General features: G+C 38.6%; 8 protein-coding genes across 10 annotated transcripts; 6 read left to right on the top strand and 2 right to left on the bottom strand.

Annotated features, from left to right (window-relative positions):
• Window positions 1–21,303: 21,303 nt before the first annotated feature.
• On the top strand, window positions 21,304–25,246 carry MGP (matrix Gla protein). The gene is given in 6 exon segments (XM_021671976.2): window positions 21,304–21,441; window positions 22,297–22,342; window positions 22,344–22,369; window positions 22,930–22,962; window positions 24,114–24,189; window positions 24,865–25,246. Coding segments are annotated over 6 exon segments (384 nt in total). The 5' UTR covers window positions 21,304–21,380; the 3' UTR covers window positions 25,007–25,246.
• A 38,147-nt stretch (window positions 25,247–63,393) lies between these two features.
• Window positions 63,394–80,548, top strand: ART4 (ADP-ribosyltransferase 4 (inactive) (Dombrock blood group)). 2 transcript variants are annotated; one of them, XM_012447709.3, is made up of 3 exons: window positions 63,394–63,906; window positions 65,778–66,489; window positions 77,279–80,548. In XM_012447709.3, the coding sequence occupies exons 1-3, from the start codon at window positions 63,721–63,723 to the stop codon at window positions 77,368–77,370; spliced, it is 990 nt and encodes a 329-aa protein (XP_012303132.2). In that variant the 5' UTR covers window positions 63,394–63,720; the 3' UTR covers window positions 77,371–80,548. The 2 variants fall into 2 exon arrangements, with proteins under 2 accessions (XP_012303132.2, XP_064233771.1); XM_064377701.1 differs by lacking the exon at window positions 77,279–80,548 and adding an exon at window positions 71,321–72,622.
• A 2,286-nt stretch (window positions 80,549–82,834) lies between these two features.
• CUNH12orf60 (chromosome unknown C12orf60 homolog) lies at window positions 82,835–94,912 on the bottom strand. The gene is given in 5 exon segments (XM_064376819.1): window positions 82,835–83,396; window positions 83,735–83,753; window positions 83,756–83,901; window positions 93,115–93,167; window positions 94,772–94,912. Coding segments are annotated over 5 exon segments (921 nt in total).
• SMCO3 (single-pass membrane protein with coiled-coil domains 3) lies at window positions 92,271–101,626 on the top strand. Its single transcript, XM_012447606.2, has 3 exons — window positions 92,271–92,345; window positions 98,304–98,424; window positions 99,468–101,626. The coding sequence occupies exon 3, from the start codon at window positions 99,484–99,486 to the stop codon at window positions 100,159–100,161; it is 678 nt and encodes a 225-aa protein (XP_012303029.2). The 5' UTR covers window positions 92,271–92,345; window positions 98,304–98,424; window positions 99,468–99,483; the 3' UTR covers window positions 100,162–101,626.
• A 1,039-nt stretch (window positions 101,627–102,665) lies between these two features.
• Window positions 102,666–123,434, top strand: WBP11 (WW domain binding protein 11). Of its 2 annotated transcripts, none has more exons than XM_012447674.3 (12): window positions 102,666–102,824; window positions 104,694–104,802; window positions 105,337–105,368; window positions 108,416–108,509; window positions 110,374–110,570; window positions 111,925–112,058; window positions 112,282–112,481; window positions 113,052–113,243; window positions 116,032–116,133; window positions 116,560–116,853; window positions 117,853–118,035; window positions 119,834–123,434. In XM_012447674.3, exons 2-12 carry the CDS (start codon window positions 104,739–104,741, stop codon window positions 120,265–120,267), a joined length of 1,926 nt encoding a protein of 641 aa, XP_012303097.1. In that variant the 5' UTR covers window positions 102,666–102,824; window positions 104,694–104,738; the 3' UTR covers window positions 120,268–123,434. The 2 variants fall into 2 exon arrangements, with proteins under 2 accessions (XP_012303097.1, XP_064233769.1); XM_064377699.1 differs by having other exon boundaries at window positions 102,666–102,830.
• LOC105713859 (G-patch domain and KOW motifs-containing protein-like) lies at window positions 106,442–108,416 on the top strand. The gene has a single exon (XM_064377700.1). It carries the CDS (start codon window positions 106,542–106,544, stop codon window positions 107,967–107,969), a length of 1,428 nt encoding a protein of 475 aa, XP_064233770.1. The 5' UTR covers window positions 106,442–106,541; the 3' UTR covers window positions 107,970–108,416.
• Window positions 123,435–132,403: 8,969 nt separating the features above from the next.
• LOC105713857 (histone H2A.J) lies at window positions 132,404–133,102 on the bottom strand. The gene has a single exon (XM_012447673.3). It carries the CDS (start codon window positions 132,956–132,958, stop codon window positions 132,569–132,571), a length of 390 nt encoding a protein of 129 aa, XP_012303096.1. The 5' UTR covers window positions 132,959–133,102; the 3' UTR covers window positions 132,404–132,568.
• A 3,206-nt stretch (window positions 133,103–136,308) lies between these two features.
• On the top strand, window positions 136,309–138,034 carry LOC105713881 (histone H4). The gene has a single exon (XM_021671953.2). The coding sequence runs from the start codon at window positions 136,356–136,358 to the stop codon at window positions 136,665–136,667; it is 312 nt and encodes a 103-aa protein (XP_021527628.1). The 5' UTR covers window positions 136,309–136,355; the 3' UTR covers window positions 136,668–138,034.
• Window positions 138,035–141,783: the final 3,749 nt, after the last annotated feature.

Genomic DNA, 141,783 nt, shown 5'->3' with positions numbered 1-141,783 from the left:
CAAAATATTCAAGTTCCTCAAAGTTTCCTCAAGAAGATCCACCATTTCTGTCTGTGTGATTCTAATTACAACTTTGTATCTTAACATAGCCATTTCTGGAAAGCTCACGTCACATAACACAATTTCTACATGGCTCTCAAAATGTCTAATTGTAAGTTCAATGTTATCAAATTCTACACAGAGATGGAAATTTTAGGCATGAACTTAAAAGGACTTTGTCACTTGAAAACTAATGAATAAATGAGGAAAGCTGTGATAAACATCAAGCAGGCTCTTAAAAGAAATGTATTTGGAAGAGGCCATTATTAGTTCTGATTCTTAGTCACCAAAACCAGAATAAAACCCAAACCACAACAAAGGCTATTTTGTTCATAGAGATAATACTAATTTCTCATCCCCATCTACAAATTCCTATGTTTCTCTAAAAGACACATCCCTTAAATAAAGATACTAGGGAGGCCGAGGCGGGTGGATCACGAGGTCAAGAGATCGAGACCATCCTGGTCAACATGGTGAAACCCCGTCTCTACTAAAAGTACAAAAAATTAGCTGGGCATGGTGGTGCGTGCCTGTAATCCCAGCTACTCAGGAGGCTGAGGCAGGAGAATTGCCTGAACCCAGGAGGCGGAGGTTGCGGTGAGCCAAGATCGTGCCATTGCACTCCAGCCTGGGTAACAAGAGTGAAAGTCTGTCTCAAAAAAAAAAAAGAAAAAAAAAAAAAAGATACTAAAAAATCTTTTGAGATAGGTTTTATTTTATTTTATTTTATTACTATAGAGATTGAGTCTCTCAGATCTGAACAAAGTGGTCACAGTTGTATGAAAGGGAAGAAATTTCAAAGTAATGGAGAAATTTCCTAAGGATAAAGCCACTTCTCCCAGCAGCCATTGTCTTCACCAGTTGTGGTACTTGGCATTCAAAGGACTGTTAATGTTTGGTTTAGTGGAAACATCTAGTCTTTTGCAATCTGCCATTAGAAAATGATTGTGCACTGGAAGAGTCAAGGAAGGAGTATCATTCATCATGAAGGGGCCTGTGAAAGAATCTGTCTCTTTAGGCATGAAGAGTTAAATCTTAAAACAATGAGTCTTAGAAATGAAGTGACTGTTCTGGTTCCAAATGTTGTACATCTCCCAAATTAGCCCAACATGTTGAAGCAAATTTACCAGGAACAACTTTTGTGAAAATGAACATAGTATTTAGTATTCATTTACTGTACAACTTCACTACATTTCAGTATATATTTACTGTACAACTTTCCATTGTACATTTCAGGATTAATTTACTGTTACAATTTATCTAATCATAGCTGTAACCTAGAACTCCTGGGCTTAAGCAATCCTCCTGCCTCAGCCTTCTGAGTAGCTGGGACTACAGGCACTTGCCATCACATCCAGCTCAAATTAACTTTCCATCTCCTTAAAAGTATATTGTAAGGGTTAAGCGAGATGAGGAATGGAAAGCATTCTGAAATGTAAAAATACACATTGACTTTGGCCTGGACTCAGACACTCTTTAAACGCTGCTTACATACACACCTACCAGCACCTAAATGCTGAATCACTACTGAAGGCAGTCTAAAATGGCTAAGAAGGAGCAGGGGAAGCTGGATCATCTCGAAACACAGAGTCTACCAATTAATAAAGAGTTGACTCTGAATCTATGCTCAACTGTGCACAAATTGAATTATTGCCACATTTATGTTCCCAACCCACAGGAGCCAAAACTAAATCTCCCCATTTGTAGGTACTGTCTGGTAATTTAGTGATACATTGCTTTAATCTATGGCTGTGAACGGGGAGGCGAAAACATCTAACTTCTCTGAGACTCAGTTTTCTCCACACAAAGTTATGGAGAAAATGCCTTAAGGTTCCTTCCTAACTCTAACATCTTGAGTTTTGAAAATTGACGGAAAAGGAGGTCAGAATTGATGGACTAACTAGTTCACGTCCCAGGCACCAGGCCAGACATTTTGCCTCTCTATTGTCTCCTCATAATGAAAATAACTGCAGTTCAGTTAAGGCCAATTGTAGCCTTAATCTACTGCTGGTTTGTAAATCAGTCACTCGCCCCAACTCAAGAGCAGCTGATTCTATTTCTGTCTGATTTTCTTTGCCAAAACTCAGCCCCCAGTTTGTTTGGTTTTAATAAATTTATTCTGTTGTTACGGACATTGTGTAAAATGGAAAAAACAAGTCTAGACTGGTTTTAGTTCAGGAAGTTAGGGCAGGGTCTCTTTATTAAAAATAAACATGCTCCTGCTTGCTTCCTTTTCACTCTTTTCTCACAAATCTTTTCCCAAAAGCCCTTGGAATCCAGGATTACAACATGTAATAATTGCCCCAGATTTCTGTACTACACCTGACCCCTTCCTGAATAATTAAACTGAGAATACAGGAAGTTCTTAAAGGCACAATACAAGTTGTATGTGACAAAAAAACTGATGACCTGATAATTACCCTGATAGGATCTTTTGGCTTCCTATAATAAAAGTTGGCACAATTATCCCAGCGAATGAGACACACTTTTCAACTGAATCTTGCATTCCTTGTTTTTTTGGCATCACTACCTTTCTAATTTTAATTAAAGATGGTGGCCTATAACACTTCCTGTCCCATAGAAACAGGAAAGTTTCGTTATTCCCCTCGCAGGACATGCGATGGGGGTGTGGCTCGCTTCTTCAGTGTTCCGCTGCTCAAATCTCTAGGGAAGCATCAGACGGGCAGGTTGTGGGGCTCCAACCCCATGGCAGTGTCTAGGGGTGAAAGTTTACAGCTCTTGAAGCCCCAGTGGGCGTGTGTTCGAGTGCTATTTTAGTATAACCATCCGTGGTTGGCTTCCATTAGTCGGCTCAATTAGACCCTCTACCTTCTCACAAGGACACAGCGCTTTCTGTATCCCAGGTTCTTGCCTTGGTGTATGAGAAGAATCAGATCAAACCTAGGCTCGGAGAATGAGTCCAGGGTTTTATTGGGTAAAAGTAGCTCTCAGCAGATGGGGGAGCCAGAAGGGAGATGGTTTTCCCCTGGATTCAGGGGATCAGTGGCCTGGGCTCTGCTCCAACTGTCCCAGCCAAACTCTGCATAGTTCTGCTTCTGCCCGTGGCAGCCTGCCGATGGGCCAGTGCCTGTCAGTGTGTTCTTCTCGACGTCCAGCTGTCTTTGGGTCTGCCTGCTAGGGTCTAGGGGTTTTTTATAGGCACAGGATGGGGGCGTGGCAGGCCAGGGTGGTCTTGGGAAATGCAGCCGTTGGGCGGGAAATGCAGCCGTTGGGCGGGAAATGCCTGTCCTCACCTAGGTCCATGAGGGTGGAGCCCTGGCCGGGGACCACGCCCTCCTCTACCCAGCACTTCCATATCACCAATAGGGTAGTTGATGCTATAACTCAATCCAGGGTCGAATTTGTTTTCATGCCTTGTCTTTTCACCTTTGGCGTTTTCCTTTTTCTGGTGGGTCTGCCTCTTTCTTTTCTTCTCAGGGGATGTTGTGAAGTGCCATTAAAACATAAAAGTTTCTGATTAGTGAAGGACACAAGTGTCCTACAAGAAGAAATACATTAATGAATATTTATTGTTCTTCCACAAACACTTGGAAGGACATAGTGTGGCAGTTAAGTGCAAAGGCTCTGATTTACTAACCGTGTGAACCTTCACGAGCCTCCTCATTTCCCTGTGCTTCAGTTTCTGCAATGTAAAGTGCAAATAGTAGCATAACTAACCTTATAGCCTTATTGTGAAGATTTAAGTAAACAGCTCAAGTTAAGCACTTGGAAGGTGACTTGGCACAGAGTAAGCATCAGTTATTAGGCTCGAGGAACATCCCAAAGTGCTCAGAGGTCAAACTTCTCAAGCTATGTTTTTCCTTTGTTTCTGGTCTGTGCTAAGGCACTAGTTATTCATTCTACCTAGAATATACTCCCCACCTTCCCTCACTGACAGCCTGTCATCAGTCATCAAATGGGTCTCTCTGGAACCTTCCTCATGCTCCTGGGCTCCCCTAACACATGGTAATACACCTGACTAATACAGAATTAATCACATCTTATTACTACCATTAATTTCTATATTTGTCTACTTCTTTTAAAAAAACATGTAACACATATTGGGAACTCAATATATAGTTTAAATATCTGTAAGATGCATCCAAATGCTAGTTCCCAATAGTTTCTTTCCACCACTCTGCTCATGTTGATCTGAAAATGTGTGAACACATGACAGTGACCAGCCAGAAAGCACAGAGTTATCTGGGGCATGAAGAAGGTCTTTGAACACAGAGCTGGGGGACAGCAAGTGGGGATTGAGCCTCAGGAACAGAACTGAGCAATTCAGGAGACTCCACAGAGTTTATCTTTTCAGTTTCAAAACTTAGTTTACTTACCTTCAAGAGTGAATTTGTCATAACCTATTGGTTTTCTCCCCTGAGAAAGTGTGTGTGTGTGTGTGTGTGTGTGTGTGTGTGTGTGTTTCCCCAGGAAACAACCGTACCTGCAAAGGTTTCTGTGAATATCAGAAATAGTATAGGTAATTAGGCATTTAATAAATAATAGATATTCTAATTGTTATTAGCCTAACCAAGTATATACAAATAGGCACTCTCTGGGCAAATTAACCTTTTGGAATTTAGCTAGTTAACTAAAGAAGCTTTGGGAAATTTTAAGCTTAGGTTAGACCAAGGCATTTACTTATATAAGTAAATAATATAAGAATATAAAATTTTTTAATAAATGAATGCTTTCATAATATGAATATAATAATGGATAAGAAATTAATAACTAACAGAACCAAGAATTACAAAGACAAAAGAGAAGACAGGTAACAAAAACAAAGAGAGAAACTAAAGCTTTTTTCCCTTGTGAAATGACAAGGCACAAAATAATGGTTTCAATAACTCTCTCTCTATCTCTTTCCCCTCCTCTTACTGGCTCCTAGCTAGTCTGGCTCTGGGGATGATCACAGAAGCCCTAGGAGGTAAAGAGCATAAACTGTATAACCAACAATTTAGATCAATCAAATCAACACATATTTAAGGCAGTGTGGAGTCATGGAGAGAGCTCAGATCTGAGATCTGATTGCAAGCCCAGCATTTATTGGTTCTATCTCTGAGCAGATTCGCCTTTCTAAGCCTAAAACGGAGATAACATCCGTACCTGGAAAGGTTTCTGTGAGTATTAGAAATAGTATATAGGTAAAGGATTATGCATTTAATAAATAATAGATATTCTCATTGTTATTGGCCTAACCAAGTATATAAAGCAATGCAAATAAAACATGGTTCCTAACTTTGAGCAAGTGCATAGCAATAAACATGTGATGCATTAAATTTAAAAATATGACTAAAACACCTTAGGTAACTGTTTTTTGAAAATGCATCCGAAATTTTTCAAAAGCAAAAGAAGAGAAAAATTCTTTAAACTTTCTGGGGGAAGGGGGCAAATGCTTAAAACGTATAAAAGGTTGCAAAATTTGCCTCCTAAAACAAACACGCTATAATGACTTGGCATTTTATTAGAAAATTTTACCCAGATATTTCTCAGGCTAATTAAACACTATATCAGTGGTCACATGCTCACAGAAAACAGAATTGATACTGGCAGGAAAATGCATTCCAAAAGAATGGAGTGGTGTAACACAAAGGGACCCAGGTGTCTGAAATGATCCTGAACTTTTTAATCACATCCCCCACAGCTGCCCAGCCCCACTGGCAGAAACTCCTGACACCCTTGTTTATTCAGAGCTACCTTTTGAACATTTTTCCATTTTCCTATAACCTTGCACTAGGTCTAGAGGCCTATTACTGATCTCAGCTCTCGAATTCCTGCCACATTTCCCATCTACAGTCTCACACTCTGAGATCCAACAGATAATGTTGTTTCCATGGTTCTGTCCCTTGGTTCCCTTCCTTGATAACAATTTTAAGTTGCTTCTTACGTTGTATCTGTTTCTGGTCCCTCCAGAGAACTAAGCCTGATCCCATGAGACTATTAGGACTAGGGTTCATGTTGAATCCACGGTCCCTAAAGAGAGAATGGAAAAAGACATGGAAAATACAAGATAATTGTAAATTAATTTGCCCAAAGCAGAGTATTTGGGAAGTTGAGTGGTTAAAAACATTGGCAAGATTTTTTGTAAAATTACAGAGTTCTTTCCACATTGCTGCTCTCATGAAACACTGTGTGTTTGCCAAATTACATTAGCTGAGAAGTCCCACGGCCCACCAAAGGCTAAGTGACAGCCTGAAGCTGTGGATCTGAGGTTATACCAGGTCACTGAACTGCCTATGTAGCCAAAGTCAGCCTCCAGGGTGAAAAGGGCTTTCTGTTGTCTGCTTAAATAGGAGTACAAAAATATTTATGGCTACAGTCACGTTTCTGACAACAAACCCAATTATAAGCCAACATTAAGGAAGTGATTTAGTAACACTTTTAGTGTGACTTGGTCAAACAACAAATATGTATTGATCGCCTACTCTGTGCAAATCAACCCAATGGACTTATGTGGTTTAAACTATATATAACTCAATTTGGTGGATATTGTGCAATATATTGTTTGGTCTTACTACTGTTACTAACAAAAGAGTCAAAAGAGAATAAGCAAAGAGAAATAATGGTCATTTGCTCCTAAAGACTCATTTCTTTCATCTATCACTGAGTACAAAACAGTTGGTTCTATGGTGGAAGATAGGTGGGACCCATCTAGGAAAAGGGTCTTGCCATTATTTTGAAAAAATAAATCTAAGTGTTTTATTTGCATGGGCTGATGACTCTCAAATTTATATTTCCAATTAAGATTAAACACAGATCTCCTACTGCTTACTCTGTCTTTCTATCTAGATATCACAAAAACATCTCAACTCATTATACTGGCTTATATTTCTCCCTACAAACTGTGAACTGCTCTAGATTAGCTTCAGTTGTGCAATCCAGAACAAAGGACCCATGCTTGACACCAGACCTTTACCTCTGCATTTGTTGGTTAACCACTACCTTCTAAAGAATTTCCATATCCCTCTTCCTTTTTCTTCCTCTTCCACTTCATTTTGGTTTAAGCCATCATCGCCTCTTATCTGAGCTGCTGCAATGCCCAAATCCTAGCTGATCTCCCTGCATTAACTCTTACCACCCTCTAATCTCTTCTCCACAGTGCTGCCAGCTTCATTTATGAAAAAACACAATCTGATTATATCGCTCTTCTCCTTCTGAAAGTTCTTAATCATTTCCAATCACTTTAAGATCTTTTAAAAAATCATTTATTTTGCATTTTTACATGGACCTGTCGAAATCCCCTGCCTCATCTTGTGTCTTTTAACACTTCAAGCCTTATTCCACCTTACAATATACATAATTACCGTTCCCTCAGCCTGGAAGATGTTTTCTCTTTCTGGTCTTCTCCTTTTATCCCGTTAACTCTCATTTATACTTCAAATTACAGATCAAACATTCTTTTTAAGAAAATTTTTTTCTAACCCCCTAAACTAAGTCTGGATCCTCTGTCATGTACTTTCCTAATTCTCTGTTCTTTTCTTTCATTAACTTTAACAAAGTTCACAATCACACATTCTTATGATTATCTCATTCCACAAACTATGTGTCCCAGCAGGGTAGAGATCTACCCCTCTTGTTCATTAGCACAGCACAGCACACAAATGAACATCTATTGGGGGTGGGCAAGGTGAGCTAATCCAGACAAACATCTTAATAATAACAAGTGAAGTGAAGATTATACGGAATCAGTGCAGACCCTCAAAGTAATTCCTCTAATGTTTCTGCTTCCTCTTAGCATCTGCCACTTCCTCATATGAAATTATTTACTTATTTTACTAGTTTAGTGTTTGTCTCCTCTCTTAAGCTGATCTCCGATTTTTGAAACAGCATTCGAAGAAATGAGAAAATCATGAAAAAGAATCTTCAAAGTATGAGGGAAATCACGTTTCAAACTAAAATTGTATTTCTAAGTAAACTATCATTTCAGAGGAAGGACAAAGTAAGTCTATTTTTAGACAACTCTTGTGATTGCTTACCACTCACAAACCCCTGTTGATAGAAGCTTTACTTCAGAAAATTGTACAAAATGATAGAAAAAAAAATTGAATGCAAAGAGATTGTAAGCATTCATGTAAATCAAAGCACACAATGACTGTATAAAGTATTAAGGATAACTGAGTGATTATGGGAGTGCTTTAATTGTCATTAAAACATTTAAACTTTCTTTTGCTCAAGAGGTATGTAGAAGTATTGATTAATTTTTTATTGTGTTAAGAAAATATAGATGTTAATAATTCAAAGAAACTCTCTTAAAAATTAGATAAGTGGCCGGGCGCGGTGGCTCACGCCTGTAATCCCAGCACTTTGGGAGGCCGAGGCGGGTGGATCACGAGGTCAAGAGATTGAGACCATCCTGGTCAACATGGTGAAACCCCGTCTCTACTAATACAAAAAATTAGCTGGGCATGGTGGCGCGTGCCTGTAATCCCAGCTACTCAGGAGGCTGAGGCAGGAGAATTGCCTGAACCCAGGAGGCGGAGGTTGCGGTGAGCCGAGATCGCGCCATTGCACTCCAGCCTGGGTAACAAGAGCGAAACTCCGTCTCAAAAAAAAAAAAAAAAAAAAAAAAAAAAATTAGATAAGCTGAGTGTGGTGGTATTCATCTGTTATCTCAGTACGCAGGAAGCTAAGGTGGGAGGATCCCTTCAGGCCAGGATTGCAAAGCTGCAGTGAACTGTGATCATAATATTTAATATGAAACAATATTTAATACATTTTCAAAATTTAAAGATTTCTATTTTATATAAACTGTACTAGATAATAGAAAAAAGAAGAAATCCTTTGCAATTCATAAGGCTAGCATAATTTTTCTATCAAAATAGGCCAAGAATAGTATAATAAAAGAAATTTATTTTAAAACTTGTCATATCTTTTATTTTAAATGTTTCTCTTGGAGACCACCCCACCTAAATGGTGAGTTTGGCCCATTTACATTCATTAGAATTGCCACTATATTGGAACTACTTTCTCCTTTTTACATAAATGATTAAAGTTTTCTCATGTACTTATAATTATTTGTTTACAGGACTTTCTATCCCTCTCTAAAGTAAAATTTTCTTAAGGAAAGATATCAGCTCTAACAGTATGACATACAATAGACAGTCTGTGTTTGTAGAATAAATGAGCAAATGAATAAAATATTATGATTATGCTCAGAAATTCCTATCACTGATACCTTAACTTGTTTTTATAAATTCAGTTTAGCAAATAACTATTAAGTGCTTACTATTTGCCAGGCAATGTGGCATGTGTGATATTGGAATACAATTATGAGTTGAACATAATCTTCACTCTTTAGATAGCTGGAATCTAATATAACTGATATATACACAAACATATAGATATGCACACAGAGAACTATTCTAAGTCAGGTAAAGTTCAAGGCATGAAAGCCCCTAGTGTCCCTTTGGACAAAATCAGTTGACACCTCTGAGCCTCCATTTCCCCATAAGAACTTTATAAAAATAAATTATATTATTTATATCAAGATAATAGTTTAAACCATATTTTATATTCACATGCTTGTGTGAATTTTTATTATGGATTTGCTCAGTTGTTTGCATATGTTTTAGTCCTGGTCCTCTTCAAAGATGCCTATATGAGTAGTAGAAATTGCCTTCTTTTATGCGTGTATTTTATTTTTAAAATGTTGGTGCATGATATTAGGAAATTTTTTCCTTTAAGGCATCGTTTAGTCCCTAGATAGTTTAAATAATATGCTGTGGCCTATATAAATTTATTTAGAGAATCACTGGGTAAGTGTTTTAATATCTTTTTCTTTATTGATCTTTTCTTTCAGGACACTTGAAACACCTTAGGGTTCTTTAACTACCATGTGTTTGAGCAATTAATTTTATTCTTACACCATATGGAAACCATTTCTACCAGTCAGCCTTGCCAAACCTATTCATGGCAGCCTATGTTGTTGCTATCTTTTTGTGCAACAGAAAGTCACTCTGGCAAGATGAGCAGTGAGTCAGATATTTTACTTATCTTTAAACGTACACAGGAAAAATCCCAGCCAGATAAACTGTGTCTGGCCCTAGAAGGGGTGAGTCCAGCTATGAAGCACACTTTAGAGATCAAATGTAGGCACTGAGAAATCCAAGCAAAATTGCCAGATTAGCTAAGGTCGAAACTGACCTCCAGTTGTTCCAGGAACATTTTTTTTTTTGTACCATTGTCCATTTGATTTATTTCTGACAACAAAATACTAAGTGTTGAAACACTGCTGTTCTCGAGAGTCCATGGTATAGAGATCAGCCAGTATTTGTATCAGAGTTCGTAGTCCTTCCCAAGAATCACTGGCTTTGAAATACATCCACAGAAATCCTCTACCTCTTGCTGCTGACCTTGTGAGAAAGATCATATGGCATCGTCATCCGAGGATGAGAAGAAAGTACTGAAATGTATTCCAACAAATACAGCACAACTTCTCAGAAAACGAAAAATGATACAAAATTTTCTTCCTTTCAGCTATTTGGTAAATGTTCTGCAAACATATAAAGTTTTCAGAGACAAATCTTGGAATAGTTATACTCTTTTTCACAAATTAACTTTTTGTTTATTACTGATAATACAGTCATACTTTGCCCTTTCAAACTAAAAATTGTGCTTAGTTTTAAGCAATCTAGCCTAGATAAGAGGCTTGTTTTGATGGACCAGAAAAAAAAATGGAGAAAACAAAGAAATAAAACACTACTTAATAAATATTCATTATTCCTATTGCTGTAATGAAAAAGTTATTAAATCATTTAATTCTGTCCCTTGGCAATCTTTCAAATATTCTTGTTTTCATTTAACTTCTAATATTCATAACTTGTTTGGTGCTATATCCGGGGTCAGCTTCTTTACACAATTTTACATGGCATGCACAAGTCCACTCCAGTAAATCAACATGTGAAAACACAGATGCAAAGAAAAACATGCAAGGGGACACTTTATGTCCTTTATATCCAAACACAGCAAGGGAATTTTCTTATTTTGTCCTTCCAGAGGAATTCTTGCTATTCAAGTCATTTCACTAAGATTTTTCTTTAAAAAGAGTAAACTTTTACATGTATTTATGTCATAATTTAATTTTATGACAGTATCTGGAAACTTCTCAGAAATATTGCTATTTCATAAAAAGAATAATCATTTAATTTATTAGTCGGATTGCTGCATAAGTCAAGGGTAACAAATAATAGTGAAATAGCATTTTTCTTTTATTTGACATACAATGTAGTTATTAAGTATTTCAAATTACAGCAATTTCCTGTCTTCACAAAAGGCAAAGATGTTTCAGTTAAAGTTCCTAGACTGCTTTAGTGGATTGTTAAGGGTAACTTCATTGAGCTTTTGTGGTGTCTAAACTCTGCACTAGGTTTGCAGGATCAGCTCAGTTCAAGAAACACAAATGAGCACTTACTGTGTGCCAGATGATGTGTAAGAAGTAGAGAATACAAAGATGAAAAAGATACAATCCCTGGCATCCCTTGTGGAGCTTAAAATTATGTATTGAAATCCAGTAAGATCGATGAAAAAGTATCATGAGTAGTATGAGAAAACTTAGGTATCTAACTGTAAATGCAATTCAGCAAGAGAATTCTTTGTTCTTTCAGCAAGAAGTCTTTCTAGAGATGGCAGTTTCCTAGACAATGAGTGGTAATTCTTTGGGTAAATGGGTATGGGGTGAGGAAGAAGAGGAGACATGAATAGCTGGGAGGAGTGTGTGCACAAGATGGGGCACAGAAATGCCTGTAATTCAAAAAAAAAGAAAGCATGTACTAGTAAAGAGATAAAAGTGCTAAGGGAGTTTTTGAAGAAAGGAAAAATAACACTTGGTTGAGAAGCTTAAGCAAGACATCATGTAGCAGGTGATGTTTGAGCTAAGCCTTAAAAGATACCCAATGTTCCTATAGACAGAGACAGGGAAGCAGAAAAAGAGGATACCATGAAATGAGCAAACGGGTGATAGCAAACAGTGAAGGATGTGTCAGTAACAAGTTTCTCAGTTTGGCTAGAGGATTGGTTACATGAAGGGGAATAGTGAAAGAAATTAATGGGATAGACAACTAGGCAGTAACAATGAATGAACACCTACTGCATCACATACACCTGCTGGGTATTTTACAAAGACTTTCCCATTAAATATTTACAACAATTTACAAAAGAATTATCACTCACATGTTACGGTGAAAAACATGACTTATTCAGGGTCCCATAATTAGTTAGACACTATCATAAGAAGAATAATAACTACCTTCATGGAATGTTTACTATATGCCAGCACTGGGCTAGCCAGGTCCTCACATGAATTATCTCATTTAATCCTCACTACAACTCTATAGGCGACTTTCGATTATCACCCACATTCTATTAGATGAAGAAAACGAGGATTTGAAAGACAGCAGAGATCATTCAGTGACAAATGAAGTGGGATTCACATGTTCTTTTCCATTCTCTCATTATGACACCAGAGAATTTAGGATGCCTGTGAGAAGGATGCCAGCTTAATTCAGTAAGCAATGAGAAGCTGTTGTGTGTTTTATAAAAGATGAGTAGGAGCCAGAGGATGAGCTCAAGGAACCCACCATCTGGTGGAGGAGCAAGACAAACAAGCGTTCATGTCGGACTCTCCTCCTTCCTAATCCCACACCCCAGCCCATATCCATTCGTCTGCCCTCCTGTTGCTATCCCAAAACAGAGTAAGACCAAAAATTACATCTTGTTCCCATCAACTTATTGTCTCTCTTCCTTTTGATTCTACTCTTTTTCCTACTGGTTTATGGCTTACCAAAAGACAAAGAACCCCAGTGAAAACTCCTTTTGTCCTCTCAACAAAATAAAAGTCTCTTTCAAAATTCCATAAATGGCATAAAAAAAAATAATGTGAGATTATGAGAAAACAGGAAACACAAAGAATGAAAGATTAGAAGAAGTGGAGTCAGAGCAAAGTCCCCGAGATTCAGACAAGCTCTGGCTACAGGACCCCTTAAATAAATCCAGCAGGTAGGGCTGAAATGGATTTCCACAGTCAGTGCAGCCAACTTCTCACTGCATTTTTTTTCCCTTCACAATCTTATCAGGGAGAAATCAGATGTGGAAACAATCTCTTATTCCACAGCCTGTTCACTTCTTAGCTTAATCAGCAAAGGTATTCCCTGTGCTGTGCTCTCTCTCTCATGTCAACCTGTAAATTTTTCCTTTGTGTCCTGTCGAAACTTCCTTTTCTGAATTTCATCCCATTTCCATGGTTTGCAATGACTAGGTGATGAGACAAAGGAGAGGAGTTGCTGAGTTGCCAAAAGGAGGGTTTTCTCGTACTGACCAAATCCTGGCTAAAAAGATTGACTTTCTTCTAAGGATTTCAAAGCACATCAGCATCCAACTCGAATGAATGAAGATATTTGACTACAACTGGGAAACAACAGCAGATCGGGCCTATTGGCAGCCAGTTATTTGAATGAAGCTTTTAAAATGCATCTTGCTCGTGGTTTGTCAGCTGAGGGGATGGACATCCAAACACCAATCAGCCCTAGAAACACTTACAAAATTGCATTAAGAACAAAGTGTTCCTTCACACACTGAATTATATAATTTCTCTATCATGTTTATTCATTTCAAGGATGAAATAATTTAGAAGCACAAAATTATACAGGTCTATTCCAACTCTTCTGTTTAAACAGGCAATTGCTCAACAGTCACGCAGCCATTGGGTGGCAGTGTCAGAACTACACTGAGCTTCAGCCAGTTCCCCAGTTCCCACTGGACAAGGCCTTGCTGATTCAGTCCCTTCCATGTTTTGCATTCTCTCTTCTGCTTTGGTTTTCAGCAATCTGTTCCCTCGTTAGTGGGGAAAGTGGTAGTAACACTAGACCAGTGTAGTTGAACCCATCCTTTGAAATAATATTTTGTGTGTGTATACTCCATGGCATTCCATGTAGACCATTAAGCTAGGAGCTCTGCAGATATTGCCTTATTTAATTCAGCTAACAGTCCTCTGAGTTACAGTCCTCTAACATTTAGTGAGCAACTCCTATGTTGCAGACACTTATAATCCCTGCCTGTGTCACTGAGGCTCAGGAGTTTAAACAGCATGTCAAATGCCACACAAAGAATAAGCAGCAGAGGCCAGGCACAGTGGCTCACGCCTGTAATCCCAGCAATTTGGGAGGCCGAGGCACACAGATCACTTGGGGCCAGGAGCTCGAGACCAGCCTGGCCAACATGGTGAAACCCTGTCTCTATTAAAAATACAAAAAATTAGCCAGGTAGGGTGCCAAATACCTGTAGTCCCAGCTACTCAGGAGGCTGAAGGAGAATAGCCTGAACCCAGGAGGTGGAGGTTGCAGTCAGCCAAGAATGTGCCACTGCCCTCCAGCCTGGGTGATAGAGCAAGACTCCATCTCAAAAGAAAAAACAAAAGGAATAAGCAGCAGAGATAGAAGTCAAATCCAGGCTTTGTTATCCTGAAAACTACACCCTTTGGCCAGCTTCTACAGAGCCTGTCTTCAGAGTCCTGTCGAGGTTATGTGATGATTGTTTGTTAGAGTAGCTACCAAAAGTATGGAGAGAATACCTAGATGAAGGGAAGCTGGGAATGTTCACTCGCCTCCACCATCTGCTTTCTGTTGTTGTTATTGTTTTGAGAGAGCAACAGAACAGATGAAACGGATACAGGCTGGAACATGAAGAAACGTGGTAGATTTGACTCATACAGCTACCAGATATTCTTCTAGTTAATGTATTACCTAAACTTAACATCACCCTAAGAAAGATTTAAATCTCCACTTCAAGGAAGTACCCTTAGGTTAGACATGGGGTCCGTTCAGATACATACCTCTGACTGAAGGATTTCAAAGAGGATATTTTCATTTCTCATGTCAACTTTAAAAATTATCGTCAACTATTTTTAACTTCATTTGGTAACGAATGTTATATTTACTTAATTTTTAAAAATTATTCTCTGTTGTTTAAAGCATTATTTCTATCTTCCCTAAAACTTCTTATAACTCATTCCAGTGCTATCAAGTTACCGGGTACCGTGATTTGGTGGATTAAGCTGTCGTCCTCTCTACTGCTTCACGTCTTCACAAGTGATAAACATAATCCCACTCTGCTTCCATCTCACTTCTAGAGACAACATGTGATCGTTCTCATACCCCCTCTCCTCACCAATCCTACCTTTAGGATCCTGTTTCTGCCAGTCACCAATATCCTCTACAATTCCTGCAAGTTACTTGGCTCTATTTCTTAGGGTTGCAAATATCGTGAATATAAAAAGGAGTATTTTTATTTTGGTGATTTGGAATAATGAATAAGGAGATTATGAGTATAGGACAGACTGTGGGATGACAGTAGGATAGATATAAAAGGGGCCTTCCTTTCCAGCTGAGACCATGGTACTGAAGGAGAAATTCTTGGACTTTGTCTTCATCACATCTCATCTGGAAAAGGCAGCCGAAGTCTGGTGACTAAACAGCCAGGCTTCAGTCAAGACATCTTCATCTTCAGTCAAGACAGGAGACATAGAACCTGCTCTCTATTTTGCTTTGAGTTGATGGAGCATTTTATAAATTAAGCTGAGATTTCCATTTTTCTGGGGGGTCCAAGTAACTGTAGAAATTGGCCTCGTGGGCACTGGGAGACGACATTCTTAATATGTCAAATACACAAACCAGAGTGAGTGTCAGATGATAGTCAGCAAACATCGGCTTCATAGGCTGGGTGAGACTTGGTGATTCCTTAAGGAAGCCAAAAGGTTTTGGGAAGTACTGTATTTGACTTGGAGCTTGTTTGAGCAGACATTTAGTGTGCAGTGCACTGGAGAGAGAAATAGGAGACTTAGGGTCTAATACTAAATCTATCCCTCAAGTCATTTAACTTTCTGGGCTTAAGTGTACATAGACCTTTAATTTGTATTGCACTATTTTAAAGGATACTGAAAAAATATCATTTTAAATGTGTATATCTTAATTTTGTGTAATTTTGTCTCTAGCTATGAAACTGGAAACTCAAGGAGCCCTGTAGACATAATCACAACATTTAAGCAGGTGTCAAAACCTGGAGGGATCTTGCATGGTCTTATCATATTAAAAACATATGAATTTGATGTCCAACAGTCCTGTGTTCCAATCCTGTCTTTGCCAGTTGGTGTGTGTGACCTTGGATAAGCTATTTTACCTCTTTGAGCTTCTATTTTCTTATATATGCGATGTGGGTAATTATACTCAACTTATAGGATTATTATAAGAAGTAAATAACACAACAAATAAAAAGTGATTATCAGAGCATCTAACATATAGCTAGCATTTGATATATGATGATAGTACTTGGATAGATGTATAATTTTTATTTGATATTTGTTATCTTATTTAAAAATTGAAGCTTTTCATAAGAAGGAAATGGTGGAGGAAATAATCAGCAGGGAGGAAAAGAAAAATCCCAGCCATTCCCAGCCAACAGCTCTCCACCTCTCAGACTTCTCCACCTTTATTTTACTTAATAATCAGCCATCTCCAACTTTCCCTGGAAGTTTCAGCCCATGAGTCCCCAGATGCTCCTCCCATGCCTGAGTTTGACAAACATTTATTCTCACTTAGTTCAACTAAGTCAAATTAAGGAAAGGAAAGAAAGATTCTGTGCCTAGGAAGTTATGTCAGTTAAGAAATCTGACACAGAGACTCTGCTCAAGGGGCTTCCCTTTAAAAAGCATGGCTCTGTCCCATGACATTGGCTGCGTCATGGGTCCCATGACATCTGGCTTCCATTTCATTATCCTTTGATGTCCTAGAAAGTGATTTCTGTTCTTGTCTTCAGGGCTGCTTCTTCCTAACTCCTTTTTCATTTGTGTTTTCCTTTACTGGCAAGAGTAAGGGCTTTAGTGCTGCCAGTTTTTTTTTAAATCATAAAATCAAAATTTGGTAAATAAAGCTGAATTTCATGGAACAGCAAAAAAAGAAGAAATCTGACTGGAGCCGGGAAAATTCCTCCCAAGAGACAAAATTTCTGGCCATCTGAAAAAGAGTTCGTTAAAGGATAAGCAAGGACAGAAAAAGAAGGAGGTAGAATTGATAGGGAAATATATTACTCTTACCACCTCTGTGCCATTATTTTAGTCACAGAAATACCATGTGAAGGGGATAACTCTTTTGGTATATTCTCCGGCAAAATATACTTTTCTGAAAAGCTTCTCTCCACAGTATTTCCCAACAGCTCTGCCAACGTTCTGTCCTGCATTCCGTCTCTAAATTCAGAATTATCTGAGTTGGTCATTAGCACCTTTCTTGATGCTTTGGAAACAGAGATAGATACTCCTGAGTGCTCATAAGAAAGGTCAGCCCAATGAGAAAGCTCATTACTTGGTCTTCTTTAAGGCCAGTTGGCTGCCTAACAACTTTTTATTTATTTATTTTACTTTAGATGCATACTATATCTGGCATTTCTCCCCATGTTATACCTCTCCATCCTCCCCTCCCTCCTCACCCCCCGCTGTCTCTCCCCTACCCCCGCCAACTGCCGCCAGTGTGTGATGCTCCTCTCCCTGAGTCCACATGTTCTCATTAATCAACACCCACCTATGCATGAGAACATGCAGTGTTTGGCTTTCTGTTCTTGTGTCAGTTTGCTGAGAATGATGGTTTCCAGATTCATCCAAGTCCATACAAAGGACACGAACTCATCATTTTTTATGGTTGTGTAGTATTCCATAGTGTATATGTCCCACATTTTCTTTGTCCAGTCTATCATTGATGGGCATTTGGGGTGGTTCCAGGTTTTTGCTATTGTACAGAGGGCTGCAATGAACATACGTTTGCATGTGTCTTTATAGTAGAATGATTTATAGTTCTTTGGGTATATACCCAGTAATGGGATTGCTGGGTCAAATGGAATTTCTATTTCTAGATCCTTGACAACTTTTTAAATAAGAGGAGCCACTATTCAATTTGCGTTCAAACAGCGCACTTGATGCATGAGGGTAGGGCCCATATCTGTATTTTTCTCTACTGTATTTTCAGCCTAGAGTTGACATGCAGTAGATGTGCAGTACATTTGTTGGCTAGATTAATAATTGGATGGATGGATGGATGGAAGGATGGATGGATGGGAGAATTATGAAATCACAAAGCTCCTTCTGGCCCTGACAGACATGGTCATTCTTCTCTTTTCTGCCTGAGAGTAGGTGGAATAGGAGATCTTGTATTACTCCAGCTTCTCTTGCTTCAGTTCCCACGTTGCCAACCTCACATGAGGAGATTCCCATACATTTTTAAAAACTGGCAATCATATCACTGTCTCATATTTCTGTTATCATTTCTGGGAGTATCTTCAAATATTCTCTCCTCTGAATAACACTTCTCTTTTGTTAAGGGAAAATGTCTGTATAAGTGTCTTTCATAATTATCTAAAATCTAATTATAATTTAGAGTTTCATGTGGTCTTGTCTTGACAAGATATCCCAATTAAGAAAATGCAAACTAGCTGGCAAAATTAATTTGTTTAAATTTCAATATTTTCTGAAAATTCTCAGACAGTGTTTTGCCTTCTCAAACAATTCTATTCCTAACCAAAGCAACTTTTATTTCTCTGTTCCCATGTCTTGCTTTTAATATGTCTCACCTTCCACAATTGCCTCAGTTTTTCTTTGTTACTCAATCTCTACCTAAAACTCAGCCAGCAAACCAAACTAGTAAGGCTCTTCTCATTTCCCCTTCTCTGACTTTTTTTCTACCTCCATTCTTTTCTTCTCTCTTCTCTCAGATGAGTCAATCTTCGTCCTTTCTAATGTAAGTCTCCCATCGCTGCTTTGTGGGTTAGTCTAAGTTCTCTTCCTAAAAACATATGACTAGAGTTGGCATTCACAAAATTGTGTTTGAAATGGGGAGTAAGGTGACAGAAGAGAAAAATGAGGGCTCTGGATTCTCACACATGTTAATAATTTTTACAAATCATATACATATATGGGATTTTACAGAGAATAACCCAGAAGTAGATGGAGAGCAATGGACAGGAAAGTCAGTTGAGGGACTGAAGAGACACAGCTCCCAAAAGAGAGTTAGCTACAAAAAACCAAGTCAATAAAGAGAAATGCTTAAGCTGAGGGAATCCAGTGGAAGCAGTGATTTGAGGTGAACAGAAGGTAAAGCTTAAGTTGAAATGAGAAGTATAGGATTTTCGAGTTTAATTTCTGGGGGTGTAAAAAATAAACAAACAATTGTGATGTCAAAGGCTGAAAGATTATAATTGCCATTTGAACTTGGGGATGAGGAGACGTCTAGAACTTGACTGGAGAAGAACTAATGTACACTGGAAAGCACACATTTATAGCAGGAAAATGGGAAGACTTATCTTTTTCTGGAGATGGAGTGAGGATGGGGAGAATAGACTACTCATTTTAAAGGTGAAACATTGGAACTAAATTTGTTTGATGTTATGTTAACTGGGGGTTAATTACTAAGCTAAGTACATATGAAACATGGCTAGCTTGTTCCCCCAAAATCATGCAATGTAGTGAACTGGCTTTCACACTTTAAATTATTCATTGATAGTGTAGTGATTCGAGTGATTTATCTTAGAAGATGGATGCTGAACGGCCATACCACACTGAACGTGCCCGATCTCGTCATATCTTGGAAGCAAAGCAGGGTCGGGCCTGGTTAGTATTTGGATGGAAGATGGACGCTGAAACTAACACTCAGAGTAGGTTGTGGTTTAAAGAGTGAAACAACCGCCAATCTCATTTGTGGAAATTGTGATAGTTGAATTCATCAAGGATGAACATACATGGTCTTCTTTCTGAGATATTCTTTAAGATTTTCTCACAGAGAATCTATTTCTTAGGTTTTGGAGGGAAAACTCAAATTTTATTGATTCCTCAGAACTCAATCTTTCAGATTTCAAAGGAGCTATTTCTTTTCATGGAGACTCTTAATATTTATAAAAGCTCTTCAGAGGATGGAGGGTGGGAGGGAAGCTCCATCCCAATAACACAAAAAGAATGAAGCTTGAGACTCCACCTAGTTCATCACCACTCCTTGAAATACATCAGTATTGAAAGATACATCCACCCACCCTCAACCCAGCCCAGCCCTACCGCTGTTCCAGCCCAAAGGTCAGAGGTCCCAAAGCTGTAGCTCTTCTACAATCTTCTGCTCTGTGACTCAAGTCTGTTGTCCTCAAAGAAAACCACTGGGTACCCAAGCAACAGAGGCACATCTGGTCGGATAGATTTTGTGATTGCAAAAGAAGGGGGAAAAAAAAGAAAGGAAAAAAAAGAGCTCTCTCTACAAGATAACCAGAGGCATCAAACTGAAATCCTCTTATGGGATAATAAGCTAGCACTTCTGGGTCTGATGGTGTAGTGAAAACCTGTGCTTGAGGATACGTTACAGTGAAAGAGTGAAGTGAATAGTAAGGAGCCATTACTTACCTCCTTAGGGAGGTGTCTTGTTTGTCCATACATCCCCACAGCACCTAGAACAGTACCTTGCATCTCATCTGCCACTCACTAAAAAGTCTATCAAGTTAGTTAATTATCGAGACAATGCCCTCAGAAAATGAGAAAAGAGTACCCTTGTATCCTTGCTGTACTTTCCATCATGGATAGTCTGCCTAAGAGAGGACTAGGGCACAGGTTTGAACTAATGTCACAAAACTGGATGGTCAAGTTACAATGGTGTCGATTAAGGAAACAGAACTCATGGGGCACTGGACAGCTCCACCCTGCTGACCCCTTGGAAAAATGCGCAAATGCCTGATTGGTTTGGGAATGATAGGTCTAAGATTAACACTACAGGGAAGATGTCTAAATTATAATCAGCATAGAAAATGAAGTCCTTCTGGAAGAAGAGGCAAAGCTTATAAAGAAGAAAAGATAAGAAAGTGAAGTCTCTTCTCCCCCCAAACCTCTCATCAATCCATCAGGGTAACAAACAGAACGCTAGGGCTCTGTCTGTGGACCAAACCCAAAAGGCCCGTGGTCAGGGCTAGGAGGGTAGATCACATGTTTGAGGCAACTCCCTCTGTGGGCTTTTGCCCAGGTCTGTCACCAAGCGTAGGATGGCCACAACTTCTGCACCAGAGCAGCATCCTGCTGTAGCACAGTCAGGTCCAGGAGTGAGGGAAAACTGCCCACTTAGAGTAGATAATATCTGGAAGGAATGACTGTTTGGGAAAAGTTCCAGTGCTAGTTCAGTGCCAACCCTTCCCCACCTCTCCGGCCCTCTCCCACTGGTTCCTCCCCTCTCAACTGCTCTGGTTCCTATAAAAACCTCACAGCCTTCCACTAACATCCTGTAGGAGCCTCTCTCCCTACTGCTGCTTCACACAACCCTGGCGCTGACCTGCAGGACGAGACCATGAAGAGCCTGGTCCTTCTTGCCATCCTGGCCGCCTTAGCGGTGGTAACTTTGTGTTATGGTGAGACACTTTTCTCCCATTTCTCCGAATTTACTTTTCTGCCTCTGACTTTGAGTCACTTCTATTTTTTCTCTCCCTCCTCCTCTTCTTCCCCCTTTCTCTGTTATAACGTTAAAGTACCATTACTTTCACATTTCCCAGTCTCCACGGAAACGGATCTGTTGTATTAAGTCTTTTTTATATCCTAAATATCCAGACTCTTGTGCAACTTAACAGACAAGCCCTTTCAGTGGTAAGTCTCTGTATATCTAGAAACTCAGATATTTCAGAAAGAAGATATCAAATTCCCAGCCACTGCCTTCTCATTTTTAAGGATATTTATTTAGACTTTGGTATCAATGGGTTAAGGATATTGTTTAAACCACTTGCCTTTGAGAAAATCAATTTTCATGTGAAGTATTAAGTATAGCCCTGTCTAGGCGATACTTAATATCATGAACAATATCATGAACTTACTATTTTTGTTCAGTTACTTAATTTTAAAATAAAGTTTTACATCAAAAGAATTTTAGAAAAGAATCATTTTCATAACTTCTATTGTCAGAAAATAAACTTTGCCTATTTTCTATATGTTGTTAAATACACTTCTGTTTGTTCAAAGCTTAAAAAAGGAAATCTGAAGCAAAGTTATTTACTTAATTCAGTCTCACACTTCAATTACCTGGATATTTTCACTGTTTTTAAATTTAAATTACATTAACAACCAGAAAGATTATGCTTCTCACTCTTGTATTCACAAATTTTCTGTATCAGAGGATTTGATTTCTTCACCTCCTTTTTAACTTTTGAAGAAAATTTACTTGCTGGCAAATATAATAGAAGCCTCTTACTCCAAAATTTACCTGCTGTGCTCAGGAACGTGGCAGAAAGAAGAAAACTTTTGCTTTGACATCGTTCCAGTTTTCTCTGCACTGGCGTCACGCCCAGGGTGCGCTGTCAGCTGGAGCCAGTGGTTTCTGCGGCCGCTATTTAACACGGGTTCTTAAGAGGTTTTCGGATCCCTCTTAGAAACTTGTCCTGGTAAGCCCAGCAGAGCAACTGCCCTGCAGTTCTCTTGCCTGGAGAAACCTGGCTGTCTTCTGGATGCTTCTTAATCCTCTTTGACCCTGTTCTCAAACAGGCTCCGAATAAATAAGAGAAGATGGTTCTCTGGAGACTTCTGTGCAGCACTTAAAATGTCTTATTTTGATTGTCTAAAGACGTCATACTTGGGAAATTTTAGCTCAAAATGGCCACTTCCTCTTTCAGCATCAGAGAAACTAAAATACAGATATATCCACAGCAAAGCCAGAGCTAGAGAAAAACCTCATAAATCCTAAGTTCCTGAAATTTGTAATAATCACACTGCTAAATATATTCTTCACATTTTCAGACTCTTTCCTCTCCTTCCATCCCTATATTTAAACTATTACAATGTCTCAATTGATAAATAATGATATAGTGAATCACTGATAAATAATAATATAATGATCTTTTTATTAATTCCAGAATCTCATGAAAGCATGGAATCTTATGAACTTAGTAAGTGAATATTTAACTTCCTTATTTAAGTCTCTTGCATTAAAGAACCTCTCCCTATTTTTAAATAAACAAGATGGTAAGATATATAACAGGGAGAAAAAAGGGGGCCTCTTTTGGGAAAACTAAAGTAAATTTTAAAATCTAATGACTATAAAAATTGCCAAAGGAGCAATTTTTTAAGCTTGAAGTAGTGCAATATGGGATTTAAGCTGCATGCAACATACTCAGAAGCCATAAAATCTCATTTGGAAATTTTAAGTTGGCACCACGTCAACAACACAGATGGAAAACGAGGAGTAATGACAAATGGTAAAGCACAGAGTTGGATGCCAAGTCAGCTGGAAGACCACAGGCGCCACGTTAAGCCGAGTGCTGTTTTGGTGTGTTTTGTTTTTTTTTTTTAGACAGAGTCTCGCTCTGTCACCCAGACTAGAGTGCAGTGGCACGATCTCGGCTCACTGCAACCTCTGCCTCCCAGGTTCAGGCGACTCTCATGCCTCAGCCTCCCAAGTAGCTGGTACAGGCACACGCCACCATGCCCAGCTAATTTTTGTATTTTTAGTAGAGGCAGGGTGTCACCATGTTGACCAGGCTGATCTTGAATTCCTGGCTTCAAGTGATCCACCCGCCTCAGCCTGCCAAAATGCTGGGATTACAGGCGTGAGATACTGCGCCCAGCCAGCTGAATGCTGTTGAATAGCTGGTCTTATAAAGACCGAGCATAGGAGGAAATGGCATATCACTCTGGTTTTTAATTAATTCATAATTTTTATAGTGTTTCAACTGTTCATTCACTGGCAATCTAGAGTTATGCTTCATAAATCATCAGGACAGAGAATTTCTCCTCAAAAGGAATTTAAAACATACCAAGTAGAAATATGTAGATTAAGAAAGGCAAAGTGATTGTCCAAAGAGAAAACCAGCAAAGCCTACATGACCAGTCTCTAAGACACATAGATTGATTACTGGTTTCATTTGATCAGGAAGTTAATGAAATCTACTTTATACTCTCCTTTGATTTTTGCCAATCTCTGGTTATATGAATTGCAGAAATTAAGGCACTTTCAAATATATTTGTCTCAAGGAATATTCATGGAAATATTTTCAGCTACTTGTTACTGAAACTGCATTTATTTATTTTCTGTTCTAAGATCCTTTCATTAACAGGAGAAATGCGAATACTTTCATATCTCCTCAGCAGAGATGGAGAGCTAAAGTCCACGAGAGGTCAGTAACAAAACTTCATGAGGAGCGGTCATTTTCCCAGTGTAGATCACAGATCCGAAATGGAGTGGGAAACAGGTTCTTCATCATATACATTATTTCTAATTGTATCTTTAAAATCAAAAAACTTAAAAACAATAGACAGAAAACAACTGAATTATTAGAAAACTATTTTGGGAAAGATCTGGAAAGGAGAGGGAAGGAGGAGAGAAACGAGCACAGAAAGAAAACTTCCATTTTCATTAAAAAAAAAAAATCTCCTGTTCCGCCTTCCCTCTCTGGTTTTTTTGGTTTGTTTGTTTGAGACAAGAGTCTCACTCTGTTACCCAGGCTGGATTGCTCGCACTAGCTCATGCCTCAGCCTCTCAAGTAGCTGGGATTACAGGTACGTGCTACCATGCCCAGCTAATTTTTGTATTTTTAGTAGAGACAGGGTTTTGTCATGTTGGCCAGGTTGGTCTTGAACTCCTGACCCCAAGTGATCCGCCCTCCTCGACCTCCCAAAGTGCTGGGACTACAGGCCTGAGCCACCACACCTGGCCTCTCCCTGTTCTTTAAATATCTCTTAACTTAGGGGGGGCATGGAAGGAAACACTCTCCAATATTTTTTCTTCATTTCCATTTTCTTATTTTTCCACTTTATGCTTCTCAATTTTGGCCTCTTTTTCCACTTTCCAGGATCCGAGAACGCTCTAAGCCTGCCCACGAGCTCAATCGAGAAGCCTGTGATGACTACAAACTTTGCGAACGCTACGCCATGGTTTATGGATACAATGCTGCCTATAATCGCTACTTCAGGCAGCGTCGAGGGGCCGAATGAGATTGAGGGAAGAAAAAAAAATCCCTTTTTTTCCAGAGGCTGGCACCTGATTTTGTATCCCCTTGTAGAAGCATTACTGAAATACATAGACTCATATACGATGCTTGTTTCCTGTATATTCTCTTGTCTGGCTGCACCCCTTTTTCCCGCCCCCCAGATTGATAAGTAATGAAAGTGCACTGTGGTGAGGGTCAAAGGAGGGTGAATGTTCCATAATAAACTTCTGGTGTGATACTTTCATCTTGTGAATCTAGTTTCTTTTGGGAAAATACTGAGATATTTTAAATCATGACCCACCTTACCCAAAAGAGGAGATTCTGTTCATCTTATATCTAGTATTGATTAGAAGAAAAACTACATAGAAAGAAGGAAGCTTAGAAGGCACTCATCCAGCCATAAATTCTCTAAACCCTCTCTACCTTGGAATCTGTGAATGGAATCTGGTATGTTTGTTCCAGGATTTTCCTATTGTAAATTGTGGCAAATACAGGGCTCACTTCATCTGTTTTTCATCTCTTATACATCAAAGTCAAAAAAAATTCTGAATCAAGGCAACCTAGAAGAAGAGGAAAAGGGGAAGAGAAAACAGAAGGGACAAATAAAAAATAATTGGCAAAAACTATCAATAATAGTTTATAGACTTAACTATATCAATAATCACATTATATGTAAATAGTCTGAACAATCCAATTATTTTTTACTTCTATACATATTTTTACTTCCACATTTGTTATAGGTTCCGTACTATATTTTTATTATTCTTGCTTTAAATAATTTTAATAATTTCCTTTAACGTTTAGATAATAAGAAAATATATTGGACCAGGCACAGTGGCCCACACCTGTAATCTCAGTACTTTGGGAGGCCAAAGCAGAAGAATTGCTTGAAGCCAGGAATTCAAAACAAGCCTGGGCAACACAGCAAGACCCTGTCTCTAATTTTTTTGTTTTTTAACTATCCAGGCATAGTAGTATAGTCCCAGCTACTTGGAAGGCTGAAACTGGTGGATCACTTGGGTCCGGGCGTCTGAGGCTGCAGTGAGCCATAACCATATCACTGCACTCTAGCCTGGGAAACAGAGTGAGACTCTGTCTCTATAGAAAAAGAAAAAAGAAAAGATCTCATACACTTACCCATGTAGTTTTCATTTCCTATATCTTCATTCTTCTTTCCATCTGGTGTCATTTCCTTTCTGCCTGAGGACTTCCTTTAACTTTTCTTGTAGTTCAGGTCTACAGGATTCTTTAAGTTTTGTATGTTTGTTTTTATTCTTGAAAGATATTTTCACTGTAAACTGAATCCCAAGTTGCCATTTTTGTTTTTTGTTTTTTGTTTTTTGGTTTTTTTTTTTTGAAACGGAGTTTCGCTCTTGTTACCCAGGCTGGAGTGCAATGGCGCGATCTCGGCTCACCGCAACCTCCGCCTTCTGGGTTCAAGCAATTCTCCTGCCTCAGCCTCCTGAGTAGCTGGGATTACAGGCACGCGCCACCGTGCCCAGCTATTTTTTTGTATTTTTAGTAGAGACGGGGTTTCACCTTGTTGACCAGGATGGTCTTGATCTCTTGACCTCGTGATCCACCCGCCTCGGCCTCCCAAAGTGCTGGGATTATAGGCGTGAGCCACAGCACCCAGCCGCCATTTTTCAGCCATTTTTCTTTTAATTATTTTAAGATATTCCACTGAATTCTAGCTTGCATAGGTTTTTTATATAAAATTTGTGGTAATTATTATTTTTGTTCCACTGTGCATACTGTGTCTTTGACCTCTGGCTGATTCTAACATTTTTCTCTTTATTAGTGCTTTTGACCAAATTGATTCAGACCTACCTTCATTTGATTTGTCTTATTTCTCTTGTTCTTGAGGTATATATTGACTTTCTTGGATTACATAAAATTAGAAAAATTTTCAGCCATTATTTTTTCAAATACTTCCATCTATCACTCCTCCTCTCCTTTAGAGGATCCAATGACATGTACATTTGACCAGTTGAAGTAATCCAACTCTCATATGTTATTTTAATTTTTTATTTTAATATAAATTGCTTTTCTCTGTGTGTTTTATTTTTTACACTTTCTATTAATGTGTCATCAGGTTCATTAACCTTTTCTTGACAATATCTAATCTTATTTCATCTAGTGTATTTTGCATTCCCAGACATTGTGGTTTTAATCACCAGAAGTTTCATTTGGATGTTTTCATATCTTCCACGCCTCTACTTACATTTTTTAATGTATTTGATATATTTAAATAGTTACAATAACCATTTTAGTGTCCTTATGTGCTAATTCTAATATGCGTCTGTTATGAGTTGGTTTGATAGGTTGATTATTCTACTCATATGAATCACAATTTTCTACTTTTCCACATTCTTGCTTAATTTTATTTGATGCCAGACATTGTAAATTTTACCTTTTTGTGTGCTGGATATTCTTCTATTTCTGTATGTGTTCCTGGGCTTTACTCTGGATTCAGTTAAATCATTTGGATAAATTTGATCAGTATTTAATCTAAGGCTAATTATTTCCGCACATTAAGCCAAGACCTTTCTGAACCCCCCGCCCAGTGTCCCATGACAATAATTGTAGCCTTGAGTTAACAGCAGCCTCTGTTTCCTCTGTTCTTCTTGGATGGTAATCTCCCCACACACATGTGCCAATCAGTCCTCTGTGTGTACATGAGACTGCCCTACGCTGATATCCAGGGATCCCTTTCACTCTCTCCTTTGCAGTATTTTGCCATGTGAAATATAGTCACTGTATTTGTCTAGAACTTTCAACTCCATCTCAACTCAAAATGTCCACTGGACTCCAACTTGATTCCCTCTCTCTAAGCCATGACTTAGAAACTCTCTTAAGGCAATAGGCTGGAGAAGCCATAGGACTCACTTTGTTTTCCATCCCATATCAATCGTCATCTGTAATTGCCTAATGTCCAGGGTCTTAAAAGGCATTTTTTTGTATGTATTGTCTGTTTCTCTAGTTTCTGAAGGAAAGATAAATCCCCTTTCTTAGATCGAGTCTTAGTTCCATAGACTCCATCTTATCTAAAAGTCCATTAAAACAGGCAGGACTGTTTAAATGGTCATCCCAGCCTCAGAGTTCCCCCATAAAATTGGCTCAGACATATACTGCAGTTATATCACAATTCAAATGTTCACTCTGCCTAGCCCTACTTTCCTCATTCCCCATGCGTTGTTCCCCAATAAACCACCTGCACACAAATCTCTAAATCTTAGAGCTTATTTCCTAGGGAACCAAATCTATGACAATCATTCAGGTGGTAAATGGTGAATAGTCAACCAGCATCTTCTAACTCCAGAATCTTCTCACTCCAGCTTGTTTTACTCATTACCTAAGACAAGTTTCATAGTTTTTGAGTTGGCAAGAGATTCAGCAATAATCTATTTAACCCCCTCATTTTGCAGTTGAAGACTTTGAGAGCTTGAAGTCTAAGTGACTTGAGTGACTGTCCCAAGGGCAGGTAATTCTATTTTCTTGAGAAATTTACTTGTACTGGCCTCATAAAATCTAATTCTTAAAGAGACGTGTACAAATAGCCCATATGTTTTTATCAGCCTCCCATTGTGTATAGTCACACTTTCCAATCTGATGAATCTATTTTTAATGTAGTTTCTACCTCAGTCAAAACTGTATCTATCTACCATTCAGCTCTATAATTTCTTTTTTTGATATATCCTTGTTTCTCAGAACTAAGACACATAAAGTAACATGTTACAGGTCTTATTCTCTTCCCCTTTTCTCATCTTGGTAAGGTTTTTCCATAGACTAATTTAACCTGAGAACCAAAGAGTGTTTAAACGTAAGCAGATTACTCTGCCACCACCCATAAAAGCAATTTTTATCTTAGAAGAGTGTCTAAGAATAAGTACTTTGTAGCTAGGCCTCCTGGTTTTTAATACCAACTCTGTCACTGAGAATGTGCCAATTTTGGACAAGTTAAGTAATCTCACTGGGCCTCAGTTCCCTTATCTGTAAAATAAGATTATTCTAGTACCTATGTTAGAGTTGCTGTCAACATTAAACAAATCAAAATATGTAAAGTACAGAAAACACTGCCTGGCATGTAGCAAGTGCTCAGTAGTTCTTAGCTATTTATATTGTATTATACCGTCACTATGCCCTGGATATTTAAAATGGCAAGACAATGCCTCTTTGGAGAGTTACACTTATACCTCAAGCATCTATAATTGCCTATGAAGAGCAGTCTGCAGGATTCGTAGCCAAACACTATTAACAGCACTGACTAGTTTGTACTTCACTTTTCCTCTCCTCCACCAGGCCACAGCTACCTATGCTAATCAGCATGCAGTTTCAAAAAAGACTAGAAAATTCATGTTCTTCATTTTTGTACTCAACTGGGTTTGAAATTTTTGCAGCCAAGGTAATTCATACTAGAATGGAGCTAAACTTATATTCTTATATTGTAATAGCAGTAGTATATGCAGACACCATGTACCCTTACCCTTTCAATAGAGGGAATCTGTAAGTAATCTGTTCTTGATGTCCTTAGTTATCCATCATTAGTAGCTTTTCCAACTACTAATTTTAATGCTTCCTTGTCATAATACAGACCTCTAATGAGAGTGAATTCTATCCTAAATTCATGTTGATTTGGAATCCTGAAGCTTTGCCTCTGCTTTGCCTATATTTGCCTCTACTTAGGAACTAGGGCTCTATTTTATCCTAGTTGGTGGTGCTCTGGAACCCAGATATTGCTACCCATCTGATTATTCCTAAATATACCTTCTGCCATGTCCCTTCCACCAGTAAGTATCCCTGACCATTGATGTCAGTCCAGAACAAAATAGATTAATCCAATCTGCTTCAATGGCAAAAATGAGACACCTTAATCCAGGATGTGTTACATACCCTAAACTACTAAGCATTGTATAGGGTTGTGTCCCCAATAGGGAGACTATATATGTCCGACAATAAGGTGTGGAAGCAGGAGTGGCCTTTCTTGTCATCATTTGTAAGCCACATGAGGAATTTATATTTTAAATCCCTGCAATTCTAATCTATAGGCCTGAAAATTCTGGTTTCTGTAGAGGAAATATTTTCACCATAGAACGTAGGAAGAGTCTCATTTATGTTCTAAAGCTTCACAGTAACTTCAGGCTCTTCATGCCAGGCAGCAAATGAAGGAATCATCTTCCTAACAGGATTAATTAACCATTTCATGAGGAGAAGGTAGGGCCTCTGTTATACAATCTAAGGAGGGAAAGTGACTCTGATACCACTGAAACATCTCTTGATATGCCTGTGCCCAGTCATGATAGTAGATGGACAGATATATCAGCCATGGTCTAGAAGAGCATAGTGCAGGAGCTCCCAGCTCTCAAGAAAGGAGCTCTAACTCCCTTACCAGTTAGACCCCAAGACCACCAGACATGCTGTGAGTGAGCAAAATCTAGAGTGGGTAGTTTTTAAGGGGGAAACATTGAGTATTAGCAGTGGCCTTACAACTGTCTGTAGCAACAGGGGCTATCGTTCGTCTCACTAACCTTCATATGTGTTCTGGCTTGACACAACAAGTGAATTAGAACTGAAACATGAGAATATATCAAATGAGAAATTATAGAGCTGGGAAAGATGAGATAGTTATCACACTAAACATGGGAAGTACATTTGTTTAAAACAGCCACATTATCCAGGAAAGTAGGACTAGAACTTCTCTATTCTGACTTTTCCCAGGAAAAGAGACCAATTAGAATCTTAAAGAAGCTGTTCCTGGAATAGTTTGTATGAAGCAGGTTCAAGCATAATGGGCGGATGTAATGAATGATGTGGGGTATTGCCCAGATCCCTTCAGGAGTGAAGCACTCATTTTCTCAGCTGCCTGAATCTCTTTCCTAAAACTGCTCTTAGCTGAAGAAAGTCATCTTGCCCAATTTGCATCTCTCTCCAGAAGCAGCCCATATCCAAAATCTGGTCAATGCAGGGATATAAGACCTAGCCCTCTTGCCCTGACACTGACATTTTTCAGTCTTGTGATTGTTTCTTTCTTATCTCCCCTTCCCCTGCCAGCTGTATGTTAAAAAGCCAGGATCTATCATGACTTAACTGCGTAGTTTATGACTTTACACATTCTGAGTAATGGGAAAGCAGAAGTATGATATAGGAACCTCTCATGGTGGTCTCTGAATTTATGCCAGGATTGAAATTGGCCCCAATATTTCTCAATTAAAAATGAAACCCGCAGCCCATCCTCAAGAGTATTGAAACCAGGGACTACATTATGAGATTAATCTGTTAATTCCTTTAAAGAAATGAGCTGGGTGACCTGTTGGGGGATTTTTCCACCTCTAATTTTTCTGAATTCAGGCATTGAAAGCTAACCAACAAATAAGAAAGCCGGAAACATAAGTCATCTGGGGTTGTTCAAACATGAGGTTAAGCTTTGAAAAATACTGTTCAAGAAATGTTCTCTTTGCTCATTTATTTAATACAGGAGACTTTTATGGTGTTTGCCTAGAAACCCTCTGACTCCTTTACTTTGGGTAGAGCAATACACAAAATTTGTCCCTACCCATTTCATCTACGGATAATGACTACTCCTTGTGACCACAAACCTATAATAAATAAAGTAGGAAAATAATTTGCATTCATTGATGTTTTTAAACATTCTGAGAGAGAATTTTCCTCCTTAGGAGGAATCTTGGAAACACCTAAAAGATAATAATTTTGCATTATAAAAGTATCCCAAGAAAATCATAAATGTTGGTAGTTACTCCTAGGAGTGAATTAGACTTCAAACGTGAGAGTATACTGAAGAGGAAATTATAGAGCTGAAAAAGAGGAGATAATTTTTTCACTATCCCCGTTAATACATTTCTATAGAACAGCTACAGGATCCAGGAAGATGGGTCTAGAACTACAAAGTTTACTAGAAGCATATGGACAATCTGCACCCATCTCTTTCAAAACATAAAAAAGAATTGGAAAAAAATATAGAGCAAATTTAGTTCAATGTTCCCCAAACAGGTATCCTAAGAAATAATACTCCAGTCAGTGTGCAGCCAAAATTGTTCTATGCCCAGACAAGTTCTATTGTCTTTATGTATCTCCTCTTAGAAATACATGTGTTTAATATACTAAGTGTAATATACCAAACCTTCTGTGTGGTCCATCAGTAAAGGAATTCGTTTGAGTCTGTTTAGCACAGCGGTTTGCAAGATACGTTGACAATAGAATGTTGTTTTCAAGGGGCATTGACCAAAATCTTGCAGAACACTATTTAGAACCACTGATCAAACTCAGCCTCCCACTATTTCTTTCTACAGCATTCCTAGCATTCCACCTACATGTATGTAGCATTTAACAAATATTTATCACATGCCTATTCTGTGCCATATGATGTGGCCAATGTAGCAGATGGCCATTCAGTTTGTACTTGCAAACATGTGTTATAAATCTCTCTATGCCACATGATGCCCTAGTTTTTGTATATTGAATCAATTTAAACATTTTGGCCTTAATTATTCTCTCTCAAACAAAACAGAATGAGTCTACTCTACTGACTCATTTCTCTGCTCTTCTTTTCAGTCTTCCACATTGTGTATGTTGCTCAGACACCTTCACACTCCCATGCATCTTTTTCTGATTATATCCTAATTTATCAGTGTCAGTCTTCAGGACCCAATGTGAAGCACAACACATTTTCTGATAGTCTCAAAGTGCAACTAATTGTAACTATTCATGATCCAAACCTTGTTGCATCCATGAGCAATCTAAGACTGTATTTGCTTCTCTCATAGTTGCTTCTCACCAATGGCTTTGTTAAAACCTTCAGGTGTTTTTAATATAAAGCACTAGCAAGTCACATCTTCCCCCATTCTGTATTTGTGATCACATTTTATTATCTAAATGCAAAGTGTATTTTATCACTGTCTAAATGTCATCTTGTTGAACTCAATAGTTGAGATAATTTTGCCATTCATTTTATTATCTATCTGTTGGAGATATGAATCACCTGAAAATTTGATGACAATGCCTTTGTCTATGCCTTTGAGTAAAATATGTTGACCTATAGGGATTAGCAACAGATATATCAAGAGGAAAGAGCCAAAAGGGCAGGGTGAGGGAAGGCAGTGCCAGGGAGAAGTGCTTGGCACTAAAATTCACTTCAAAGTTAATTGTATTCACTTCTCTTTCACATGCACCCTCATTAGTCTAGTCTGCTATATCAGAAATCCCAATGCAGATTTAGGAAGCCAATAAATTTGTCACATGTGCTATGTATGGTCAGTCAATTGGCCCTGCTAGCTTTGTTCCCTTATTCAAAATGCCTATCAAGTTGCCAGGTGATGCAAAATGATTAACTAATATATTATCCAGTATAAAACCAGCTAACTGGACCAAAAGGACAAAAGGAAAAGAAAAGTTCATCAAAAGCTTGCAGTGAATCAGATGCAGTGTCCTGTATGCAATGCTATTTATAGGACATCCCAGGCCAGGCTTCCTCACTCTTCCCCACCCGAGAGCTTTGAGTCCATGTTAGGCAGGCTCTATCATGAGCTTTGGCATAGAGGTCCTGATATCAGGTCAGTCTGACATAAAACTATGACAACCAAAACAAAACAAAACAAAATGAAAAAAATCTTACCTAATCATCCAGACTTTCTCATTCTGGAAAAAAAAAAAAAATAGAACTTAGACAAATTAAATTTAGCAGAGTTTATTTGAGAAAAAAAAAAACAGTTCATGAATCAGGCAGCATTCTGAAGCAGTAAAGGTTAAGAAAGCTCCATCTAGCAATAGGAGCAGGCTGTATTTATAGACAGAAAAAGGAAGTGATGTGCAGAAATAGCCTGATTGGTGACAGCTCTGCATTTGCCTTATTTGGACATGTCTAAGCAGTTTACATCCCTTGATTGGCTGAAAGCTCAGCTGCTATGATTGGCCAAAACTCAATGAGTCATGACAAGAATATACTAACTGCAAGTTACATTGCAGTGTATTTACATATTAGGTTACAGTTTGCTACATATGGAGGAAGCTTTAGGCCAAATTTCGTTTAATTTAACACTAGTGTCTCTTTTTCTGTCTACTCTCTCCCCACCTACAGGCCAAAACAAGTTGCCTTAGTCTTGTTTTTCCTTAGACGAGGAAATGTCTGCTTTGTAAAATTGGAATTTGGAGAGAACCATGTTGACACAAAGAAACTGGTCTCAAATAGTGACCCTAAATGCAGCCCAATAAGCTCTGGAACAAGATACTTTGGAGCATGGCCCTCCAAGTACCTCTCAAATCATGTTATAAAGTAGCAACCTAGGCTACCAACTTGTAAAGAGGTTCTTTACCGGCTGAACAGCAATCCAGATCTCTCAAGCTGTCAACCACATGTATGGGGAAAATAGGCCCAGGCCAATGTGTTTCTGAGAGATTCCCCAGATGAAGAGAAACCTGAAGTTTATCTGGACTCCTCAGAATTACTAGTTTCTGGAGAACCTGCATTTGCCCAGGACTAGATTGAAGGAGAAGCATGCTAGGACTAACCACTAGAATGTCAGCTGCAGACTTGGACCTAGAATAGAGATGGGGGGTGTGGGTATACATGTGTGTTTGCAATGAGAAAAAGGAGACACAATCTCACTGCAGTATAACCCTTCTCTGACCCAGCTCAGTAAACACCCAATTTTTTACACAGACTCTACTCTTAATTCTGCCCTAGCAGCCCCAGATGTATCATATTAATTTCTCATTTTTATAAATGTTATTTATTTTAAGTGCTGTCACATAGATACTTTATTTCCACTGGTTCTAACTGCATCTATGGGGAATAGGAACAATACTGTCTGTAGTCAAGAGGTGTGGGAACAAGGTTAAAGTCACTGAAAGCAAAAAGCACTGGAACTCAAATGTCAATACCTAAACACACCCTTAACCACTAAAGGTAAGAAGCTTGGAAAGTCTTTTTGCAAAGGGGAGGCTAGGGACACACAGCAATGTGTGCAAACTGACTAGGCTTGAAACCATATAGAAAATAGAAGACCCAACCCTAATGCTAGAAAACATGTTGGAAATGAAAATCTCCTTTACAGGTATCTTTCATTGTCTAATAAGACTTCCTTAGAAATCACAAAGTCAAATGTTTGAAATCAGTCTAAAAAGCATTTTTGAGTGGTAGAGAGTCAGACTTCTGTCTAGAACAAATTAGTTCCCTTGGATAAAATTAAATAATTCAATTTTAATTTTGCAAGAGGGAAAAATAAACCTGTGCTTCAAAAATATTTACAGGGTTTTTTTTTTTTTCCTTTGCACTCAGTGACCTGGAAGATGAAAAGAAGGCCCTGAGCCAAACCAAAATATGTCCATGGTTTTCCACAAGCTGGACTGGGTTTGTAAATGTTGCAGTCAGAAAACTTCAAAGTCACAATTTAGGTCTATGCTGCCTGATGTACACATACCTTACAATTTTAAACAACGACATGATTTATTTCCTTCATGTTAAAAAAACAGATATTACTTGTAGAGGCTAAAAAGGATCTTGATATGATAAAGTGAGTTTTGAGATATTCAAACTCTAGAATTGGCCCTACACATTCTACAGTGTTTTCTAGTATCCATATTCATAAGCCTCTAAGTTTCCAGGATCTTTCACAAGAGGCCACCCTGTACCACAGATAGTGTATCTACCAAAGATGCTTTCCTGGCTTTGCAAATGCTGGTACACGCAAATCTGGGCTTTCAAAAAGAAGTGACAAAATGCCTTCCTTATGGCTCCAACTGCAAAATGACCTGCAGAATAAGTTAGGATGGGTAAAATGAAGGCTTCTGGATGTTCCCCATTTGGTGGTGACACTGCTTTTTTCCCACAACTCATCATTGGCTGATGTTCCACTGAACATGCACTCTTTGAGAAGGATGTGTTAGAATGGTTCCTCCTTTCTAAAAGGGCATGAAATCTAAATCACCTTCACCTCCATTTAAACTTCTCTAAACCTAATTGGGACTGATTTTTAGTATCCCTTTTCATGTCTTCTCCTTGTGCCCGTCACTGGAAACAAAGAGGGCCAAAATTGGAAGAATAGACCCTTTTATTCAACATTTTCTCACACCATAATCTCATGTAATCCACTTCTCCCCTTTAGAAAGCCTAGGTGCATGTGTCTCTTAAGTTAGTATGGTTATATATATATCCTGCTCATTTCATGCCTTCATTTTACAGCCCGGAGAGGGACTCTGGAGATCAGGGGCAATGTATCTAGAAGAGAATAAATACAAAAAAAGAAAGGGGCCTAAAACTAAACTCCATGACCAATGGTGAAAGAAAGGAATACTATTTGATCTGGAGCAGAGAAGGCATGTGTGACCTCGAGGTACAAACCTACAAAGGTCTAACATATGAAAAGGAAAAAGACTACGAACAAAAAATTAAAATTAGAGAGAGAAAGATTTTGGTTCAACGAATGAAAAATCTAAGAGAGAAGTTCAATTTGCGAATGTCTACTGGAGTAAACTTATCATCACAGGACATGTTTAAACATGGGGAAACACCACTTGACAGGGACAAAGGAAAGGAAATTCCTGGAGAAAATGGTCAGGCCAAATGAAACTTCAAACCTTAAAATTCTATGATTCTTACCAATGCCTAAAGGGGAGAAATACACAGACCCAATACTTCTGTTCATAAAGCCAGCTGTTAGCCCTTCCACTCAGGACAGGAAGACGGTTAGACAGTATGTTAAGATACAAAAACAGGCTAATGGAACATAAGGACTCCAGGACAGATAGAATGATCATGTGAGTGTAAGCAAATAAGGCGATTATGACTATGTTATTAGATGGGTGAGTAGTCATAGAAGTAACATTAAGTAAGGAGCAACTATATAGCCTTTTAAGCCTCCAATTTGACTCTTTTTTAATATGCACAGATGGCATATGTTTGAAGTAAACCTATTTAGGGCTTGGATTTTCTTTTTTCGATAACTGATTTAATTGTTTAGGTCTTACTGTAACCATAGCCCTGAGTTGTGAATTAGGTGTGTTCAAAAGCAGACAGGAAACTCAGAGTTTGACAGTAAAGGAAAGAAAGGAGTTTCTGTTGTTTTCTAAGCATCTCTGTGACTCATAATCTTAAGTGTAATTACACTAATACAAGCATGTATTACACATTTTATTTTGCTATGGTTTGTGTGACGTACTAAAAATGAAACTGATGGGGAGGGGGCAAAGATGGCCAATTAGAAGCAGCTGCGGTACCTGGCTCTCACAGAGAAGAATGAATGAAAGGAGCAAGTGAACACCACACCTTCAACTGAAATATCCAAGTACTCGCACTGAGGCTGATGAGAAAAACAATTTGACCCACAGAGAACATAGAAAAGCAGAGTAGGGCAATAGCCCACCTCGGAGCAACAGAGCCAAGGGAACCCCCACTCTCAGCCACAGGAAGTGGTGAGTGAATGTGCAACCCCAGGAAACCAGACTCTCAAATACACTCTCAAATCAGGAGATTCCCTTGTGAGCCCACACCACAGGGCCTTGGGCCCGACACAGAGCCACATGGAGTCTCAGCAGAGCAGCTGCTCAGGTACACACAGAGACCCAGGAGCTTTACATACTCTGGCTTTGGAGTCCCCGGCAAGGCAGGAGACCCATATATACACCTAGGAAGAAAGCTGAATCCAGCTGGCCAAACAGTGTCAGCCTGTGGGCCCCACTTCTGTGGCACCTCACAAGATAAGATCCACTCGTTTGGATTCCAGTCAGCCACTAGCAACAAGTGGCTGCCTGAGATGGGTCAGAACCCCTGGGGACAGAGATGGGCCATCATCTCTGCTGTTTGGTCAACTCAGCCATTCCAGCCTGTGAGCTTTGGAGAGTCCAGATGGTCCAGACAAGGAAGGATCCCCCTGCCCCCCAGCACAGTACACTTGCTTTGCCAGAACATGGCCAGATTACTTCTTTAAGCAGTATCCCAAAACATTCCTCCTCACTGGGCGGGACCTCCTAGCTGGAACCTTTGGCCACTTCTGCCCATTTTCTATGGACAGAGTTCTGATCTCTCCGTGGGACAGAGTGCCTGGGGGTAGGTGTGGGCCACCACCTTGGTTGCTTGGACAGCTCAGCCATTCCAGCCTGCAGGCTGTGGAGAGTGCAAGTGGACCAGCACAGAGGCAGTTCCCCAGCATGGCAGGGCAGTTTTGTCAAAGTGTAGCCAAACTGCTTCTTTAAACAGGACCCCAGTCCATTCCACCTTGCAGGGTAGGTCCTCCCAGTCAGAGTCTCTGGCTATCCCGCCCATATTCTACAGACAGAGGTCTGATTTTTCCCTGGGTTGGGTTGCCCAGGGGAAGGAGCAGGTCACCATCTTTTGCTGTTTGGGTACCTCAGCCATTCCAGCCTGTGGGCTTTGGTGAGTCCAAGCCAACGGGGCAGAGGTGGTTCCCCAGGACTGCACGACTGTCTTGTTGAGGTATGGCCAGACTGCTTCTATAAAAGGGAGCAGGATCCACTCTTTCTTGCTGGGCAGGGTGTCCCAGTTGGGGCCCCTGGCCACCCCTGCCCATGTTCTATGACCAACAGAGTTCTAATTTCTCCCTGGAATGGAGGTGCCCAGGAGATGGACAGGTCACCACTAGTCCACCCTGCAGGCCTTGAATTGGGGGCTGAAGGGATCCTCAACACAGCACAGCTACTACACCAAAAAGCAGCCAGACCGATTCTTTAAGCAGGTCCCTGATCTTGTTCCTCCTGACTGGATGAGACCTCCCAACCAAGGTCTCCAGCCACCTCCTATAGGCACATTCAGGCCAGCAACAGGTCAGTAGCCCCCAGGACAGAGCTCCCAGAGAGAGGGGCAGGTGGCCATCTTTGCTGTTTTGCAGCATTCACTGGTGATACCTTCAGGTACTAGAAAAAGCAAGGTGACCAAGATCTGGAGTGGACCCCCAGCCAAACACAGCAGCCCTTCAGAAGAGTGGCCAGACTGTTAAAAGAAAAACAAACAAAAAACAATAATAACGACAACAAAAATCACAAAAGAACCCATCCCAAAATAAGCAACCTTAAAGATTAAAAATGGTAACCCCACAAAGATGAGAAAAAAATCAATGCAAAAACACTGAAAACTCAAAAAAGCCAGGGTGCCCCCTTTCCTCTAAATGACTGCAACACCTCTCCAGCAAGAGTTCAGAACTGGCTGAGGCTGAGATGGCTGAAATGACAAAAGCAGTCTTCAGAATGTGGATGAAAACAAGCCAACGAACTTTGCTGAAGTAAAGGAGCATGTTGTAACCCAATGCAAAGAAGCTAAGAAATATGATAAAACAATGCAGGAGCAGACAGCCAAAATAACCAGTATAGAGAGGAACATAATCGACCTGAGAGAGCTGAAAAACACACTATAAGAATTTCACAATGCAATCCCAATAGCAGAAGAGACCAAGCAGAGGAAGGAATCTTAGAGCTTGAAGACTGTCTTTCTGAAATAAGACAGGTAGACAAGAATAGAGAAAAAGGAATAAAAAGGAATGAACAAAACTTCCATTATGGGATTATGTAAAGAGACTAAATATATGACTGATTGGGGTACCAAAAAGAGATAAAGAGGCTGGAATCAATTTGGAAAATAAACTTCAGGGTATCATCCCAGAGAACTTCTGCAATCTGCTAGACAGGCCAACATTCAAATTCAAGAAGTGCAGATAACCCCAGTTAGATACTTTACAAGATAATCCCCAGGACACATAATTATCAGATTCTCCAAGGTCAAAATGAAAGAAAAAAATGTTAAGGGCAGCCAGAAAGAAAGGCCATGTCACCTAACAAAAGGAAACCCATCAGACTAACAGGCGACCTCTCAGTAGAAACCCTACAAGCCAGAAGCAACTGGAGGCCAGTACTTAACATTCTTAAAGAAAAGAATTTCCAACCCAGAATTTCACATCAGGCCAAACCAAGCTTCGTTAGCAAAGGAGAAATAAAATCCTTTTCAGACAAGCAAATGCTGAGGGAATTTATTACCACCAGATCTACCTTACAAGAGCTCCTGAAGGAAGCACTAAATATGGAAAACAAAAACTGTTATCAGCCATTACAAAAACTCACTGAAGTACACAGACCAGTGACAACAATACGAAGCAACCACATAAACAAGTCTGCAAAATAACCAGTAGCACCATGTTATGTGTGAATCAAACATAACAATACTAAATGTAAATAGGCTAAATGCCCAATTAAAAGACATAGAATGGCAAGCTGGATAAAGAACCAAGATCAATTAGTATGCTGTCTTCAAGAGACCCATCTCACATGCAAAGACACACATAGGCTCAAAATAAAGGGATAGAGAAATCTACCAAAAAAATGAAAAACAGAAAACAGAAAAAAGCAAGGGTTGCAATCCTAGTTTCTGACAAAGCAGACTTTAAACCAACAAAGATCAGGGCTGAGCACAGTGCCTCATACCTGTAATCCCAGCACTTTAAGAGGCCATGGTAGGTGGCTCACTTGAGGCCAGGAGGTCAAGACCAGCCTGGCCAACATGGTAAAACCCTGTTTCTACTAAAAACATAAAATTACCTGGGGGTGATGGTATGTGCTTGTAGTCCCAACTACTCGGGAGGCTAAGGCAGGAGAATCGCTAGAATCCAAGAGATGGAGACTATAGTGAGCCGAGATCATGCCACTGCACTCCAGCCTGGATGACAGAGCGAGACTCTGTCTCAAAACAAAACAAACAAACAAAAAAGACAACAAATAAGGAAAATATGTAGTGATAAAGGGTTCAATTCAACAAGAAGAGCTAACTATCCTAAATATATATGCATTCAAGACAGGAGCACCCAGATTCACAAAGTAAGTCCTTAGAGACCTTCAAAGAGACATAGATTCCCACTGAATAATAATGGGAGACTATAACACCCCACTGACAATATTAGACAGATCATTGAGACAGAAAATTAACAAAGATATTCAGGAACTGAACTCAACTCTGAATCAAATAGGCCTGATAGATATCTACAGAACTCTTCACCTAAAAACAACAGAATATACATTCTTCTCAGTGCCATATGGCACTTACTCTGAAATTGATAACATAATCGGAAGTAAAACACTCCTCAGCAATTTCAAAAGAACTGAAATCTTAACAGTCTCTTGAACTACAATGCAATGAAATTAGAACTCAATATTAAGAAATTCACTTGAATTTCTTAATTGAATATTCACTCAATATTAAGAAATTCACTTGAACCATAAAACTATATGGAAATTGAACAACCTGCTCCTGACTGACTTTTGGGTAAATATTGAAATTCAGGCAGAAATCAAGAAGTTCTTTGAAATTAATGAGAACCAAGATACAATATACCAGAACTTCTGGGATGCAGCTAAAGCAGTGTTAAGAGGGAAATTTATAGCATTAAATGCCCACATCAAAAAGCTATAAAGATCTCAGGTTAACAAACTAACATCACAACTAAAAGAATTAGAGAAGCAAGAACAAACAAACCCCAAAGCTAGCAGAAGACAAGAAGTAACCAAGATCAGAATGAAACTGAAGGAGATAGAGACATGAAAAACCCCTCAAAAAAATCAATGAATTCAGGAAGTGTTTTTTTGAAAAAATTAATAAAAGTGATAGACTACTAACTAGACTAATAAAGAAGAAAATAGAGAAGATTCAAATTAATACAATAAGAAATGATAAAAGGGTTACTACCACTGACCCCACAGAAATACAAACTATCAGAGAATACTACAAACACCTCTATGCACATAAACTAGAATATCTAGATGAAATAGATAAATTCCTGGACACATACACCCTCCCAAGACTGAACCAGGAAGAAATCAAAACCCTGAATAAACCAATAATGAGTTCTGAAATTGAGGCAGTAATAAATAGCCTACCAATCAAAAAAAAGCCCAGGATCAAAAAGATTCACAGCCAAATTCTACCAGAGGTGCAAAGAAGAGGTGATACCATTCCTATTGAAACTATTACAAAAAATTAAAAAGAAGAAAGTCCTTCCTAACTCATTCTATGAGGCCAGCATCATCTAAAATGTGATACTAAAACATGGCAGAGAAGGCCAATATCCTTGATGAATGTCAGTGCAAAAATCCTCAACAAAATACTGGCAAACTAAATTCAGCAGCACATCAAAAAGCTTATCCACCACAATCAAGTAGGCTTTATCCATGAGATGCAAGCCTAGTTCAACATATGCAAATCAATAAATGTGATTCATCACATAAACAGAGCTAAAGACAAAAATCACATGATTATCTCAATAGATGCAAAAAAAAAAAAAAAAGCCTTTGATAAAATTCAACATCCCTTCATGTTAAAAACTCTAAATAAAGTAGGTATTAAAGGAACATACCTCAAAATAATAAGAGCCATATATCACAAATCCACAGCCAATATCAGATGGGGATGGGCAAAAGCTGGAAGCATTCCTCTTGAGAACTGGCATAAGATAAGGTTGCCCTCTCTCACCACTCCTATTCAACACAGTATTGGAATTTCTGGACAGGGAAATCAGGTAAGAGAAAGAAATAAAGGTATTTAAACAGCAAGAGAGGAAGTCAAACTATCTTTTTGTGTAGATGGCATGATCCTATATCTAGAAAACCCTATTGTCTCAACCTAAAAGCTTTTAAAGCTAATAAGCAACTTCAGCAAAGTCTCAGGATACAAAATCAATGTGCAAAAATTGATAGCATTTCTAAACACCAACAACAGATAAGCTGAGAGCCAAATCATGAATGAACTCCCATTCACAATTGTCACAAAAAGAATAAAATACCTAGGAATACAACTAAAAAGAGAAGTGAAGGACTTCTTCAAGGAGAACTACAAACCACTGCTCGAAGAAATCAGAGATGACACAAATGGAAAAATATTCCATGCTGACAGATGGGAAGAATCAATAACATGAAAATTGCCACAGTGCCCCAAACCATTTATAGATTCAATGCTATTTCCATTAAACTGCCATTGACACTCTTCTCAGAATTAGAAGAAAACTATTTTAAAAGTCATATAGAACCAAAAAGGAACCTGAATAGCCAAGGCAATCATAAGCAAAAAGAACAAGACTGGAGGCATCACACTACTTGACTTTAAACTATACTACAGGGTTACAGTAACCAAAACAGCATGGTTCTGGTACAAGAACAGACACAGAAACCAGTGGAAAAGAATAGCAAGCCCAGATATAGGACCACACACCTACTACAACCATCTGATCTTTGGCAAACCTGACAAAAGCAAGCAATGGGGAAAGGATACCCTATTTAATAAGTGGTGCTGGAAGAACTGGCTAGCTATATGCAGAAAATTGAAACTGGACCACTTCCTTACACCATATCAAAAATCAACTCAAGATGGATTCAACTTAAATGTAAAACCCAAAACTATAAAAACCCTGGAAGAAAACCTAGGCAATACCATTCAGGACAAAGACATGGGCAAAGATTTCATGATGAAGATGCCAAAAGCAATTGCAACATAAGCAAAAATTGACAAATGGGATCTAATTAAACTTAAGAGCTTCTGCACAGCAAAAGAAACTATCAACAGGGTAAACAGACAATCTTACAGAATGGGGAAAAATTTTTGCAATCTATCCATCTGACAAAGGCCTAATATCCAGTACCTATAAGGAACTTGAAAAAACTTACAAGAAAAAGACAAACAACCCCATCAAAAAGTGGGCAAAGGACTTGAACAGACACATCTCAAAGAAAGACATACATGTGGCCAAGAAATTTGAAAAAAAAGCTCAACATCACTGATCACTAGAGAAATGCAAATCAAAACCACAATGAGACATCATTCACACCAGTCAGAATGGCTGTTACTGAAAAGTCAAAAAGCAACAGATGCTGGCAAGGTTGTGGAGAAAAAGGAAAGCTCTTACATAGTTGATGGGAGTGTAAATTAGTCCAACCAGGCTGGGCACAGTGGCTCACGCCTGTAATCCCAGCACTTTGGGAGGCCAAGGTGGGCAGATCACCTGAGGTTAGGAGTTAGAGACCAGCCTGACCAACATGGTGAAACCCCATCTCTACTAAAAATACAAAACTTAGCCAGGCTTGGTGGTGCCCAGTGAGGCACCAAGAATCACTTGAACTGGGGAGGCAGAGGTTGTAGTGAGTACAGATTGTGCCACTGAACTCCAGCCTGGGCAACAAAGCAAGATTCTGTCTCCAAAAAATAATAATAATAATAAATAGTTCAACAATTGCAGAAGACAGCATGGTGATTCCTTAAAGACCTAGAGGCAGAGATACCATTTCACCCAGCAATCCTGTTATCAGATATAATCCCAAAGGAATATAAATCATTCTGCTATAAAGACATTTGCATGCATACGTTCATTGCAGCACTATTCACAATAGCAAAAACATGTAATCAACCTAAATGCTCATCAATGATAGACTGGATAAAGAAAATGTCGCACATATACGTCGTGGAATACTATGCAGTCATGAAAAAGGAATGAGATCATATCTTCTGAATATCACACATGGAGCTGGAGTCTTTTATCCTTAGCAAACTAACACAGGAACAGAAAATCAAATACCGCATGCTCTCACTTATAAGTCGGAGCTAAATAATGAGAACACATGGACACATGGGGTGAATAACACACAACAGAGCCTGTCAAAGGGCAGGGGATGGAAGGAGGGATGGAAGGGGATGGAAGGAGGATTCTTCCATCAGGAAGAATACCTAATGGATGCTGAGCTTAATACCTGGGTGATGGGATGATCTGTGCAGCAAACCACCGTGGCACACATTTACCTATGTAACAAACCTGCACATGCTGCACAGGTACCTCTGAACTTAAAATAAAAATTTTAAATTTAAAAAAAGGAATAAGAAACTGGGCTTAAAGACACTAGAAAGTAGATGTGAGTCTTACACATAGTCTAACACATACTAGTTATGTGTTTCTTAACAAAGTCACTTCGCTGGCCAGGCACAGCTCTCGCCTGTAATCTCAGGACTTGGAGACGCCAAGGCAGGAAGATTGCTTGAGCCCAGGTGTTTGAGATCAGTCTGGGCAACATGGTGAAAACCCATCTCTACAAAAAAATACAAAAATTAGCTGGACATGGTGGCACACGCCTGTAGTCCCAGCTACTCAGGAGGCTGAGGTGGGGGGATTGCTTGAGACTGGGAGGAAGAGGTTGCAGTGAGCTGTGATCATGCCGTTGCTCTCTATCCTGGGTGACAGAGAGAAACCCTGCCTCAAAACAAAAACAAAAACAAAACAAAGTCACTTAGCCTATTTGCCCTCAATTTCCTTACATGGAAAATAGGGCAAATATTGTCTATTCTAACGACTTTTTAGGTTACTATGAATATTGAATTGAATAATGAGAATTTTTAAACTGCTAAGTGTTTATTTAGTATATGAAAGAAGAAAATCGTATAAAAAGAGTTCTGGAGCTAGGTTAGATATTTTTATCTACGCTACTACATACTTCTTCTTGATATAGAGCTTATAAAAATATACACATCAACCACTTGTTAGCAGAATATAAATCACTTTCTTTTTTTGTTTTAACTTCTAACACCAGTCTTTAAAATAGACGTTTCTTATATGTAATACACAGAAATGTGAAAAAATATATCAATTTCTGTATCTCTACATTTTCTAAAAATCCAACACTTTTAAACTAAATGTGAGGATGGGAAACTCTTCATCATACAAGGAAGTAATTGAAGGTAAAATACTAAAATAGGTTTGTTTTTCTAGTGTCTCTCATTTCCCTTTTCTTTGCCCTTCCTTTCACCACCACCCATTACTTGCGGGTATAAAGTAATCTTGTATCAGCCCCTTTGATTTATACCCCAGTAAAAAATCTCCCTTGGGAGTAATCTGCCATCAGTCATGTGTACCCTGATATGTCAAAGGCCATGTATGACTTTTTCTGTAGATAATTGCCTTGTAAGTTTCCTCTCTAGCTGTACCCAGAAAGCCTAGCCCCTATGCGGTTCAGGAGACGTAACAAGTGAACAAGTAGAGAAGATCATGTGCTTAGTTGTCTAGCTCTTTTGCCCCTGCTGGCTCTGGAAACTTGCAATTCAAATTATTGACAGAATTACAGTAAACTGTTTCTCTAGGCCAATATGTAAACAATGCTGTTTTCCTGGCCATTAGTCACAAAATTTCAATGTTTATGTACTACGGTCAAGATCCAGAAGCAGCAGCTTGACCAAAACTTTCCTTTCTCAATATTACAGTACAGTTCTGCTTTTGTACACACCTTGCATGACTGTAGAACCATGTGGTTATATTCAGTTGGCCAGAAAATTATGTTTTCCTTGACAGCAATTAAAGTTTTAGCCAAAGATCTTCCAGTCTGAAACAACATCTAAAGGCATATTTTTTTAGTTAAGGAAAAAAAAAGATACAAGTGATGCAATGAAACTACACCAGGTCCAGAAAACTTACATTATATTTCAGCTAAAATATCATTTTAACTGTTCTCTACATTTGAACCATAACATGTTGTTTCTCAATTAACATTTTTACAATTAAATATGTTAAGCATACATTGAATTCACAAAAAAACCATCAACTTGAGAAACATACAAAAAAATCTGATAGGTACTTTCTTCTATAAAAAAATTCTTAATAATATCTGTGCTTGCTTAAACAGAAAAAGAAAAATGAGCAATAAAAAATGTTAAGCAGCCCAGTGCAGGGCTCATGCATGTAATCACAGCACTTTGGGAGGCTAAGGCAACACAGCAAGACCCCATCTTTAACAGATAATGGAAAAACTAGCTGGGCATGGTGCATGCTTATTGTCCCAGCTACTTTGGAGGCTGAGGAGGAAAGATTGCTTGAGGATTCGAGGCTACAGTTATCTACAATCATGTTGCTGCACTCGAGCCTGGACAACAGAGACCCTGTCTCTAAAACAACTAAACAACAACAACAAAGAGAAAAACAAGAAGTTACAACCAAAAAGAATTACACAATTAAAAAATTTTTTTTACTTAAAATTGAAAATAAGTCCTAAAGGCTTCTCATCTGATACTTAAATCTCTTTCCCATCTATCCCACTCCCCAAAGTCTTTGCTAAGCAGCCACTCAACTAATTAAATACAACTGAAAACATGGATATATGAAAAGTGAGAGCCATCTGTCAGGAAACTGTTGTGCATTTAGATGGTTGTGACTGATCTGATTGACGAATTAGCCTATAAGGTTAAAAACACTGAGTGTAACAATTTGTGTCTAGCCCACCTCCTTCTAAAGAATAACAATCATAGTAATAAAAACAATAATAATAATTGCCATTTAGTGAGCATTCCCTGTGTAACAGACACTGTCCTAAACACTTTACAAACTTTGTTCATTCAGTTCTAACGACCATTTGAGAGGGATAATGTTATCTCCATTTTCCAAAGTGTAAGCTGAGACTTAGAAATGTTAAATAATATGCCCAAAATCGTTGGACTAGAAAAAGTAGAATCAGAATTGAAGCCTGAATCTGCCCATCTCCTAAACAACTGTGTCCTTTGATCATGCAGAGACTTGAAAAAGATAATTTTGTTGAGAAGTAAGCATCAAGACTATAGCGCTGGCCAAGAGATGCTAAAACCATGTCTGGAATTTATCTGGACTGGAGCAGAGAATCATAAACCCTGCACATAAGGGTCTATGACTTGAGCTGTCAAATTTAGAAAAGTAAACTTAATCAGAAAAGAGCCACTGGGTCCTACAGTTTATATGAACAAGAACCAAACAGAAAAGCTGGCCAGCAAGAAAAGAAACAGGCCCGTACCACCACTTCCGGAAAATAAATTTCAAGGCCTGTGGGCTCATCAACGCTGAATGAGGACAAAAGGGACAAACAGCCCCCGACTCACCTCACCCCAACAGAATATGGCAAACAAAAGACAATAGAGACAGGGTAAGAAGGCTGAAAGTTATTTTAGTTACTTTAATCCTCAGTTCATCACCACTTAGAGTAATGATTATATCATTATGAAAAGGGTGGTTGGGAATTGAATAAGATAAAACATGTACAGTATTTAGCACAATAACTGATGTAAATATTAATGGCATTAAATATTAGCTTTGATTAGTATTTCTGTTCTGGAAAATCACCTACAGCTAACTATAGCATCAAGCAAATCATCATTGACTGGAGTCTGAAGACCTGGATGCAGTGGCTCACGCCTGTAATTCCAGCAATTTTGGAAGACTGAGACGGGAGAATCACTTGAGCTCAGGAGCTCAAGACCAGTCTGGGCAACAGAGTGAGACTCCACCTCTACAACAAATTTAAAAATCAACCAGGCATAGTGTCATGTGCCTGTAGTCCCAGCAACTTGGGAGGCTGAGCTGAGGAGATTGCTTGAGCCCCATAGTTTGAGGCTGCAGTGAGCTATGATCACATCTCTGCACTCCATTCTGGGCAACAAAGCAAGGCTCTACCTCAAAAAAAAGAAAAAGAGAAAGAGAAAGAAGAAGAAGAGGAAGAAGAAGAAAGAAGGAAAAGGAGAAAGAGGAAGAAGGAAGAAGAAGAAAAAGTCCTGATCTGAATCTTTCGTTTGTGTTACCTGGAGAATTAAGCAAACACGATGATTAGCATGAAGAAATTTAAGTTAATGAATATTATAGACCAGTTTCTAATGAAGTACATTCCAAGAGGTTTAAAAAAAAATGGCAACTAGAGATACCGATTCTTAAAATGTCAACTGCATTAGGAAAATTAGGACATGTTAAGTCTCAATTTTAGGAAAGCATTTGACAACCTGTCATAATGACTTTAACCCATCAATCATAGTCATTTTAAAGTCCCTGTCTAATGTGTCCAGTCTGGATCATCTCTAAGTATGGTTCTGTGAATTTCTTATCTCTTGACAATGAGTTCTTTGTCCTTTTTTTTATGCGAGTGTAATTTTTTTTTTTTTTTTTTGAGATAGGGTCTTACTCTGTCACTCAGGTTGGAGTGCGGTGATGTGATCATAGCTCACTGCAGGCTTGACCTCTTGTGCTCAAGGGATCCTCCTGCCTTGGCCTCTCAAGTAGCTGGGACCACAGGTGTACACCAACATGGCTGGCTAATTTTCAATTTTATTGCAAAGATGGAGTCTCACTATGTTGTCCAGGCTGATCTCAAACTCCTGACCTCAAGCGATTCTCCTGTCTCAGCCTCCCAAAGTGCTGGGATTACAGGCATGAGCTGTAACTCCCAGCCCATAATTTTTTATTGAATATTGCATGCTGTGCACAAAAAAACAATAAAGACTGAGGTAGGTGGATAGACATATTTCTTCTTTCAGGCGGTTAGTATGGGAGTTGAATCAATCTAGTCAGTAATTGAGCTGGGTTTGGGTTTTCTTTGGCTCTAGTTGCCTTCAGTGCACCACAGCTTCAAAATTCTCCAGCTGTGGGCTGCTTTTACCTTATGTCTATAGTGGAGTCTGAGACACCTGAGAGCTCTTCTCTGTTTCTGTTCTTTATTCGGCTTGCAGCAGGCCCAGCATGCCTCTCCACAGGCATGCACCTCCCTCTGCAGTAGTCTAGTGTTGCTTGCTTGTTACTTGCTGTCAGGCTTGTTGTAAAGAAGGGGAAGGAGGTCCCCTGGAATAGCCTCAAACTAAGGAAGAACTCTTGTTCCTGGGCCTTGGGATAAGGCTTTCTCAGCACTCCTCCCCCTCCTCCATCTTCCCTTCTCATCCCACTAGTGAACTCCACCTTGCGTCTAAGAAAGGTCTTGCATGGAGTTTCTACTCTGCCCTGGTGGCAGCTGACCTCTTTGCTTTGTAAGATTGCAGGTTCCTGAACCAGACAAGTGCCCTGTGCCCTCCACCAGGGCACATGGCTTTTGCTTCAGATGACAGCAGAGCCAGATAGAACAGTGAAGGTTTTGTCACAGCTCTCATCTCCGAGAAGGAATCTCTCCAATCTTTCTTGTGAATTACCCAGGGAGACTCATGGAAAAGAGTTTGAGAAAGAGTGTCTTCTTCTTTAGTCTAGAGCTCTAGAAGGTTCTGAACTGTCTCACTAGCCTACGCTGGACCTTTAAGAATTTGTTAACATTTTGGCTGCTTATTTTTTTACCCACTCTTAAGACAGCTGCCTCTTTCTCCTTTACGTCCACAAAGATGTAGCAATTCATGTGCACTGTCTCTCCTCAGATGGCCAGTTGCCCTTTGAAATTCAGTTAACCTGGTTGACTTGTGACCTCGGCTTTTTCACAGACTCAAGAAAAGTTGTGACTTTATAAATTATATAGCTTTTCTTCTCATTTATAGGGTAGGGATGACATGCTTTACAGTTTCCTATATCCTAAATAGAATGATTCAGATAGGGATGGCAAACTAAAATGCCTACAAAATCCAGGCAGAGAATATACATGACTAAGATGTGCATTATGAGTGAATGAAGAATGCTTGACTACTTGAGGGCATACAAATATTTTTTTAATTATGCATGCTTAGCCAAAAATGTCTTTAGAATTCAAATGACAAGCTGAATTTCCTAATTAAGATATCAGCAGAATTATGTGTTCAAACCTGGTTAAGCAGAACTGGTTGATCCATAGCATCATTTTCAACCTTAAAGAAAATTCTTATTGTCATGGCCAGCAATCTCTACTTAGTCCTGTGCTAATTTTAATATTTTAAGATTTGAAATGAAGATACAAAAAGAACATATTCTGGTTTTCTTTTATGAAACTTAACAAAGAGTTATTGCTAATATACTTCATATGAAGACTCATGAAGTACTTGACAGGTTAAAATAAAGAGGCTTACTATGCATAAATGTAAGGTTCTAAAATTGGGCCTGATAAATCTACTTTAACTTTACAGGTGCATAGAATTGGTGACTTACTAATAGAAGTTCATATGGTAATGACTGACGATTACTAACAGGTACAAATTCAGTGAGTCAACGTATGACATAATTGCCCGCAAAAAAGCTGTTTTGCCTTAGGTTATAATAACATCAGTGGAAGAAAAGTGTGCAGAACAAAGGCAGCCTTTAGTCCCACAGATTAGACACATGTGGAGTCTCTTGTTGCTGCAATTTACAAGGGTCATCGACTTACTGGAATTTAGAAAGAGAAAGATGGCCAGGATGATAGTCTGGAAGCTGTGCCCTCTGAGGAAAAGTTGAGTCAGAATGTTGAGTCTGGAAAGGGAAAACTTGGAAGAACAGAATGGCATCTTCAAATATTAGAAAAGAGCAATTGAGAGAGATTTGGCCCCCGCAGCCCAGAAACATTCTAAATAATAGTGAATGAATTTGGATTCAATGAAACTGATGTAGTAGGTGTTATCTGATATGTTGTTATTTTGGGGTAAGGTACACTGAAGCATTTTCATCTCGTGTCAGTGAAAAAAAGTAGTGATTAGAGAAATGTTACTTATGTTTGTGCCATTCATTATTAATCAATGCAAGAAGATTGTAACATGTCTCAGAGCATGGGAGGAGCAAAATTCTGTTAGCATGAAGCCAGGGCTATGAATTTTGACCAAGAATATGACCAATTTTATGTTTATGAATATAATATTAATTTCTTGAACAGATGAGAGGTTTTTTTTAAAGAAAATTAATCTTTAAAGTGGTAGAATGGATTTAACTTCAGATACTTGTGAAACCTAAGAGGAAAACAGCTATAGTAGAAATTTAGAACCCACTCTATCCTTAAAAAGGTGGCTCACTCTTCCCACCTCCCCAGAAACAGTAACAGACAGTGAAGCCAGGCTGTAGCTTCATTCACAAAGAGGCAGTAGCTGGGTGGAGGAGAAAGGCCATCAATTTCTAGTAGTGAGCAGAAGCTACAGATTGTTCAAGATAGAGTCAGGACAGAAGACGTTAGAAGTTAACTTTATTTCTAAGGAGTAGCTTGTGATCCCAGGAAAATAGGGAATGGGGCAAGAGCTATTATGTTTGGTGGGATAATAAGTTAGAAAAGCTTCGAGAGACAGATTACTGAGCCACACAAAGCATTTACTCACCATGATCTATCCAGAGAAAAGCAAGGTCCATCCTCCCTGAATTATACCCCTCTGTGCAGTATAGTAGAGACACGTGGAAATAAAAGGAGGGGCTTGACTACACAGGGTGCAGACAAAAACCCAGTAAAAGGGGCTTCAGTTTATTGTCTCTTAGTGAACAAAATAGAAATGTATAAACAAAGGATTATTGAGTATAAAGCCATTATACCAAAAGAGAGGAGCTTAATTTTAAATTAAGTCTGGGAGCTAACGTAAGTACAGAACTAAATTCACAACCACTAATCCATGGAACACAGAGAATTGCTGCTGCTGATGGTGAGAAACTTTTGTTTAGCAAGCTCAGCGTACATGAGAAACTACCAGGGACTCAAGAGAAACAAATGGCAAAGCGGGGATGATGCTGTAGAGAAACAAATGAAATAGAAAACTTCAGATTTTGAAGCAGTACTTCCCCCCAAAAAAACTATATTGTCACACATACATGCACACACACACACACACACACACACACACACAAATTTAAAAAACTAGAAATGTAGGAAAGTTCACTAAGGGACTCCGGGGTGCTCGTGTCATCGTGCGGCCCTTCCCTTACTTGATCTCCCGTTTCTGCCATCTTGTTTCCCATAGATGGGCCCACTCATTCCACCTCTACAAGCTCAGTCCTGCCCTGTGTGCAGACTGCCTCGCACGCAGCTCCACATGCCCTCAGGCCTCAGCGGGAGCAGGGCCCAGTGCCCTGGCATTGGATGCTGTGTCCTCTCAGTCACTGCTCTTTTCATCGAGAAGCTTGATCCCAGACTTCGCTGGGATCACAGCTCCTCCCTAGAAATGTAAGTAACCTCCAGTTCTCTCAGTCCTCACCACGCCTTGAAACTTTTAGAGCTTCTATTCTCCACTAAAAATTAATGATTTGGAAATTAACACCCCATTTCTAATCCCTATTCTTTATCCAATATGTGACTACTGCTCTCTTTTTTTAAATTTCCTTTGGGAAATGGAGCTTTTTGCCAAAATCTCCTTCTAACTGCTGGGCCCCTGTTACCACGAGCTGACCTTCAAAACGGACAGATCTAAGTTCCGAGAACGCTGGAACCATATCTGGTTGGATGTGGCTGAATCCCCAGAGCCTCATGCACAGCTCATGCTCAGCAAATATGTCATTTTCAAATGTGTGAATCGACGGCTACTCACTTACCTGGTATTCCCAATTACTCTGCCCTACCCAAGTGTTGAGATGGTCCTGAAGTTGTGTCAGATCTTCTGCTGCTGCCCATTGTGTCCCCAGAATTGTGGACAGACTCAGCCACAGTCCTTGGGCAAATATCTTTTCTGTGAGCCGGGGCCTCAGAACCTCTTATGGACCACTAGGAATTCTGCTCTGTCTCTCCCAGAACAAATGGCCTTCTTGGGGATGGTACCCCAGCTACTGAAATTTGGAAGCATTTATTCATTCTCTCATTCATTCAACAAACACTTATAGAAAGCTAGCTGTTGTGAGGGCACATGCAGCAGAAGTTGCTCTACCAGCATTGTTGAGGAGGAGATTCACAGAGGAGTGGGAGCAGGGGGAAGATAAGGAAAACAAACCTCTTTCCTGACACTAAGATCCTATGCTTTTAAAGAAAAAAGTGAGAAAAAGAAAGGGTAAATAACATGATCTGATGATCAATATATAACCAAGCAACCAGATACTATAATAAAGCAATTGCTTTAATAACTGTTATTGCAAAATGTATTGAAACAATAGGTCCAAATGTCTCCTGAGAAGGGTAAAACATCGCCCTGTGATTTCCCTGCCAGAACTGCACAATCTGAATCTAATTACCAGGAAATAATGTGCAAGCCCCAATTGACAAACATTCTACAAATAACTGACCAATGCTTTTCAAACGTGTCAAGGTCAAAAGGCAAAATAAACACTGAGGAAGTATTGCAGCTTAAAGAGACTACAGAGACTACGATGGAGGTAAAATTCCAACACAACTAAGTGCAAATTGTGATCCTGGGAAAAGCCATAAAGGACATTATAGGAACAGTTAATACATTTGAATATAAACTATGGATTAATGATATTATGTAAATGATATTTGTAGTTAACTGTGGTTATATAACAGAATGTCCTTGTTTTTATGAAATAAATGCTGAGGTATTTAAGGGTAAAAGAGCAGATGTCTGCAACTTATTCTCGAGCATGTTGTTTGGAAAAAGAAGGAATGACAGAGCCATTGGGGTAAAATATTAACAACTGATAAATGTGGATAGCGTATCAGAATTCCTTCTAATGTTTCACTTTTGTGTAAGCATGAAATGTTACCTAAATAAAAATTATAAAAATGTGAAATAACTGAGGGAGCTTTGCTCACTTCCATAAGAGTGTTAAGAATTAAGGAGGAACTGATATGTTAAAACGTGGATAACAAACCCATTCTGCCTACCAAATAATGGGGTCACAATCAAACAACTTTCCTGTGGATAACAAGGACTTCTGGCAATAAAACACTCCTATTAAATTTAGACACAGATCTGAAGAAGTTCAACAAGATCCAAACAGGAACTACTAAAGGTCATTGCCAAACCTTAAGGCTGGCACCAGAAGATAAATTTCCTCCCTGGGCAAGGCCCTTATAGTGAGTACTGCAACCCATTCTCTGAAAGAAGCTTTAGAAAATTAGTCTGGAATGTCTAGAATTTATTCCGGAAAATAGATCTGGAAAATTAGTAAAACCTCTTCTTAAACAGCTGCTTAAAAAAGTAAAAATTAACTTTCACTGTGCTGGACACCCTATGAGTTGTTGGTCTTCCATTTCATTGTGAGCCTCTAGAGCCCTGCAAGACTGGTGTTACCACCTCAACTTTTACATATGAAGAAAATGAAACCGAGAATTAATGCCAGTTGTTCAAACCCACAAAGCGAGGAAGTGATGGAGGTAAAATTCCAACACAGGTCTGTGCTGCTTCAAAACTTATATCCCAACCCATCAAGACAGCACAAACAGACTGCATTCTGAAGAATCAGGTATCATTAAATGATAACTGAATGCACTTCAAACTCTAATATTAAATTGTTACATGAGGATCTTAATAAGATAGATAGTCCTCAAGGCAAAGATAACTTTTTATTGACTCCAAACATTGTCTGAAAACTTTTTTTTTTCATTTTAATTCAAATATGTTCACATATACACCAGACCTTGGGCCTTTCCCTACCCCGGTTGTTTTCACTGATGCTCTCTCTCTCTTCACCTCCCTTTCCTGCCCCCTGCCCCATTCTTTTTCGTTCCCCACTCTGCACCCTCACCCCCACCCCGGCCATTCCCGCCCCCTCCTCCATTCTGTTTTCTGTTCTGAGTGGTATAAAAGGTTACAAAGTTTTCTGCTGCCCTCCAGTGGTCTTATCCTGGAAATGGCAGCCACAATAGGAAAAATTAGCAAAACGTTTATAGCAGATAATAATAAAATTACATTCAAACTCTTTTAGAGTGTTTTAAGATCATGGGCTTCAGGGGGCAGAAAAGCACCGGTGATTACTCAAAAGTTATGTAACTTCATGGGGTGTCAGAAACCATATTTGTAAAGGGAAGGTTAAAATATCTCATGGTTGTTCTGTGGGTTGAGATAATATGCAAAAGGTACTTTCTCAATGAAAGAAAAGTTTTACCTTATTTAAGCCTGACAACTTTATATAAGGTTAAGAAAACTGAGACTAAGCACACATTACTAATTTTTTAAGTTAGTTCTGCCAGCATCGTGGGTACAACTCAACTTGTAATTCAGAGTTTCAGACTCTAATCCTAGTTCTTTTCATGACATTTCAATATCCCAAAGTAACAGTTGCTAATAAAGTAACTTAAGAATTTTTAACATCTTAAAGGGATATTTTCATACACTGCTAGTGGTTGCTATTAAATCCGAAAAATAGGCATTCCATTGATCAGTAATCTTATCTCTAGAACTGCCTCTTAAAAATTGTGACATCAACCTGGCAATAAGGCCAAATAGAAACATCTCCAGTCTGCAGCTCCCAGTGAGATCAATACAGAAGCCAGGGAGCCAAGTGGTCTAGCTCAGCAGATTCCACCCCCATGGAGCCCAGCAAGCTAAGATCCACTGGCTTGAAATTCTCACTGCCAGAACAACAGTCTGAAGTCGACCTGGGATGCTTGAGCTTGGTGTTGGGAGGGGTGTCTGCCATTACTGAGGCTTGAGTAGGTGGTTTTCCCCTCATGGTGCAAACAAAGACTTAGGGAAGTTCCATCTGGGCGGAGCCCTCCCCAGCTCAGCAAAGTTGCTATAGTCAGACTTCTTCTCCTTCCTCCTCTCTGGGCAGGGCATCTCTGACAAAAAAGGCAGCAGCCCCAGTGAGGGGCTTATAGATAAAACTCTCATCTCTCTGGGACAGAGCACATGGAGGAAGGAGCAGCTGTGGGCACAGCTTCAGCAGACTTAAATGTCACTGCCTGCCGACTCTGTCCAGTAGATCTCCCAGCATAGCACTTGAGCTCTGCTAAGGGTCAGACTGTCTCCTTAAATGAGTCCCTGACCCCCATGTCTCCTGACTGGGAGAGACCTCCCAGCAGGGGCCGACAGACACCTCATACATGAGAGCTCTGGCTGGCATCTAATGGGTGCCCATCAGGACAAAGCTTCCAGAGGAAGGAACAGGCAGCAATCTTTACTGTTCTGCAGCCTCCACTGGTGATACCCTGGCAAATGGGGTCTGAAGTGGACTTCCAGCAAAGTCTAGCAGACCTGCAGCAGAGGGGCCTGACTGTTAGAAGGAGAACTAACAAACAGAAAGGAATAGCATCAATGTCAACAAAAAGAATATCCACTCAGAAAATCCATCCAAAGGTCATCAACATCAAAGACCAAAGGTAGATAAATCCACAAAGATGGAGAGAAACCAGCACAAAAAGGCTGAAAATTCCAAAAACCAGAACACCTCTTCTCCTCCAAAGGATCACAACTCCTTGCCAGCAAGGGAAGAAAACTGGATCAAGAATGAGTTTGATGAATTGACAAAAGTAGGCATCAGAAGGTGGGTAATAACAAACCCCTCTGAGCTAAAGGAGCATGTTCCAACTCAACACAAGGAAGCTAAGAACCTTGAAAAAAGGTTAGAGGAACTGCTAACTGGAATAACCAGTTTAGAGAATAACATAAATGACCTGATGGAGCTGAAAAACAGCACCAGAACTTCATGAAGCATACACACATATCAGTAACCAAGTTGATCAAGCGGAAGAAAGGATATCAGAGACTGAAGATCAACATAATAAAATAAAGCATAAAGACAAGATTAGAGAAAAAAGGAATGATCAAAGCCTCCAAGAAATATGGAACTATATGAAACAGCCAAACCTACATTTGATTGGTGTACCTGAAAGTGACAGGGAGAATGGAACCAAGTTGGAAAACACTCTTCAGGATATTATCCAGGAGAATTTCCCCAGCCTAGCAAGACAGGCCAACATTCACATTCAGGAAATACAGAGAACACCACAAAGATATTCCTTGAGAAGAGCAACCCCAAGACACATAATCATCAGATTTATCAAGGTTGAAATGAAGGAAAAAATGTTAAGGGAAGCCAGAGAGAAAGGTCGGGTTACCCCCAAAGGGAAGCCCATCAGACTAATGGCAGATCTTTCAGCAGAAACCCTACAAGCCAGAAGAGAGTGGGGGCCAATATTCAACATTCTTAAAGAAAAGAATTTTCAACCCAAAATTTCATATCCAGCCAAACTAAGCTTCATAAATGAAGGAAAAATAAAATTCTTTACAGACAAGCAAATGTTGAGAGATTTTGTCACCACCAGGCCTGCCTTTAGAGCTCCTGAAGGAAGCACTAAAATGGAAAGGAACAACTGGTACCGGCTACTGCAAAAACAAACCAAATTGTAAAGACCATCAACCCTATGAAGAAACTGCATCAACTAACGGCCAAAATGACCAGCTAGCATCATAATGACAAGATCAAATTCACACATAACAATATTAACCTTAAACGTAAATGGGCTAAATGCCCCAATTAAAAGACACAGACTGGCAAATTGGATAACAAGTCAAGACCCATTGGTGTGCTATATTTACATAGGCTCAAAATAAAGGGATGGAGGAATATTTACCAAGCAAATGAAAAGCAAATAAAAAGCAGGAGTTGCAATCCTAGTCTCTGATAAAATAGACTTTAAACCAACAAGGATCAAAAAAGACAAAGAAGGGCATCACATAATGGTAAAGGTCAATGCAACAAGAAGAGCTAACTATCCTAAATATATATGCACCCAACACAGGAGCACCCAGATTCATAAAGCAAGTTCTTAGATTGCTACAAAGAGACTTAGATTGCTACAAAGAGACTTAGACTGCTACAAAGAGACTTAGACTCCCACACAATAATAGTAGAAGAATTTAACATCCCACTGTCAATATTAGACAGGTCAACAAGACCTTAAATTAACAAGGATATTCAGGACTTAAATTCAGCTCTGGACCACGTGGACCTAATAGACAGCTACAGAACTCTCCACCCCAAATCAACAGAATATACATTCTTCCCAGCACCACATCACACTTTATTCTAAAATTAACCACATAATTGGAAGTAAAACACACCTCAGCAAATGCAGAAGAATGGAAATCATAACAGTCTCTCAGACCACAGTGCAATCAAATTAGAATTCAGGATTAAGAAATTCACTCAAAACCACACAATTACATGGAAACTGAACAACCTGCTCCTTAATGATTACTGGGTAAATCAAGAAAATGAAGACAGAAATCAAGAAGTTCTCTGAAACCAATGAGAACAAAGACACAATGTACCAGAATCTCTGGGACACAGCTAAAGCAGTGTTTAGAGGGAAATTTATAGCACTAAATGCCCACAAGAGAAAACAGGAAAGATCTAAAATTGACACCCTAACATCACAATTAAAAGAACTAGAGAAGCAAGAGCAAACAAATTCAAAAGCTAGCAGAAGACAAGAAATAACTAAGATCAGAGCAGAATTGAAGGAGATAGATGCGCGCGCGCACACACACACACACTCACACACACACAAACCCTTCAAAAAATCAGTAAATCCAGGAGGTGGTTTTTTGAAAAGATCAACAAAATAGATAGACCACTAGCCAGATTAATAAAGAAGAAAAGAGAGAAGAATCAAATAGATGCTATAAAAAATGATAAAGGGAATATCACCACTGATCCTACAGAAATACAAACTACCATCAGAGAATACTATAAACATCTCTACACAAATAAACTAGAAAATCTAGAAGAGATGGATAAATTCCTGTACACATACACCCTCCCAAGTCTCAACCAGGAAGAAGTCGAATCCCTGAATAGACCAATAACAAGTTCTGAAATTGAGGCAGTAATTTAAAAAGTCCAGGGCCAGATGGACTTATAGCTAAATTCTACCAGAAGTACAAAGAGGAGCTGATGCCATTCCTTCTGAAAATATTCCAAACAATAGAAAAAAGGGACTCCTCCCTAACTCGTTTTATGAGGCTAGCATCATTCTAATACCAAAACCTGGCAGAGATACAACAAAAAAAAAGAAAATTTCAGGCCAATATCCCTGATGAACATTGATGCAAAAATCCTCAATAAAATTCTGGCAAACCGAATCCAGCAGCACATCAAAAACTTATCCACCATGATCGAGTCAGCTTCATCCCTGGGATGCAAGGCTGGTTCAACATATGCAAATCAATAAATGTAGCCTATCACATAAACAGACCAATGACAAAAACCACATGATTACCTCAATAGATGCAGAAAAAGCCTTCAATAAAATTCAACACCATGTCATGCTAAAAACTCTCATAAACTAGGTCTTGATGGAACATATCTCACAATAATAAGAGCTACTTATGATGAATCCACAGCCAAAATCATACTGAACGTGCAAAAACTGGAAGCATTCACTCTGAAAACTGGCATAAGACAAGGATGCCCTCTCTCACCACTCCTATTGAACACAGTATTGGAAGTTCTGTCCAGGGCAATCAGGCAAGAGAAAGAAAGAGTATTCAAATAGGAAGAGAGAATGTCAAATTGTCTCTGTTTGCAGATGACATGATTGTATATATAGAAAACCCCATTGTCTCAGTCCAAAAACTCAAGTTGATAAGAAACTTCAGCAAAGTCTCAGGGTACAAAATTAATGTGCAAAATTCACAAGCATTCCTATACACCAATAACAGACAAACAGAGCAAATAGCCAAATCATGAGTGAACTCTCATTCACAATTGCTACAAAGAGAATAAAATACCTAGGAATAAAACTTACAAGGGATGTGAAGGGCCTCTTCAAGGAGAACTACAAACCACTGCTCAAGAAAATAAAAGAGGGTACAAACAAATGGAAAAACATTCCATGCTCCTGGATAAGAAGAATCAATATTGTAAAAATGGCCATACTGCCCAAAATAATTTATAGATTCAATGCTATCCCCATCAAGCTACCATTGACTTTCTTCATAGAATTAGAAAAAACTATATTAAATCTCTTATGAAACCAAAAAAAGAGCCCACATAGCCAAGATGATCATAAGCAAAAAGAACAAACCCCGAGGCATCACGCTACCTGACTTCAAACTATACTACAAGTCTACAGTAACCAAAACATCTTGGTACTGGTAACAAAACAGATATAAAGACCAGTGGAACAGAACGGAGGCCTCAGAAACAACACCACACATCGACAACCATCTGATCTTTGACAAAGCTAACAAAAACAACCAGTGGGGAAAAGATTCCCTATTTAATAAATGGTGTTGGGAAAACTGGCTAGTCACATGCAGAAAACTAAAACTGGACCCCTTCCTTACACCTTATACAAAAATTAACTCAAGATGGATTAAAGACTTAAACATAAGACCTAAAACCATAAAAACCCTAGAAGAAACCTAGGCACTACCATTCAGGACACAGGCATGAGAAAAGACTTTATGACTAACACCAAAAGCAATGGCAACAAAAGCCAAAATTGACAAATGAGATCTAATTAAATTAAAGGGCTTCTGTAGAGCAAAAGAAACTATCATCAGAATGAACAGGCAACCTACAGAATGGGAGAAAATTTTTTGCAATCTATCCATCTGACAAAGGGCTAATATACAGAATCTACAAAGAACTGAAACAAATTTACAAGAAAAAGAAAACACCAAAAAGTGGGCAAAGGATATGAACAGACGCTTCTCAAAAGAAGACATTTATGTAGCCAAAAAACATGAAAAAAGCTCATCATCACTGGTCATTACAGAAATGCAAATCAAAACCACAATGAGATACCACTTCACACCAGTTAGAATTGCAATCATTAAAAAGTCAGGAGACAACAGATGCTGGAGAGGATGTGGAGAAATAGGAATGCTTTTACACTGTTGATGGGAATTAGTTCAACCATTGTGGAAGACAGTGTGACAATTCCTCAAGGATCTAGAACCAGAAATACCATTTCACCCAGCAATCCCATGACTGGATATATACCCAAAGGATTATAAATCATTCTACTATAAAGACACATCCATACATATGTTTATTGTGGCACTGTTCCTGATAGCAAAGACTTGGAGACAACTCAAATGCCCATCAGTGATAGATTGTTTAAAGAAAATGTGGCACATATATACCGTGGAATGCTATGCAGCCATAAAAAAGGATGAGTTCATGTCCTTTGGAGGGACGTGGATGAAGCTGGAAACCATCATTCTCAGCAAACTAATACAAGAACAGAAAACCAAACACCACATGTTCTCACTCATAAGTGGTAGTTAAGCAATGAGAATACATGGACACAGGGAGGGGAACATCATACACTGGGGCCTGATGGAGGGGTGGGGGTTAGGGGAGGGATAGCATTAGAAGAAATAACTACTGTAGATGACAGGTTGATGGGTGCAGCAAACCACCATTGCACATTATACCTATGTAACAAACCTGCACATTTTGTACGTGTACCCCAGAACTTAAAGTATAATTTCAAAAAAAAAGCTACTAGAAAAAAACATTCTGAGAAACACACAAAGATTTATGTAATTGAAAACAAGCTAAATATAATATATTTATTAAATAAACTTTGGTGCAAATAATAATTGTTTTTTATTTATTGGACAATTTCTAGGTGCCAGATACTGTTCTATGGGTTATGAATGCATCAACATTAAAATAAAATTGATACTATTATCATCTCCAACACATGAGGAAACAGAGATAACAGAGAGGTTAAGTACCTCATCCAAGACACACATTAAAGAAGACGGAGCACCAGGAATTGAACTGAGATGTCTTATTCAAGAGTCCATGTCCTAGTCACTAATCAGTCTGTTTCTGAGACTGTACAGTCCATGCATCGATCCATGGATTCCATTGTGTGGTAGCACCTATATAATGAAATATAGTGAACCTTTTGGAAAAAATATGTTTCAATAGGTACTAAATTATATAAGGACATGCTTACATTAAAATATTCAGGGGAATAAACAGTATGCAAAACTGCATATTATATTACTTCAGTTCTAGAAATGTATGTGTATGTCTGTAGGTGTATAAATCAAAATCCAGACCTTATTAGTGCCTATCTCCAAGTGAGGGGTTATATGTAATATTTTCTCCTTTATGCTTTCTAAATATTCTGAATGTTTGTTAATGAGACAAAATTGCTGTGATCATCAGAAAATTTAGATTAAAAAATATTTAGGGTGCCAAGAAATACTAGAATACTTAAGAACAGCACTGAGTTTACCTTAAAAGTTAAAAATTGAATCCAGAAGTAAGTATTTGCAAGAAAAACAATTATCAGGGGTGGCTAACTTCTAGTTCCTTAAATAACGAATCAAGAAGATAAATACAAAATATTTGCAAGAAAATATAATTATATCAAGAGTTGGGAAGACAGGAAGAATGTTCAGACTAGAAAGGGTAGTACCTAAAAGAACTTAATAGAACTCCTGTGCCAGATTAAGTTTGCACACTGGAGCCTATTTTGACTTATGTCAGTTCATCATAGGCAGTCTCCTGGCAGTCATCATTAGGATTCACTGGAGACTGGTATCATGTGGACAGAGGGCCTGATATCCTCAGAAATGAAAATAGGGGAAGAGCTTTGAACCCAGAGGTACAATCTCTGGATTGGAGAGTTTCGAAGGTGCCAGGGAAAAGTAGTAAAAGGAGCCTTCTTTTTTACAATAATCCCAAAAGACACTTTGCTCTGTGACAGTCCATCCTGGGCAGGGCCTATCGGCAGTACCAGATGAGCCTGTAGACACCCACCTTGAGATGGCACATTCCCAGCTGCCCTGTGCATGCCAATCTTATCAGTTTCGATGGAAGCCTGGGGCTCCAGATAATGCTGCTTGGCCCCAAGCGCTGGACAGAGCATGCTTTTTCCTGTTTGGCTGGGAAAGTTAAGGCTGAACTGCTGAATCTGACACTTAACAGGACTTTGGCATTCCCCTAAATACAGACTAGATCAGAGACTTTTTTTTTTCATTGAAAAGTAACTTGGGTTCACTTTAGAAACCCTTATTTGGTGTGCACATCTGGCTATTTCACAGAGATTTCAGTTTTGCAAAGAAGTTGGAGTTGATTTCTTCCCTCAGATAAGCTATTGGTTGTTGGTGGCCAACTGAAGTTGCTCAACATAAGAGCAAAACACGTTCCTGCTGAGGTTGAAAGAAAACCTCAAAGGAGAACTCTGAGAATTCGTCTCAGGATGAAGCTGCAAGGGCAAAGGAGAAGTACTTGTGATACAAGCAAATGTGGTCCATTGATCAACAGAATTAAGATTCTTCTCCCAACTACTGCAGCTCCTGCAGTGATGAGAATCTGGCTCCTTAGAGGCCTGCTGCCATTCCTGCTGCTCCTCTCTGGCCTGCAGAGACCCACGGAGAGTTCCGAGGTAGGAGGACAATTGAGGAGGTGATCTCTTTATGATCAGTGCTCCACCAGAACATTCACCTGGCCATAGCCTTTAAATGGCCCAAAACTTAGGCATTCGGAATCTAGTTTCATTCAGACATCTTAACAAATCAGGTTAGTAAAAAGTGTTGAAAACAATTATTAAAAATCATAGAATCCTTCATCATTTGTTAACTTGACCTTATGAATGCTAGTGGCATAAAGTTATTTTCTTGATCCACTATAAAAATTAAGTAAAATGTTGCTTCCATAGTATAAACAATGCAAAATAAACCAATTCTATTTGGCTTTGAACTTTATCATATAGATTGACTTAAGTTTTAAGTATTTTAATGTAAAAATCTGTGTAACAAAAAACAACCTAATGTTAAGAGATGACAGAGTACATATTTGAGATCTAGTAACATATTAACAAAGTCTCAGAGTTCATCATGACAGTTGACAGAACATGACATTGGTTTGGTTTGGTTTTGTTTGGCTCGGCTTGGCTTGAATAGATTCTGTAGACCTATTTTAAAACCTGCTGTGAAGAGTTATCGGTTAAAATAATTTAATCAGTCTTAAAAATGTGTTCTATTTTACACACAACTAGCTGATGTCTCATCATAAATAACATAGTGAAAATACCAAAAGTTCCAGTTCCAACATCCTTAACATTGACTAGATGGAATGTGATCCTTTAACATGTCCCTTAATGAGTACTGTTTACTAGAAAAACATTATTTCTTTGTCAAGAAAGAAATGTTTTAGAATTTATATAATTTACATATGGCTCTAAATGATGAACTGATGATACTTAGTGGACTTCTATTCAAATCTGTCATTTCAGTTTAGCATGCACTAGACATCAACAAATAACATTCTGTTAGCTACCCGTTAGAAAGGAATGTCCTTTTCCAGGAGGGGAGAGACTTTCCTAGCCACATTCCTGACCGCCGTCCAATTCTTTACTCACTATGCTCTCCCCGAGGTGGACAAATGTACTTGACTCATGGGGAAAAACAACTGGGTGTGCTGAATTTGGCTCTGCTCCTCTTCCTCCTGGGGGTTAGCCTGATGGCAAAGGGCATCAGTTCTCTGTTCCCAAATGACAAGAATCTTACCTGGGCAGGCCCTAGTCCAGTACTGCCTGCAAATGAGTCAGTCCCGTTCTGGAATTTGCTCTTAACAAGCCAGTTGCCATCAGACCTAACGATGTGACTGCTGTAGCATGCCCTCATTCAGTAAGAAACAGATATTTTGGCTTTCATATTTTGCCATTTTTATTCTCAATGTTTTATTCTCAATGTTTCAGAATGTTTCAGAAATTCTCAAAAATTTGCCATTTTTATTCTCAATGTCTCAATGGGTCGACAAGAAGGTTGTTACTTATGAGAACCACCCTTGGAGAACCTAGTACTACTCATAGTTTAAGACTGAAGTTCAAGAATTTAATATAGGTTCTGGGCATTCATAAAAGTGATATTTTTGAAAACATCAGTGATAGGATAGAAAGAGGGGGGAAGTAGAGGAAACAGAAAGTATGATTAAACTATAAGATTATATATTTTTTCTTCAAAGTACTTAGTGTGCAAAAATTCTGTGATTTTAGTGATATTAAAAGAGTTACTTCCTCTCTGGAGAGATGAGTTTTTCAAGTTTTCAGTAATTTATTTATCAAACCAAAGTCAATCTCTAGCACAGGTCACTGATGCAGGAAGGATTGGAACAGTGTAATGATTTTGAGTGAAACTTGCTTCAGCAAATATTTGTTTCCAGGAGAACACTTGGCCTTATAGAGTACAGCAAATCTGCAACCACATTCACCATCTGATTTGAAAAATTAAAGTCAAGATTTTTCTTTTCTCATAGGTTGCAATTAAAGTCGACTTTGACTTCGCACCAGGTTCCTTTGATGATCAGTACCAAGGCTGTAGCAAACAGGTTATGGAGAAACTAATTCAAGGGGATTATTTCACAAAAGACATAGAATCCCAGAAGAATTACTTTAGGATGTGGCAAAAAGCCCACTTAACCTGGCTTAACCTGGGAGGAAAAGTTCTCCCCCAGAACATGACTACCACACATGCTGTGGCTATTTTGTTTTATACATTGAACAGCAATGTTCGTTCTAACCTCACTAGAGCCATGGCCTATGCTGCCAGGACTCCACAGCAATACGAACATTCATTCCACTTCAAATATTTGCACTACTACCTGACCACAGCAATCCAGCTGCTGAGGACAGACAGCATCATGAAGAATGGCACTCCATGCTATGAGGTGTATTATACGATGAAGGATGTCCACTTCAACGCCCACACAGGGGCCACCATTCGATTTGGCCAATTCCTCTCCACGTCCCTCCTAAAAGAAGCAGCACAGGAGTTTGGGAACCAGACACTATTTACTATATTCACCTGCCAGGGCGCACCTGTACACTATTTCTCCCTCAAGAAGAAAGTCTTGATCCCTCCCTATGAACTGTTTAAAGTTATAAATATGAGCTACCACCCAAGAGGAAACTGGATGCAGTTGAGTTCAACTGGGAACCTGAGCACGTATAACTGTCAGCTGCTAAAAGGTATCCTTTATCTAAATTGAGGCCACTCGGGATCACAGCAGTGGCTCTTTTATAAAAGTTATTTTTTCTCAGTGGGCTTGGGGGGAAAGACCAAAAACACGAAAATTGACTTTCAGTAATGATGGAACTGACAGATTAGAGAAAAACCCACTTTATTTATTGTCTTCTTCTCTTTTCTTCCTACTCCACTACCTCTTAGGACGATAAGTTCTGCAATGAAATTATTATGCAGAGACTTGTAGACAGACAGAGTAAAGCTTGACTGGAGGGTGGAGCATAAAGATAGCACTTTCACCTTCTCCCTCAAACTCATGGTTTTTGTCATGGTCATTACACGGATAATGAGTTCTAAAAGTAAAGCAAGAGGCAATATATTTATTAATTAATTTTTTGTTCATTAATCATCTTCTATTGTGATGGGGGCCCTGGAAATGCAGAGTGAATAAAGCAAAATAATAACCTAGGAGGATTTTTAGTCTAACAAGAAATGGAAGCATGAACAAATGTATACACTCGAAAGTACTAAGTTATATATCAAATGCTTAAGCAATAGCTGTGACTGCTCAGTGCAGGGAGCTACTTATTCTCTCCCGGAAAAGTGAAGATGGCTTCATAATAGAGAGCCACATGGGTCTTGTCATGAGAATGTGTGTTTTCAATGAAGGAAGAGAAGTCATTTTAAGCAGAGGATAGCTTGCTGTGGTTTGAATGTGTCTCTCAGTAAGTTCCTATGTTGGAAGCTTAATCTCCAATGCAACAGTGTTATGAAATGGATTCTAATAAGAGATAATTAGATCTCTCCTAATAAAAGATGATTGGATAAATGTTGTCATATGAGCAGGTTATTGTGAGTGTGTTCTTGTAAAGAGAGTCTGACCACTGGTGCCTCCCTCTGTCTTGTGTACTCATTTCTCTTCCACCATGTATGGTATAGCACAAAGGCCCTCACCAGATGCTGGAGCCATGCTCTTGGACTCCCATCTCCAGAACTGTGAGAAATAAATTTATTTTCTTTACAGATTACCCAGTCTATTCTCTGCTATTACCAAGCTATTCTCATAATAGAGAATAACTATTACCAAGCTACTCTCATCTTACAATGACTTTTCTTCTTTCACTGAAAACACCCATTCTCATGACAAGACCCATGTGGTTGTTATGAAGCCATCTTCACTTTTCCTGGAGAGAATAAGTAGCTCCCTGCACTGAGCAGTCACAGCTATTGCTTAAATATTTGGTATATCACTTATTACTTTTGAGTGTATACAATTGTTCATGCTTCCATTTCTCATTAGACTAAAAATCCTCCTGTTACTCTGTTATTGCAACAGAAAACAGACTCTGTTTTACTTAGTACTTAGTAATTTTGAGTGTATACATTTGTTCATGTTTCCACTTCTTAGTAGACTAAAAATCCTCCTGATACTCTGTTATTGCAACAGAAAACAGACTAAGACACTAAGAGACTAAGATTTCAAACAGCCTGGTGTCTTCAGGGACTCTCTGAAATTCTGGGTGGCTGGTATGTAGGATGTGTATGATATGAGAAGAGAATAGGAGAAGGAAGGGAAGAGAGGATTTGTCCAGGTGGGAGAATTCTGATGGGGCCTTATTATAAAAGGTATTGTATTCCATGCTAAGGACCTTTGAATTTTATGCTGTAGGTAATAAGTCATTAGAAGTTTTTAAGGAGTAGAAATCAATTTGATCAACATCTTAGAAAGGGCTCTAATGATATTGTAAAGAATAAACTAAAGCAGGAAAAATTAGAGATAATAAAATAGAAAAAAATTGTTAAACATTTTTTAAGAAAAACATGATTGATTGAATTTTATGTTGCCACCTAGTCATTTCATGTAGGGGTAGTTGTGTAGCAAATCCTCTGCCCTGTTTGATTCAGAAAAAAAAGAGACTGTTTTTATTCAGATATGAATTTATTTACACTCACAGTTAGCTGGAACCCAGCTGTAGGGTCTGCCTTCAATATATCCCCAAATTTGTCTCTGTTCTATTATTATTGTGATGATTTATAATTCAGGCTCTCAGCATTTCTCAACATTTCAGGGTGGTAGTGTTGCAAAGGTCTTCAAACTGGCATCCATACTGAGGTTCAGAATCTGCTCACTCTGTCCTAGCTGTAAATACAGACCAGGGATAGGAGACCTATCAATACTCACATGTCTCCTTGGCAGCATGGCAGCAATACGAGTGAAATGAGTATCTGCCCCACAGACACAAGAGATTAGTGTTTGTAGAGGATGAAAAACTATAGTAGAATAGGAAGACAACAATGAGATTTTAATAATAAATGAAAACATTCATAGCCAGGTTTCAGGATTCTTTGGAACTACACCTGACTAGGATATGATTACTTCATTCTCATCATGAATTTGGGACATATAATTCTTCACTAGGATAATGAGCACAGTAGAATACATTCAGTGAAAAATTATAGAAGATTTATATCAAGCATTGAGTGGGAAACTGAGGGAAAGGAGTATAAAATATAAACTATTACTCACATTCTGCCACTCTATAAATCTCAGAGAAAAATATTTCAGGACACTCCTACCAAAATTAATGATCTTTGCTTTCCTATGTTGAAACTACCACAATGCAACTTTAACTTAGTTTTGAGTTAAGGTTTAGCTGGGGTAGCCACATATATTACTAAATTTTGAAAGTTCAGTTGGTCTTAATGAGATATTTGGAATCATAAATCAAACTTAAGGGAATCAATAATCTTATATCGCTCTGTAAGCTCCCTGTGGGGAAGAACTGGACTACATAGTATTTGAGAGCTAGGCAGGAAAGCAGTTTGAGCCCAGACCCACTCTGTTTGAATTTATATCCCACTGTACCACTTAATAGCAATGTGTTCTTGGTTAAGTTGCTTAAACTCCTTAAATTTCTTCATCAGCCTAATAATCATCATAACAGAACATCAGAAGACATTTGTGAAAATGAAATAAAATGAAAAGTGTAGCCAAGTGTGGTGTCTCACACCTGTAATCCCAGCACTTTGGGAGGCCAAGGCGGGTGAATCAATTGAGGCCAGGAGTTTGAGACCAGCCTGGCCAACATGGTAAAACCTCGTCTTTACAAAAAGATACAAAAATTAGCTGGGTATCATGGCACACACCTGTAGTCCCAGCTACTAGGGAGGCTGAGGTGGAAGAATTGCTTGAACCCGGGAGACGGAGGTTTCAATGAGCCAACATCACACCACGGCACCCAGCCTGGGTGACAGAGTGAGACTCGATCTCAAAAGAAAAGTATATAAATAAGATTATTTATACATTCAGTAGCATATAATAAATGGTAAATTAGTGTTAGCTGCTACTAATTTCAGTGCCCTGGCACATAGAGGTGCCCAGCCTATTTTTGTTGAATGAGTGAATGAATGACGGTGAATGAATGAAGCATGCCCTTTTATACTTCTAAGCAATCTGGGCGTTAGACCACATGACCATATAACGCAATTAATTAAAAACAGTTCCAATATTTGAAGAAAATATTCTAGAAGCTTCAACCCCTAGTCAAAAGTAAGCTGTTGTCACGATGTAAATGATCAACACGGTCACTTGCAATGTGAGTTACCATAAATATATTTTTCCCAGAAATTTATCAATTAGAAGCTTGTGTGGCCATGAGGAAAAGCTTGTAAATGGCAGAATAAAAATACCACTGGTCGTAGAGGATAATATTTTCTTTATAAATTGAAGTGATGAGGGAAGAGCTAGGTCAGAGGCATCATATAATCAGCCAAGAGCTGGAATTGGAGCATCTTCTCATCCTCCAGAGCTATGAAACTATCTGGGAAGGTGAAAGAGGGAGAGGAATAAGCTCACATTGCAGGGATGCCCTTCTTCCTTTGACCCCAGACTCTAAGGATTGTAGAGAAGGCTGGTCCGTCCTCTGGTTCCACCTGATCTACCTAAGCCTCATCTGCCATTGGCTCGTTGGCAGCACAGTCACTTAGTTAAGGGCAAAAAATTGCAGTAGTGCCCCCTTATCTATGGTTTTGCTTTCTCTGATTTCAGTTACCCACTGAAAATATTAAATGGACAATTCCAGAGATAAATAATTCCCAAGTTTTAAACGGATGCCATTCTGAGTGGCATGATGAAATCTTGTGTCTGCCTTCTCAGGATGTGAATCATCCCTTTGTCTGAGGGATCCACAGTTTACACTACCTGCCTGTGAGTCATGTAGTAGCCTTCTCAGTTATCAGAGTTGCTATCTCGGTATTGCAGTGTTTTTTTCCAAGTGACCCTCATTTTATTTCATAATGGCCCCAAAGTGCAAGAATAGTGATCCTAGCAATTCAGGTATGCCCAAAAGAAGCCCTAAAGTGCTTCCTTTGAATGAAAAGGTTAAAGTTCTCAATTTAATAGAAAGAAAGAAAAAGTCATATGCTGAGGTTGCTAAGACAGTAAAAATGAATCTTCTACCTGTGGAATTGTGAAGAAGGAAAAAGACATTCATGCTAGTTTTGCTGCCACACTTCAAACTTTATCATTGGTGGTATATATGTGAAACTAACATAGGCTTCAGGACTATCAGCAGTTTCAGGCAACCACTGAATGTCTTGGAATGTATCCTCTAAGGATAAGGGGGTACTACTGTATACAGTCTTGGATGGGACACAGTATCTATCTCTTCTGATTTAAAAAATGTTTGATTGCCTTCAGAATGTTTTCAGTTATTCACTACAGTGTGTTTTGTTTTGCTTTGCTTTTTGTTTTGTTTTTCTCAATCAGCAAGCTAAGGAACACCAGAAAGGTCCTTAAAGTCATTTCTGTTTTTTGTTTTTTTTCTTTTGAGACAGAGTTTCGTTCTTGTTACCCAGGCTGGAGTGCAATGGCGCGATCTCGGCTCACCGCAACCTCCGCCTCCTGGGTTCAGGCAATTCTCCTGCCTCAGCCTCCTGAGTAGCTGGGATCACAGGCACGCGCCACCATGCCCAGCTAATTTTTTGTATTCTTAGTAGAGACGGGGTTTCAGCATGTTGACCAGGATGGTCTCGATCTCTTGACCTCGTGATCCACCCGCCTCAGCCTCCCAAAGTGCTGGGATTACAGGCGTGAGCCACCGCGCCTGGCAAAGTCATTTCTATTAACTGATAACTAGTACTTACTCCAACATCCTGGAGCAGTATTGGACTGATCCATACATGAGCAATAAGAGGAAGGAGGTGGGGTGTCTTTTTTATCTGGGGTCCTTCAATGAAAGGAAGGAAGATCAGTGGACTCTCCCCTGATCCGACATTCTAGATAGCTGCTCTTTCCCACTTCACTTCTTCACTAACCCCAGCCTAGGGAATTCACAGATGTTCTGGAGCACTGATACCTAATTTCTCACGAAACTGAAATCTTCTCTGGACACCGTTCCTCATTCTTTCAGCTTTGTTTTGTTTAGTGAGCAGAAGCCACAAGCTATTCTGTGTCCCCAGAAGTCCCTACAAGCTAAGTGAACTATGTTTTCTCTCCTGTTCCCTCCAAATCTGACAGTGATACTGGAAAGACCACTTGAGGACCTTTAAAATCACCCAGCCAGCATTCCGTAATTTCCCAAAGAAGAGATAGCATGTTAAAGAGCATAGCTTTCTTAGTCCTTTATGCTAAAATTGGTCCTGTTGACTCATAACTCAAATTTAAAGAGTTTCCTGGAAAATGTTGCTTTTAAAGAGACAAAAGATCAAATTAATAGAATTATACTGTTTAAAGTAGTAAATTTGCAAAAGAAAAAATTGTCATTCTAAACTAACAACTTTCCCCTCTAATTATTCTATCGCCCTTCACATGACCTATACTGGTTACCATGGAAACAGGTGTTTTCATGCCCATTGGAAGATTCAAAATATGTTAACAGATTGTTAGTTATTTGTCCTTAAATCTTGCTTCTTTCAGCAAAATAACCTATGCCAAAAATCTGTAGACATACAAATACATGCTCTGTTCTGTATCATTGAATTGACAAAGAACGGGGATTTATTTGTTAAAATGTTTCACATAATTAAAATTCTTAACATGTTTCTAGAAAAATATAGGCAATTGTTCGTAGTCAGCCTGATTTTACTTGTAAACTTCACTTTTTAAAAACCTGTAAGATTCTGGTGGGGAGAAAATGAATGTATGCATGTAAAATCTCTTACAACAGTATCTGACAAATGTAAGTACTCAAAACTTTTAAGGTACTATTACTATTACCATTATTATTATTTATTTTATTAGCTTTCTATTTCTTCCTGTTTTCTTTTACTCTGGGCTTTAATTATCTAAAATAAGTTTACCCTATTTGTGACATCACAATGACCTTGAAGTAGAGTGTCGGTCTCAGATAAATGGATGGAAGAATGAGTCATTGAATGAATCTGGGAGACCATATGGCATGGTGGAAAGTGAATAAACTTTGGGGCCAGAGAGATTTGGATATATGTTAGTAGCTAAGTGGCCTTGTACAAATGACTTAACCTCTGAGCTTGTTTTTTCATTTATAAAATGAAAATGATACTCACCTTGTGGGAATGTTGTGATAGCATTGGAGTCTGTGCATCCTCTCAAACACAACTGAGAAACTCTGGGAAAGTACTCTGCACATGGAAGTGAGATAATGGTTTAATGGCACAAACGTGTGCTTCAGTGAAATTGACAGGAAGAAGAGAAACAAAGGAAGAGGCAGAAGTGATAATGCTTTCCATTTTTTGGTGCTATGTTTTTGCTAGTTAATATTCTAAAATATTAACACTCTTGCTCCTTGCATTTTGACAGAAAGAGGCTATAGATAGCATTTGCCTCAAACACTAGATCAATTTGATATATAGTGCACATCAGTTTTATCTTTTTCTTTTTTTTTAAGAGACTATTTACTTCTGAACAGTATGATAAAATTCAGATTCAGACTTCATGAAGTAAAAGTTATAATCATTATGTATTGCTTCCAGACTTTATACCCTAAGGCAGAGATGACCAAAATCAGGTTATAATACACTGATAAAATGATATTTGTTTAGCCGTTTAGTTTACAAAATACTTTTACATTCATTATCTGTTTAGTTTCTAAAACTGCCCTGTAAGTCAGGTTATTGACTCCACTGTACTGATGTGAATGTTGAGATTCAGAGAGCTTAAGTGATTTGTGTAAAATTGTTCACGGTTTACAAATGAGAAAAATAGGATCCTTCCCCATGTTTTCTATTAAGAATTCCGGGACAATATTCCCCATAGACTGGTTTCAGGGGATTCATTCATTCTACAGCAAATGTTACTGAGAAACTACCATTAGTTTTAAGCTTCTTGACTATGACTATTTACATTATAAGTCAGTTCACACACACATAAGTATGCAGATACACATACATTCATACAAATACAACAGTTATCCTCTTCACAGGCAGTGTAATGCTAGTGTTTTCTATGCTAACCTATTTTATTACATTATTAAACAGTGATGCCTATGACCTCCTAAGCTGATGTCACAACCCATTACTGGAACACATTCTCCAATTTAAAAAATACTGTAAAAAGGTAAAGAGAGAATTAAAAACTTTGAAGAGATAGTCAAATAGAAAACTAAAGACAACTACAAATGTAAAAATAATGTGAGTATCCTCAAATAAAAATTTTATTAGTTTGTAATTAATTTAATGCACAGCTGTTTTTCATTTATTTTCCTAAATATATGGTCCATGTAATAATAATAATACAGGTAGAAATGATAATGGCCATAAGAAAGATAGAGAAAAAGTATCAAGAGAGTTAGTTACTTTAACCTGATAGAATAAAATAAAAAGGAAGCTATTTTTGACATCCTAATTATTATAAAGAGGGCTTATGAATTTTTTTGAAGGATGAGTATGATTACAAGACAGTAGTGTCTATAATAATTTGCCTCTTATTTGGGCATCATCATAATAGCAGCTATCATTCATTCATTCATTCATTCATTCAACAAATCAGTATTTACTGAGCACTTGCTATGTGCTAGGCACTATCCTAGGTGGAGGGAAGAAAATAGGTGAAAATCCCTGCCCTTGGGGATTTACATTCTACTGATGTGAAACAGAAATAAACAAAATAAATAAGGAAATTATGTTATAGTTGGTAGGTGGTAGGTACTAAGGTGAAAAATAAAGCAGCGTAAGAAGATAGGGAATACCATGGGAGGGAGTGGCAACATTAAACTGGGTGATCAGGGAAAACTTCACTAAGATGCTGACATTTGAGCCAAGGTTGAAAGGAGATGACAGAGCCAGTCCCATAAATATCTGAGGAAAGAGCATACAAGGAAGAGAGAACAGCAAGTGCAAATGCCCCAAGTAAGAAGCAACAGCAAAGACGCCAGTAAATAGGAATAAATGAGAGAAAAGTAACTGAAAATGAAGACAGAAGATGATGTAGATTTGATCACATAGGACCTTGAAGGCAGTTGTAAGGACTTTGAATTTTCCTCTTAGATAGGCTACTACTGAGAGGTTTGGGGCAGAGAACATAGAAGATTGTGTCTAAATTGGTCTAGCAGCCCAGTAGAGGATAAGCTGTCATGAGATAAGCAGAGAAACCAGATAGGGGCCATTTCTATCATTCAGATGAGAGATGAAGGCGGTAGAGTAGTGGCAGTAAGTAAGGTTTGACCAGATTCAGAGCCAAGAGGAGGCCCTGACACACCGGAAGTAAAGAGTGAGGGAAAAAGAAGAGTGAAGGATGACTCCAAGGTTTGGCTAGAGTAACTGAAAGGATGGAGGTGGCACTCACTGATATGGAGAAGCCTGGGGATGGTGTAGATTTAAGAGCAGGAGTCTGGTATTCGACATGTTATATCTGAGCTGTGCAATAGTAACCCAAGCAGAGATGTTGAGTGTACAGCTGGATGTGTGAGTCTGGAAATCCAAGGAGTGATCCAGGATGGAAAGATAAATTTGGGGTCAGTGGATTATGGGTGGCATTTAAAGTTATGAGACTGGTTGAGCTCCCCACAGAAGTGTGTAAATAAATGAAAGAAATGTCCAAGGACCAAACCTCTGGACACTCCCATTTTAAAAGGTCAAGTGCAAAGAAGATGGAGATGCCAGGTGTGATGGCTCATACATGCAATCCCAGCACTCTGGGAGGCCAAGGTAGGTAAATTGCTTGAGCTCAGGCGTTCAAGAACAGCCTGGGCAACATGGTGAAACCCTGTCTTTACCAAAAATACACAAAATTAGTCATGTGTGGTGGCATGCCTGTAGTCCCAGCTACTTGGGAGGCTGAGGTGGAAGAATCACTTGAGCCAGGGAGGCTGATGTTGCAGTGAGCAGAGATCACACTGCTGCACTCCAGCCTGGGCAACAGAGCAAAACCTGTGGGGAAAAAAAAAAAAAAAAAAGATGGAGAAGGAATGGCCAGTGAGAGAGGAAAAACCAATAGAGTTGGCGTCCTGAGCCTAACAGACACAGTAAGTGGTAGAGCCAATTTTAACCTAGAGAGTCTGATTCAAGAGATTATATGGTGAGCTTCCTGGAATGTAAATGTCAATTCACAGTCCTCATTGTACTTGACCTATCAACCATATTCATGATGGTGAATCACTCCATCCTCCTTGATACTTATGCTTCACTTTGCTCAGGACACCAACTCTATTGGTTTTTCCTCTCTCACACCTGATTTTATACACACACAAACACACACACACACACAGTAATTCCTATCCTTTTTTTTTTTTTTAAGATGGACATCTCACTCTATCACCCAAGCTGGAACAGATATAGTAATTTTCAAGACCTCATTTTTCACCAATAAGAGTTGGCCAGGGAAATTAAGAGCATACATCTTTCTAAACTTTTGTCAAAATTTGTGTTAAAATAGAATTATATGAATCCCTACAGAGACCTAGGAAGATTAATACCACTTTAGCAGGTCAATCGTTAGAATGGTTCTCAATTTTTTTTTCGTCTTCATTGAGGCTAAAGACACAAGGATTTCCAATCCCACCGTTTCCCAGTATTGAGAGAGAGAGAGAGAAATTCCAAAACAGAAAAGACAAGAATTACTCTGTGTGTGTGTGTGTGTGTGTGTGTGTGTGTGTGTGTAATTCCTTTCTTTTCTGTCTTGGAATTTCTACTTGCATACACACACATTCCCAAATATAAATTTCAAGAAACTCAAAAAAATTTTATATATTGTGTGAAAATAGTAGAAATGTATTTCTTCTTCATCTGGTTATCCTATCAAATAATATAAGCAAATACTGAGGCAATTAGAGTTGACTCTTTTCCTTCCAGAAACACATTTTCTACTCTAAACAACCAGTGAAGACTGGCTGAAAAGAGATTCCAGTCTTTATTTAGACTAGTTTTTTACATCAACTAAAAACCAAAGATAATGAAAATAAGTATCTCATAGGTGTGTTGTGAGGATTAAGTAACTTAATATATAGCAAGGGCTTGAAATAGATCCTTGCATAAAATCAGCATTCAGTCTGTGTTAACTTTCATAATGGTGATTAAGATTATGATAATTAAGATGGCTATAATGGTAACAGTGATTATGCTGCTGGTGATGATAAAGATGGAAAATCAGATCTCAACCACTACCTGGGGGTACATCTTTTAACTTCTTGGGTCTGTTTCATCATCTGCTAAATAAGCAATGTTCAAAGAAATCTAAAAGAATGTGTTTTAAGTAGCTAACTTCAAATGTTTTTATTAGGAATTTTCTAAGTGGAGCAATGGAGAAATTAGGTAGTTTAACAAAAAAACAAAAAACTCTGCTACCTAAAATATCTCTAACTTTTGTTTTGTTCTTTACAGCTTCCAGCAAGAAATGCATCTCTGATCCTACAGCTATTTTGTCTCTCTCCTTTTTGACCACTGTCATCATCTCTTCCAAAAGCAGAGTATAAAGGAATCTTGTGGCTCCTTTTATTTAAAAAATATACATATTTAAATAAAAACTTTTTATTGGCCTTTTGGTTAGAAATGGAAATTTATTTTCCAGGAAGGATGATCCCATCATACTTCTGCTGAAACCAGTGCATGGCCTCCGCTTTGCTAATTCTCTTATGCCTTCCTTTGTACCCCTTTGCCTTATTTCAATCTGGGTACTCTTAGTACCCTTGGGAAAATCACTCTCCCCAGCTAGCAACTGATGCATTGCTGGCTCAGTCCCACTGACTGTGATTGGCTTGTAACTCAGGCCTTAGCCAATCAATATAGTTCTTCTTCATGGACATAAAGATTCATGCTGGAATAGAAAATGATCCAATCAGAGCCTATGAGATACAATCAGGATGCTTTTCTGGAACTGCAATTGGGAATAGGACAGGAGCTTCTTTTCTTAATGAATATTAATGAAAGCAGGGTAGAAGCTTATAGCTGCCAGCAGAGATCCTGCCACCAGGAGAAGAGACCATGCCTCCTTGAGAAACACAACAAAGGAAGAGCTGAGAAATGAAAACAAACTGAGACCTGATGAGAGTGTATAGGCCTCTGAATCCAACTTTACCTGAAGCTGAATACTCCAAGATTTTCATTATATAAATCAATAAACTATGTTTTTGCTTGCATAATTTGAATTAGATTCTCTATGTCAAGCATCAAGCAGTTGAAGGAGTTCTAATGAATACAAGGACTCTTCCTTATATTTTTGATTTAGATATTCTAAATAGGAACAAATCAAATAAGATCAAGTTAGAAAGCAAAGGACAAATTCTTTACCAAATGGAAAAGCTTTGAACCCCAGAGACTTAATCAAGGTGTGAATTTTCTTCGGAGATTTTTATGAGCATTCAAGATCAAGCTAGTATGGCCTCAGATGAGAAGACACATGGAAACTTGAGAAATAAAAGGGAAAGATAATGAAAGATGTTAGTGAAATCTCATTCACTGAAAATAACGGGTGTTGCACGCATGTTCCTAAGACATTACAAAGGTTAAAATTTAAATTCGTATGTTAATTTGTAGAGAACTTGATGGCAAATTTAAGTCTTCATAGCAAATTTAAATATTAGGAAAACATGAGGATATGTATGAAGGTTAAAAGAATATGAGAGAAAAAAACACTGATTACAAACAAATATCAGCGATATAGTGAGGTCTCATTACGTGCAAACTATGAGATACAAAGAAGTATAAACTGTTGAATTTCATAGCTAGAAATGTTCTATAATGCTCCCCTCAGTATATAATTTAGGTGGGGACATAAGGGATTATTTAACCTTATCACTAAAGACCCTGGTATTGGGCTAAATTGAGTAAAGATGAGGGCTAGCTCTATAATTCTGGATTTTGAAAGTCCATGCTCCCTATCCCTTCTGAGGAGATTTGGATAAGAAGCAGCAAAACTGAAAATAAATTTATCTATTTACCCTCCATAGGACTTCCTGAATGGCCTGTGTCATGATCAAAGAAACTGAATGGGGGATTAGCTACATAAAGTTACCTGGCAGGGAGTTCAGGCATCTCTGCACTATCATTCTTTACGTTGGGATTTGAAACTAACAGGGCCAAATCACCTCTGTCACCTAGTTGCAGTAGCCTCTGCAGCCAATAAAGGAAAGAATTTCTACAAACAGACAATTTATGTGACTTGCACAGAGTCTTTGGCAGTTTGGTGGCTACCTAGTAGAGAGTCCTGGGGGCATGGCTCTGGGAGCAAGCTTTTGCAGCAAGCATCGGTGAGTCAGTAATGACATGCTATGTTGGGAAAAGCCACCCAACATCTTAGATACATTTTTCCTGTGCCATATAAATGCATGTATTGAGCCATACTATGTACAAAGCACTTTGGAGATTAAAAGTTGAGAACACTAGGCCAGATCTCTCATGAGTTTACATTCTCTTAGGAGAAATTAAGAACATAAGCAAGCCACAAATGAAGTGCCAAAAAAAAAAAAAAAAAAGGGCGAAAATCAAGTTTTCTGTTCATTACAATTCAAAAGAAAGATTTCTTCCAATTGAGGTAAGAAGAAACACCAGGAAGACTTTAAGTAAGAGGCCGCATTTGAACCAGGCCTTAGGGCTCTGGGATGGGAGAAGGGGCGAGCGGAAGGAGAAAGAAACAAGAAATAGTATGTGCCAAGTGCATAGTGCCAAAAACAAGGCCAAATATTAAATGCCTGGAGCTGAGATAAAAATGTGATTCCTCCGGCCTATAGTTAGATAAAACTTTCTATCAGAGACGAGGTTTTATTTAGAGGAAAGTAGAAAATAGAAACAGATACGGAATGATCGATGACGTACAGCATAAGGTCAGGGAGCAGATAGGTCTGACAGAGAGTGAAGGGTAATGTGGGCTGGAGAGGAAATCGGAAGCCACTCAGTGAAGCTAAAAAGTCAGCCAAAAGCATTAGATTCCCATGAGAAGTCATCATTTTCTGAGTAAGACAATTCTCCTGAAGTGTTGACTCTCTAGGCACAAGCAGCAACAGCATCCTTTAAGAACTCATTAAAATGTGAATTTTAGGACCTGATCCCAGACTACAGAATCAGAAATTGAACAAACTGTTTTAATAAGCCCTCTAGATGATTCAGCTATACACCAGCATTTGAGAACACTGTGACTTACATGATTATGACCCTTAAGGGAATAGCCAAGTTTCTAAAAAAGATAACTTAGTTCTAACTCCTGCTGCTGTTTTACAGAACAAATCTCTGGAGACAGAAACTATTCTCTTAAAATTATGTAGATACATGAGTTTGGTTAAGGATAAATGTACATAGTTCACATTCTCTCAGTCTCTCCCTATAGTCCAAAGTTTTTGAGCAAGAAATCTGTATTGATTTAAATTGATTCAAAGTGTTTATGAAACTCTTAAAGAGACTAGTTTTAGAAATTTTACTGTAATTTCTGCTGGGATAAATTTGTTAGGCTGGAATATCTTCCAAAGATAAAGTGGATGTTTGAATATGTGTAAAATCATGCAGTTATTAACAGAGACTTTGCTATAAGGAGTACTTAAATCCTATAGTAATTTTATTAAAGGAATACATGCATCTCTCCTCTTCGTATGTACAGAAATATACTGTTTAACCTGAGGAAGCTGACTGAAACAGGAAAAATAAAAAAGTAAAAGCACTCGACCCATGTAATACTCAATTTTTATAACAAAGTATCCTCTTTAATATGCCTATTAGATTATCCTGAAGTTCTCTATTTACTTTTTTAAAAAAAAATCCAATGAAGAAAATTTCAGTAGTTTGTTTTGCTTGAAGAATCAGGATTCTTGTACTGAGTTGTCTAATGATATGAATCAAATTGATTTACACTGAATGAGCTTGCTCTTGATTTGGTAAAACTCAACAAGCATTTATTGAATTAGGTGCTTTCAGAAATACCAAGATGCAGCAAACATTGGCAACTGATAAGAAACTACACTTATAATAGGACTTGCTTTTTTTTAACAGTAAATGATCATGTGCTGTGTTGTGTTGTGTTGTGTGGTGTGGTGTGGTGTGGTGTGGCATGCTGTGTGGCAGTTCACTTTTTCCTCCCTACTTATGCTTCATTCAAACAGCTAGGCCATCCCATGCTCACAGCCTAGAGGATGAATGGGACCAGGCATAGCATAGAAACACATGAGTCCACCCTACTTTGTTCTTCAAAAACTGAAGGACAGTAAAGAAAATGAGAAGAATCCAAAACCAAAGCTGTTTGAGAGAAACATTAAATATGAGTAATAGATTTAAGAAAAATACAGCTTTTCCTCAATATTTCCACAAGCCAGGAAGCAGCAGCAGACATGATGTCATTAGAATGGTTAGACTGGTGGTAGTCAGAGGTGGGAAAATGTGAAACACTGTAAGTGATCACCAGCCTAACAAGAGCCACCAGCACTTGAAGACCACCCATCTTTATTTAAGTGGGCACTACCCATCTCTAATATCAAGGGGTTACCCTGGTTGCCATTCCCATTGGCATCTGGCAAGGACTTCCTGTGAACTGCCACCATCCATTCTTCTAGTCACTTCACAGAAAGACTTTGCACCAAGACTTTTCTTAGTCCTTGTCCAATTCATTTCCATACGAATCCCCCTAGCTACTGCATTCAACATTCTGAAACATAATCCTAAGACTAAAGGGAGACTGAAACCCTGGACACATATAGGTTCAGAAAAAGTAGCAAAGTGAGAGCCTGTCTCCCTTCTCCTCTCTCTCACCCTCTGTGTGTGTGTGTGTGTGTGTGTGTGTGTGTGTGTGTGTGTATTTATGAGGTGATGGTAGCAAATGAATCAATTTAACATCCTCTTCAAAACAATAAGAGTTCTTAATAGAAACCTATTACAAATAAGCAAGGTTTCAGCTTCGCTGTGGAGAGAAAATGAGAGTTCATGTATCGAAACTCATCCTTTTTTCTAGGACCTCCAAGCTCTGGTAATGGTCAAAATCCACTTGACCCTCCCCACAAACATTCTGAAATTCTTGCCATTTGTCTGAGGATGGAGAAGGGATTCCTTATTTAAAATGACAATAGTAATTACGATGATGACTTTGGCTTGGAGTTATCATTGCTTTTCCCATTCTCAACAGAGTTTCTGTCAGGTATCATGTGAAATAGTTAACTTCAAGGCCAATCTTAGGAATATACACTCATTAACAATACATGAGAACCAAAGACTTATGGTAGACCAACAGACTGTCCTATCTCATCTCGTTAAATACAAGCACATCTCAGACATCCAACTTAAGCGTTATAGTATTTTCTTTGTGAAAGGTTAGAGTACCTCCATTTTTCCACCTCAATATCTCCTAAGCATAAGACCTCAGAAGGAGACAAGTGAGCATGAACTATCTTCTCTGGTCTTACATAAGCAAGAAAAATCTATTATTGCTCATTCATTGTTCTTTACTTATGAATAAATCATATCTAAAACATTTAGTGATGGCTGCTGATGGTCAAGGTACTGAAGTATATGGAAATTGGTATATAAATGACAAAAATTGAGTTTATTTTGTTTCCCACCCTGACTAGCTCTCTCTGCCAGACTGTCTATCTAATGACAATATTTATAGGTTACCTGGACTTCTCACTGAAAATAGAATGGTTAAGAGTGGGAACTAGTTTAGGGTTGTTTTAATTATGGTCTAAGATAAAATATAATATTTAGACATCCTCAAATGTAATACCACATTGTTCTTTTTTCAACAATATATTCTTCTTAGTGACTGACACTTCAAACAGGCTTTCTTAATGATTTCTTTTTATTTTCATAAGGCAAAACTACAGGTAAATGTTTTGCCAGATGACTTCTCTTTACTTATGTTCTAACATACCATATGTTTGGCACCAAAAGATCTTAGAAACCACGATGAAAAACCCTAGTATTTGAATTAGTTTTCTGACAGAAATGAAAATCTCTGTTGCATTCCTACTTGTCACTGGCTTTCTTTAACACAGAAATATTCATTTCTACAGCCTTTATGGCTTTTTGGAGGATCTCTAAGATTGGTCCCATAGCCTTGACAATTTGTTCCAACAAATCTGCTGCTGACTCTATGGGATTTTTTGAATCCTCAGTTTTTAGTGCATCCTGCAGTTTTTTCAAGGTGTCTATCATAGTAGTTTTGGAAGGACCTGGACTCCTGCTTCTCTTAGATGTGCTGACATCTGATTGCTCTTTGGTGTCTTCTGTATAGAAGTCACTTAATTGAAGATTCATGATGGGAAATTTCATCAAGCGTAAAAGAGAAGATTCCAAACTCCCAAGGATGTTACTGCTATTTAGCACAGAGATGATGACTGGTGTACGGGCACTTTTGAATACTTCTTTAGCTGACTGATGCAACTCCTCTACATTGGTACTCTTCTCAACCATAGAGCACATGGCCATTGCAACCTTGGAACATAAAGACGCCTTTTGAATTTTGTCTTGTTTTGCACCCATTACAGATTGCATCTCCTTAAAAATTTTGAGCATTTAGATGGCATTGCTGCTCTATTGGACTACCGTGAAGACGGTTTGACCCCATATATTATTTTCTTTAAGGATGGTTTAGAAATGGAAAAATGTTAACAAATTTGGCAATTACTTTGGATCTATCACTTTGTCATCATAACTGGCTTCTGCTTGTCATCCACACACCAGGACTTAAGACAAATGGGACTGATGTCATCTTGAGACCTTCATTTATTTTGACCATGATTTATTTAGAGTGGAGGCATTGTTTTTAAGAAAAACATGTCATGTAGGTTCTCTAAAAATAAAATGCAATTAAACTCAAAAAAAATAAATAAAAATAAAAATAAAATAAATAAATAAATTTTGAACATTTGCTCAAAAAAATCCTACTATTGTTTTTCACAGCCATCAAAAGGATTTGAGTATTCATATTGTGGTTAAGCAATTGAGTCAGTGTGTTTGTGACAGAAGCAAGATCTTGTACATGAAAGAACATTTTGGCATCTTGAATCAGTCTCTCCTTAACCTTTCTGACTCTGAAGACATTTCACCAACAAAGAAGTTTCGGCACTGCAAAGCAAAGTAATAATCCAAATGAAAACTAAAAGTCAATTTGGCAACCATAAAGAAACTGAAAGTATAGTCTAAATATGAGGATAACTCCTGCCAAGGGCAGGAAAGCTATACAAACATTAAAACAAAAATGATATTGTGCTTCAATAAAAATAATAACAAAAATAATTAAAACAGAGTAGAACAGTGTTATACCACTGAATTTATACCACATAACAAATACTGTGTGCTGGATCCCGAAAATATTGATAGATTAATATACTGAATTACCCTACACTCAAGGATATTATCCTTGATAACTATTCAATGTAGTGAAAAATACTAGATAAATAAAGCATTACAAATTACACAGAGGGGCTCTGGTTCCCATTAAGGTAGACTAAGAACATTCCAGCCGATCTTTCCTACTGATTACAACTAAAAATCCTGGACTAAATATATAAAATCACTATCAGATAATTCTGAAAAGTGGAAGACAGAAGGCCAAGGAAGTAGGGAGTAATGCCCTTTAAAGGACAATAAAGCAATGAAGCCCTCTGACTTTTTCTCTCAGGATGGGTTTTTCTGTGTTTTTTGTTGTTGTTGTCTTTTCCTGCTTCTGATATATACCACCTTGGGCAGCTTGAAATTAGAACTGTGAACAAGCCCAAACAGGGAAAGTTCCAAAAGAAACCTACTCTAACTAGCAAATCAGGAGCAGGGGCCTCTGCTGGGCAGATCCCTTTTGATCTAGTTGCCAGCAACAAAATGGTAGCCTCCCCACCACCCCACCCTCTGTCTGCCCCCAACTACTCATGAGCAGAGGCAGCCCTAAACACTTTTGATTTCAAGCGCTAGCAAGTAACAGCAGTGCCACCCACCACCCATCCCATATCCCCACCCCATCCCATCCCCCACACACATATCACAAGCACAGCAGAAGTCAGTCAGCCCTTTGCCCCCACCCCTGCCAACTGTCAGTGAAAAGCCTGTCCTTATGGAGTGAACCCCTTTTCACTCTTCCCGCTCTACCCTGGGCAGAACCAACTTTCTCTCACTGCTTTGTCCCAAGGTGAGAAACAGTTGCCATGGGAAGAGCTGAAACTGTTTTCTAGCCAGAACACCAGGAAAGGGGACCCCTGGGAATCAAATAGTGCATGGTAGACTGCAGAAAGAAGCAAAAATTATAACCAAAAAATAGCACTGTTGGGATTTTCAATGCACATAGACTTAATGCATACAACAATTACACCATAAAGGAGAGATGGTAAGGAGACTCATGTAGCTGAAAGATTTCTTGATTTTACTTAAAATGATAAAATATTAATTTTAAGTAGACTGTGTGAAGTGTGAAACTATATTATAATCCCTAGAGTAACCATTAAAAAAGCAGGAAACAATGTGTCCATGGAAGTAGAGATGGGAGTGATGTGGCCCCATATTAAGGGATGATGACGGCCGGAGCTGGAAGAGGCAAGGAATAGATTCTCCCTCAGAGCTCCCAGAGGGAGTGAGATCCTGTGTGACTTCAGCCTTCCAGCCTTGAGAGGGTACATTTCTGTTGTTTAACATCACTAAGTTTGTGGTAATTGTGACAGCAGCCCTAGGATACTAATACAGATTTTGGTCAATAGGCAAATTAAAATGAAATTTCAAAATTATTTAAGTAACTATTTATATCACTTAAAATATGGCTTGAAAAGGAAAGCAGAGAAATTTTAAAAAACAGAACAGAAAAACAGAAAACTAATAAAAGATGTATACTTAATCTAAGCATATCAATAATTGCATTAAATATGAGTTTCTAGAACTAAGTTTCATAAGGTTGAAAAATACAAGAGCAAATCAATTGTATTTCTATATACTAGCAACAAAATAAAAATCAGAAATTAAAATTAAAACAATGACCTTTACAATATCATTAAAAATATGAAATATTTATAGATAAATCTGAAATGAAATATCCCTACACTTACAACTGTAAAATATTGCTGAGAAAAATTAAGGAATACCTAATTAAATAAAAAGATATATATTGTAAATGGGCCAAAACACTCAATATTGCTAAGATGTCAGTACTCCTCAAATTAATTTATAAATACAACAAAATTCCAATAAAAAAATTCCAGCAGTTTTTTTGATATATGTAAAAGACAACAAATGTTCTCTTAATAGAATTAAAATAGAAGTCAACAAAGAAAATACATGAAAAATTACAAAATATTGTGGATTAAACAACACATTATTAAATAATCATCTGTGGGTCAAAAGAAGTCACAAAAATATAGAAAATATTTTGAACTGAATGAAAATGAAAATATATCAAAATCTGTGGGATGAAACTAAAGCAGTGTTTAGAGAGAAATCTGTATATTAAACGTTTATATTAGAAAGGAAGATATAAAATGAATAATTTTAACTTCTAGCTTAAGAAGTTAGAAAAGAAAGAGCAACCATTCAAGGTAAGCAAAAGGAAAAAAATAGTAAAGAATAGAAATCAGTGAAATTGAAACAGAAAAACACAGATAAAATCCAATAAAACTAAAAGGTGTTTCTTTGAAAAGAAAAACCAATAAAATTGTTAAACTTTAAGCCAGATTGACCAAAAAAAAGAAAAGAGAGAGAGAACACAAATTACCAACATAAAGAATGAGATGCCACTACTGACCCTACAGACATAAAAAGGATAATGAGAGAACACTATGAACAACTCTGTGTGCATAAATTCAATAATCTAAATGAAATAGAGCCAATCCTTAAAAGACATAAACTATGAAAACTCACCCAAGTAGAAACAGAACACTTAGATAAACCTGTATTTCTTAACAAAATTGAATGTGTAGTTAAACACCCTCTAGAAGAGAAAACTCAAGGCATAAATGGTTTCACTGGTGAATTCAAACATATAAAAAAGAACAACAATTCTACACAATATCTTCCAGAAAACATAAGGGAGAATACTCCCCAACTCATTTTATAAGGCTACCATTCTAGAAAAATAAGAAAACTCTAGACCAATATTCCTTAAGAACATAGACATAAAAATCTTCAACAAAGTATTATCAAATCCAATCCAAAAATGTATAAAAAGAATAATACACTGCAATTAATTTAAGGTGCATCCCAAAAATGTAAGGTTAGTTCAACATTAAAAATCAAACTAAACAAGAAAAAGCACGTGATCATATCAGTAGATGCAGAAAAAGCATTTTTAAATATTCAATTTTCATTAATAATCAAAACTCTTAGCAAACTAGGAATATAAGAAAACTTCCCTAATCATAGAGGGCTCTTACAAAGAACTACAGTTAACATAATAAAAGACTAATTGCTACACCTTAGGATCAGGAATTAGTCAAGTATGTCCACTTTCACTAGTTCTATTTAATATCATACTGGATATCATAGAAAGTGATGTAGAACAAGAAAAAGAAAATATTCAAATTGAGAAGGAAGAAATAAAACTATCTCTGTTTGCAGACAACATGAAATCTACATACAAAATCCCAAGAAATCTACAAAAAAGTTCTAAGAGTTATAAGTAATTTTAGCAGATACAAGGTCAACATTCAAACACCCATATTCACTAGGAATGAACAACAGGGAACCAATATTAAATTCTTAAATATAAATCTAAGATATGTGCATAATCTGCCCCCTAAGATTAAAAAAAAAAAAATTCTGAAGTAAAAAAAATCAAAGAAAATGTAAATAAATGGAGATACAAACTCTGTCCATGGACTAAAAGACTATATAGCAAAGATGTCAATTCAAACTCTGTCCATGGATTGGAAGACTTATATAGTTAAGATGTCAATTTTCCCCAAATTGCTCCACAGAATTAATGCAATCACAATAAAAATGTCACCAAGATCCTTTGTAGATACAGAACAGAATTCTAGAATATATATGCAAGTGTAAAGGAACAAGAATAGACAAATATTTTTCTAAAGGAACAGAGTTAGAGGACTCACACAATCTAATATTAAGATATATCATAAAACTACAGTAATTGACACAGTGTTGTATTGGCGATATGTAGACCAACCTAACAGAACAGAAAGTCTAGAAAAAAATCCACAAATGTGGTCAGTTGATTTTTAACAAAGATGCAAAGGCAGTTTAATACAGCAAGTTTAGGGGTTTCACCCTAGAAGAAAACCTAGGCAATACCGTTTAGGACTTAGGGATGGGCAAAGACTTCATGACAAAAACACCAAAAGCGACTGCAACAAAAGCCAAAATTGACAAATGAGATCTAATTAAACTAAAGAGCTTCTGCACAGCAACAGAAATTATCATCAGAGTGAATAGGCAACTTACAGAACAGGAGAACATTTTTGCAATCTACCCATCTGACAAAGGTCTAACATCTAGAATTTACAAGGAACTTAAACAAATTTACAACTCCAACAAAAAGTGGGCAAAGCATAGGAACAGACACTTCTTTTAAAAAGACATTTACGTGACCAACAAACATATGAAAAAAAAGCTCAATATCACTGATCATCAGAGAAATGCAAATCAAAACCAAAATGAGAAGCCATCTCATACCAGTCAGAATGGCGATTATGAAAAAGTCAGGAAATAGCAGATGCAGCAAGGCTGTGGAGAAATAGGAAGGCTTTTACACTGTTGGTGGGAATATAAATTAGTTCAACCACTGTGGAAGACAATATGGCGATTCCTCAAGGATCTAGAACCAGAAATACCATTTGACCCATCAATCCCATTACTGGGCATATACTCAAAGGAATATAAATCATTCTACTATAAAGACACATGCACATGTATGTTTATTGCAACACTATTTACAGTAGCAAAGACATGGAATCAACCCAAATGCCCTTCAATGATACACTGGATAAAGAAAATGTGTTACATATACACCATGGAATACTATACAGCCATAAAAAAGAATAAGATCATGTCCTTTACAGGGACATGGATGAAGCTGGAAACTATAATTCTCAGCAAACTAACACAGGAACAGAAAACCAAACAGTGCAGTTCTCACTCATAAGTGGGAGGTGAACAATGAGAACACATGGGCACAGGGAGGGGAACAACACACACCAGGCAGGGCCAGTTGGGAGGTGGGGGGCGAGGGAAGGGAACTTAGAGGAAGGGTGAAGAGGTTCAGCAAACCACCATGGTACACGTATACCTATATAATGAACTTACACATTCTGCACATGTATTCCTTTTTTTTAAGAAGAAATAAAAACAAAAAATAAAAATAAAAATAAAAAAGAGAGAGAGAGAGTTTAGGGTTTTTCCACAAATGCTGCTGGAAAAGCCTGATACTCATATGCAAAAATATAAACCTTGATTTTTATGTCATACCATATACATACATAAATTAATTCAAAATGGAACAGACATAAATATAAAACCATAAAAGTCTTAGAAGAAAATCTTGTAACTTTTGGTTAGCCAATTAGTTCTTTGATATGTATGACACCAAAACCATATAAATTAAAGAAAAAATGATAAATTGGCCAGGCATGGTGGCGCATATATTCTTAGATGTATATTTAAGTATTTTATTTTAGTGTAATCCCAACACTTTGAGAGACCGAGGTGGGCAGATCACTTAAGGCCAGGAGTTGGAGACCAGCCTGCCCAACATGGCAAAACCGTGTCTCTGCTAAAAATCACAAAAATTAGTTGCGTGTGGCACATGCCTGTAATCCCAGATACTCGGGAGACTGAGAAACGAGAATGACTTGAACCTGGTGGGGCGGAAGACGTAGTGAGCAGAGATGGCACCACTGCACTCCAGCCTGGATAACAGAGTGAGACACTGTCTCAAAAATAAAATAAAATAGAAGAAAAATTTTAAAGAACTGGTCAGCAATTTCAAATGCCACACATATGATAAAAAACTGTAAATTATTTCTTATGTTTAGTCATTACAATGTCATTGGTAATGCTAGAAAAGCAATTTTGCAAGAGACAGGAATACGTGCAGAAGCTAGATTATAAATACTGGAAAATTAATGGAGAAAATTAAGTAGAGGCAGTGCACGTACACTACCCAATTGGGACGTCTAACTGTGAAGAAGAGAGATAAAGGAGGCTACTGGATCAAAAAGGTGATTATTTTAGGTTTGCTTGATTTTTTTAAGCGCAATATTCATAAGTGCTGGCAAATTGTTGAAACAATCATAATTGAATCAGGCAGGTTATTCAGGGTCATGTAATATATGATTTTTGAGCAGAGTTTTTTAGGAAAAGAAGAGGGTATAAGCTTTAGGATAAAGGGGATATAAAAGCATTCTAAATAAAAGTAACTATCAAGTGAGAGCTACATGCAGATAAGTTTGGAGATATTATTGCTTTCACTCTCATTTCCTATCACCGTCAATCCAGCAGTGAAACTTGTCAAATCAGCCTTCCTGATTCCCTAAAACCACCCTGACTCCAAGATCTATGCTAGGAAAATTTGCCTCCTTCCTAAGGTTCAGTTCTGACTATTGCTCTGATGCCAATGCTGGCTTTAGTTACCAAGGAAGATTTAAGAAGTTCAAGTTTTCAACCTGAGAAACTGATTGCAGAAAAGAGAAGTTCAAGTTGATCGGGGGGCTCAGTATGAAGTCAATATTGCTTCTAGTTTTTCTCTGATAATTATTTTGCATTGCTACTGTTTATGCTTTAATTTTGGCAACTCCACTTAGGCGTTGTGGGAGAGAAAGGAGTGGATGAGTAGGCAACAAATGTTAAGAAGTGTAGAAATAGGAGAGAAAACACCTTAGGAACAAGTGGGTTGAATGGCACTCTTTAAAAGTAGCCTCTTCAGAAACAAAATGTAACTGTTTTAAGAGCCTAAGAGACAGACATATTTTGTCCAGATACTGTAGGTAATGGGGTTGGTGACTCATGCTTTATTGTCCAAACTTACTAATCGAGTTTACATAATGTTCCCTTCCTGAAATCCAAACTCCAAATATTAAAAAGAATTTTTTAATGGTTCACTATTACCTACAGAATGAAATACAGTTTCCTAGCATGACATTTAAGGCTATCTACAAGCTGTTTTCAATTTTCCATTACTTACCTACCCTTAACTGCTCCCACATACACCCTGTATCACCAGCATGGTAGATTTTGTTCCCTGAAAATGCTCTACAATTTTTGGTACAGCTCCTTTGCTCTCAGTGTTCCCTTTATCTGTATTATCTCTTCTATACTGCCCACCCCCACTCAAACATCTGTTAAAATCCTACTTACCATCCACACCTAGTTCAGATACACTGGCCACATATCCCCACGTGGTGGAGCCCTGGATACATCAAGGGTAAGATGATCCACTGGGACAAAAGTAAAAAGTCCCCCGACTTAGCCCTTCTTTAGGATCATAGGGCAGCATCTTTAGATTTTAAAGTCTCCTGTCTGCCTGTCTGGCATTTTGGTCCTGTATCCTGTACCCACCCATTCTCCTCTCCCTTCTATCAGGAAATACTGTTAATATATACATAGCTACCATTTCATAAGAGTTTGCCACATATCAGCCACTATGCCAACTACTTATAAACATTATCCCATTTAAACCTTATGAAAATCCATAAATTATGAACTAATACTCATATTACACCAATGGGAAAACTTAGAGAGGCTAAGTGACTTTCTTAGGGTTGCCTGACTAGTAAGTGGTACCTGGAGTACACAAAACCAGGACTGCCTGAGTGTAAAGCCTGCAGTCTTTCACTAAGTTACACTGGGCCTGAGTGATTTCGCTATGACTGAGGTGTCTTTGCTGTGGAAGAATCAATGGGTATGAAGTTAGAAACCAGAAGCAGCAGCAGGGAAGACTCTGATCCGAGCTTTCAGGAAAAAGAGTCAAGTTGGTCTTTAAGGTTTTTATATTGTCAAGAAAATTCACCAACATAGGAAGAGAGAGAGTGAAAAAGAGGAGAACTCCTAGCTGGAAAGAGAAAAATATTGAATGCAAGTAACTGTATTTATATCTCTTGAGAATTTAAATAATCAGCAACAGTTAGAGGTGCAAATGCAACAGAAGCTAAAAGAAACTTAATATCTGGAACAGTTGACAAGAGAAAACCCCAGTATCTGAGAGCTGCCATCGAAGAGCCATCTTCTCCACTAAACTTAATTAGCTCGGTTGTATAGCGCTTCTCAGCAATAAAAGTCCATTAAAGAACAGAAATTAAAAAATAAGTTTTACCATGCTGTCTTCCAATTTATATAACTTAATACTGTATATTAAGTTTTTATTAATAGGTAATAAAAGAATTCTGAAGTCCAAGCCATGTAGAAATAGCCTATAAACCAGACAGGCAGAGGGACCCAGCAGAGACTAGCAAAGTCTATAAGTCATCACATTCCATCAGAAATATCCAGATGAAACCAGATGAAAAAGCACTTTAACAACTGCTGGGACCACGGAACTCGGAAACACAGCGAGGTAAGCAACATGGATATTTCTATTAGTACTGATATAATACTCTTTCTCAATGGTAACAGGAATTTGAAATAGCCTGTCAGTCTTGAATCTAACCATAAATAGAATAAAGTAAAAAGACAGCTTTGTTATAGGAGGATCTCATGACATGTCCCTTGTGATTTAGAAGGAACCTTCCTTGGTGCCCTCTCTGAAGACAACAGAGAAGGAAGCAAATTAACCACTTCTAGGACCGATTAGGTCAGAGTGGAAGAGAAGCAGTAAAGACATCAATTTTAAGAAGGATTAAGGATAAAATGATACCTGTGTGAATGTGTGAAGTTTATATGGATAGTAACATTTCCTTCTATGTCATAATATAGACACTCAGTCCCTATCTGTGAATGAATGAACGTGGAACCTAACACTGTTAATGTATAGTACTCATACTCTTTTATAACTTATGTTATATCTAAATATCTCTGAGCATTTGCTGTGTGTCTCCAAACAGGCTGTTACCATATTGAGGACAAGGAACACTGTCTTTTTCAAACGCCTCAAGGGATATAGTAGAGGCCTCACCAGTGAGCACTTGATAAATGCTGATGAATGACTTTAATATTATTCTTTCTGTACAGAAACTTTCAAAGAATTTATGTTACAAAGTGTATCATCATCATCACATCATGATCAATGTTTGTTTTAATTAAAGGCTATGGTTTTTATTTGAATTAAAGGAGACTCAGAACTAGTTAGAAGCTGTTATTTTCTCCTGAAAGGCTCCTGACTTTACCTATACCCTATTTCCACACTCCAAATAAGGGAACTATGCATGACAGCAAAACCCTGTTTGGACAGTGAGGGAAAGTGACAGCAAGAAGAAACGTAAAACCTCACAGAGTACTAATGACTAAACATCAGAGATTTAGACAGGGTCATATTTTTCTTTCTTTCTTTAATTGTTATTATTTTAAAAAGTTCAAACATACACAGAAGTGGAGACAATAATATAGTAAACTCCCATGTACCCATAACTCACCTTTAAAGCTTATCAAAACAAGTCCAATGTTATTTCCTCTATAACCCTACCCCACTATTCTTTCCAGATAATTTGCAAGCAAATCTCAGAGACCATTTCATTTTACCTTTAACGTTTTTAGTATGTATTTCCAAGCAGGCAAGAACTTCTCTTTTTAAAATTTAACCTTACACTTCCCAAATCAACAATATTTAAACAGGACCATCTTTGACTTTGAAAGATACCAGCCCTGTGCTCAGTATCAGGGTGACGGGATCATTTAAATCCCAAACCTTAGCATCCCACAGTACAGTCAGGCAACAAACTTGCATATGTACCTCCTAGATGTAAACTAAAAATTGAAAAAGAAAGAGAAAGAGAGAGAGAGAGAGAGAGAGAGAACCAGTATCCTGCCATAAAAATTTATTTGGGGTAGCAGAGTAAAAGCTTTTGGAATGCAGTTTACAATACATATCAAAAGTAATAAAAATTTAATTCCCATTACTTATGCCACTAATTATATAATTCTTCTAGATATTTATGCTAAGAAAATAATCCAAATAATGGAGGAAAAAAATCTGTGAGTATCAAAATGCTCATTAGAATACTGTGACAGTGAAACAATTTTGAATTTATTAAATTACGGTAAATATATGGAATAGTATATGTAACCAATAAAATATTTTTAAAACTATAAACAGGAGAAAGTGTTAAGTGAATTAATGTAAGATGAATTTAATTTACACTATTATTATAACTTTGTAAAGACACTTATGCATATAAACAAATTTTAAAAATGAATACAAAAATCAAAAGTAAGATGGTAGGTTTATGGGTGTTCTTCCTCTATTTAAAAAAGTTTATATATTACTGGTAATAAGTTTATATTAAAAAATTATTTGTTTTATAAAACCGTTCACTTTTAATTTCTCCATAATGTATCATCTATCAAGGCACAGATCATATATTGCCTTTTCCATGAAGCCTTCTCTAATCACCTTGATACTAATTTCTAAGTTCCAATAACACTTGACAGTCCACACACTACTATTATTCATGAAAGTATCCTAAAAAGTTTTATTTGAACATATGATAACCAATACATTTTCCCTTTCTGAAAAAACTAAAACAACTGCGTGATGTCATTAAATAAACATTAACTTCTAGATACAATTATCAGTATATTTTTGCCATATCTTATATGCACTTTAATCTTAAATGCTAACTTCTCAATTCAAAACAATTGACAAAGTTAGGTCCAATAAGCATCATCTCAAGCTAACCTTGTCTCCATTTTCATTTCTTAAGGTGTGCTGATCAATGACATCAGCACTTTCAGATGTTTTGTCATTTTTTAGTAAAACAACAAGTCAAAAATTTCCAAACTTTGTTTTAGCGACAGAACTCTCTCATCAAATAAAATTTTACCCACCCAGAGCCCAAATGTGTAGAGCAGCACAGCTGCTCCAGTCCAGCAAAGGCCCACACGAAAAATGGGAGTCCCAGAAATCAACAGCTCCACCTGCTGGCTAGCAATTCCCCATCGGCTGCTCCAGGGCACTACAGAACCCATTTCATGGATAACTGCAATAAAATATTCGAATAATAGCACAAACTGTATACATAAGTGGATGGTAATTACCCAAGTAGAATTTTTCACTGACAGGAAGCACCATCATGGGATAATTCAAATTATGTAAAAGTTCAAAGTTACTATACAAGAGGTGTAGTTAATTAGGGCTGGATTAAATATACCACTTGCTGCTGGTGCCACAATCTTTGAAAGTGACACGTCATCACCGAAAATGGAATAAGATGGAGAAAGTATATGGCTCAGAACTCCTCTCAGGCACAATAGTATGGATTGTTTGTAAAATATCACTTGAAGTTTGCCTGAGTAACAACGATGATGATCTTTAAGAAGAATGACTCCAAATAACTGAAGGGCTTTTGTTTTGCTAAATGGAGTTATCACTTTGGGAGTCAGAACTAAATTGTTAAGGGCAACAGTGAAAATACTGCACACTGCCAACTATGGTTCTCCATGTGGTGCTCAACCTCTCCTTAATTGTCAAGCACATATTTAAGAATATCTACTTGAGGCAGGGCGCGGTGGCTCATACCTATAATCCCAGCACTTTGGGAGGCCCAGGCGGGTGGATCACCTGAGGTCAGGAGTTCGAGATCAGCCTGACCAACATGTAGAAACCCTGTCACTACTAAAAATACAAAAAGTCAGCTGAGCATGGTGGTGCATGCCTGTAATCCCAGCTACTGGGGAGGCTGAGGTAGGAGAATCGCTTGAACCCGGGAGGTGGAGGTTGCGGTGAGCCAAGGTTGTCCCATGGCACTCCAGCCTGGGCAAAAAGAGCGAAACTCTGTCTCAAAAAAAAAAAAAATATTTACTTGAAAAGTTACAAATTGTTAACCTTACTAGATGACTAAATGTCTCCATAAAGCCACAGTGCCAATATATTATATATTAAAGTGTGGGTAGTTTAAAACAAATTTGCACAAGTCAAATACCAACCGTACCTTTATAATTTTGTATGACATATTACTTTCAACTTGACATTATAGTTATAAATCTGTCTTAACTTCCTAATTAGATTAGAAATTCCAAAAACGCAAGGACCATGTCTTTTTCATCTTTGTACGCTTTGCAGAGTGGTGTAAGCATGACCTTACACATGGTAAGTGCCAACCTATTAGATAAATTGTTAATGAATCAATAATTGCCTTCTTCACTAAGCTCTTCAAACTTCGCCTGTTCAAAAAACAATTCAATAGTTTCACCTTCAATCCCCACCTCTCCTCTTTCTAATTCCCCAGTGCTCCTTATCTCATTTGGGGTGTGGAAATAACCTTGAGCTGTATTCAGTACTGGAGCTCAGACATACCTGAACAGGTATGGTGGCAGGCCTGCTGAAGATCTGTTAGCACAAGAAAACCCTCCCTACTCCCCACCCTAAGGAAAAAATCTAGGAAGGTAAACGGGACTCAGAATAAAAGTCCTTTTTCATTGTAAGAAAAACATAACTCTTAGCACATCATAACGTCTCTTAGACAAACTTGCTATCGAAACAAAGTCATGGACTGAGGTCTAGATCCTACGAAGAGTATAAGAGTGCAAATGCAAGAGCATGACTATTTACAAGGAGGAAAAACATTACTTTAGTAGTTTAAAACATATGATGTCTTACACTTTGATTTCTAGTAAGACTGAACTTCTCACCATTTTATTAGCTACTATTTTTTTGTACTCTGTTTAAGGTTGTTCACTCATTTATATATTAGACTGTCTCAGCTTTTTTAAAATAACAATACTTTTTTGCATTTTCTCCAGTTTGCTTTCAGTTCTTTTTACATTGGCTATCTTTGTTAGTCAAATTTTTGCACATCATTTTTTTTCATTGATTTTAGGCTTATAAAGTCTTCCTCCATACATACATTTGAAGATTATCCATTTTCTTTTAGCTATTAATTTTTTAACATATATTACACTAACAATTTTGTTATTAATTTTTAACTCCAAAGTCTAGCCCATGACTCAGGACCATTTATGGAGTAATCATTTCGATTATTTCTGATTTGAGATTCTATAATTATCATTATTAAACAGATAGAAGAGTCTCCTTTGGGGACTAATTTGTTCCATTAATTCACTGACTCTTGCACCTGTACCATACGTTTACTATTTTGTTTTTATGGTGTTTTAATACCGGGGATGGGAGAAGAGCCCTGTTTTTTTCCTGAAAAAATAAGTCTCACCTGTTTAGCCTTTCAGATACATTTTATGATTAATTTGTAAAGTCGTGATAAAACAATGAGTTAACTGAAAATGAGCCGACCAGTTGGAAGCATTCTGCCTCCCATCCAGGAGGAAGGTTCATTTCTCCATTTGTTTATCTTGAGGTAGATAGAACCACCCACCTTTTCTGGAAACTATGCCTTCATATAATGACATATGATAGCTACTAGAGATTTTTTCAGGATAAGAAAACTCTCACCTAACTGTCTGAGTAGAAATATAGCTAATTTTCTTCCAAATTCAGTCAGAAACTAGAGTTTTCATTTCATGATAAGATCTGAAAACCAGGAGTCAAAAAAGACAAACATTTAACGGAAAATTACTAGAAGAAGAAAAGAAAATTCCAAGTCCAAATCTGTGCTTATCAAATTATAGTTTGCAACCCATTGGTGAGTTTAGAGAATACTTGCTAGATCTTCAACAAGCAATTTCTTTAAAGGGAATTGGATTAGAAAAGTTTCTAAGTATTGTTTTGTGGAAATGTGTGTCTGTTACACGTGTATGTGCCTGTATATGTGTGTATGTGTGCTGGATTTGAATTAAGGATAAAATGAATTTCTGACCATGGCAATTTATTTTACCAGGAGGTTTCGGTGCATTTTTCTAAATCTAACAACATACATGGTTATTTATGTTCCAAACCATTTCAGAAAATTTTCCCTTTTCCTTTTCCAAATTATATTCATATGATTTGGAGGATAGGTTGTTTTCAGGTTTACTTTCTTGAAAGAAAAACATCTTCATTCCTTCAACCCATGCTTGAGGTTCCCCTTAAGCAGAATAAGATCCATGGTGCTACAAGACATAAGGTCCAAATTAATTACGATGTTGTTTACTCAAAAAGAGACTGTGCCAGATTCCACATGGATATAGATAGAGAACTTTTTTCTTCCTTTTCTCCCAACAGTTTAATTAAATAAAAATAAAAGTGCCAGCCACATAGGAAGGCTACTGAAAGTATGCATATTGAATAGCATGGTGATCTTATTGGCTCAAATTCAGGCTTTTCATCCAAATAAACACAGAAGAGCATGACTGTTAGTTTTCTCTAAATGGTACCGTAGGCCAGAAGGACAAACACTGAAGCCTCTTATCAAGTTTATTTTATTAATTCTATGATGTATTCTCACCACCTTTTTTTTTTTTTTTTTAGACAAAGTCTCGCTCTGTCACCCAGGCTGGAGTGTGGTGGCACCATCTTGGCTCACTGCAACCTCCTCCTCTGGATTCAAGCAAATCTCCTGCCTCAGCTTCCAGAGTAACTAGGATTACAGGCATGCACCACCACACTAATTTTTGCATCTTTAGTAGAGTTAGGGTTTCACTGTGTTGGTCAGGCTGCTCTTGAACTCCCGGCCTCAAGTTATCCACCTGCCCCAGCCTCCCAAACTGCTGGGATTACAGGCCTGAGCCACCATGCCTAGCCCCTTATTCTTTAATACTTTTGTAAAATGGCATTTTTTTCCTGACATTAACTCTAGTTTATCTAAATAATGCCCAGGTGCAATACTATTTAGACCATTCTAAATAATTTAATTTATAAGCTTTGCAAATGGAAAATCACAAAGATAACCATGTGCTTATCTCTGATTAATACTGTGCCCTGTATAGTGCCTACCTTCTCCCCACATGAAATTTTAATCCATAGAGTCTTGAATATATACTCTTATCCCAAAAAAAATTTTTAAAGATTCTAGCATAATATGTATGTTGCCTTTGGATATCCCTTAGGTTTAGAAAACAAATAATTTGCCTGTAGAAAAATATAAAGTGATTTGAATATTTTAAATTAAAACAACCAAGTATTGAAACACAAAAAATAGCCCTGTAAATTCATAGTTATTAATACTCATCTGGCCCTGACTACTAGTTTAACTTCAAATGCTAGAGAAATCAGTCTGGTAGGTGTGGTCGATGTGGTGACTAGGGGTTGGGGAAACTAAGGAGCTCTAGTAATCAAGAGCTAAGCAGTTCAAATTGGGGTATGTTTCACATAAAAGTTATTAAATATTACCTGGAAATAATCATGCTTATTAATAGATGCTTGATAAATATGAATATTTCCCACCAACACAAAATCTAATGCCTTAATTTATGCATCAAAGGGGTTGTATTCAATTGCCTACATGTTTCATACACTGACTCCAAATTTCATAGTAACTGTTTTAAAGAACCTGTTGAGCGTTCTGAGGAATTCTCCTTAGACAGCATATTGCTTCTTTGCTATTCATAAAGAAAAAGATTTCCTAGTCCCTTCTACACAGTTAGCAGATATTTTTTAAGAGTTTGAGTAAAAATGTACCATTTTATTTTTCAGCGATCATATTGGAAATATGGCCCAAAGTGACTTCCTCTACCCAGAGAACCCAAAGAGGCGGCAGGAAGTAAATCGTCTTCACCAGCAGCTCCTTGATTGCTTATCTGACAGCTTCGATGTCACCAATAAGCTGACTGAGGTTCTAAATATGCACTTGGGGTGCAGGCTGGCCTCCATTGAGATGAAAAGAGATGGGACCATCAAAGAAAACTGTGACATCATCATCCAAGCCATTATGAAAATTCAAAAGGAATTGCAAAAGGTTGATGAAGCACTAAAAGATAAGCTAGAGCCAACCCTCTATAGAAAACTTCAGGATATTAAGGAAAGGGAAACAGAGAAAATTGCAATAGTGCAAAAGGTTATTTCGGTCATTCTGGGAGAAGCTACATCTGCAGCCAGTGCAGTCGCTGTTAAACTTGTGGGCTCCAGTGTCACAACTGGCATCATTAACAAGTTAGTCACTGTGTTAGCTCAAATTGGTGCTTCTCTCCTTGGTAGTATTGGAGTTGCTGTTCTTGGCCTTGGCATAGATATGATTGTCCGTGCCATCCTGGGAGCAGTGGAAAAAACACAGCTTCAAGCAGCCATCAAAAGTTATGAGAGACATCTGGTGGAGTTCAAGTCAGCCTCAGAAAAATATAATCATGCCATTACTGAGGTCACCAATACAGTGAAACAGCAAATGAAATGAATAGCCATTTTATTTGCACTGGAATGTTTTTCTGCTTCCTTTTCAGTAACGTGTTTGTTTCTTTGGTTAGGTTCATTTTTTATATGCTTCCAATATGGACTTAAATAGGATAAACAATTTGGAGAGGGAAATTGGAGATGCCAAGACTAGATGACTAGATGAGTTTTGAGTCAACAATGCCTGAATTAGTTGGTGCTGGACCCTGTGAGGTAAAAAAAAATTATATCCCTGGATGTTTTCACACCCTGCTCTATCAGATTAACATCAGGGTAAATGATATCATAGAGTGCAAGTATAGGGGTTACTTTTTCCTTTTCTAATTGCATAAAAATTCTTAAATTTTACATTGGCAGAAACTTTCATTTCTACCACCAGCTTCAAATATGATTTAGTTATAATGGGACATACTTAGTAACTTCTGCCTAGAAACAAATTGTGGGGCTTTGAATGGGACAGAAATACTACCATATTTTTGACCATCAGAGTAAATCCGGTTTTCTGTAAACTGGAAGAGACTGAAAAACAGTTTGTAATAATTTGCTTCAATTAGGACAGGAAGTAGATCTGTAAACATCTACTAATTACATAATGTAAACTGGATGGATTTTAAAATGGTAAAAATCAAAACTAAAAACATAAAGGTCCTGTTTCTATAACTGCAATCAACCCTGACCAACAACTGTGATGATTAAATATCGCTAAAGTGAATGTTCAAACACTGAAACATTTAAAAGACAAGCAAGCAAAGCACAGCTACACATGAATAAAACGCATTTAGGATGCAGAATAGAAGGTCAGTACTTTTAAAGCATTTGTCATTTAAAGGAAAATCACAATTTATTATAACGTGAGTTTTCAGAAAAAAATACATAATTTCAACACTAGCAAAAAGGAGGCAGCTGCCTTTGCTACATGACACATTAGGTGGGCCATTTCACTAATTACCTAATTTTAGAAAGTGCCAAAGTCTATGCTGGCCTAATGGTTCAGCTGAACCTCTGCAGGTATGTTTGTTTTCTTAATCCTTTGCCAATGAATAATTCCCATGAGGACTCTTTTAGTGTATACTGACAAAATTATTAATATACTGTTGATGCCAGACTGTGTTTGTTATAGTTGATTCTCCCACCCAAGTACAAATGTATTGAAATAAAAACTGCTCAGCATATATTAACAATATTAGCTAGATAAAAAATTTTAGCTACTTGACTTTACTATTTCCAAAATACACTTTGTTTTCTCTTTCTTTTCTAGCATTGTTTTTCAAAACTAGTCACAAAACTATGACCACTACTATGGTGCAGGGAAAGAAAAAAAAAAAGCTGCAAAACATTACAACTTAGTTCACCTTCAACATTCAAGATTATTTTCTTTTTAATGTATTACCTGGTTTATCAGCTTTAACCTATAAGATCTTGTCATTGCTTTCTGAGACTCAAATTCAGTCTAAAGTCAAATCAAGAATTTCCTAACACAAAGGTAAGTTTAGGTATTGGAATGATAGGAATGCTCTTACACCGCTAAGGGCAGTTTAAAGATTCTGCTAAAAATTAGTATGTATCTCCACCAACATTTGAAATATTTATAACTGATGGTAAGAAAAGCCTTCCTACATAGGATACTCAGGTTAAGGTTAGAAATAACTAAGTATGTCCTGTAAGATAATTTTTTAAATGTTAACCTTTAAGGGAAATAAGTGGGGGTAGACTCAGGAAAGAGGGGATAGAAGGTACGGAAAGAGGGAATAGAAGGTAGAGAAAGGGCGAAGGCTAGAGTTAAGTGAATAATCCCGTACGTAGAGTGACATCAGAGGACTTTTGGCTGATGAAAAGACCAGTCGGGAATAGAGCCAATATAGATCAACCTCGCCACTCATAAATTTAAAACCGACTGCATATGTATCCCCATATCTCCTCTTAAAAACAATACTAATAAATAATAAATCACCGCCCGTATAAGCAATTTGCGACTCTAACAAGGGTGCTGATTTATTTGTTCAGGTTTACAAATGTTCTGTTCTGCGTGTCTATTAAATTTCCACACGTACCAGGCGCCCACATGGTATAACCTGATGCTTACAAAGCAGATTAAACTCAGCGGCAAATGTTATCTGGCTATTCGTTCACAAACGGAAACACTAAAGGATGGCACCTGCCTGCATCATAAGAAACATAAAAATCCAAAAACTAACGTAATTCTAAGAAACAGAAAACGCAGAACACTTCTCTATCTGCAGAATGCACAGTTCTCGGACAGCTCAACGCACTACGATCCCAGCAACCAGGTCAGAACGCCTCCAACTCGAGGCAGGATCGTCAACCAACCAGATAGCAGCTTTCGTCTTCTAATTCCTATTGTACTAGATACTCCCAATGAGGCGGGCTCTTAGCCGACAACCAACCAATTGGGTATTGTATAGAGCCGGAAGCGACTCTGGTCCTGGATTCTCGGGTATTCTCTATGGTTCCAGGCCTGAGCTACGCGGAGAGAAGGCGGGACGGAGGAATGGGAAATGACGTAAGGATTGCGGAGGGGCGCGAGGTTTCAAGATGGCGGTAGCTGAGGGGTTGTCCGAGAGGCCGAGTTGAAGGCCCTTACGTAGTAAAAGAGGCCGGGAATCGCTCCCTCCCCGCTTCTCGCAGTCCTGGGAGCACAGCAGAAGTGTGAGTGTATGGGATTGCTTTTCTACTCTTCCTTGTCTCTTTCGTCTCTTCTGCGGCCCGCGCAGCGGCTTCGGGGACACCCAGCTCCTTTACCCTGCTCCTCCTCTCCCCAGTTGGGATCTCCCGGTTGCGGACTGGGGTATTGCTGGGCCTGGGGTGGCGCGGCGACCAGCGGTTACGCGGTTGCTTTCGGCCGGGTCGGTTGGGGCCGCTTCCTATGCACGTTGATTGGTAGCCTTAGGTTTCACGTCTCGTACCTCGAATCATGGTCGGTCAACGGTCGCTATGGTTTCGGCAGTTGCTGCTGTTGCCTCCTTTGGTGAACCTGGACCCTATGTCATTGAAGCCTCTTTGGCTATTTAGAGTTCCCCAACGGTTATTGGGCCTGATTTTCCAGTCGCCCAGCTTGTAGACAAAAAAATAATCTGTGCAGACTTAAGCTCCAGTATCTTCCGTAAAATTCTCTGTAATTCGTTGTGTTTCATTTATTGGGGAGGAGATTCAGAACTTGAGCCTGAGGACACTTGAGAAAGGGAGCACAAAAACGCACCCAATCAAAGATGGGAGTTAGTATTTGTACTGATTTTGCTTGTTTTCCTCCTTCCCCATCTTCTACTCCCTGCTACTTTCCCACCACCCAGTTTTTCTGAAAAGGAAACCACTTGACAGGGTGTGTGGGCCAGAAATATAGATCCATTATAAATATTATAGTTAAATAGTGAGTCAAACATCACAGATATTTTGTTTGTAATCCCATTGTATCATCAGAGTTTTGTTGTAAAGTAGTTGATGTCCTCATTTTTTAGATGAGAAAGCTGAAAATCAGAGCCTTTGTCACCCCCATCTTGAAATAATTGCCACCAAAACAGCTCTGAAACATTGGCGGAAATCGGGGCAATTGAACACTTGGTGAAATAGAAATTAACTGTAATAAACTCGTCTGACAAAATCTTCCATTTCTTACCTTTAAAAAGTGCCTACTTGGAAAAGGAAGCAAATTTGTCCGCCTTTATTACTGGGAAGACTGGGCTTCAAAAAATTAAGCCCCATTCTTTTGAAATAAGAGGAAGAAGTCATGTAATAGTGTACTGTGTTAATAAAAGTTTTAGCTTACAAAATATTTTTTCCTCAAACGTAAGTATTCCTTTTACTTACCTTACGAAATATATATTGGGAGTCAGGTATTGGTAAGAAAATATATGTCTTAGTATTTAAGTTGTGGGGAGCTCTTAATATAGCACTAATTTCAAATATTTGCATTTTTAGTTGTGTTTTGAACTCTTGAGAGTCAAGAATTATGTCCGAATTAGAACTGAATCTGAATTAAATATGCTTAAATTAATGAGTTTTTACGGTTTTAGAGGTGTTGAGAATGTGCAGGATACATGCCAAAAAAACCATGGAGAGAGGCAAGGGTGAGGTATTTGTTTTGAGCCCAGATCTATATGCTCATTCCCTTCTTATTCTTCTTTTACAGTTACATGTTAATATAGGGAGGTTATAGTAGAAGGACTAATGGCTTCTGATATTCATGGTTTGTGCCATACCGTTAACGCATTTTCTAGTTTTGTGTATCAGTTGACATAGTCAATGCTGTGATCCATAAAAAAGGGTTAAATTGACAACTTGAGGATATTCAAAGTGGGCTTCGCATTCATCATATTTCTAAAGAATGATAGAGATCTAAATTTTCATGGTCAAGAAAGTTGATGCCGTCTTTCTTAGACATTAAAGTCAAAACTAAGGAAAGAACGGTCTCACAGAATTTATAATTAAAGGAATGTTTATTTTCAGAGATTGGTAAGGACTAGAAAAAGGAAGAAATAAATATAGGAGATATAAGCTATTTCTTTGTCTTCACCTTCACAGGTTTTTTTTTTTTTAATGAACAAGTAAACCATACAGATTGTCAACATGGGACGGAGATCTACGTCATCCACCAAGAGTGGAAAATTTATGAACCCCACAGACCAAGCCCGTAAGTGGCCATTAGTGTGGAATGATGAAGTAGGGCGGTGCTAAAAATTGCAAATATTAGGGGATTTCTTTCCCTGTGGCTTAATTACAAGACCAGCAGTGATAAGAGGAATAAATTGTATATTCAGTGTTTGTATGGGCACATGATTAAGACTTTAAACATACAAATAAATAAATTAGTACTAATATTTTTCAAATTTGATTGACTCACACAGTAGAGTTGGCTGCAAGCTTTCTCTTTGTATTTGAAATTTTGAGCAAATTAGTTTTGCGAGCCCTTGTTTAGCATTTTATGTTATCCTTTTCCTTCAGACTCATCGTCGTTTTTTATGAAACATTAAACAAAAATGTCTTCACATTTTTGTTATAATTCGAGGGATGCTATTGGCATGTAGTGGATAGAGGCCAAAGATGCTGCCATTTTACAGTGCATACTGTAACTTCCCACAGTAAAGACTTGCCTGTATTAAATTGGAGGAAATGCTAATGTTCAAGATTCAAAAGTTTTATTATATCTCCCTCTCTTCTTTTAAAGGAAAGGAAGCCCGGAAGAGAGAATTAAAGAAGGTATGATTTCAGAAGCATCTTGTAAAACTTTAAGTATTGTTTGGCACATCTTGTGATTTGGGATTAATGGGTTTCAGAATAACATTTCTAATTTTATGAGAAAAGATGCTTTATGCTTTTTATAAAAACTGTGGAATAAACTAAGCCAAAATTTGCTAAGGAACTGAAGTAACTTTGCAGAGAAGCTCACACAGGTTATAATGATATTGTTTGATTACTTTTCCCAATGAGTGAAATACTTTTGAAAATAATTCTTTTTTGTTATTTATTAAAACATAACTGTTTTAAAGCCTACTAATGAGAATGGAAATAAATATGATGCTAGATAGCTTTATATATCCATTTTCCTGATTAGCTGTATATTATGTATATTACATTAGCTTAACTATATATATTGTGTCTAATATTTATAGATATATTAGCTTTATATATCCATTTTCCTGATTAGCATTTTCCTCTTAGCTGTTGAATTTGTGGCAGAGTACTTCAACAGAATAAGAAAGGATTTGCTTTATAGTATTGTGCCTTCTTAATACATAGAAGCAACACAGATTTTAAATAATGTTCAATTGTGTCTTCATGTTTACCATTAAATTCTGCAAAATTTTTAAATTTTTTTTTTTTTTTTTTGAGACAAAGGCTTGCTTCGTCGCCCAGGCTGGAGTGCGGTGGTGGAATCTCAGCTCATTGCAACTTCCGCCTCCCGGGTTCAAGCAATTCTCTTGCCTTAGCCTCCCAGGTAGCTGGGACTACAGGCACCTGCCACCACGCCTGGCTAATATTTGTATTTTTAGTGAGACAGAGTTTCACCATATTGGCAGGCTGGTCTCGAACTCGTGACCTTTTGGTCTGCCCACCTCAACCTCCCAAAGTGCTGAGATTGCAGGTGTAAGCCACTGCACCCAGCCGAAATATTCTTATATAATTTTAGCACTTCAACCTTTGCGCTTTCTTTTTTTTTTTTTTTTTTTTTTTTAGGATAAAGAAAATTGTGGACTTCAGCTAGCAGAGGTTTTAGAACAAGGGGCAGGAACAATCACCCAAAGTCTTCAAGAACATAAGAGGTAGAAAAAAAAAAAGAAATTTAAAGTGTGTATGTCTAAGTAACTGCTAAAGATCTCACAGTTAAAAGAAATGCTTTCCTAAGAAAGCACATCTTAGAAAAAGGGCAAGATGGCAGACTCCGAAGATGTTGTTTTGCCGCTGACTGCTGCTTCCACTGCCCCAGTTTCATTCGGCTTCACTCGCACTTCTGCCCGAAGGCGGCTGGCCGACTCAGGAGACGGCACGGGGCCGTCCCCGGAGGAGAAGGATTTCTTGAAATCCGTGGAAGGAAGGGAGCTGCAGAGTGTGAAGCCCCAGGAAGCCCCCAAGGGACTCATCATCCCTTTGATCCAGAATGGCTGTCACAGGCAGCCACCAGCCCAGTCACCTGGGCCATCCACAGATTCTGGGGCCTTGGTGGATGGGGTGCTGTCCCAGGCTGTGAAGGAGCTCATTGAGGAATCCAAGAAGTCTCTGGAGGAGAGAGAGAATGTGGGTGTCGACCCCACGCTTGCTATCCCCATGATCCAGAAAGGATGCACCCCCAGCGGGGAAGGGGCAGGCAATGAACCCCGGGCTGAGATAGTGCCAGAGGAGGCCAATTATGAGGTGGTCCCTGTGGAGGCCTATGGGCTGGCCATGCTGCGGGGCATGGGCTGGAAACCTGGCAAGGGCATCGGTCACACCTTCAATCAAGTAGTGAAGCCCCGTGTCAACTCACTGAGGCCCAAGGGATTAGGGCTGGGTGCCAACCTGACCAAGGCCCAGGACTTGATCCCTACTGGCCCCTCCCGCATGCCAAGGCCAGATGAGCAAGGGAGGGATAAGGAAGATCAGCCTCAAGGGCTTGTGTCTGGAGTAGCTGTAATGGTTGTTTCTGGCCCTCACCGAGGCCTGTATGGGAAGGTGGAAGGCCTCGATCCTGACAATGTTCAGGCCATGGTTCGTCTGGCTGTGGGGAGCCGGATGGTGACTGTTAGTGAGTACTGCCTACGGCCCATCTCCCAGCAGGAATTTGACAAGAACGCCTTGGATCTCAAGCAACAGAACGGAACTGCCTCATTACGGAAGACCCTCCGGAATCAAGAATTCCACATCCAGCAGGACAACTCAGAGAGGAAGCGGAAACACCTTCCAGACCGACAGAATGGGCCTGCAGCCAAGATTGAGAAAGCAGCCACCAGGAGTCAGCACTGGTTGCACAGGGACCTGCGCATGCGGTTTGTGGACAAGATGTACAAAGGCGGCCAGTATTATAACATCAAGATGATAATTGAAGATGTCCTAAGCCCAGATACCTGTGTATGTCAGATAGATGAAGGCCGAGTCCTGGAAGGCCTGAGGGAAGACATGCTGGAGACACTGGTTCCCAAGGCAGAGGGCGACCATGTGATGGTGGTGCTGGGCCCACAGGCTGGAAGGATGGGACATTTGCTGAGCCAGGACAGAGCACGGAGCCAGGCTTTGGTGCAACTGCCAAGAGAGAATCAGGTGGTGGAGCTTCACTGCGATGCCATCTGCCAGTACACGGGCCCTAGTGACACAGATGAAGACTGACCCATGGGACTCCTCCCATCCCCCAGGCTGTTACCAGTTCTGTACACTATGAGGAAGTTGCCTTCAGGAGGGTGGAAAGATCATTGTTCCATCCTCTACTTCTGGTGCAATCCTGGGACAAGGACAAGGGACATGGATGGATGAACCAGTAGGGAAGCTAGAAACAAACCCAATATTTACCAGAATTTAGGGTATAATAAAAACCATTTCAGATACTTAAAAAAAAAAAGAAAAGAAAGCACATCTTAAAAATAACATTTCTTTATCTTTTTGACAAGTCTAAATGTTTTTAAGTCAAAAAAAATTACGTAGCTATTTCTGGTGGTTGAAACAAGTGATCCGAAGTCAAGGAGTTCAAAATTCTGTTTAGATTCTTAAAGCAAGTTGAAATAAAATTCATGAGTGTCTGACTTGTTGACGTTCTGCCCCTCTTTTATTTTTCTAAGAACAAAAAACAGCGCATGATGGTTCGAGCTGCAGTTTTAAAGATGAAGGATCCAAAACAGATTATCCGAGACATGGAGAAATTGGATGAAATGGGTAAGAATTTACAAACAGGCAGCTGTAACAGTCTGATACATACAGAGGCAGGCAGGTAATGAGTGAAGCAGCATAGGCATAAGTAAAACAGAACAGCACGGTGGCATTTGATGCTTGGATTTAATGTTAGTTTCAGGGCGACAAAATGGAGTGCTAGAGGGCTGTTGCAAACTGGAGACCCCAGATACCAGAATAAGAGGGGAGCGGTTATTTGGCTTTCAGCTAATTGTTATTATGAGATAACAGAAGCTCAGTTTGGCCAGCTTGCTTTTCAGGAAAAGACTTAATCTGGTTTATGAAATAACCTTGGGTTTTTTGTTTGTCATCTTTTATTTAATGTCGGCAACTACCATGTAAATGTAAGTATCAGGCCACTGTGAATATAAGGCATTTCCAATTTATCCAAATTTTTAGTAAAAATTTCCGGTTTTTAGTAAAGATGTAGGAAAAAAATCATCAAATACCTAAAACCAAGTATATAAAATACTATACCAGGATTCTTTGCCTTTTTCACATTCCATAGAATAATTTTATTCACTCTCCATATGCATCTTAAGTATCACTGCTTTATTATAACTGGAATCACATGAAATGGCTGGATGTTATCTTTTTTTGCATCTAAGTTTGAAAATCATTGATGCTACTGCTGGAAATTTTATCCTAACCCACAAATACCCTTTCTGTTTGATATTAGAACATGTAGAATATTTTATTTGTTTCTTTTAATAGAAATTTTCAAACATGCAGAAAATAAAATAGTCTAGTTAACTTCCATGTGCTTTTCACCTGTCAAATTTTTGCCACTTTGTCTTCTACCCTTTGTCATCTTTTTAAAATGGTATTTTAAAGTGATCTTTACAAGTTCTATGGTCTGTCCAAAAACAGAGTAGTAAGTAAAAGAGATGCAGTGAAACTCCTCAATGATACATTAAATGGGGTACAAAAAATCCAGTCATGGCATTATGCTATTACAGGGTTTCTGAAATAATGTCAGAGAATCTGGGCAGCTAGCCTGGGTAAGAGTTCTGGGTCAGGCTTCAGGATCCCAGATCTTTCCCAGTTCAGCTATAACTGATTCTGCTTCTTGCGTCTGGTCTAAATAACAGCAAGGACAGTTACTTTCCTTGGGGAATCAGGGAATCCTTCATTAAATAACCCCAAATGTTATGTGTTGTTTTAAAAGGAGAAAATAGTAATAACTGAGGTTTCTTGAGTAGTTATCTTGCTACACACCAGTTTTTTCCCACTAGTTTTCTAATCCTCACAATTTTTTACGGTAGGTGCACTGTCCCTATTTTATAGGTTAGGAAACTCAGGCACAGAGAGATTACATAGCTTTCTCAAGGTCGCACTGCTATGTAGTGGCAAAGCTGAGATTAAAACTCAGACATTCAGCGCTTTTCCTAATCACACTAGGAATAGTATGGTGTAAAAATACACCTTCTGGATTTGAATAAATTACCAAGATTAATAGTTAATAGGATTTAAAGAAGAAGATAAACTTGTTATTCTTTTAAGAAAAAGGAAAGGGATGAAGACAACACTATTCATCAGGGTTCCAGTTACAATTTATAAAACTCAATACAGACTAGTTAAGGCAGAAAAAAGCATGCATTGGCTCTCTTAATTAAGAATTCTTAATCAATTTGGTGGCATTTCTGAGAAAAGTAAAATTAGTGGCCATCTAAAAGGGGTGGGGATTTTAATAAAATTGTAGTTCTTTGAATAAAGTTGAAAAGAGTATGTTTGGTATCTAGAGCTCTTAAAAACTTTTCAGCATATATGGAGGTTTTTATTATGTAACCTGTTGATACCTAATTGAAGTGCCCCCTCCTTTAATCCCATAATCTACTTTTTCTCTCAGAATTTAACCCAGTGCAACAGCCACAATTAAATGAGAAAGTACTGAAAGACAAGCGTAAAAAGCTGCGTGAAACCTTTGAACGTATTCTACGACTCTATGAAAAAGAGAATCCAGATATTTACAAAGAATTGAGAAAGCTAGAAGTAGAGTATGAGCAGAAGAGGGCTCAACTTAGCCAGTATTTTGATGCTGTCAAGGTAATAAAGGTTTTTTTTTTTTTTTTTGAGAGATAAACTAAAATATTATACAGATTGAGTATCCCTTATGCAAAATGCTTGAGACCAGAAGTGTTTTGGATTTAGGGGTTTTTCTTGGGGGGTGGAATATTTGCATATATTTTGGGGGTTGGACCCGAGTCTAAACATGAAATTTATGTTTCATATACACATAGTTTGAAGATAATTTTGTAAATTTTGTGCATGAAACAAAACTGCAGCCCATCACATTACGTCAGGTGTGGATTTTTTCACCATGGCATCATATGGGAGTCAAAAAGTTTAGGATTTTGGAGCATTTTAGATTTTCAGATTAGGGATGCTCTATCTGTACCTAGATTTAAAAAGTTAATGGGAGAATGGATCATGCTGAACCTCTTCCTCATAGCAATTTCTTCTGAAACTAAACATGCCTACCCTGTGAACCAGCAAATCTAATCCTCTGTATTTAAACAGGAGAAATTAATTCAAAACTAGGATCAGCCTAGTGTTTACTAATAAGATAATGGATAATTAAACTGTAGTATATGTATACAGTGGAATACTGTTCAGCAGTAAAAGGAATAATCTAATACTCAAAACAACATGGAATAAAAGAAAAACTATCAATAAATCTCAAAAACATGCTAAGTTTATTTCATTATTACGATTTCATTTCTAGAATAGGTACAACTAATCTATGCAGGAAAAAAAATATAGCAATGGTTGCCTTGGGGGATATTAGAGATGGATTGGGAAGGAGTATGAGGTATATGCATTTGTCAAAACTTGACTGAATTTGTACATTTTGTAAATTTTACCTCAAAGATGAGAAAAAATCAAATGCTGTAATTTCTGTAAGGGAGGTAATATGTCCCTCATTTTATAGATAAGGGTACAAGTTAACTTGCTTAGGTAAGCTAAGCTAATACACAACAAATTCAACATAGGCAAGCTAATGAGCCCAACCTACACCACTGTATATATACATTTGTTAGTTGACATGTATTATTTTTCTATCACCCTGCATATTAAACAGGGTAACTTTGGTGTTAGATACTTTTAACAGTTGGATTTCTCTAAACAACAGCTATTTCGAATCATATACAAAAAGACTTACCTATTGATAGAGGAGAAAACACAGTTGTGTTTTGGTGTTTTCAGTAACAAAGATTTCTTTCAATTCTTTGACAGTCTTTGGAAGTATTGATGTGATGCTATTTTTGTGGGGTTTTTAGTGATATTTATGTTAGCTGGAAAGCATGTCTGAGTCATGAAACAGCTGACTTGTCATTTTTAGTGTTTACTTTGTGGATGATTTTTTTATCGTAATACTGAAAGGTTCTCTCTGTTTCAGAATGCTCAGCATGTGGAAGTGGAGAGTATTCCTTTGCCAGATATGCCACATGCTCCTTCCAACATTTTGATCCAGGACATTCCACTTCCTGGTGCCCAGCCACCCTCCATCCTAAAGAAAACCTCAGCCTATGGGTAAGGAAGCAGTGTCACAATCAGAGCGCATTTAGTAAAAGCACAAATTGACTGTCCAGTGCCAGAATTAATGCCGGGGTAAATACAATGTGGATGTAAACAGTATGAAATTTGATTAAATGTAAAATAAGAAATCCCTTGAAAATTGTTTAGAAGAGAAAAATATCTCATTATTATTAAGTGATTACTGTGGGGTTTTTTGTTTTTGTTTTTTTTTTAACAGACCTCCAACTCGGGCAGTTTCTATCCTTCCTCTTCTTGGACATGGTGTTCCACGTTTACCCCCTGGCAGAAAACCTCCTGGACCTCCTCCTGGTCCACCTCCTCCTCAAGTCGTGCAGATGTATGGCCGTAAAGTTGGTTTTGCCCTCGATCTTCCCCCTCGTAGGCGAGATGAAGACATGTTATATAGTCCTGAACTTGGTGAGAAGTGACTGTTCTTTTGCTGTTATAATTACCATTTTTTATGTTGGCCCATATTGTTCACCACTCTCAGAACTTAAGAAGTAAATGAGAGGATGTCATGTATATACTAATATACATACTGTTGGATAAATTATAGGATCTACCCAAGTAAAAGCATCATACATAAGTATATTGTGTTTTAAATTAGGCTTTTCTTAGAGATGTCACTCTATCTTTTAAGACTTGTATATCTTGTTCCCTTTTAGCTTGTTGTCCAGACTACAGTGTTGTATACATTCACTGATTGTGTATGTGTATATAAACATGATTGTTGCCAAAGGAAATGGGTTCTCAAATTAGAACCTCTTTTTAAAAAAAATCTTAAATTACCAAAAAGTAGTGTTTAAAATTATTGGCAAATGAAAATACTGTTAGACTGTATGAATAGCTATGTACAGGAATTTTTTTTTGTAAGAATTAAGTTGTTACAGTCTTGAGTTAAAATAGCATAATTTTCAGTATTTCTGGGTACCACGTTTTAGAGGATCCAATAATGTTATTTGTCCATGTTCCCGTCCCACTTTTCAGCCCAGCGAGGTCATGATGATGATATTTCTAGCACCAGTGAAGATGATGGCTATCCTGAGGACATGGATCAAGATAAGCATGATGACAGTACTGATGACAGTGACACTGACAAATCAGATGGAGAAAGTGAGGGGGATGAATTTGTGCATCGTGATGATGGTGAGAGAGACAACAATGAGGAAAAGAAGTCAGGTATGTGCAGATGAAGGATTCATGGTATTGATCAATAAAGAGGAAATAAGCCGAAGGTCCTAATTTATTAGTGAATCTGTGAAAGTCCTGTGAAGTCTTTGAAGTAGGGATCATAGCTGTATTCATCTTTGTATATTAAAATTTTGAAGGTTTTTGACACAGTAGGTACTCAGTGGATATTTATGAGGAAAAACATTAAACAGTGTAATAAAAGTGTCTGTAATAAAGTTCACTTTAGGGTAAAAGGTATAATAACTATTCAATAGCATAAGCATATGTTATTATGGTATGTTATAGGAAAGAAAGGAGAATAGCCCTACCTTTGAAGCCCTTTTATGGTATCTTATATCTTATGAACCAGGATCATAATTTAAACCCAGGTACACTCATGAGTGGAATCATGAAACATATTGTATCTATAATGTATATGTTTTGATTATTACAAAATTCAAATTGAGTTACATGTACTCTTTAAAAGTAGTTATGACAATTGTCAAGAACATTTTAAGCTTTGTAATAGGTACTGGCAGTGCAAAATGCACGCTAATTCTGTCAAACCTCAGCAGTTTGGGAGCTTCTTTTGGGATTATTTTTGTAGCCTACAACAGAATACTTATATAATACTATGCAATACTAATATTAGTATTGATGACAAATTTTTCTCCTGCTGTGTCTTAAGAATCACGTTGCCAACAAAAAAGCTAGTTAAAAAGAATAGATAGAGCTGGTAATGTATAGAGAACCGTTAGATAGGAACTAGTACTAGAAAGTAGAAAGCCATTAGAGCCACAGCAGCTCCATTTTTTTCTGCGACTATGTGGTCTCTTGCCTTCTTTTCCTTTTATTCTGCCAAGAGATTTTTCTTTTTCTTTTTCTTTTTTTTTTTGAGACAGTCTCACACTTGTCGCCCAGGTTAGAACGCAATGGTGCAATCTCAGCTCACTGCAATCTCCACCTCCCGGGTTCAAGCGATTCTCCCAAGTAGCCTCAGTCTCCCAAGTAGCTGGGATTAGAGGTGTCTGCCACCACACCTAGCTAATTTTTGTATTTTTAGAAGAGATGGGGTTTTACCATGTTGGCCAGGCTGTTCTCAAACTCCTGACCACAGGTCATCCACCTGCCTCGGCCTCCCAAAGTGCTGGAAATACAGGCACGAGCCACCACACCCGACCAGATCTTTCTTATGTATACTCATCAACACACATGTTATGAAAATGGCTGTCTTAACTCTGACTTGATATTCACTCAGCTAATATTTATTGAGTTTTTACTGTACACAGGGCATTTTTTGCTAGGCACTAAGGATACAGGGTAAACAAAACCAAAGTCCTGTCCACTTGGAACTATTCTCCTCCTAAAATGTTTACCGAGAATGCTCCTATCCAGTGTCTAATGAATAGCCTTTGTCAGTTAAGAAGTTCTTTTTCTTCTTAGCTTGCTAAGAGGGTTATTTTTTAATCATAAATATTTTTTATGTATCTGTTGGGATTTTTTTTTTTTGTTCTTTGTAAGTTCTTTATTGTAGTGAATTACATTGCTGGCTTTTAAAACACTGTTAGAATTGACGTGCTTACATATTTTGTTCCTTTTTGTAAATTTTAATTTTGATAATGTTTGGAGAACAGATGGTGTTAGGTTACAAGGATAAGTTCTTTAATGGTGATTTCTAAGATGTTCATGTGTCCCTCACCCCAGCAGTATATACATTGTACCCAGTTTGTAGTCTTCTTTCCCTCACTCCCCTCCTAACCTTCCCCACTGAGTCCCCAAAGTCCACTGTATCATTCTTATGCTTTTGCATCCTTGTATCTTAGCTCCCACTTATAAGTGAGAGCATACAATATTTGGTTTTTCATTCCTGAGTTACTTCACTTAGAGTAATGGCCTCCAACTCCATCCAGGTTGCTATAGAGGCCATTATAGTGTTCCATTTTATGGCTGAGTCGTATTCCGTGGTGGATATATACCACATTTTCTTTATTCACTCATTGGTTGATGGGCATTTAGATTGGTTCCAGATTTTTACAGTTGCAAATTGTGCTGCTATAAACGTGTGTAAACTTGCTTATATTTTCTGTTGGCCAGTAGATGATTTCTGGTATCAGGGTTATGCTAGCTTCATGAGTTGGGTAACATTTCATTGTCTTTTTTTTTTTTTTTTTTTTCGAGACAGAGTCTTGCTCTGTCGCCCGGCCTGGAGTGCAATGGCATGATCTTGGCTTCCTGCAACCTCCAACTCCCAGGTTCAAGTGATTCTCATGCCTCATCCTTTTGAGTAGCTGAGATTACAGGTGCCTGCCACCATACCCGGCTAATTTTTTTGTTTTTTTAGTAGAGACGGGATTTCAGCATGTTGGTCAGGCTGGTCTCAAATTCCTGACCTCATGATCTGCCCACCTTGGCCTCCCAAAGTGCTAGGATTACAGACGTGAGTCACTGCACCCGGCCTGTTTCTTCTTTTCCTATGCTCTTTATTAGGAGATTTCTGTAACTTAATGTTTGGCTGAATTTCCTCCTAAAATTATTTGTAGCTTTTAAGGAGAACTGCAGCTACCATTTAAGTTTTGTATATTCTGGACTTATCACTTCCTTGGCCAATTTTAGTAATTTATATTTTCAAGAAAATTGCTTTTATCCAGGTGTTCATATTATTAATACAGCTATCTCTTCCTGCACTTCTGCCAAGTAGTGAGTAGCAATCATATCTAGTTCTTTATAGTATTATATAGTAAACATTTACTGAATTTTGTTGAACCCAATCTACTTCACTCCCTCCCTGTCCCCTTAGGTCTGAGTGTACGGTTTGCAGATATGCCTGGAAAATCAAGGAAGAAAAAGAAAAATATGAAGGAACTGACTCCTCTTCAAGCCATGATGCTTCGTATGGCAGGTAAGGCAGGGAAAAAATAGTGAATCACCTTTTGGTGTTTGCTCATGCTAAAATTGCTTTACATATATTTTTTCCATTTGGTATCTCAACTATCTTCAAGTAAATAATAAGTCCTTGTTTTACAAAAATAAGGTTTGGAGCCATTATATAGGCTGCCCATAGTTACACAGCAAGTAAATGGTTGAACTGGCATTTAAATCTTGGTCTATCTTCTTTTAAAGCCTGAGTTCATTCCACTATGCTACACTAACATAGATGAGTAGAATATTAGTTTATTCTTTTCCATCTAAGTATTTTATTGAAGAAGACTATTTGGTTTTTAATTTTAAGAATGTATTTATTAACCATGTGTATTTAGTCATTGCTATTCTCCAACCTGAAAAAAACCAAATCAACTCTATTTATTGGGTTTAAAATTTCTTTAAGGTCAAGAAATCCCTGAGGAGGGACGGGAAGTAGAGGAATTTTCAGAAGATGATGATGAAGATGATTCTGATGACTCCGAAGCAGAAAAGCAATCACAAAAACAACATAAAGAGGAATCCCATTCCGATGGCACATCCACTGCTTCTTCACAGCAACAGGCTCCCCCGCAGTCTGTTCCTCCTTCTCAGATACAAGCACCTCCCATGCCAGGACCACCACCTCTTGGACCACCACCTGCTCCACCATTACGGCCTCCTGGGCCACCTACGGGCCTTCCTCCTGGTCCACCTCCCGGTAAGCCTTAAATATTGTGAATAAAGTTTAAATGAGATTAGAGTGAAGTCATTCCAAAAAATATTATGCATTGTTATTGTTCATGTTTTCTTCTTTCTTCCTAATGGAATTCTCTAAGATGTGAAGGATTCTCAAAGGACAGGTAAAACTTGTTCATTCCCAAACTATTGTTTGCAACTCATAGTTCTACTGATAGCACCTGTTTTTCTCCAAAGCACTCCTTTTTTCAAAGTTCTTCTGATTACAGCAGACAGAAACTTGAACATGTAATGGAGGCTTTCTTTAGTATTGCTTTTTAGTATGATAAGTTGACCTAGTTCTAAATTGGCAATGAGTGGGAGTAAGACACAATTAATACTGTCTTGTGTTCTTAAGTTAGGAATGTTGAATGTCAGTGTAATCTGTATAGTCTTTTTAGTTGTAGATCTTTTTTAGAGGCAAAGGTGATTAGTCTGTTTATTAAGTTTTCAGCTTGAAAGTATAAAAAGATTATAAAATGAAGCAACAGAGAACTTTTCAGCTATTTGTGATTTAAGTCCTTCATCCTATTTTCAGCCTTCTAAGTTTTCTTCAGTTGAGCTAATCATTTTCCAAATGGTACAAAGCAAAATTACCTATCTTATGTCATTCTTAATGGTCTTATATGTTCATGAGTTTGGGGGGGGGTTCCTTAAAACATTGCGTTTTTTATTCCATTTTCAGTTTATACTGGAAACATTTAAGAATTCTTATCACCATTGTATATTTCCAGCACTGCAGAGCTGTGATTGAGTATGCTTTTGGTCAGTGTTGGGAAATTAAAGATCCTTAACAAATCTAGTACTCTTTTTCTGGTGTTCAGATATTGAATGAATTCTGTTTTCATGTATGTTTCATTAAGTTTTTGGAGTTGATCTGATTTCAGGTTAAAGTCAAACCATATTTGAGTTACTTTTAAGCCGTAATTATTACTTAATGTACATTTGTGTGACATTAATTTATCATTTTTCTCTTTTTCAGGAGCTCCTCCATTCCTGAGACCACCTGGAATGCCAGGACTCCGAGGGCCTTTACCTCGACTTTTACCTCCAGGACCACCACCAGGCCGACCCCCTGGCCCTCCCCCAGGTCCACCTCCAGGTCTGCCTCCTGGTCCTCCTCCTCGGGGACCCCCACCAAGGCTACCTCCCCCTGCACCTCCAGGTGACACTTTCAATTTCTATAATAAAAATTTAGCCTACTGTTTATTATTTCATTTGCTCTGAAACATATTGTCACATTTCAGTATTCTGAAATCTGAGGTAATCTTACAGTCAGTGGTGGTTTTTAAATTACTGTTGGCCTGGCTTGAAGTAGAATTCTTCCAGTGGGTATTTGCACTTTTTTCTGCCTGTCACTTGAGGGACTTCTAGCCAGAAAACATGGGATTAAATTCTCTATTTGATAATTTTTTGGTTTTAGTAGTTACTAAGCTGTTTCATGCATCTGCGTGAGTACCAACTTAAAGTTTAAAATTACAGAGTTTTTTCTCTTTCCTCTACTTAGTGTCAAGGTTAGACATGCAGATTTTCTTGTAGGCTTGTTTTATGTGGCAGGTGTATTTCTAGTTTCCCACAGTAAAATGAGCCAGTTTTATGCGAAGGTCCCCTTTTTTAAGTGCCCCGGCTGGGGCTCGCTCTCTCTCTCTCTCTCTCTCTCTCTCTCTCTCTCTCTCAGTGGTGCACAGAACAATTATGAGTTTATATTATGAGTTTATATAATCAGTAGGATCTTAGATATGGTAAAATATAATACTTTAATTTAAAAGTGGCATTTGCAGAATTGAAATCTGTAGTTCTTGGTATATGAATATTATGTATGTCTGAACTGTTGATAGGACATGAGTTCTTTTCCAGTAATGATGACAGATTGTGATTAGTTGCATTCTCTTGCTCCACATGCATTTAATTTTTTCTTTGAGCCAGAGTTTCGCTCTTGTTGCCCAGGCTGGTATGTAATGGTGCAGTCTCAGCTCCCTGCAAGCTCCGCCTCCCAGGTTCAAGCGATTCTCCTGCCTCAGCCTCCCAAGTAGCTGGGATTACAGGCGTGCACCATCATGCCCTGCTAATTTTTTTTTTTTTTTTTTTTTTTTGAGACGGAGTTTCGCTCTTGATACCCAGGCTGGAGCGCAATGGCGCGATCTTGGCTCACCGCAATCTCCGCCTCCTGGGTTCAGGCAATTCTCTTGCCTCAGCCTCCTGAGTAGCTGGGATTACAGGCACGCGCCACCGTGCCCAGCTAATTTTTTTTTTTTGTATTAGTAGAGACGGGGTTTCACCATGTTGACCAGGATGGTCTCGATCTCTTGACCTCGTGATCCACCTGCCTCGGCCTCCCAAAGTGCTGGGATTACAGGCTTGAGCCACCGCGCCCGGCCAATTTTTTTTTTTAGTAGAGAAAGGGTTTCATCATGTTGTTCAGGCTGGTCTTGAACTTCTGACCTCAAATGATCCACCTGCCTCAGCCTCCCAAAGTACTGGGATTACAGGTGTGAGCCACCGTGCTCAGCCTTCATGTGCATTTAATAACCAGGGTTAAAATTTTATTTCCTGCCCATTGTTACCTTTTTGTGCAGGGGAAGTGGTATGGAAATATAATGCATGGGGATCAGTCTCCTGACTTAATAATATCTGCACTATCCAGCTGGAATAGAATCTTGGGATGTGAGATTTGAAATAATATTTGAAACCAGTTGATGGCACTTTATATTTTAAAGTAGGACATTGATTTAGAGAAGAAGAGAACATATTACTCTAAGTATAGGAATACAGGTTGAAGGTAAATACTGTTTTGTAATAGAATATTCCTGAGTTTTAAAAAGCAAGCAACATGAGTTCAGCTTATTTTCTGTAAGTTGTTATCCTTTTTTAAAAAAATTGGCAACTAATATTTAAATGTCCTTAATAGTAGTTAAATTGTATTAGGTCTTGTAGTATTCATCCTGCCTATTTTATTCATTTAGGTATTCCTCCACCTCGTCCTGGCATGATGCGCCCACCTTTGGTGCCTCCCCTTGGACCTGCCCCCCCTGGGCTTTTCCCACCAGCTCCCTTGCCTAACCCTGGGGTTTTAAGTGCCCCACCCAACTTGATTCAGCGACCCAAGGCGGATGATACGAGCGCAGCCACCATTGAGAAGAAAGCCACAGCAACCATCAGTGCCAAGCCACAGATCACTAATCCCAAGGCAGAGATTACTCGATTTGTGCCCACTGCACTGAGAGTACGTCGGGAGAATAAAGGGGCTACTGCTGCTCCCCAAAGAAAGTCAGAGGATGATTCTGCTGTTCCTCTTGCCAAAGCAGCACCCAAATCTGGTCCTTCTGTTCCTGTCTCAGTACAAACTAAGGATGATGTCTATGAGGCTTTCATGAAAGAGATGGAAGGGCTACTGTGACAGCTTTTGATGCCAGAACAGGCTTCTGTTTATAACAGTGGCCCATGGAGAAAGAGGCTCTTATTAAACTTAGATGAAAGAGCTGCTTCCATTGTCAGGGTATTTTCTAATTTCAGTTCAAGGAATATCCTAAAATTTAGCCTTGTCCAGAATTTACTGCACATAAAAGAGAGTATTTCATTCAGAATAGATCAGTTATTGAAGCAGTGCTGCTAACATCATTCCCTTTCACACCACCATTTTCATCCTGTTTCTTCACCAGTTCTTTGGAAATTTGTGATCAGAGGGATCTTAGTTGCTTATTTTGTTTTGACTCTCTTCTTGTGTGCTGTGGGCACTGGAGTAGAGATTTCTGACAAAAACAGTTTATTTCATCTTGCCTTTTGTGTTTGAGTTATTTTTAATATTTTCCTGTAAATATTTTGTAATATTTTACTTGTAATGAAATGGATCACAGTGTCATTTCCTAAGATAAGGCAGGATATGTGGGAAGAAAATGTACAATTCTTTGATTAAAATTATTTCCCACTGACCTAAACTTTGAGTGATTCATGGGAAAAATAAAAAATGTTCTACACCAAGATACTCACTCTGTGTTACTGATAATGTGTAAACATAATACCTTTTTTATAGGCAAAAAAACAGTTAGGTATTTAAAACTTGGATTTAAGGAACTGCCATTTCTGATACAGCATGAGAATCTTTTTACTGAAAACATGGTAAAAACTAAGTTTTAAATTTTAGGGGATAAAAGAGTAATTCTTTAAGATTGTCATACTGGCTTTAGAGAAACTGAGAGGTGTTAGGAATAGTATGGCTCGGCTTTTCTTCTTCTGAAGATGTCTTACCTTCAGTGCTTAGTTATTCCAGAGCTTTGTGAACTGATACAAGTGGAATGGCAAAGGTCATTTTAAACCATTTTTAATGAATCATAAAAGGTTAGCTTTTTTTCCTTTTTAAAGAGGTGGGTGTTTTGTGCTTTTATATTAAAATATGAATGAATAACAATGCTTAACATTAATTTGCATTTATACCATTTCTTTACGAAGTGCTTTAATGACTAACTCATCTACCAAGTAACCCTAGTAGATTACTTTTCTGGGTATTTACCCCATTTTATACTAGAAGATATTGAAACTTAAAAAGGACTCGATTCATCCAGTGGTCCAAAGTGTGTATTTCATAAACACATACACACATGTAGGCATTGTTTAGGCATGCCTTACTTTCCACAGTATCTTAAATACCTTTCATGTGAATCCCATACTATCAAAAATTGGTAATAACCTAAAATGTAGTGCAATAATACAGTAAGTCATTTCTTAGAGTTGATATCTTTGATGGAGTTTTAGATACTTATCTGAGATCTTTTGTGTGTTTTGGCTTTGCTTGAAAATTACTGATTTATTCTTTCATATTAAAGCAAATCCTGCCAAAGCACTAAATAGACCATTTTGGGTTGGTTTGTTTTTTAGTGTAAATTAATATAGGTCAGCAGGTGAATTGAGTGATTGCTTAGATGCAAGGATTGAACCTTCAGTTACCAATCCTTGATATCTTATGGATATCAAGGATTGAACCCTACAGTATCAATATTGTAGTTACAGTTTCAGAATAAACAATTACTTTCTAATATTCAAAACATTTTTAATGATCTTACTTGAAATTTCTACTCTTTCTGGGCACGACTTCTTTTTTTAATCATCATTTTTACTTAGAGACAGGTTCTTGCTTTGTTGCCCAGGCTGCAGTGCAGTAATGCAATCATAGTTCACTACAATCTCAAACTCCTGGTTCAAGTGATCCTCCGGCCTCAGCCTCCCAAGGAACTACAGATATGTGCCACCTCAATCAGCTAATTTATTTTTTAGAGACGGGGTCTCGCTATGTTGCCCAGTCATCTCCTAGCCTCAAGTGATCCTCCCTCCTCGGCCTTGAGTCGGAGATTTCTAATTCATGTTAATAAAAGAAAGCTGTTGATGTTTATCATAAAGGCATTTCCTAATATTACTAGTATAATTTTCTGAAAATTAGTGGTAAAATGTGACACAGTATATCAGGTGCATCCACAGGAAAGGGGAATTAATTAGTAGTTCTGATTCTGGGTATACTTGTTATCATAATTTACGTAATATTTTCACAAAAATGGTTAGATTACAGCTATGAAATGTAAATGATACAAATCTTTAATCATGTATATGGATAGACTTGTGACTATTTCCTTATCAAAACGTCACTTTAGGGACAGCAATTGCCGCTTTAAGTTAAGGACCACCACAGTAATACTCTGCCGTGTCATTAAATCAGCATAAAGGCCTAGATGCTATCCAAGATTCTGTTTCAGTTCTCATTTTGTATATTGTTTGTGCTCTTCATTAAAATACCTCTATATATAGCTGGATAGGGTTATTTTTAAGTATTTTTAAAATCATTCAAGTAATTCTTCAGACAACAGAAGATGGGACAATCACCACCCATATAGAACTCAACGGTTTTATCCCTGATTGAAACTACAGCAGATTTGATATCTGAAAATGTTCCTCACCCAGTTAGTTTGGAAGACCGGCCTTATTACAGTACTTCTGGGGCTCAAAGCTGTCACCAAGCAGAACTACACATGATTTCTTCATAAACAGATTCTAGATCCAGGAAGGTATTAATGAGTTGCTGGAAAACATATTTTTATGTTCTTAGAAATAAGAGCTTTTGGCAAAATTCGGAAATAGAACATCCGTGAAGCCAAAAGAACTATCTCCTGGCTTTGGTTCTCTCTCAAAGAAAGCCTTGTAGTACCCTCAGGGACCTTAGGGAAATTCAGGGAATGAATTTCAGTGTCTAACTCTGTCTCAAACCTTGAGTACAATAATTACTAATGCTAATTTTTTTTAAAGAATTCAACTTTAAAATTTGGGGAAAAAGATCAGACATCTATATGTATCATGTGCAAGTGAAGACATACTCATTTTACGTTTATAATTTTATATGTTAACTTTTTAAAGGTTTAAAAAAAATGGAATGTTTGTAAATTTAGAACTATTAAATATACACTGTGGGTCTAATTACACTGTGGGTGTAAATATACACTGTGGGTCTAATATACACTGTGGGTGCTGCAACCAAATAGAGAAAGTTTGTTTTTTAAATAAATCAGAAGTGTGCAAAGAGAAGACCATGGGTTCCCAAACGTGTTTTTCCTTGATGTGTTACCCAATCACAGAATATTTCCCCCCAAGCACATTAAGCTTAAAAATAAGCTGTGTTTCTTAAAATTGTAAAATACAATAAATCAAATTTTAGTAAGAAACCACTTTTGCAGGAGATAACTATATACAGAATTAACACTCTAACAATGCTGTAAAAAATGTAAAAAAAAAAAAATGGCTTTTATAACTATTTTGTGAAGAAAGTTAGAATACAATACAGTTTCTAGACATATAATCTCAAGAAAAATTTACAGTCCAAGTTAAGAACAGAATTAATTACACTGTTCATTATTATTGTCTATACCCAGCCACCTTGATTCCAATAAAATGGGGAGTCAGGTAAAGAAAAAAGGAAGATGACTGCCAAAGTATAGGCAGGAAGAGGGAGAAACAGATATATCTCTGAAATCCTGTCCTATTTTATAAAACACACCACCCACAAATGAAAAAGCCATATTATTTTTATGAAGGCTGAACTTCTTTGTAAAAGCGAAAAAGTGCTTCAGCAACTTATTGCAAAGAAAATCATACCTTCAAAGAATATTTGATGGCTTTCTTGAGTGAAAAGGAAAGTAAAACCCAGGCCAAGTAAAAATCCAACATCTGCTCCTAAGACTGTTCTTACTGCCTAATAACCCAAACCAAAGGAGGAGGTATTTTTAAATCTACACTTTATACCCTCAAAGTTTGTTTATACAATACCTGTTCATGGATAAAAAAGAAAACCTATTTGAAGAAATAATTTTAAGACTTTTTTTAAAAAAGGTAAGGGTTAATCTAATAAAGTATCTATTTGAAATAACTGATGTTCTGCTAGTTTTTATGCAGAAAAAAATGGTTAAGTATTTAAAACTTGGGTTTAAGGAACTGCCATTTCTGATAGAGAATGAGAATCTTACTAAAAACATGGTAAAAACTAAGTTTTAAATTTTAAGGGATAAAAAAGAGTTATTCCTTTCCTTTAAGATTGTCATACTGGCTTTAGAGAAACAGAGGTGTTAGGAATAGTATGGCTTGGCTTTTCTTGTTTACAAGATGTCTTCTAGTTTATGGAGAAAAACTAGCAGAACAACATCAGTTATTTAAATAATTGCTTTGTGGTTTAGGGAGCTTTGTATTTTTCATTTTTGCTTCCACTGATAGACTGGAACAGGATAAGCAAACTTTCTCTAAAGGGCCAGATGGTGAATATTTTGGGCTTTGTGAGCTATACAGTTTCTGTCACTACCCTGCTTTCCTAACATGAAACCTGTACTGAAGGCAGGTAGCCCACCTTACTTGGTGTCCACATGGAAATATGCCCTTTCCTCCTGCAATGTTCCTCTACAGGGCCCTCTACTGAGAAAACTTCTCGGAGCCAATATTGAAGTTTTAATTTGGAGCTCAGAACCAATCAATTCATAACTGGCATATATGAATCCAAAGAAAACTCAGGGGTCTTTACTTCTACTATCACAATGTTTTAAAGCAATTCTTAGCACAGGTTCCTCAGGCAAAAACAAATGGAATATTTCCCTAGCACCTTTTGGCAGGGAGTAGGTACTGCTAGCTTATGTGTGCTAGCTAACATAACTTTTTGTGTGTGTGTCACTTTTTGTTCTTGAAAAATCTCAAAGGAACTTTGAGATTAACTAGCAAGCTCCATGACAGAAGAATATTGAATAGAACAAAGCTAGGAACTAGGAAATAAGCAAAAGTGCTCCAAGAAACTGGCAGAGACAATGTACTCACCAAAATATGTCATCTTCTATATTTCCTGGGCTTCCTTGCAGTTAGATTAAGCCTGAGCTGGTTCTAGCGGATGGGCTGAATCAAAGAAAAGAGGTGTGAGTTCTCTGTGACCCTGTTCCCTGCTGGAAGAGACAGATAGTATGGCTGGTGAGTGGTATAAAGAATGATAGAACAGGCTGGAATCTATAAACCTGTAAACTTCATCGACTTCATTTAAGGACTACTCTTATGAAAGTTTTAGCAACACAGAGATTTCATCTGGATTGTTTGTTCTTGCTAACACTCTGTATATCAGGGGTGATATATGAGGAGATAACCTTTATCATGTTGTAAAAGGTCCAGTGACACTCTTTCCTCCGCAATGGATGCATGCTCATATTATACTTGGAAAACTAAGAGCTCTGCCTCCAAATGCTCTCTTTTTTGTCTGCCTCCAAATGCTCTCTTTATACTTTTCTGCCCTGCTGTATGCCTCCAGAAAGCTGAACTATAGAGAGGGCTTCAATGGCCTTTCTTTTGTCTTCCATTTAGGCTGGGCGATGGGAGACAGGGTACTAGGGAGGAAAGTGAGGTCATGGTATTTACCTAATATACATATTTAAATAAATATAAGTTATATACATATATATATTTAAAGCATGATTTATTGTTAGGAATACCTGGAATACTATGTTCAAGAAACAAGGACGTTCTTACCCCATGTGAAGACATGGACAGAAAGAGAAATTCAAGGTAGAAAGTTACTTGATGAACATGAAAACGAGGATTTTGTTAACGGATATGGATCCTTAAAATATATTATAAATGTATGACTTAACTACTCAAAGACAGTAGCTTCCTCTTTTGCATGATGCTTAGAGACTGCCAACATTGGCCTTGAGATGTCTTTGTCTACTTCCACCAATGAGCAACCACTGTCCTGGGTGTCACATTATTTTTTAGCTAATGAGCAAGAAAAATACAGCCCAAGACTGGCCTGGACTATCAGCTGGGCTGTGCTGTTGCTAGAAGTTGGCCTGACACAGCTACACTGTGGTGATCTGTTGAACATAAACAACACCAACAGAACACCAACACGAGACAAGGCCACTGAGTGGCTGTGAAAAATCAAATAAAAAACAAGACCATTCTGTAATCATGTCTGAACAGACACAAAAACATGAACATTGTCCAAACAACAAAAAGTTCCCTATCCCGGCTAATACGTACTAGCATATTTACCAATTACAGCTTTAGTTTCACTTCATTCTGCACATTACAGCATTCCTAGCACCCTACTTCCTGATGGCATGCAATCCTGAGCATAGCCCCCAAATCAACTAACACAACCCAAATCCTATACTATACCCTAACAACCTCACTGAGACACCCCACATTTCCCCATGGAATGTGTTCCCCCTTGCTGCAAAGGTCAATAAACCCAACTTGTTCAACTACAAATATGTTCCAACATAGACAAAAATATAAGGTTAGCCAAAGCTCTCGTTGCTTGCACCAGGACTCTCAACGCAGTGTGCACATCTGAGACCTCCTGTCACTTAATCTCTATGAGGTGCCACTTGCTCATGACTGGGAAGTAAGTTCACATTGAACTGAATTCCTATATTTGTGGAAGCACTTCAGTGTTGACTTTATGTGTTTCCTAGGAAGACGACCTATTGGTTTTTAAATTATCTAATCAGATTTATATTCTTTCATCAAACCATTTTTAGTCTTCTATTTCTTGCTTGTACTGCTTGTTTAATATTTAATGTTGTCCATAGGGAAAGGTATAAACATAGTTATGATAAATCTGTTTGCGAGTGACCTCCAAGTGCTGAGGAGTTCAGAAGCTCTCCAGACGAGAGATCTTAGGATATATTTTGCTTGGGGTTACAATTTCTAAACCTAATTAAGACTTCCTCAGTCTTGTCTATTTGCCCCTGAGAACTGGACTATTTCATTTTGTCTGCCTAGACTAATAGCTGGCCCTTGGCCAAACTCTACGGGTGAGAGGTTACACATCTTTACATACCACTGTATCTCTCCTAGTCTTCACAGTCTAAAACTGCACTTCTTTCAGGCCAAACACAAGCTTTCTTCTTGTTGTCTCAATACAAGGGTAATAATCTGTACACTTCTGTCTCTAATAGGCACAATTTCATCAGGGATACTTAGGAACTGTAGTAGTCAATTGGGCTTTTAACATGAAAAAGACAGTTCATTTGAGAAGTACTTTAAAATAGAAAGCAGGCCAGGCGCGGTGGCTCACCCTTGTAATCTCAGCACTTTGGGAGGTCGAGGCAGTCGAATCACCTGAGGTCAGAAGTTCAAGACCAGCCTGGCTAACATGGTGAACCCGGGAGGTAGAGGTTGCAGTGAGCAGAGATCGCGCCATTGCACTCCAGATTGGGCAACAAGAGCAAAACTCCTTCTCAAAACAAAAACAAAAAAATAAACAGAAAGCAAATAAACTCTCATGAGCAGATTACTTGTTTGTCTGAAAGAAAGATATTTTGTTGAATATGGGGCTCAATTCTCCTTTGATTCTATACTTTGGGGTTAAGCAATGTTGACTTTTATATTTCATGACTTGGTAAAATTATCAAGGCTCTATCAGCATGATAACTTATGCCTGTAATCCCAGCACTTTGGGAGGCAGAATCAAGATCAGATGAGCCCAGGAGTTAGAGAACAGCCTGGGCAACATGGTAAAATCCCATCTCTACAAAAATTATTAATTAAAAAAAGTAGCAAGGTGTAATGACACACACCTGTAGTCCCAACTACTCAGGAAGATAACGTGGGAGGATGGCTTGAGCCCAGGGATAGAGGCTGCAGTGAGCTGTGATCACAATGCTACACTCCAGCCTGGGCAATAGAGGGAGACCCTGTCTCAAAAAAATAAAAAATTTAAAAAAAAAGAAAAATATCATGGATCCAAGTTACTGTTCAAATAAGCCACCATTCTCCTTCAAGTATGTATATGTTAAAATCCGATTTTCAGCACATAAGCTTTCCTTCCTCCACTTGTGAAGAAAACAAAATAAAGCTTTACAGTGATTAATTTTATATCTGCCTGAAACCAGTTTCATTATTTCTTCCTCTGCTTCTTCTTTGTTCCTCTTATTCTCCATTTCCCTCTCTTGGAGAGGGAAAATAAAAGCTAAACATTTATTGTTTTTTTTAAAAAAATTGGCTTGTCCGAGTCCAATTTCTCATGTTTTAATCATTCTAAAATGCCTACATTGGCTTTATGAATAAGTTACTGCTTTTTCTGAAACTTTTTTAAAACTTAAGATGTAAAAAATTATATTCAACTAAAAAGAAGGAAGATAAAGGATATCTTTAAGTGTTCTTTGCCAATATTCTTCTTGGTTTTTATTTTAGAAAAATGTTTTTGCTGTCACCATGTATACCTTAAATTTCCATATGTGCAATTTTAAAATGTAAAGGGTAAAAATGCATTTCAATTCCAATTCCATTAGTAACATGAGCTGGCTTGTCACCATTTCCTATGTGTGGAAAAAAGTAATAACTTTTAAAGACCATATTTTAGTTATATGGCAGATAAGCAAGCAGGGGTATGAAGAAGCACAGTGATCCAAATTGTGGAAAAATCTCTATTGACACTTTCTCTCCCAGTGTCCTTCCGCCGCATCCTCTCCTCTTTAGTGATGCCTCTTCCTCTGCCAATCGATTAAATCTCACAGATCCCCAGATTCTGTCGGTTGTGGTAATTTTCAATATCTGTCTATACTCTCTAGACATGTCTATGTTCTTTCTGGATGCTTTGATCTACTCTAGCTATTTTTAGTCATGACTCCCAAATTCTTATCTCCAGGCCAGATTTTTTTCCCTAGATTCGGATTTAAATCCAGTTGCAGGAGTTACCTTTTGACCCCCATGTCTTCGTGCATGCTGCCTGTCAGCCCAGCTCACACCTCCCACCAGCCAGTGTACCCACCTGGCTGAGTGACACAGGTACCTGTATTCCCTGTTTCTGTTAACACCCTGAGCATCTCCTTCTCTCTACATGTACCCTGTTATCTTCCTTTTGTGTGTCCCATGATAGTAAGTTTCTTGACAGCTGGTTACCAATCATAGGTGTAACACATAATATTGTTCAATAAATTGTTAAACAAACGGTCCATTTTTAATGTGTGTGAGTGGACTTAACAAGCCATAAATTCTAAACTAGGTTGTCTTCAGAGGCAAAAAAAAAAAACAAAACATAAAATAAACAAACAAAAACCCACAAAACAAAAAACAACAAAAATGCAAATTCAGGTTCACAAGCTTTAATTATTTATTACTTTTTTGTTATACATTGAATTGTGGATGTCCTTTAGTTAGTAAAACAGCCACTAAAATTGTGTTTATGGTTTGCTGTCACAAAAGTCACAGGATTGCTAGAATGCTGTATGTTTACCTGTTTCAATAGGTCCCATTAACTACCAATACTCACTTTACATAGAAATAAGAACAGCTACTATTCATTGAGCCTATTTCTATATGGGAATCTTAGTGTCCTCACTCACATTAATTCACTGAATCCTCCCCAAACTTGCTAAGGTAAACTATTATGCCCATTTTAGAGAGGAAACAGGTTTAAAGAGATTAAGTTTCCAAAATTCAGATAATAAGGAGTCGAGTGAATCTGAATCTAAGTCTCATTGCAGAGAGCAAGGGGCTTTGTGAAATCTGCATGTAGTACGCCAGTCATCACCAATTAGGGGGGCCTGAATAAACCTTTTGATTCTGGGCAGGCACAACTAAACAGACCGGTCCTCGGGGACACAAAGACAAGACTGGCCCTGCAGGAAAAGCAAAGATCAAACAAATCCTGGCCAAGCCACAGCCACACCGAATGGCTTATCTTTGCAGTTAAGAGTATGTGTGTATGTAAATAAAACTATGGATTATAACTCTACTAAAAACGAATTCAGTTCCCACCAGATTTTGTCTTAGGTCTTTTTCCGTACGGTCTTATGCTTGAAGAAATATTGGCCTTTTAAATTAACAATCACACATCAGCAAGAATTACTGTTTGTTCATCATGGATCATGGGCTGAGCTGATTTTGTAGGAGTATGCATTTTAAACTGCCAATAAATTATTCAGGTTAAAAAGAAAACTCTAAAAACAAAAATGGTGAGGGGTTGATTGAACTTTGAGCCAGGAGAAATATTTGAGGGGATCCTAAGAACCTTTGGGGTAGTGGTGAGAGAGGTGAGTGGAGACAGGGCAGTTACCATGCCTTGTATCTTGTCTATGTTGCTCATCAGGTAACAAGAGCTGGACAGACTCCGGTGACTCTTCCCAGGGAAAGACAAACATGCTTTTTTTATATCAACGTCTTGTTGCCCTTTGTCTTTATTTCTTCATCACTTTGGTAACAATCTCTCAGATGCCTCATCTCTTTAAGAAATTAGAGTCAAATGTCAAAACCATATACGCATTTTGTTCCGCTGACCCCAAGTAGTAACAATGAGTACTAATTCTAACAATCAGGCATTTTTAAAAGGTCCTGTTAATGTTTACCTATAATTTAACCTATAAGGGTTAAACATACCCTCATAGAACATGGTACTTTTTTCCATTTATTGAGTGTCTAATATGTGGCACATAGTAAACGAACAATCTCAATCCTTAAAACAGGTGTTACGACTTTTACATATGACAAAACCACAGGGAGTGGAGTCAACAGCAGGACGTCTGGAACCTGCCCAATAATTTGCCTCCTAACAGAGGTGTGTATGGCCTGACCTTTGTACATCTCAAAAATGGCAACATGGGAGAAGTAATTCCATTATTCATCCACAAACAGCAGAGAGGCACAAATACTAACAGAAGCTGATCTCTCGTATTATCATATGTATTTGTTCCTTGTCCTGTCTCTGTCTTCAGGAACCAATAAAAATAAAGTGAGCTTCAAGAGTGAAAATCTGGTTGGCCTTATTCACAGCTGTTTCACTATCACTTTGTACAGAGCCTGGCACAGAGAGATGTTCAATAAATACTGGGGACAAAATTTAAGTCCACGTGGGAAAATGGGCCGGCTGCTACTAAGGATGAAGACATACAATATATACATATATTTTTGGGGAAAACTTCAATTCTGACTCAGGGGAAAGATGAATCCAAAGTTGTGAAATCTGTACTGGGATCTTTTGTGCGGCCTCTGGGCCAGGATGAAATTTGCTGAGAAGGATGAAATAAATGGGGGTGTCAGCTAAGGGCAGATGATTACTAGCGTTAACTTTCAAATGTGGATTCTTGCTCTGAAATGTGTTTCTCCCTACACTTAAATATTTGGCCCTGCCTTTCATCACATATTTATTAAAGCAATATTGTGCCATTAGGCAATGCAACTCCCAAAGATATTACTGGAATGAGGTCATAGTGGGAGAACGTAATGTAAGGGATATCAAACAGGTTATTTGTTGGGTAAGAACCCCTAAAAGCAATAGGTTTCTGTTTAGTTTTAAAGCAAAGTCAGAGTCTCAAAGAGAATATGATGAAGACAAGATCATTATGAAGCTAGAAACTTGAGAACATCACTTTAAAAGTTTAAGCATATGTAACTCACGACTAAAGGCGCTGCAATGTTATGCAACATGACTGTCAAGGGAACGAATTTCCAACCTCATAACTCATGCTTCTGTATTACCCATATTATTGAATCTTCCCTTCATTTAAAAAAATACGAACATAAGAGTGCTACATAAAGATATCTGGTATCCAAAGCATGAAAGCACAGCAGCTACTAGGCTAAGAAGAATCTGTTAATATCTTAGCCTTGATATCGTGCCATCAGAGCCACTTTCCAAGACGGAAAGTTACTCCACTTTTTGAAAAAATATGGCCGGGGACACTTTCCGCCCCAAGCCCAGCTCGATCCGACTGTTTTCTTCCCAGACTTTGTCCTCAGTGCCCCCAAACAAGCAGGAAAGCGAAGGCTCCGGGAAGGGGAAGTAAAAATAATTCCGGAGGAGGCCTCGCCGCACCGACTCTGCCTCCCCTTTGCCCAACTGAGAGCGAGGTGCGCTCCCACCCTGCCCACCTCCAGGCCTCCCTCCCCTAACGCCTCAAGGGTGACCTGCGGACTAAAGCAGTCCAGAGGGGCTAGAGCCCACCCACCAGTACCTGCTCCAAGGGTTTCCCGGTCGCCCCCCCGGGGCCATCCGGCAGGTCCCCGAGACTACACAGCTCTCTCGACCAAACGATTTTCACCAACTTTATTGGCTCCCGTAGGGTCCCTCGCCGCCCTCCTCCCCACTAGATGTCACCGGCCCTCCATGACATCCAGCATATTCAAAAGCATTGCGGAACGGCCATGAAAAGGGCGCTTGCTGGGGGAGCCAGCTCCCCGGGGCGGCGTCACGGTCACTTGCTCTTCGCCTTCTGACTCTCCGTCTTCTTGGGCAGCAGCACCGCCTGGATGTTGGGCAGGACGCCTCCCTGAGCGATGGTCACCTTGCCCAGCAGCTTGTTTAACTCCTCGTCGTTGCGGATGGCGAGCTGCAGGTGGCGGGGAATTATCCTGGTCTTCTTGTTGTCACGCGCGGCGTTGCCAGCCAGCTCCAGGATCTCCGCCGTCAGGTACTCCAGCACCGCCGCCAGGTACACTGGCGCCCCGGCGCCCACTCGCTCCGCGTAGTTCCCTTTGCGCAGTAGTCTGTGCACTCGGCCCACCGGGAACTGCAGGCCCGCGCGAGAAGAGCGGGATTTGGCCTTTGCTCTCACTTTGCCGCCCTGTTTTCCGCGACCGGACATGATCACCTCTCGCCTACAACTCCAGAAAGGTAGACAAACCGCTCACGGCGTCCGGTACCGGAATGCAACGTACTCCACCCGCCCTGTCTCCACAAACTCTTTGCTGCCGCGCGGCAGCCCCTTCTCATTGGCTCTGGTGACCAATGACAGGCAGGCTCCTCTCCCAATTAGCGCTCTAGGAGAGAGACGGCCTCCTCCAGCTCTCTCCAATCAATAGAGCAATTTCCGAATCTTCATTTACATAGCCGCTCACATAAATATCTTGGCCAGCCCGCTCTACGTCTGGTGACCCAGATGAATTTACTGGTTACGGGTTTTCCACGACCACGCCCGCTCCCAAGCAAATAAACTACTAGGAAATAAGGAAACATGGTTAGGAACAGAAAAAAAAATCCAGAACAAGACTGTGCTATGCTAAATGGACGTTCTCATATAATACAGCATGCTAGTCAGGTAGGTTTCTGTCTCTGCAGCCCGCCGCTGCTTAGGCGAAACGACAACCTCTCCGCGGAATTCTGCCTGCCTAGGACAGGGTCTATGGGCTCTTTCTTTCTTTCGTTGTCTTTTTTTTTTTTTTTGAGACAGAGTCGTGCTTTGTCGCCCAGGCAGGAGTGCAGTGGCCGATCTCGGCTCACTGCAACCTCCACCTCCCGCGTTCAAGCGATTCTCCTGCCTCAGCCTCTGTAATAGCTGAGGTTACAGGCGCTCGCTGCCACGCCCGGATAATTTTTGTATTTTTCAGTACAGACGGGGTTTCGCCATATTGGCATACAGGGCTCGAACTCCTGACCTCAGGTGATCCGCCTGCCTCGGCCTCCCAAAGAGCTGATATTACAGGCGTTAGCCACTGCGCCTGGCCTGTGGTCTTATACAAGCGCCTTGCCTCCAGCTACCCAACAGTGTGGAGACCACACTGGTCTCCCCGCAAGATCCTGCCGCCCACAGCCAGCCAATCGTTCGCTTGTAAGGCTTTGAAGACAGAGTGATGGCCAGACTTGAATGCTTCCTGTACTGACGGGAACAAACTCGCCTAGCCAAAATTTCTTTTGTCTTTGAGTCTATGGGCCTGCAAAGAGCCACTAGGTTTTATTGGAGAGGCCGAAGTCTTGGCCTCTGCTTGCTCCCCGAAAAGTCAGGGGGCCCCGGATCAGTGGATAGCGTCCTCTGCGAAGACTTGGAGGCCCCCTGGGTCTCTTTATAAATGAGCCCAGGGACTAAAGTATGGCAGCTTATTCTTATGCTAACCCATGATTTTGAAACAGAAAAAAGAGAAGTGTTTTGTTTTGTTTTATTTAGAAATTACTTTCTACTAATTCATCGAGGTCATTTCATTTTTACCTGAACATTTTCACAGTTACAAAGTTAACACCGATAGGTGATGTGATGTTGAACACTTCCTTAAATAAACAACATTTTATTTGGATTCATTTAAATATAAAGTAAAACAAATTTACCTTCTCACAATCCGAATAAAGATTTGATTTCATTGAAATAACATTGTCAAGTATTTATGTATATGTTATTACTGCCTAGAACAATGATTAACCCATAACTCAGTAAGTGTCTTCAGAGCTATTGTAATAGTTTAGACAGTCTTTCTGGAGCCAGACTTCACCGGTCTAAATCCTGGCTTTACCACTGAGCAGTGACCTTCGATAAGTTATTTGACTCCTGTACCTATATCAAAGTATTTTGAAAATTGAATACGTTAGTAAGTATCCAATAACTCTTAGATATACCAAATAAATGGGCATACAAATCTCTGATGCAGTTTTTAATGAGGTGTTCCTGGAATGAGTTCTGTAAACTAGTTTAAATTTTTGCCTCTACCATAGGGAATTTTTCAAGAGTTTTTGAAAGTATTATTATTTTGGACACGGTTTTCTTCTTTTATTCTTAAAAGCAAGAGATTTCTAATTTGAAAATGTTCTAGCCTTGATTTCTTAGAAAGTAAGTATAAATAAGTCAACCTATTTTGCCATTACAATAATTATCTCTTCAAGATCTGATAGACTTTTCCTCTTTCCTCTGAGTTAAGTATTAAAATCATGGAGTAAAAGAAGAAGAAATGCCTTTTGGGTTATGAAGACGGGCAAGGATTGAAACAAGTGTAAACTGTAAGCATTTAGAAATATAATTTTATCATGAAGCCTTCCTTCTGTAAAGGCTTATCTTCAAGACCAGGAACAAAGAGCCCCAGTTATTAAAATTCATTGCTCAGAATCCTAATAAGACTTATGAATCATCCTCTAAATAATAGCTGCAGTTAAACCTTTAGGGAAGACAGGGTCCTGACACCTTCCAAGAGCGGTGACACCTTACAGAAACTTTCGTTTTTGTTCAGATTCTCTTGAGAAAGGAAGGGCTTCAGAACCTCCAGAGGGGATTTGCAGTAGAAATCATTATTCAAAACCGTGATTGTGGCATCCATTATTTTATAAGAACTTTGAATTTTTAAGTAGAAAATGTGAGATGAGAACCTGAGATTTGAATGACATAAGACATTTACAGTATTTCAGCTAAATAACTATAGGAGCAGTTACTTGGTTGAAAAGCACACAGGCTCTTGCAGGGCAGGAAAACCTGCAAATTTCGCAGAAACAGCAGTAAGGGGAATGGCGGGGGTGGGGGAGGAGTGGGGGTGAAGTGGGGGTGAAGTGGAGGTGGGAGACAGGAAGCTAGACTTTTTTATTTCAATTCAAAGTATTTTAATTCTCTGCAAGGCCGCAAAATAGATAGATAGATAGATAATTCTCTGCAAGGCCGCAAAATAGATAGATAGATAGATAATTCTCTGCAAGGCCGCAAAATAGATAGATAGATAGATAGATAGATAGATAGATAGATAGATAGATGATAGATAGATACACAGAGTCCTATCCTCCTACAATATCTTTTAAAGACCCACGTGTGAAAAATCGTAGGTAATTGCTTTGAAATCTCCGATGTAAAGCATTTCAGGTTTCTATTGAGTTTCATAGTAAGTCAGGAATTCCGTTTGAAAAAATATAATTGGAGGGAAGTAAGGAGAGGACAAAGAACGTGCATAGGATCTGGCCTGCTTTTATTTAAGGGCTGAGAAAAGGCAATATAAATTCTATTCGCTCGTACTGTTTTAACTTTAAAATGTATCACAATGAATCTTTCTCCAAATTTGTGGCAAAAATATCAGAAAACGTTTTCCCAAAAGAGCAAACAATAAGAAATCAGGCTGATTTCACTGACTGCTTCCTGGACTTGTAACTACAGCAAGTCTCCAGAGGTGGGGCCTAGAGCTCCGCCCACTTTTTTGAAGTTTTCAAACAGGTCCGCACCGAGACAGTATAAGCCCTGGTCGGCGACTGGCAATCACAGTCAGCTGCCCGCTTTCCTCCTGAGACGGAGCTGTGACTTCAGAATGTCTGGTCGAGGTAAAGGCGGCAAGGGCCTGGGTAAGGGAGGCGCCAAGCGCCACCGGAAGGTGCTGAGGGACAACATCCAAGGCATTACGAAGCCCGCGATTCGCCGCCTCGCTCGACGTGGGGGCGTCAAGCGCATCTCTGGTCTCATCTACGAAGAGACCCGCGGAGTCCTCAAAGTCTTCCTGGAGAATGTGATCCGCGACGCAGTGACTTACACGGAGCACGCCAAGCGCAAGACCGTCACGGCCATGGATGTGGTGTACGCGCTGAAACGCCAGGGCCGCACCCTTTATGGCTTCGGCGGCTGAGCTGTCCCCACAGCTTCTCTCTAGATTCCAAAGGCCCTTTTCAGGGCCCCCAAACTGTCCCAGAAAGAGCTGTTAACACTTCTAGACACTGGGTAAATATCAGCCCTTTAGATGCCGCGTTCCGGATACCGAGAGTGGGACATTGCCGGTCGGAGCAACTGCTCCGGATTAGCCTTGGCGGGCGCGGGGAGGACTAGACCTCAGGGAGGGGACTCAGCGTGCGCTTAGGAACGACCCTGGGAGGTGCCGCGCAACGCAGTAGTGACCTCCCTCTTCAGTGCACCTGAAATGCAGACTGCGGGCTCTGTTTCGAAGTGTTTCTACAAAGCCTAAGTGTTAAAACTGGTCTCGGGCTTCTAAGCAGCCGTGTCGTTGGGCCATTAGCACGTATCGAATGGCTTCCCTGTAAACCAGGGCTTAGGTGACTTCCCGCTGGCCTTTGGCGTGAGCGTGACGCGTCAGAGGGCGGATCTTGTGGGTGCAGGGCCTGCTAGACCGCAGGAAATGGGAGGTCGCAGCACCCAGTAGGAGCACGCCTCTACCTGCAACCCCGAAAGCGTTATAGTCTTACTAGCTACTATTTAACTTCATCGCTGAAGTTCTAAGTGAGCGTTGACCAAGCTCAGATGCTCAGAGCTAGGTGATCGGGCAAAGCTCGCGGCGTCCTGCTGTTCCCGTAGCCAACTGCGTCAAGTTGCCCACGCCGAGCGAGTGGCTTCCTGCTCCGCTACCGGGCGGCGGGCGTGGAGTCGGCAGGCAGTGGGGGTCACGCCGGCAAGAAAAGTCAGATCTCTACCTGCAGGTCGCCAAGTTGCCGGGAGTCCTCCGCTTCTTGCAGTATTGTGCCCATCACAAGTGACCCTGTAGCAGCCGGGAGATAAGCCCTGGCTTCCGACTAAAGGCCCTGTTCAGAACAGCCTGGGGGTATATATATATATTTTTAGTAGAGATGGGATTTCATCATGTTGGCCAGGCTGGTCTTGAACTCCTGACCTCAGGTGATCTGCCCACCTTGGCCTACCAAAGTTCTAGGATTATAGGCTCTGCCTCCCTTTATTATATGGCTTCTTAACATATTCCCTGGGTAACCTTACACGTTTCTACCGCTTCACATCTTACCTATGGACTCCAAGTCTCTGTTGACAATTCGGACCAATCTCCTTAGCGCCAAACCTGGATTTCCTACCTAATATTATCTCCTCTAAAATTTCCACAGTCATTTATTGCTCAACATGTTTAAAATTGAATTAATAATTTTCTCACAGATTTAATCTTCCTCTTTTGTTACCTGAAAGGCGGAAACTTGGGACTTATCCCATTCTTATCCCTCCCTCTGTTGCCCTCTGCTGTCCACCCTGACATGTAGTCTCCATTTGAACTTTTTTTTTTTTTTTTTTTGAGACAGAGTTTCGCTCTTGTTACCCAGGCTGGAGTGCAATGGTGCGATCTCGGCTCACCGCGACCTCCGCCTCCTGGGTTCAGGCAATTCTCCTGCCTCAGCCTCCTGAGTAGCTGGGATTACAGGCACGCGCCACCATGCCCAGCTAATTTTTTGTATTAGTAGAGATGGGGTTTCACCATGTTGACCAGGATGGTCTCGATCTCTTGACCTCGTGATCCACCCGCCTCGGCCTCCCAAAGTGCTGGGATTACAGGCGTGAGCCACAGCGCCCGGCCCCATTTGAACATTCTAAGAATCCATTCCTTCTTTTTTTGATCACTTTTTAGTTTAGTTCCTCACTGATTTACAGTTTTTTATTTTAATTTTGTTTAGATTTGGAGTCTCATTCTGTCACCTAGGCTGGAATGCAATGGCATGATCATAGCTCACTGCAGCCTTGAACTCTTACTCTAGCAATCCTCCTGCCCAGACCTCCAAAAGTAGTGGGATTACAGGCATGAGCCACCAGGCCCAGCATTGATTTCCAGTTTTAATCATTACCCACAGATGTGGGGCTATGTACCCAGCACTGTGCTAAGTACATTATCTATCAGCTTTACTTAGATTGATCCTCAAAAACATTCATATGAAATAAACTTATTGCCCTCATTTATACTGAAGATGTTAATAAATGACAAAACATATAACTAATAAAGGAGCCTCAGTTTGAAATCAGCTTTATTTATTTAATTAGCTCCTCTTTGTAACAGGAGAAAATTGGATTTTCAAAAGAATCAACTTAAATTAGCCAATTGTTTTTTCAAAAGAGTTCGTGTTTTGTGTGGAGCCAACAATTAACTAATCTAAAACAGCTGCTCAATAGAACGATAGTGCTATTATGTGAACCACATGTGTAATTGAAAACTTTCTAGTACCCATTTTAAAAATGAAAAAAATTGGTAAAATTAATTTTAAAAATATTATTTGACTCAATATGTCCCAAATATCATTTCAACACCAAACCAATAAAAAAAATTGTTAAGGTAATGCACGCTGGCTCATCCCTGTAATCCCAGCACTTTGGCAGACGAAGGAGGATCACTTGAGGTCAGGAGTTTGAGACCAGCCTAGACAACATGGCAAAACCCCATCTCTACTAAAAATACAAAAATTAGCTGGGTGTGGTGGTGCATTCCTGTAATTCCAGCTACTTGAGAGGCTGAGGCACAAGAATTGCTTGAACCCTGGAGGTGGAGGTTGCAGTGAGCTGAGATTGCACCACTGCACTCCAGCCTGGGTGACAGAATGAGACCATCGCAAAAACAAAAACAAAAATTCGAGGGGTTATACATTATTGCACTAAGTTTTGGAATTTAGTGTGTATTTTACACATACATGTCAATCAGGAGACTAGCTTTTCATTTACTGGATTTCATCAAGTTTACAGTTGAAAATGTTTCACATATCCAAGTTATTCCAAATATACTTTAGAATATTGCAATAGTTGAATCAAGTACTCCCCCCCCCAAAAAAACCATTTTTCTTTACTATGGACATTTATATTGGCAAAATTTGTTTATCATTTTAAAGAATTGATCTAACTTTGAAGTAAAAGCATGTAAGATTCAAAACTAGGTTCATCCAGGTTAAATAAACTCACTAACTGTGGTGTTAACTTGGTATTAACACTGAATTCAAAGGAGTATTGCATAGATTGAAAATCAACTCTAAATTGACCAATATCAAAAAAGCATTCTTCAAATTTTTCTTGCAGCTTTTATGGCCAATTTGCATAACGCTGTGATTGATTCACAAGGTTTTTTTGATAAAACCTCTTTTATTTGTCTCACAAAGTGTCAGAGCCCTGGCAATGGAAGGTAAGTTCGAGGGTTGAAAGAAGAATTTACCCACAGCAGTATAGGTTTGAAAGGGTAAGTTGTATTAGATAGAAAGAACACTGCAGCAGATTGCAGCGGGGCACTTCAGCAAAAGAGAACTGAGCGTGCCATGGGGATTTTTCCTTAGGAGCATTTATGGACCTTGAAGAGGGAGCTTAAGGGTAACTTGGCCCATATTAGCCACCTAGATCATAAATAATTACATTTGTAGACATTGTGGTGCCTTGATGTCAGCAAGGGTTGCACAGTGAATTTTGACGTGTGTGCATTCAGAGATGTTTGTATGGAAATGTTTGTTACCTATAATTTTTTGGGAAAGAAGCCAGGAACCAGATGCCAACTTTAGATAACAGGGACATCTAATTAATTCTAAATTCCTCGGAGAAGGAGTTTTGCCTCCGGATGGTCTGATTGATGGCCACCACCAGGTGGTCTTTGCTCTCCTCATTTTCCCTTAATAAATATCTTGGTCAAATCTTTGACCTCTTGTTTACCCCCATGCTTGTATCCACCTGTTACCTATTAGGGTCTCTAGAAAGGGAAAACAGCACAGTGAAGGGGAGCATCCAGTCTGTCTGACTACATCTGTCATGAGGGAAATGAAGGGTCATGAAAAACTTGTTTATGGGCCAGGGCAGGGGACCAGATTCCATCAAGAGGCCCCATGTAAATGGAAGTTTCTGTTGCAGGATGATATTGCATAGTCATCTGTAGGTGAAATCATTGTAATCTAGAAGATACAAACTTAATAAGAGTGGTAAAAAGGCAGGGAGCAAATAGTAAAAGAAGAATGATGAGGAATAAATGTCTATGGTATGGGAGAAGCCAAGTGATTTCTGGAAACCAACCAGTAAAGGTTTTGGCCCAATTTTGGTTACTTTGAGAAAGTATATGCTAGCTCACTTTGGCTATCACTTATTTTGGCATTTCACGTCCAGTATCATTTCATGGGAAAACATCCACCCAGTCCAGCCTCCATGAATCTTTGGTATCTTCTGACAGAGCAAGTGATGGATCTCTAGTGAGTAACTTTGATAAAGTCCTGTCTATTCAAACCCCAGAAAAAGCTAAACATTGATGGATGATGAATTTGGGTTCCAAATGGACTATGAATGTTGTGACAGTCACCAACTGAAGAGACTGTTTTCATGGACAAATAAAGGCACTTGTGATTTTAATTTGGTACTCACTTGCTCAGAGTGGCAAGACAAATTCCAGGTAAGGATTGAAATTTTAAGCGTTAAAAATATCAAGTGAACAACTCATTAAGCTTTCAGGTCATTTTATGCCCATGCAGCAGTTATTTCCACTTATAGTTTGAATAATTAACTGCAGACAGTTTTCTTAACATTTGTATCACCTAGCTATATGGAAATACACTATTCTCAAATGAACAATTAATATGTTCATCAAATTGGTCTTTTGCACATACTAAAATGTGCAGGTAAAGTTTAACATGGGCATTTAATAAAATTTACCAGCAATTACTTATAATAATTAATTCAGTCAAAATCACCCAAGCAGTTGATACATATTATTATATACTACATCTTTTTCTAGAATTAAAAAATAAATGTGTAGTGCCAGCCCTAGACGTAAGTTACATATGTCAACCCTATCCAATTTTCTCAGCCATAAAATTTACCTTTTTCACATACCTCAAACTCTAACAATTTGAGAAATGTAGATTATTGCAATTATACCCACAGGGCAGATGGCTTCATGCCAACTGGATAGTAGAATCTAGATTCTTACACTGGCCACATGGTAGACAATTTTTCCTTTGCTTTTGCAAAATAGAATGTAGCTATTAACCATCTTGCAGTATAAGTTGGAC

This window comes from Aotus nancymaae, unplaced genomic scaffold (assembly GCF_030222135.1).
Source record: "Aotus nancymaae isolate 86718 unplaced genomic scaffold, 86718_ANA_hifiasm-v0.15.2.pri h1tg000016l, whole genome shotgun sequence".
NCBI lineage: Eukaryota > Metazoa > Chordata > Mammalia > Primates > Aotidae > Aotus > Aotus nancymaae.
The sequence above is the reverse complement of the archived record's forward strand: the minus strand, read 5'-3'. Positions and strand labels throughout refer to the sequence as shown.

Coding starts and splice junctions, on each gene's coding strand:
- ART4 (XM_064377701.1), top strand. CDS start 63,721: ATGAAGCTGCAAGGGCAAAGGAGAAGTACTTGTGATACAAGCAAATGT. Junction 63,907..65,777: donor GACCCACGGAGAGTTCCGAG/GTAGGAGGACAA, acceptor CTTTTCTCATAG/GTTGCAATTAAAGTCGACTT. Junction 66,490..71,320: donor TAACTGTCAGCTGCTAAAAG/GTATCCTTTATC, acceptor CTTTTGAGACAG/AGTTTCGTTCTTGTTACCCA.
- SMCO3 (XM_012447606.2), top strand. CDS start 99,484: ATGGCCCAAAGTGACTTCCTCTACCCAGAGAACCCAAAGAGGCGGCAG.
- WBP11 (XM_012447674.3), top strand. CDS start 104,739: ATGGGACGGAGATCTACGTCATCCACCAAGAGTGGAAAATTTATGAAC. Junction 112,059..112,281: donor AAGAAAACCTCAGCCTATGG/GTAAGGAAGCAG, acceptor TTTTTTTAACAG/ACCTCCAACTCGGGCAGTTT. Junction 116,854..117,852: donor TCCTCCTGGTCCACCTCCCG/GTAAGCCTTAAA, acceptor TCTCTTTTTCAG/GAGCTCCTCCATTCCTGAGA.
- LOC105713859 (XM_064377700.1), top strand. CDS start 106,542: ATGGCAGACTCCGAAGATGTTGTTTTGCCGCTGACTGCTGCTTCCACT.
- LOC105713857 (XM_012447673.3), bottom strand. CDS start 132,958: ATGTCCGGTCGCGGAAAACAGGGCGGCAAAGTGAGAGCAAAGGCCAAA.
- LOC105713881 (XM_021671953.2), top strand. CDS start 136,356: ATGTCTGGTCGAGGTAAAGGCGGCAAGGGCCTGGGTAAGGGAGGCGCC.